The sequence below is a fragment of the Zingiber officinale genome, chromosome 5A (assembly GCF_018446385.1).
Source record: "Zingiber officinale cultivar Zhangliang chromosome 5A, Zo_v1.1, whole genome shotgun sequence".
NCBI lineage: Eukaryota > Viridiplantae > Streptophyta > Magnoliopsida > Zingiberales > Zingiberaceae > Zingiber > Zingiber officinale.
Window position 1 is genome coordinate 72,509,065 of NC_055994.1, and position 144,179 is coordinate 72,653,243.

The following is a 144,179-nucleotide window of genomic DNA, read 5'->3' on the forward strand; positions in this document are numbered from 1 at the left end:
TAAAAATTCAAAAACAACCCTCCTTGTTTGAATATTGTGGTCGGCCCCTTCATGCTTGGTCACCAAGCAAAGGGTCGGCCCCTATAGAAGAGGATGTGGCCGGCCCTTGCTTGGTCACCAAGCATTGGACCGGCCAACTTCTTGGACACCAAGAAGAGCCTTACATTTGGATGGACTTAAGGCTATAATGAGGCTATGACAGGGACCTAGAGGAGAAATTGGTTTTGGCCTTCCGATGAGCTTGAGTATCCCGAGCTCGCCCCGAACACACAACTCAAGTTCATCGATAATAACTCATTCCACTAGAGAGTTATTACCGCACTACCGCACCAATCCCAAATTACATTATGGGCTCCTTCTTATCATGAGTGTGTTAATCTCCCTGTGTTTAAGATTACGAATGTCCACTAATTAAGTAAGTTACTGACAACTCACTTAATTAATATCTAGCTCCAAGAGTAGTACCACTCAACTTTATTGTCATGTCGGACTAGGTCCACCTGCAGGGTTTAACATGGCAATCCTTATGAGCTCCTCTTGGGAACATTCTCAACCTAGATAACTAGGACACAGATTCCATCTTTAATCAATAACACACACTATAAGTAATATCATTTCCCAACTTATCGGGCATATTGATTTATCGAGCTAAATCTCACCCTTTGATAAGTTAAAGAAATAAATATTAAATATATGTGCTTGTTATTATATTAGGATTAAGAGCACACACTTCCATAATAACTAAGGTTTAGTTCATTTACTAAGTCAGTACAAAAGAACATACCTAAATGGTCCTACTCAATACACTTAAAGTGTATCAGTGTAATTTATTAGTCAAGATAAAATAATACTTAATTACACTACGACTATTCTGATAGTTTGTTCCGTTTTATCTTAGTCGCGAGCAACTGTTTATAATTTATAGAGAACTGACAACATGATCTTCTGAGTGTGACACCACACTCCATGTTATCTACTATATAAATTAATTGAACAAGTACATTTAACAAATAAATGCAGATATTGACCAATGTGATTCTTTTATTTTAACAAATAAATGTTTACAAAAGCTAGGCTTTTAGTATACACTCTAACAATACCAGCCATGGATAATAGTAGACGAATGCAGGTCTGGAAACAGACCTGGCGTACAAGTCAGGACGTACCAGCCATGGATAACAGTGGACGAATGCAGGTCTGAAAATAGACCTAGCGTACAGGTCGGGACATACATTCCATGGATAACAGCGATCAGGTGCAGGTCGGGCAACAGACCTGGCGTACAGGTCGGGACGTACATTCCATGGATAACAGAGGACAGGTGAAGGTCGGGCAACAGACCGGTCATACAGGTCGGGACGTACATTCCATGGATAACAGCGGACAGGTGCAGGTCGGGCAACAGACCTGGCGTACAGGTCGGGACGTACATTCCATGGACAACAGCGAACAGGTGCAGGTCGGTCAACAGACCTGGCGTACAGGTCGGGACGTACATTCCATGGATAACGGCGGACAGGTGAAGGTCAGGCAACAGACCGGTCGTGCAGGTCGGAACGTACAGGCCTTGGATAACAGCGGACATAAGCAGGTCGAGATACGAACCGGTCGTGCAGGTCGAAATGCACAAGCCATGGATAATAGCGGACAGGTGTAGGTCGGGTAATAGACCTGGCATTTAGGTCGGGACGTACATTCCATGGATAACAGCGGACAAATGCAGGTCGGGAAATAGACCGGTCGTGCAGGTCGGAACGTACAGGCCTTGGATAACAGCGAACATAAGCAGATCGAGATACGAACCGGTCGTGCAGGTCGGAACGCACAGACCATGGATAACAACGGACAGGTACAGGTTGGGCAACAGACCGGTCGTGCAGGTCGGAACGTAAATGCCTTGGATAACAGCAGACATAAGCAAGTAGAGATACGAACCGGTCGTGCAGGTCGGAACGCACAGGCCATGGATAATAGCGGATAGAAGCAGGTCAGGATACAGACTGGTCGTGCAGGTCAGAATGTACAAGCCATGGATAGCAGTGGATCGAAGCAGGTCAGGATGCAGACCTGGAGTCCAGACACTACAGGACAAACAAGTCAGAGAATCGTAACTGCTCATCAGAGAATGACAGAGAATAATCAGTGGTCAGGGAATATGCTAATAGTCAGGGCTCATTCCCCCTTTGGTTCTGTCGCCAGCCTATCAAGAGAAGCCATGTGTCATTCACCGCTAGACAAAGCCTGACAGCCAACATTCCCTGACACTCGCCAGGTCCCAGAAACATCCATTGCAATATAAAATTGGATGCTTTGTCCCTTATGCAAGTACGCTCACTCGTCATTTCTCACTAGTCTTTACTTTTCGTCCTTTCTCTGTGTTTTCTAGGGAAAAAGTACCTGACTTGAGCGTCGAAGGGCCTGATCCGGGGACTTTTTCCCTGGTTTCTGGTCTCTAACGACTCGGGTGCTCGTTTGAATGTGCGCAGAGCCGTATTGTCATCACCCTGGTCGTCTCCCTACGTCAGCCACCCGTGCGGGCCTTTCCAGAGGGTGCCAGGTAGATCCGATGTCTCGGCGACTTTTCGTCAGCTTCCAGTACATCGATGTTCGCCTTCATCCGACTCAGCTTCCGGATGGAATCAGTTCATTAGTTGTAAATAGAGTTTATTTGTTTATTTGTATTGGGATAAATTTTATTTGAACATGAGGTATGTTTCTTCTTTTGTGATTGTAATTCTTATATAACTAACATTTTGAATGATATTGATGTGGGGAATATTCTTTTTTTATTATGATTCTTTATTATATATTTAAATTGAAATCTGATATATTGGTATTAAAAGATAATAATTTAAAAGACCACAGTTTAAAACCGTTATTATTGTCTATCACCCTTAAAGACAACGGTTAAAAATAATTGTCGTAACCCCTAAAATGATTGTAACTGGCAGTGTTACGTTATTAAAAATGTTCTAAATAACAACGATTTTAAACAGTTGTCTTTTCATTTAAAGACAACGGTTTAAAACCGTTGCAAAACTGTTGTCTTTTCACTCAAAGACAATGGTTTAAAATCGTTTTCGTAGCCCCTCCCCCCCACTTTTAACAACACTGTCAATTACAACGGTTTTAAAGGGCCTAAGATAACAGTTTTTAACCGTTGTCTTTTAATGTTTTTGTTGTAGTGATATGAGATTGAATCTAGTTTCAATAATTAATCATGGCGCAACAACATAAAGAATAACCAAAGACAAAGAAATCTGATTGAAGAGACATTCTTGTGTTTTGCGTCGTCTAGAAATAAACCTTGAGGGAAGAAGAAGAAGCAGAGCGGAAGCAAAAGGAATGTTTTCCAAAGAGTTTAGGGTTGACAACATCAAAAAACTATCTAATGGGAATCATAAGTTGTGGCAAAATGATGCTCTAAATCCTTGGAACCAACCCTATATATAGTGGACATCTATTATCAGTCCATATATACTACTAGATGCGGAATTATAGGTTCTATACATACAAAATCTACATCCAACAATTCCAACATTGAAACCTAAAAAACCTAAGTTAAATCACATTAATGAATTCGGTTTGTACTTATATATGCACAACTTATAATTAAATCTAAACTAATTAAAGATAATAATCAACACTGAATAGCTACGGCTTTGCATGGGTTTCGAAATATGCCTTCTCTGCACTTGCCATTCGATCTTGGAACATTCTCCATTCCTCTCTGCACCGATCTTCCACCTATTCAACAATGCCAAAAAAAACATATCATCTCATCTGAAATTCACAAGATTCATAAGGAAGAGAACACGCTCTAATCGCACCGCTTTCCGTGGCGATTTTCCATTCTGTGCCAAGCCCTTGCACACATTAAGAGAGAATTTGTTTCACCATTGAGCAGAAGGCGTAGCGATGCACGTAAACCCAAAGAAAAACTACCTGATTTCCAAGTGTAGGAACACCTTGATGAACAATCCATTGTGCATCAACTATGCCGATACGTTCATGAGCAAACTAGATACAAGATCAATGAGACGGTCAGCTAGCTAAAGCAACAAAAAGCAGTACAAGTGTCGATCGGAAGATGTACTACCTCCACGCATCTTCGAAGTGCAAAATCAAGACCCCATCCATGAACCAGATCATTCTGCAGATGCATAAGGTTAGTGTAATTAAGGCATGCACAAGGATTGTGGCTGGAGCATTAAGAGAAGGCAGGGCAGCTGGGCAGGGAGGTACCTGAATCATGTGCCATGCGCAACGCCAGGCCTCTCGGGAAAAAACAGGCGCCATTATCTCAATAAACCTGTGCACGGGACATCAAGTAATATAATTAAGCAATACGTGGCATGCATGAAAATGAGTGTTGAAGACCATTAAAAGGGCAGGGTCCATACGCAGCACATGGAGGAAGATGAGGGTCAGGACACCATCCACTTTTCTCCTCACTTTCCCTGACAGATGAGAATCGATCGATGGCCAACAAATTAATCAGTATGTTACAAAAGTTTGAGAATTTGTTGGTGTGAAGCTCACTTGTGGACTTCTTTGTTCCTTCTCCTCTGTGTCATTTTCCATGTTAAATGTTCGTTTGCCTCCAAGCCAGGCTGTGAAATTTCTAGGCCGTGTTTCTTTACCAACTTAATGTATCTGAAATAGTTACCAAATTCATTTGGTGGGGTGTGTTGAAATTAGCATGGGTACTTTAAGCAAAGCCAACTACTTACTCTTCGGCATTAAAATGCTCGACTCCAAGATCTTCGTCCCAAATGAATATGTAGTCATATGGGGCCACGATATCAGGGTGTAGAAAGCGCTTCGCAAACCACCTTGAATGAATCAAGAGAATAAGAAGCGCGCAAGAAGTTTGTTACCAACCATGATTTGAACTCTTGATGAGTTTGGATGTGTAACTTGCCATTTAGTTTGTTTTCTTCCACTGACATGAATTGCCTTCTTTGACCACTCAAATTCATCCCACTCGCTTGTCCGACCGTCATAATGGAACAACATGATTGTAAAATTCTCGGAGAACTGCAACATCATGATTCTCGGAATCAAATACAAAGTATGTAGATACGCATCAGTTGCATACTCACATATGTTTTATAAAACAAAAAATGCAAACCTGTTGTAAATAGGACGGGAACAAGTTTGGTGTTCGGCTTAGTAAAAGTTTGCTTATGTGTTGGTTCAATACATACAAGATCAATTAAATGAACAAGTTTGAACAAATCGTTATACTAAACGAATAAGCTTAGTATTCGGCTTATTAATGTTTGTGAATAAAGTTTGTAAATAATATTCGTAAATAAAATTTATCAATAAAACTCTTATCAACATGCTAAATAAATAAAGAAAATTTTAAAATAAACAAACAAGTTTGTATTATCAAACACAAAAACCAACCAAACAAGTTTAAATATAAAAGTTTCAAACAATTAAACAAGCTTGAATTGAAAGTTTAATAACATCTAAACGAATCAACCTCAAGCTCATTAAAAAAAAACCAAGCAAAGCATTAATAATCATTTCAACGGCTTCGTTCATTTTAGGCTGAGTTTAGCTCGATTACCTTATCAAACAAGTTTGAACATTATAAAATTTTACTCGGCTTAACTTGGCTGCCCTAGCCATAAAGCTTCTTATTTCAAATCAAGTTGCTCCTAGAAATACCTCAAAATAATCACAAGCAATAGTTCATCTGAATAACCCAAGGAGAACTCTTTTCTTTTGGTACCAGGTATACCTCTAATGTCAAACATTATCATGGTATTCTGAAATCAAGGATCATATGAAACCAATAGTTTCCAAGTCTATTTTGGCCAACCATTTTCCACCTTCACTGAATATTTTCAGTATCTTAAGAACCAAGAAATCAAATGTCAAATTAACTTAAAACAATGGATATTTGGGAAAGGAATATGGATCGAACAACATAAGTGCAGCAATGTTCATCAATGTTTTGAGCAATTACAGACAATCACAACAAGGAAAACTATAATGAAAAGCCATCATTCTACTCTAGGTTTGTTAATTGTGAGCTGTTTCTGTCTACCCCAGAATAATATATATAACCTAAATAAAGCGACAATTAGAAACTAACCAATTGTCAGCTTTGTTGCTTCACTTACCTTTTTAATAGCCGCATCAATATTTTTTTTTTGGTCATATCCAACTGTGAAAGTCACAAGGAACTTCTGTTGGATCTGCAAATCCTGAATTTCAACCAGTGTTAAGAAACTGAGAAAAAAAGTACTGGTTTTTTTCAAGAAATATTTAAAGATGACTATTTATCAAAATTCAGATAGGCAGCTCTACATTTAATATAAGCCAAGTTGAAGTAGAACAATACCCTCTCTTGGTTGATTGTTTTCCAAACTTCTTTCAAGAAAACTTCCAAAAAATGTGAATTTTTAATTAATGGTGACAAAGATAGAAAACTTTTGTTTATCAATTGGTGAGCTCCTTCATCAGTGCTTTACATAATGTACTCATTCTATTATAAATTTTCGGTGTATGCTTGTATCACAAAAATGATATTAAGTAACATAAAAACATTCAAGTGAAAAAAAAAAAAGCAAATTGCTTATACCTCACTTGGATTGCCCCATAACCTTCGTGGATAGAGATCTGACTTGGATACTATTATGTCTGGTGGAAGTCTTTCTGCACCACGATGATTTGTAGGAATGTAGATCTAGGCCATTATATATTTTCAAAAGTTAGGGTAGTGTAGTGCATGGAAAATGAAGAGTTTTCTTAAACTATGTATGCAGTAAAAAGGATTGTTTATATGTTGTGTTGTGCAACACAGTGGCATGCAATTTAGCTTAGGCTGAATCATTGATGAATTTTGACACTTTAGCTGCAATATATACATTCTATTTGAAAGATATTGATACCAAGTTAAAACAACACAGTTTTAAGTTGCCAAACTTGATTGGATCATCAATTATCGTAGTAGCTTAAGATATTAGATAAGTGTTATGTGCTTCTCCATTATCACATCAACAATTAATTGAGGCTCCACGTCAATAGAAAATAATTGGTCTTTTATAATAATTGTAATTATTTTTAATATGAAGTGGTTCACCATGGACCAAGGTATTAGAAGTGACTTACCCCATAAGGGTTGTTTTTTTTATTAGATTGGTTCAAGGAGGTCTCATAGACCAAGTATTCATGAGTGAGTGATCAAGCTAATAGGGTTGATTCTATGCATAATGTTTACATCAATATTTATCAAACAAATTTTATCACAAATAATTTTCTCTTTTTTAACATTCTACTGCAAAGATCATTAATGTTCTCTATTTCTGAGCTAGATTGGTCACCCAGGACTAATCAATTAGCTAGGCTAATTGGATTTATCATTAATGTTCTCTATTTCTCTCAAAGAACATTAGTTATCCTAGCTTATGCTAACCAATTCCTATTGTGTCCTGCCTGATCAAGTTAATATTGCAACATATCAATACCAAGTCAAAACAACTCAGTTAAGTTTAAAGTTGTTAAACTTGATTAGATGACCACTTACCTCAATAACTTATGATAATTTATTAAGCTACTACTAATCCAAGATCTCTTCTTTTTGGCTATTAGATCATCAGTGGATGCTACGCAAAGGATGGCGGGTCGATTTCAGTAGGATGGTGGAGTGGCCAAAGCCTATGACTTCTTCAAACAAGCTGGTCCTAAGAAACCTCGATGCTGATAGTATAAAAGTCATACATTCAACCTACTCAAGCAGTCACACTTTGGATGCTAGCACCAAGGCATCTTCCAACTAGAGACAAGCAAGATTATCTGGAAGATCGACGGTGCACTTTTTGTAAATAAGTATTGGAGACACGGGAGCATATATTCTTTAGATGTCCACCTATCGCAGATTCGTAGAAGAGGATCAGAGATTGACTACACTCATCCTTCCGATTGTTAGGTCGTCGTTGGATGCTATGTAGAGGATGGTGAGTTGATTTGAGAAGGATGGTGAAGTGACCAAGGCCTATGACTTTTTTAGATAGGCTAGTCCTAAGAAACCCTGGGCGCAAACGATGTGGATGCTGGCACAGAGGTCTTCCATATAGAGACAAGAAAGTCTATCTGTTGGGAGTTTCGGGGCACAAAACATATGTTTTCAATAAAACACACAGTCGAAGCAAATAATTTTTTTTCAAAAAATTTCGTACATCCCATAAAACAAGATCATACATGTGCAAGACATAAACATAGATAAAAAATGTTGTTTAAAATTTACACCTTTCTGATGAAGTTTAGATGAAAAGGAAATCACCCAACAAGCCTGATAAGACTTGCTTATATTAGTATCCATGCGGAGATATCTTCAAGACGACTTCGCAAGCCATGAGTTGCGGCTCCGCTTGGCACTAGCCAAGTAGAAGAGACAACACAATTAGAGAGAGAGAGAGAGAGAGAGAGAGAGAGAGAGTCGGTAGCACAAAGGTTAAATTGGTGGCATACAAGAGAAGCCAATAGTGGCACAAGAAGAGGCAACTGCTCTTGGAGGTGGTGGCACAAAACCAAGAGGAAAAAAATAATAAAACCCTTAACACCTTTGTTCCATGGTGAGGTCTTTATATACCTCTTCATTAAGGCTTGAGGAACAAGTTCAAGCCCATATCATAAATGTAGGTTCGACTCGCCCACAAGAGGTGTGAACAAAAAACTCAAATCCATGTAGCATGAGTAGGCCCAACATGCTTGCATGAGGTGTGGCCCATAAGTGCTTCCAACACCGTAAATACTTTTCATATTTGTCCTTTGCTTAGTTCAATCAAACTTAATCTTATTCTCTTACTTATTTTTATGTCTTTAAAATATACTCATAGTGCGTATGACCCAATAGATTCATGGTTGTGTTAGTCATTCATAATTAACCATTAATTATAAATAAATTATGAGTGACATATAGTAGTATATCATGATCTCCAATTGATCAAAAAATTACAGATGATTTTAGAACATATTCTAATTCTTTCAGTAGCTACAATTATCAGTATTTCTATTTCTTTCACTCATCTCATACACAATTGATTCATGATATGATTTATGTGTAAGCTGATGAGTGTAGATTATATATGTTTTTAAGCATCATTTATTATATATCTTGTTGTATTTCATGAGCATAATTCGCATTCACACACTCTATTCCTTTGGATTTTGTTACTTTTACTCTTTTAGTATAGAGAACTACTCTTTGCTTGTTTTCATTGACAGAACTTGAATTTGGAGCTAAAATGGAGCATTGAACATCAAGCCACATTATCAAGCCAAACACATAAAGTGCCCACAAAGAAAAAGGATTCAAAAGAAAATCAAAATGAAATTTAATCGAGGAATACGTTTCGGCAATGCCCCATGACACAAACAGGTTCATATAAAAGAAATTGGATGAAAAAAAAAATCCCAAAATACCTCCCAACAGAGCTCGCCACAAGCACCCATGTTGCTGGGTATGGCCCATGCCCAAATTGGGTGTTTTCCCGAGTTGAACATGGGTGCTCGTGTCGGGCACCATGAGTCATGTTCAGTTTGGCATACACTGCAGACCAAAAGTAAAATGGTCATAAATTTTAGCTCGGTTGGAGTTACTGGTCAAACCACCTATGAAAATATAAATAATTTCAAGATCCACAACATTGATTCAGGGTCCAACCCGAGAAAATTGGGTCTAAGAGTCAAAAAAAAATCTATTTTGTAGAGCCATGTAAACCTACATATCTGGACTACTTGGGGGGAGGTATAAAAGGATCAAGCAAATCCTTATTTGAGAAGGCTTGGACCAAAGAACTTCACCCTTCTTCTTGGGAGAGGCTTTCTCCCTCTAGGGGAAATTCTAGAGCCATTACTTTCATCCACTCCAAAGATTCATCCAACTCCGATGCAAGGAACCACTCCTAATACACCGAGAATCTTCTCTCTAAGCATTTCTTACCTCTATTCTCTGTTTTAAGTTGTATGAATGCTTTTTTTAGTGTCTTTGATTTGTAATTTCCTTGCAATAGAGAATTTCTCTTGATTCTAGGATGTAGGGAGTAGCCCTTTTGATATGTGAACATCTTTTCATTTAATCTACTAAGTTTGCATATTTTTTTATTTGATGAAATGTGTATTTATGGTCTGGATCTATAGTATTAACACAACCTTGATGCCAAAATCATGAGATTCGTATCCAATGAGAGTTTCTGGATGAACCAAAAGGAGAGCCCAACCCTCTGGCCCATACAAAACTGAGACACAAAGTGTCGAATATAAAAGTGCAACCCCGTATATCACGAGGAACCCTAGGTCATCATAGAGCTTAATGGATTGAACCTAATTTGTTGTCATGTAGTAGGAAATATAGTTAGTTAGAAGTTGAGGGATCTAGTGATAGAGTCCCCCTAGGTTTCAATCACTAGTTACAATCCTTCGAAAAGTAGGCAATGATTAGAGTTGGTACACCATTTTAGTACCAAAGGTTCACATCATATATCATAGGATGGTCTACCTACATAAGTACCCATTGAAGATAGGAAATCAAATATAGATTAGGTGTTTGTGATCATTTGAGTGAAACAAAAGTCCTAGAATCACTTCCCGTTTCATTCACTTCTCTAACTAGGCGCTCTTCTCTGCCTCTCCCTCAATTTTCTCATGCTCAGTTCTCTCTCTCTCTCTCTCTCTCTCTCTCTTTCTCTCTTGTTCTTGTGACCACACACCACCCTTGATTCACTAGATAACCTATTTTGCCATTTGACTAGTACTTGATTCATAGTCCTTGTGGATTCAATCTTTTATTACTTGATGACACTTCCATGCACTTGTGAAACTATCACATTATCAGTCCCCACTAAGTTGACTATGTCACAACTAGCTCAAGTAGTAATTCCTTGTCTTATGAATTCAAATTTCTCAAAACTATATGTCCAAGAAGACCATCCTCTTGACTTGTTTGTTTTGGTCAAAGACTTATGAGTAATAATCCCGACAAGATGTCATAGGGTATATGCCTCATAAAAATAGTGATGAATCCTTCGTAGGATATTCAAACACCTTCAGACATATTGACTTATACCCAATCACCCCAAACCTATACCTATTAGGAGATGTTTGCTAAGATGTAAAAGTATAAATCTTCATGACTAATGATGTGGTGCATTGTGAGTGGCCCCAAAGGTAATGTGGGATCGACATTTAAGATGATATGGTGGTCAAAGTCAAGATGAGATAGTGATCTCATGGGTAAGGCTTCTAGCATAAACCCAGGGGACTTAGAGTTGGTCAGACATACAAGACTCAGCTCCCCACTACTCCTGGGTAAGCCTCCCAGCATATATCCGCCCTGCCCTAGAGCCGGTCGGACCTCCAGGTTCAGTTCCCCACTACTCCTAGGCAAGGTTCCTAGCATATATCCGCCTAGTCCTAGAGTTGATTGGACATTTGGACTCAGTTTCTCACTTCTCCTGTGTGCAACCCCCAGAACACATCCGCTCGGTCTGAGAGCCGATCGGACCTCAACCGATCGGACCTCTAAATTCAGTTCCTCACTTCTCCTAAGTGTGACTCCTAGCATACATCTGCCCGATCCCAGAGTCGGTCGGATCTCCAAACTCAATTCCCCACTACTCCTAGGCAAGGCTCCCAGCAAATGTTTGCTTGGCCCCAGAGTCAGTCGAACCTCTAGAGTCAGTTTCTTACTTCTCTTGTGCGTGACTCCCAACATACATTCGCCCGATCCCAAAACTGGTCTGACCTCCAAACTCAGTTCCTCACTTCTCTTGGGCACGACTCCTAGCATACATCCGCTCAGTCCTAGAGCCAGTCGGACCTCCAGGCTTAGTTCCCTACAACTCCTAGGAAAGGCTCCCAACATATATTCGCCTGGCTACATAACCAGTTGAACCTCCATATTTAGTTCCTCACTTCTCCTAAGCATGACTCCCAGCATACATCTGCTCGGTCCTAGAGTCAGTTGGACCTCTAGACTCAGTTCCTTACTTCTCCTATGCACGACTGTTAGCATACATCCTCCTGGTTCTAGAGCCAGTCGGACCTCCAAGATCAGTTCCCCATTACTCCTGGGTAAGGCTCCCAGCATATATCCACTTGGCTTTAGAGCCAATCGGATCTCTAAACTCAGTTCCTCACTTCTCCTGAGCGTGTCTTCCAACATACATCCACCCAGTCCCAAAGTCGGTTGAACCTCCAGGCTCAGTTCCTCACTACTCTTGGGTGAGGCTCTCAACATATATTCGTCTGACCCCAGAACTAGTCAGATCTCCATACTCAATTCCTCATTTCTCCCGGGCAAGGCTCCCAGTATATATCCGCCCAATCCTAGAGCAGGCTGGATCTCCTCTAGGAGACAACCTTCAGAGAATCACAACAATTTGTCATAGATAGCAACTACTCATCAGAAAATATTCTCTTATTCTGGCATATGCATGTAATGGAACCTTCCTCTGCCTAAGGAGGGTTTCTGTACATGTAAGTACCCTAGGTTAGTTTTAATATGTCAACTAAGTCAAGTTATGTCCTATTGTATTTGATGCCTTGTGTCTAAATGTACAGGACCTAGGAACATAGGAAGTCGAGCGGAAGACGCGGCTAGTGAGAATGATGGAATGGGAAGAGAGTCGACGGGCTCGATGCATCCGAGGGATGAGGTGCTGCGGAAGAGTACACTAGTGGATGATGTTGGGATCTTAGATGGCTAGAGGGGGGTGAATAGCCTCTTAAAAACAAAAACAAAATTTCTACACAGAGATAAGTTAGCACAGCGGAAATAATCAAAACTAATACTTATGCAAAGAAGAAAACACACCACCACTAACACAATGATGTACGAGGTTCGGGGATAACTTGCCCCTACTCCTCGGCGTATCCGTAAGGTGGACGATCCTTGATCTTTCGGTAGATCAACCCCCGGACAGATTCCGGCTAAGTATTTCTCCTTCTCGGTGGAGAAACCTCCCACAAAGTCTCAAGACAGATTTAGAATGAAGCACAAGACTTAGACTTACAGAATTTTGTGGCTACAATGAATGCACAATCAACTTACAGCCACAATGAATGCAGAGAGTGAAGACGAAGTAGATTCATAGCCAAGAGCTTCACAGAACACCCTTGCTTGAACGTCAACAGAGAGTTTGCTCCCAAAAGAAAGAATTCTTGCTAAACCTCTCTTCTACCTCCTTCTTATTTCTCTGCTCTCTTGCTGTCTTCAGCCAGAGCCAAACCACTGCATCGAATCATGTCAACCAGTAGTGTATCACTGTCGCCGAACCAGGCGTCGCCAATCACGCTTCTTCCTCATCTGATTATCTGAGCTCACACCAATACCATCCTTGGTCTTCACTGGTGTCTCTGAGCTCGAACCAATAAGGAAGAGTCAAGCTGATTGCAGCCAGTGAGCCAACTGAACAAGCCAGTGAACGTTGACGCTTCTTTTGCACAATTTGCAGCGATAACCAGTGGAAAAACCATTTTGTTTTATTCCTTTGATAGTCGTTGATTTGAATTCAAGCATCACCATGGTACCGCAACTGTTACTCAAAAGCTCACAAGCGGATGTTAGATCGACGCATCGAAACGAATCGTAAATCGGCGGCGACAGCAGTGCGGATATGGTGGATCGGCCACGGACCGATCCACACCTTGATTATGTCGATCGGCCGTGAGGACCGATCAGTATGGCCGATCGGTCCGCGGACCGATCGAGCTTAATGGGTGCGGTTCCCGCACTCGAGATCGTCACCGATCGGTCTCAAGACCGATCAGATATACCTGATCGGTCCTATAGACCGATCAGGGTTTATATGGATCGGTCCACCGGACCGATCCACTTCCCCGCGACATCATCTCACGATCGGTCTACGACCGATCAGATTACTCGCAGCACTCGGGGTTTCGATCGGTCCACGCATCGATTAGATTACACTCGATGTGCCGAGTGTTTCGATCGGTCACCGCACCGATATAGTTTCACCAGATCGGTGCACCGATCGTGCAATCAAATCCCATGGATCGGTGCACCGATCCATATGTGATATTAGGATTGGTCTTGAGAACGAGCTACCGAGCCCTCTCTGACCTAGTCCGGAGAACGAGCTACCGAGCCCTCTCCGACTTCGTCCGGTCCAGAGAACGAGCTACCGAGCCCTCTCTGACCACTCCGTGCCAAGTCTCCATACTTGGACTTTTCCCATGCCAAGCTCCCTGCTTGGACTTTTCACCAGATGTCTGGTCAACCTTGACCCATCTGGATTTCCCTTGCCTGGCCTCACTCACCAGGACTTTCCCACCAACGGATCAACCTCGATCAGTAGTCAGTCTGAGTTTGATTAATATCTGATACAAACTTAAATCAGTGTCAACATCAAAACAACAGCCAGGTCAGACTGTATCAACAGATGAGAATGACATACATGACATTCAAGGGATGAGAAACCGGGGAGAAAGCTTGCTTGAAGAAGGTCGGAATTAAGTTCAGGTGAGCTCAATTCCGGACGACTGAAATATCAACCAAGCAAGTGGGATCAAAGAAGATCAACTCAGAGGTTGATCTTGAAGACCCGAGATGCCTCCATTATGAGTGAAGGTGGCTCGGGTGCTGCTATTGAAGATGCCTAGAAAAGACACGAAGGCGCCACCATGGTGTTTGAGGCACATTGGATGAAAATGTGTGAAGCCACATCAAGCGAGATTAAAGGTGCCTCAAGCGAGATTGAAGGTGCCTCAAGCAGAGGCGCCTCTATTCCTGCAGAGCCATTGATTAGCCGTTGGCTGACCATTGAAGTGAGGATAATATTTTATCCACTTGGAGGCACCCTGGACCTCTTTCGAGTAGAGGTGCCTCCAAGTGATGAATATCAATGACTACTTCATCCCAGGAGTCGATAAAATGCCCCCTGGTGCTAGGAATAAATTAACAATCATAGTATTCAATTACCTAGCTATTCCTGTGCTTTTAAAGTGTATAAAAGGCTTTTCCTCCTTCAAAGAAGGAGATCTTTAGTGAACTTTCAACTATCTTAGATTAGCAACCTCCTCAGTTGTAAATCAAGTATAATTTTTGAACCTCTTTATTTTATGTTGATTAGTTTAATTATTTAATTAATTTGATTATCCTTGTTAAATAAAAGTAAGAGATCTGGCTAACTTATTTTTCAGGGCTATTCACCTCCTCTAGCCAGCCAAACTCAGGCCTACAATTGGTATCAAAGTACAACCACTTCAAAAGGACTAATCGATTGCTAAATTAAGGAGACAATGGTCAGACTAAGTATTTACCCGTCAAAGTTCAAGAGGGAGTTCACACTTTAGAAATGATGGATAGAGATATTTTTAAAAACTAATTTTAAAATTCATTTAATAATTAAATATAATTTTATAGTTCCCAGAGACCAATATGGAGAAGGAAAGGAAGAGCACTTATGGAACAAGAAGGAGCAGAATAATTTTGTGGTAAATGGGAAAGCTAAATACCACTTGGTAAAAGTTCTTCTACACTAGGAAGTCAATCAGAGTGAGATCTACGACTCGACAAAAGAACTCTTAGAGAAATTCCTAGAGTTTCATGAAGGTACCTCCGAAGCCAAGCTCGTAAAACGAGGCCTGCTCCGGAATGAACTGACGAACCTCCAACTAAAAGGAGAGACAGTCGCTCAACTACCCGCCAAATTGAAGGAGATGATCACCAGACTCACAAATGTCGAAAAATGATAACAAATAGAGACTCCCTAAGGTATGCTCTTAATGTTTTCCCAAGGACTCCGGATTGAATGTCAATAATCGATTCCTACTACATCTCGAAGGATCTAGAGGTAAGTACATTAGAAAGTTTATTTTCTACATTAGACTTCACAAATGTAGATGCGTAGGACTAAGAAAGGAGCCTAGTCAGAATATCACCCTAAAAGCAAAAAAGGGAAGAACCAGACTCTGAAGCTTCTCTCAATGAAGATAAAGAAGCTTTTCTGGTAAGAAAGTTTTCAAAATTTTTAAGAACTAACAATTTTGACAAGAGAAGACAACAAAATCCCTTCAGAGTAAGAGCAAAGTTCAGTGTTATAATTTCCAAGAAGAAGGACATGTCAAAGATAATTGTCCGAAGTTGAAAAACAAAGGAAAGGATAAAGGGCCAAGTAAATCCAAGCATAAGAACCTGAAAGCAACGTGGGATGAGTCCTCATCCAAATCCGAGCTAGAAGAATATATTGGGTTAGAACTGATGGCAAATTACCATGAAAACATCAAAAACTCATCTGAAATGAGCATCGATAAAGGGGGAGATGCGTTAGAAGAAAATAGTAATGAAGAGGAAGCAACAGACTATGAGAACAACATGATAAGTACGCTCCTTACCTCCTGAAAAGTTGTACGACTTTATAAAAATACTATTACCAAAAGGTGTGAAATCCATTGGTTGTAAGTGGATTTTTAAAACCAAACAAGATTCAAACGGTAATGTGGAAAGGTATAAAGCATGTCTTGTAGCTAAAGACTATACTAAAAAATATGGGATTGATTTTAAGGGGATATTTTCTCTAGTTTCAATGAATAACTCTTTTATAATGATCATGGCACTTGTGACACACTTCGATATAAAACTCCATCAGATGGATGTTAAGATAGCTTTTTTTCAATGGATACATTGACAAATCAATCTATATGGTGCAATCATAATACTTTGTATCAGGAGGTTCAAAGAGTTTAGTGATAACCATGATTTTTCTATATTATTTTGAATCATAATGCATGTTTTTATTGGTCTATTCATAGCTTTAACTCATATTTGCATTACATTTCATAATTGCATTTGATTTTGGACCTAATGGCAATTAGCATATTTTCATGGTATTTGATGCTAATATTTGTTTATTATTTTGTAGGCATCAAAAGGGTCATGGACCCGATCAAATCAGACCGTATTTGGGCTCAAATCAAGGGCTTAATGAGGTGATCAAACCTTGGAGCATTATGAACCGTCCATTGAAGATTGGAGATATCTGAGCCATCCGTCAAGCATCTGGTCCATCCGTCCTAATGAGGAGCAGATCTCATCCATTGATGAATGTCCAAAAGTTTTGATCCAGATCTGACCTCATCCAGCCGTTGATCAAGCCCCGGATTGTTCTGGACCATCCGATCAGATGAGGAGGGGTTTAAATCCCGCGAGAAGCTATAGTGAGAGCTGGGCTCGAGTTGCGATTTTTGCTACAATACTATCTTCTTCTCCGCCGCGACGCCGAGCTTCCCATTCCTCAATTCCAGATCCAGATGTTAGCATACTTCACCGGCGGCGATTCCTGAGCTCCGGCGATCATCGTCCGAGGGCACAAAAGCGGCAGGGGCGTTCTCCAGTCCGCGCAGTTGAGCTCTGTCCATTCCACAATCTGGATGCAGGGGCATTCTCCGATCCACGATTTCCATCATCGTCGGAGTTGTATGGACGATTTCTGAGGCTCCGACGGCATTCCCGTTTCCTCATTCCATCAGCGACTCCGGGATCGATCCGATCAATAGATTGGTGTCCGCAAATTCCAGAAATCGGCGCTGTTTCATTGTGCTATGTGAATTCCATTCGGGTGTGAGCTGTATGGCCGTTCTCTGAGGCTGTGATCATCCGGTGGATTAGTTGGAAGCTCAAGATTCAAAGCTGATCACCAGAAGGGCGTTCTCTGCGGTGGTTCTGTAGTGACAGCAGGGTGAAGAAGCTACCGCAAGGATTTGGGTTTGTGGAATGATTAGGGTTTAGATTTCTTTGTTTTGTTTTTGAATTGCTATTGAACTTGCTCAAATCCTCAGATCTGATTCATTTTTCTTGCTATTTCATTTTGTTGAATTTCTTTCTCAAATCCAATTCTGAATTCCGTTTACAGCTTTATTATTGTTGAGTCTGCAATCTAAAATCTGTTTCAATTATTTGTAGTTTAGTTAATTGCTAACCTTTTTCTTTCAGTTTTGTTTAGTTAATTGTTTGTAGTTTTGTTCCATTTACAAATTCTAGCTCAATACAATTGATCTTATGACTATGATCTAGCATGAATGTTTGATGTTAAACTTGAGCCCTAGAATGTAATTTCTGTTCAATATTGATGTGTTGAGCTTGTGAGATTACCTGTTGTTGTGATGAAGATGAATTCGTGAATGCTTAACTGGAGAATTTTGTGTGTGTTCCTTTGTTGGAGGTTGCTGTGATTAAGCATTTGAGTTTAGTTTTTGAATTTGATTATAGATGTGAATGGAATGCTAATTTGGATTCTATGAGTTTGATTGTTGATTATATTTGTGTTTCTGAATTGTGGATGAATAAGAATCCAAATTTAATTGACACGAAGTTGTTGAGATGAGTGTATCATGTGAAGATGAGAATGAACCTTGTTTGATTTAATTCTTGATTATAGAAGAATTTAGTTTGAGTTGTGAATCGAATGGAAGTGCTAGCTTGACCTTGTGGATGTGATAACTCAATTCGAATCAATTTTAGAATTTTCACACACTCACTAGTTATCCTTGGAAAAAAAATACGACTTGGGACTCCTTACTACACGTGATTACTTTAATTACAATGAGTTCTAATCTTTATTAATTTGGAGTACCTCGTGACATGCAAAAAGGGCGACACCAAATTTTGGCGTTGTTGTCGGGGAAAAACTAGTAGTGTGTGTTAATTTTAGATTGATCATTGAGTGATTTAATTTTTAGCATTTTTCTTGATTTGATTGCCTATTCTTTTTGTATTTTCATGTTGGTTTATTCTTGAATTTTTAAGTGCTTTTACTGTTCATGTTTTCATGTGATTGAAACTTTATGCTCTTAAATCTTCTAACATTGATTGCTAGTGTTGTAGTGAAGAACAGGAGATTTCTTTAGCATGGATCCATATTTTCAGAATTTTGGATGTGGAAAGGAAAGTTATCAGTGTTTTCAACCTAAGTGTCAGTTTTACCCATACATGGATCAATAAAATAGGTATGAGTCATTTCCTAATGGTTTTAATGCTAATTGGGTGGATAATTCATGTTTCAGGTATGAAAGTGCACAAGAACCATTTATTGAGTCATATCCAACCTACCAGAGTTCATATGGGTTCTAAGAAGTTTCAACAAATTTTATGTCACAATCTTTTCAACAAAATGACCCTCAGATGGATGAGTCAACATGGAAACTCAAGGAGATCATGCAACAAATGAGTGAGCATCAAGAACAGCAATTCTCAAGGATACAGAACTTACAGTTACAGTTAGATCAGATTGCATCATCTATTAATCAGCTGCAAGCACACAACTCCAACGGAGAGATGGAAAGTAGTGATTCTGTCAGGCCTAACCCTACTCCCATTACTTCACATGATTTTTCTAGTATTTTTTGTGATGATTATGTAATTATGCAAATTTATGATCCTACTGATTTTGTTGTTGAAGATGTTATGAGTAATTCAGGTTCTGAACATTTCTTTAAAGATGATTTAAGTGTAGGGGAATGCTTATTGGAAGCAATACTTCAAGAATCACCAAGAAGTGAAGATGTAAGTGTAGGGACTTATGCTATGGAGCCAAGCACCCAAGAATCACTACATGAGGATGAACATGCACTAGAACCAGAGCTTGAGCATTTATATGATGAAGAGGAGGTAACAATCACCACTCCAGGTACCTATGAACATGACAAGGTTAGTGATTTTTGTGATTTTTCAGAAAATTCAATAGAGGTACCATTTATTGATTTCATCAGTTGTGATTCATTTCCTGATATATCTTCAACCCACACTAATATTCTCCTATTTTCTTTTCATCTCACATGTGTATGGGAGGGTTTTTCTTTTGTTGATGTTGCAGGAGAATACAAGATCCCGGAGTGGATGCTTGAACTGAACCGCCTAAGACCTCCAGAAAGAATTTGCAATGGAAAAATGGTCAATAAAAAGAAATTGATTGCAACCAAAAGTACTCCATCCCCAGTGTGGATTTTGTTGCTAAATCTTCTTCGACCGCCGAAATTAAAGGGGAGTTGGTTCTAATTTTGCTTTATCTTGTATTTTAATTCATGCTTTGTTAATAAATTCTTTTTGATGAGACTTTCTTTAGTTTCATACTTACATTTGCACATTTGCTTCCATACTTTGCATTTAGTTGGTATACATAGCATTTTATTTGAATAAAAGTCTCCATGAATTTTTCTAGTGATACTTTTAAGATGATAAAAGTCTCTTAAATTTGATCATCAATTTTAGGTCATTTGACTTGATTGAATACTCTACTTACATGACTTTGGTTAAAATGGTAGTGAATTCCAATTTGATCAATTGAGCTTGATTGCATATAAAATTACCTAGGACTACTTCAAGCCTACACTTTATTTTCTTATAGTGTGGCATGCACTTTCAACAATTGAAACTCTAGAACTTGCTTTGCTTCTTTTTAAAACCACAATAGCATATGTATGCATGAAAAGGAAGGATGTTTGTCATTTTTGTTTCATCATAAATTCTAATTTCTTTCTCCACAATTTTCTCAAAACATTTTCATCTAGCATTTTAACCTTTGAACATCTTTGCTTGTCATGTTTCTATTGAGAGTGTTGGTTGAATTCTTGATGAGTTAGATTATGCAAGATGACAAAGTTTTAAGTGTGGGGGAGGATTGGTATACATTTGAAGATGTTGAAGGTTTTGGATGGCTTCCTGGATTGAATGCTAAATCTAATTGTTCTTTTAGTCTATTCTTGGGAAGAGCAAGCTTCAATAGTTTGGAATTTTGGAAGTTGATAATATGGTGATACACTCAACATCTTAGGAAGTTTTTGAATGCTGAAATCTTATTTTCAGTGCTAAATGCAGGAATTGAAGCAAGTAAACTGTTACTGAATCTACGAACAACAGATTTTTATTGAGGTTGGAAAGAGTTACTATGAATACTAATGAGGAGCTGATGTCTTTGAATCTGAACTTCTGAAGTTAATTTTCTCATATCTTGATCCATGCATATTTCAGAGAGGAATGGAGAGATTGGAGCAATTACAAGAAGCAGAAATTGACAAGAATTCAGAAGCAGAAAAGAAAACTAACTTAGCTAGTGTGGAAGCAATAATGTATCAAGAATGTAAGAGCAGTATCAAGAAAAGAAGAAGATATGGTAAAGATTTCAAGAGTGAAAGAACAAGTGGAATTCTTGGTGTACTTTTATTTCTCTATTTGGAGGAAGGATTTAGTTCACTCAAAACAGTGAAGAAGTTTTGGAATCAAAATACTTGCTATGTGCCAATATTTAAAAGTTGATGAGGATCAGTGATACATTATGGAACAAGAGCAGCAGGAGAGAATTCAGTTTAGATTGCTATAAAATATGTGTTTCGAAATGCTATAAGTATCTTACAAAACAGTGAGGAGGTTAAAATTCAAGTAGAGTTTTTTGTGCCATTGACAGTAAATGAAGGCTGAAGTGAGCTGTAGAGGCAGAAATGAAGGAAGATAGTGATGTTTTTGATTGGCAATTCCTTAAATCGATGCTACTAATAGTTTAATGTTATTTGTTATGTTTACTTCATAGAAGCTAGCATGTTTTGGACGATGGAATCAGGGTATTCTGGAGTTGGAAATGTAGAGGAAATAAATTCTGAATCTGCAAAATCAGCTATACTTCAGAGCTGTACATAATTTAATCCTTGAGTTTGGTCCTGTGTTGTTGCTGTGATAGAATTGAAATCTATTGATGCTGAAATTTCAGAAGTGGTTTCTGAAGTTCTGTTCAATGTAAAAGTGGAAACACCTTTAAAGAAGTTGAGGGAACAAGTGCTAGTTCAAGAGCAGACTTGGAACTGAATTTCAAAGAATCTATGGATGTTTCAACTTTATGAACTCTTGCTGAGTCTGAATTATGAACCTGAGTTAGCTGTGATGCAAGATTAAGGAGCATGTTTTTCAAATTGAGGTTGTAAGGGCAGATCAGAAGTTGGACAAAATAAGGGATTTGATCTCTTGATTTCATAAGTGGTTCCTGAAATTCAGTCTAAGAAATTGAAATTTGTTGTTCCTGGAAATAATTTTCTAAAGTTCAAGCTATTTAGAAGGAGAAATTCAAGAGAAAGAGTTGCTAAATAGTCCAGCTGTTGATAGGACAGATTTATAAAAATTTGTTGGTGGGAGTAGGAAGCTGATTTCAAGTATCTGTTGCTGGAATTTTGGAGCAAGAGCAACAAAATAGAAGCTGCAACTCTCTAATTTATGTGTGCCAGTAGAGCTTGAACCCATTCTGAAACAGGAAGGCAGTGGTAACAATTCAGGACAGCAAGCAAGATCTCAACATGCTGCAAAGGGGACCAGAAAATCCAATTCTTGAGCTGGCCAATTCCAAAAATCAGCAAATGTTTGCATTTTGCAGTTCCAGCAAGCTCAAGAATTGTGCCAAAGACTGATACATTTGATGTGAGAGTAGAAAAGCTGTGAATGTATGGATGGTTTTTAAGATGGAAGAACTTAATGGAGAGCAAGTTCAAATAACTTGGAATTCTGGAAATTGATACTATGGAGAATCTTTTTATAGAGCTATAGAAATCTGGTTGTGGAAGTGTGTAGGTGATACTAAGTTGAAGAAGGATATGGAATGCTAATGCATGCAAATGATTTCAGAACCCTGCACAATCTGACATTAATTCATAGAAGCATCTCAGATTTGAAATCTGTCATTAAGGAATTATGGAATGCTAAAGAGGTTACTAGAATTTGCAAGGGAAACAATTAACAAAGTGGAGTACAATAATAGGACAACTGCAGGATATGAGAAATGCTGAACTTTGTATCAAAAGTGTATCAAAATATTAGAAGCAACATCTTAACAAGGAAGAAACTCGAGTTAAGTCCTATATGATTTAGAACAAATGGTATTCCAGCCTTTTATGTCCTTTACAAATTCAAGAATTTGAATCTGAAATTTAGTAACTCAATTGACAGAATCCTGAGACAATCTGCTGCAAGAAACTGTGAGATGGCTCAATACAATTCAAGTTATCAGTATGCAGTATGAAGGAAGTGGCAGAGTTATTTAAATTTCAAACTCTGAAAATTGCATAGCTTCACTTCACTGCTGGGAAGTAGAGGTTGCTGTAATGCAGAGTTTAAAGCAGCTGTTAAACTTTAGAATTTTGCATTTGACAGCAAGGATACAATCTACAAGCTATTAGCAGAATTTCAAAAGAATTTAACCAGATTAATGAAGGATGCATTCAAGATTACCAGAATTCAAATTGATGAAATAGAAACATAATTAATCTGAGATGTTAAGAGGAATTGCAAGGGAATGATCAAGATGTTCATCAGAGAAGAAGAGCTCAAGAGAGGTCGAGGAATGGAAAGCTAATGAAGATTATCAAATTTGGAAACACCAAATTTCATCAAGGAAGTTTAGGTATGACACTTGAGTTCTTGGTGTCATTTGGTGTTCACTTCTTTTCAAGATTGTTATAATTCAATGCATGAAATTTTAGTGACTGTGTTTCTTGAAACTACACAACTGGATTAGCACAGAATTATCAAAGTTCCATTTTCATATCAATCCGGTTGTGAACCATTTGAGATACAAATCAAAATTCAAGAAGATTTTTAAGGGTAGGTGTCAGCTATGATTGTTGTTGGCTTTATGATTGTTGCTACTGATGAGTAAATAATTTTTGTTTGGATCGTAGCTGAATGAAGTAACTGTTGGGATCTTAGATGGCTAGAGGGGGGGTGAATAGCCTCTTAAAAACTTAAACACAAATTTCTACAAAGAAACTTGTTAGCACAGCGGAATTAGGAAACTAAAACAAAGAGGAAACAAGCACACTAAGACACAGATTTACGAGGTTCGGGGATAACTTGCCCCTACTCCTCGGCGTGTCCGTAAGGTGGACGACCCCTTGATCTTCGGTAGATCGCACCCCGGATAAATTCCGGCTAAAGATCCTCCTTCTCGGTGGAGTAACCTCTCCACAAAGTCTCAAGAAATATATATGTTAAAGCACAAGACTTACAGAGCTCGGTGGCAAAGAAGAATGAACTAACGCTTACAACCACGTGAGGATCAGTGGAAACAGAGAACTCACAGATAGCAGTTTCTCACCTGAGAGCTCAAGAACTTAGCACACCTCAACGATCAACAGAACGTTTTGTTTTCTTTTTTTCACTTTCTTACTTTCTTGTTGTTCTTTCCTCTCGCTTTTTACTGCTTCTTAAGCCCCTGTTCTCTGCTGTCACGGATCGTGGTCAAACTGCACAGAATCATCGCTGCAGCCAATCCCTCTTCCTCCTTACTTGGTTCTCTGAACTCACACCAATGAAATCACAGTCTTCACTGGTGTCTTCTGAGCTCGAACCAATCACCAGGAGTCAAGCGGATCGCAGCCAGATCACACCAGTAGCCGTTGATGCTTCAAATGCACCATGCGCCGCGAATCACAGCAGAAAGGCCATTTGTCGTATTCCTCTTATGGACTTAATTTGAAATTAGGCTTGGAATGATACCTGTGATCCTGCAAACTCAAAAGCTAACAGCACAGAGGGTTATATCACATGAATCGAGCAGATCAAATGCAGTGGAGGAATCGCAGAACAATGAACAAATCTGATTGTGTGTGGATCGGTCACAGATCGATCCATGGACCGATGAGGACATATCACGATCGGTCGCATTATCTGATCGGTCTTGGAGCCGATCGGGCGCATGGATCGGTCTCCATGGCCGATCCGCCTTCTTCTCTTCGCAATACCATCTCGATCGGTCTCAGACCGATCAGTTATCTCGATGTGCTCGGTGTTTCTGATCGGTCTACCGATCAGATACTCGATGTGCACTTGAGTGTTTCTGATCGGTCACCGCACGATCCATGGAAACTTTCAGTTTCCGATCGGTCTGCCGGCCACCGATCCATCTTATGTCATCTGGATCGGTGCGCCGACCGATCCAATGTACCATGGAATGTCCACTTAGGTCCCTCTCGACCTAATCCGGAGAACAAACTACCGAGCCTCTCCGACTTCGTCCGGTCCGGAGAACGAGCTACCGAGCCCTCTCCGAGTCCGGAGAACGAGCGAGCCCTCTCCGACTTTGTCGGGTCCAGAACGAGCTCACCGAGCCTCTCGACCTAGTCCGGAGAACAAGCTACCGAGCCCTCTCCGACTTCGTCCGGTCCGGAGAACTAGCTACCGAGCCCTCTCGGCCTAGGCCGGTCGGACCCGGCCCTCTCCGACCGTCCGGTCAGGAACGAGCTACCGAGGCCCTCTCGGACCTAGTCCGGAGAAGAGCTACCGAGCCTCTCCGGCTTGGTCCGGTCTGGGCCCTCTCGACCTAGTGGGAGAACGAGCTACCGAGCCCTCTCTGACTTCGCGTGCCAAGTTTCCAACGTGGACTTTTCCCTTCCACTTGATCAACATTGATCATTAATCAAACCGAGTTTAATTAACATCTGATACAAACTTAAATCCGTGTCAACATCAAAACAACAGCCAGGTCAGACTGTATCAACAATCTCCCCCTTTTTGTTGTTTGACAACACGATTTAAGTTTAGATCAGAAATGTTCTTATTTTCATAATTTTAGGGGAATCAAGATCCTCCCCCTAAGATGAATACACCACGATGTAAGGAAGTCAATAACGGGAATCAAGATCCTTCCCGTTATCTTCTCCCCTAAAATCAAGCCTTCATACATCTCTAAACTTAGGTATCCTCTCCCCCTTTGTCAAACACCGAAAAGGTGCAAATGAGGTGACAAAACTTAAAAGGCTCCCCCTTAACCCATACTGTCTTTTTCTTAATGCACCTAGAGTTCCCTCTAAGTGTATTATATGACAGTAAGAAAGAGATAAGATACAATCAAGTCATGGCATAGGAACAGCATATTAATATGAACTGAAGCATAAGAAAAAGCAAGAAATAGACAAATGAATAGCAAAAATATATGAGTAGCATAAGTATCCAGGTCAGACAAAGATATCCAACAAATAGCATCCAAAACACAGACAGGCAAAGTGACACACAGAATGTATCAATCAATATCCTCAACAGGGGGAACCTCATCATCATCTGCGGGAGGCACGTAACCCTGAGGCGGCATGCTGGAGCTCGAAGGTGGATGACCCGAGAAATGCTGCGGAGGTGGGTAGTTGGCCATCCAGCCCAGAAGCAGCTGCTGTGTCACCAACTGCTGACTGCGTAAGTCATCGTAGCGCTGGTCGATCCAAACACGCAGTCTATGGAGCTCAGCAGACAGCAGCTCATCGTGCTGATCGAAGCGGCTCTCTAGCTCAGCGATCTGCCAGCGCAGATCAGGATCGGCCTCATCAGCAGCAGGAGGAGGAGCAGCAACCTGTCGAGGAAGTGCCCGTGGTAACTCTCCCAGACCTCTCCCATCCTTCCACCGAACAGCCCCATTCTGTCCCAAGATACCGGACTTGGAAAATGCCCGTTTCCCAAGTCTGCAATCCTGTCTGACCATCTTCACTATCCTACCCTTAGACACATCTATCAGAAGGGTCTCGAGTCAATCTGTAATTATATGCCCATAAGGCATATAAATAGTGGAGCTGCTAGGCTGAGTATATGAGATGATCGAAGAATAGATGCTGAACATAATGTCAAAGTCGAGACACCGACGCAACCCATAAAGCATCAAACAATGATAGGGTCGGATCTCTGCTAGAGGTTTGGATGTGATTAGAAGAAGACAGTTTGTGACTATCTTAAAAAGAATATAGTCAGGGGCAGATAGTCGTAGAGCGGCAAAGGTGGGAAAATCAACATCCAACTCATCCAGTCCACCTGGTCTAGGATGACCGAAGAAGTACTCATAGATGGAATCAGGTGAGACATCAAATGGAGGAGGTAAAGGATCGGGTAAATCAGGATAAATGGGAAAAGGATCTCCTGAACACATTCGGCAACCTAGATACCCAAAGAATTCTACGACGGAGAAATCGATAGTTCTCTTAGCGACTCTGGATCTATAAGCACCATCACTGGCCTGATGAAGATTGTTGTAGAATTCAGATACTAGGTCATAGTTGATGTCCCTTTCTAGGTAGACTAACGAGTCAAGTTTATAATAAGCCAGGGTTTCGGATACAGAGGGACAAAACTCATCCATGTACTTTCGATCCACAGATCGACATGGGAGTAGCTTGAATGTCCTCTGTTGAAACACTTGTTCAAACTGTCGGTTCGGGAATCTCGAAGAAGAGGAAGGTTGAGGTCGGGAGGGTGCCTGGGACTTGGATTTCTCAGCAGATGAATTAGACGTACCCTCACCGGCTGATTTCTTCCTAAATAGGTCAAAAATGGGACATGGTCGGGGCAAAAGGGAGTCCACAGGAGCCACAGAGTCGAGAACCGAGACAACACACAGAGATACACTGTGAAAAGAAACTAAAATGCCAAAAATGAACAGATTTCAGGGAGAAAGGAAGTTACCTGGGCGCCATTTGAGGCGATCAGAGGTCGATCAGTGATAGGTGGAACTCTCCTGATCGGTCGTAGAGACCGATCAGATATCATCCTGATCGGTCCCTGGACCGATCAGTGTCTGATAATCAGTGATTTCAGTCTCTGAAATTCGTATTGAAGGCTCTGAAACTTGGTTCAACAACTTCCAAGTTCAGAACCTAGGATCTGAAGAGCCCACAGATTATATTCAGTGATACCAATGAATATTTCCTAATGATGAGCACTAATGATTTGGAATTATTTAGGGCTCGAAAGTTTCAGACACTTCATAACAAATGTGTTGAATCTCAAAGTTTCAAAACCAGAGAAGTTTGTTTTGTTTGTTTGCTGAAACTATGATCTATAGTGAACCAAGGTAATAAATCTAACTCAGGCTATCGGTTCAAAATATATCCTTGCTATGAGTAGTTACAAGTTTGTCAAAATATGTCAAAATTTCTTCACCAACTTGTCCTATTTTCAATCAAAATCAGGAAGGTATCAATCAAGGGTATCAATCAACACATCAACAAGGTTAGATGATTTCTAGACACAGGTCCAACCAAGATTCCTTGGTTGGAATATATGAGTAAGATCTAGGAGCCAAATACACATGAATTATGTAATGGCCTTCCCCATACTCAATTTATGTTTCTTCAACTTAATTATTCAAGGGATGCATGATACATTTTGAATAATTTGGTTGATCCTAGCATCTCACCCCATATTTAGCAAACAAAAATAATTTGTTAAACCTTATAGTTTGTGTGAGATGTCCCCAAGTTGCCCAAATTAATTTTCCAATTTCTCTTGTAGTTTTAGTTGTCCTTATTGATCATGATGAAATCCTAATGGCCTATTAAGCCAAACACATCCCCAATTCTCTCCTTAAATGACTAAATTCATTTTCCGGAAGGGGTTTGGTGAAAATGTCGGCTAAGTTTGACTTTGACTCAACATATGTGAGTGCAATGTCTCCCCTAGCTACGTGATCTCTAATGAAGTGATGACGCACTTCAATGTGTTTGGTCCTTGAATGATGGACTGGATTTTTCGTTAGGTTTATTGTGCTAATGTTGTCACACAACACTTGCACTCCTTTATATGAAAGTCCATAATCTTCTAGAGTGTGAATCATCCACAACAATTGTGATACACTCTCTCCCATTGCAATGTATTCAGCCTCGGTCGTGGAGAGAGCAACACAATGTTGCTTCCGACTTGACCAACTAATCAACGATGAACCTAAAAATTGGCAACCCCCACTAGTGCTTTTCCGATCCAATTTGCATCCAGCATAATCGGAATCGGTATAGCCTATCAAATCAAAAGACTCCGTACGAGGGTACCACAGTCCTACTCTAATTGTGCCCTTGAGATATCTTAGAATTCTCTTAACTGCAGTTAAATGAGATTCCTTGGCACAAATTTGATATCTAGCGCACATGCCCACAGCAAAAAGTATGTCCGGTCGACTAGCTGTGAGATATAGAAGACTACCGATCATGCTTCTATATTGCGTTAGATCCACTGGTTTCCCACTCTCATCATTGCCAAGACGAGTGTTTGTCGCCATTGGAGTGGATACTTCCTTAGAGTCACTCATTTTGAATTTTTTGAGCATCTCTTAAGTGTATTTCGTCTGATGGACATAAATTCCATCTCGAGTTTGTTTGATTTCAAGTCCAAGGAAGAATGTCAATTCTCCTACTAGACTCATCTCAAACTCACTTTCCATGTGAGAAATAAAGTCATTCAAATAGCCCTTGTTATTTGAGCCACAAATTATGTCATCGACATACACTTGGGCTACAAAAATATTTTCACCATCTCTACGCAGAAATAGTGTTGGGTCTATTTGGCCTCTTACAAAATCCTTTTCTAGTAAATATGTTGACAACCTTTCGTACCAAGCTCGTGGTGCTTGTTTAAGCCCATAAAGTGCTTTCTTGAGCTTGTACACGTGGTTTGGAGGTTCGGTATTCACAAACCCCGGTGGTTGTTCAATATAGACTTCTTCTTTAATAAAACCATTTAAGAAGGCAGATTTAACATCCATTTGATAGAGCTTGAAACCTCTATGTGCAGCAAAAACGAATGGACTCTAATCAGGCCACGGGAGCATAAGTCTCATCATAATCGAGACCTTCGACTTGACTATAGCCCTTGGCTACAAGTCTTGCCTTGTTTCTTACAACTTCTCCCTTTTGATTTAACTTATTTTTGAAGACCCATTTAGTTCCAATAATGGTGGTCTTCTTAGGTCTAGGAACTAAGTCCCACACTTGGCTCCTTTCAAATTGACCTAACTCATCTTGCATAGCTATGATCCAATCAGGATCGCGCAATGCCTCATCAACTAATTTTGGTTCAATCTCTGAAATCAATGCGACTTCATTAGACTCATTTCTAAAGAATGACCTAGTCCTAACCCCTTGTTGGATGTCTCCCACAATTTGGTCTTGGGGATGACTAGTGGCTATCCTAGATTGTCTTGGTGTTGGTGGTGCCTCATGAATGGTCTCACTAGGCACAGGCAAGGACTCAATATCAGGCAAAGGATCAGATTGAGTTCTTTGTTGCCTTTGCTCATTATCATCAGAGTCAACTTCGACTCTTTCTATGTTTCGATCATTCAAACTTAGCCTTCTAAGTTCAAATTGAATTTCTCCTACATCCCTTGATTGATCATTTAAGTTAGGGATTTCTTCAAAAGCTACATCAGAGGACTTTTCAATCAATTTAGTCCTATTGTTGTAGACTCGATAGGCTTTGCTGGTGAGCGAGTACCCGACCAGTATCCCTTCATCAGCCTTGGCCGAAAATTTTCCAAGATGGTCCTTGGTGTTCAAAATAAACACCTTACAATCAAACACCCTAAGATGTTTAATTGTAGGGGGTTTTCCAAACCAAAGTTCATAGGGAGTCTTTCCTAAAAACCTATGTATCAGGATTCGATTTTGCACATAGCAAGCTGTATTTACAGCTTCAGCCCATAAGTAACTCGGTAGTGAGTACTCATTGAGCATACTTCGTGCAGCCTCTTGTAAGACTCGGTTCTTTCTCTCCACAACCCCATTTTGCTGTGGGGTCCTTGGAGTAGAGAACTCATGCCTATATCCCTTTTCTTGACAGAATTCTAAAAACCTATGATTTTGAAATTCCCCACCATGATCACTTCTAATGGTTTTAATTGTTGTTGATTTTTCATTTTCAGTTCTTCTACAAAAGGAAATAAAAATATCTATGGTTTGATCCTTAGTTTTCAAAAAGAAGGTCCATGTATACCTAGTAAAGTCATCAATAATCACTAAACAGTATCTACTTCCATTTAATGAAATAACACTACTGCAATCAAACAAATCCATATGTAATAAGTCTAAGGCAGTAGTTGTACTTACAACGCTTTTACCTTTATGAGGCGCTTTAGTTTGCTTACCCTTCTGACATGCATCACACAATTTGGTCTTTTGGTACTTGATGCTTGGTAAGCCTCGCACTAACCCTTTGTTGACCAGCTTCCGGATATTCTTCATGTTCACATGAGCCAACCTCCTATGCCAAAGCCACGATTCTTCTTCTTTTGACATGAAACACTTAGCAAGAGCATTAGTAGCACTTTTAAAAGAAACTTGATAAATGTTATCTACCCTTGTGCCTACTAGTACCGTGTCAAGTGTGTCAATGTTTTTGACTAGACATTGACTCGAATGAAACTCAATTGTGTAACCCGTATCACACAATTGACTGACACTTAGGAGATTAAAAGTCATCCCCTTGACTAGAAGGACATTCTTGATTTAGAGATATTTGGATATATGAATGTCTCCAACCCCTATAACCTTAAGGCTACCATTATTACCAAAGGACACATTACCTCTATTTTTGTTTTGAATGGTAGAAAATAGTGACTTGTCCCCGGCCACTATCAACAAACCAAGTTGATAGACGCTCCCCCTTTACCAATGCCTACAAGACACGAAAGATAGATGTTTTAGGTACCCAAATCTTGGGACCTAATGCATCTACAATGAAAGACTTAGGCACCCATGCCTTTGTTACCTTCTTCCTAGTCTCATGAACCCTAGGAACATGCGATCTATGAAATTGGGTTCTTGACACTAAAGAAATAAAGCTAGACTCCTTAGGTTGGTATCCTAATCCAGCCTTGTTGTAGACCGCCCTTTGGGCATTTAGAATCATGTCTAGGGTCTTAGAGCTAGTTGAGAATTTTTCAAGCATTTTCTTGAGTTTCTCAACCTCACCCTTCAAGGCCTTGTTCTCATCCTCAAGGACCTCTAGATGTAGGTCATCAACCCATCTTCCCTAAGGGCCCTCAAGTTTTCTACTTCTTCTTTTAATGATTTATTTTCTGTTTTTGATTTTTTATGCAAGGTAGACAAATGTGTAATAGTCTTATAGCATTTTTCTAAGTGAGAAGAGGTTACCTCTTCATCATCCGAAGATGATGAAGCCGCGGCTGAAGTGCTTGAGTCATCACTCTCGGACTCGGACTCCTCCCTTGCCATGAGTGTCAATTGCCGAGTACTCTTCTCCTTCTTCTCTTCCTCCTCCGATGAGCTTGAGGAAGATTCATCCCAAGTGGCCTTGAGAGCTTTCTTCTTCTTGGCTCTTTCCTCCTTCTTTTTGGCCCGTTCCTCCTTCTTGAGTTTTGGACACTCACTCCGGTAGTGGCCTTTCTTGCTACACTCATAACATGTAACATTAGTCTTATCGATATTTTGATCATTAGGTTTACCTTTTCCTTTGTATCTTCGGCTTCTTCTCATGATCCTCCTCACAAAATTTGCCATCTCGCTTGATGATGATCCACCTTCATCATCGGACTCGGAGGAGGATGTAGATGAAGAAATCTCTTTCTCCTTCTTCTTTTCCCTCTTTCTTCTTCCATCCTTGTTCTTTGGTCCTGCAACTAAGGCAATACCTTTCTCTCTTTGACCTTTGTTAGCAAGTTCATGAAGTTCCATTTCACAAAAGAATTCGTCTAATTTAATAATGGAAAGATCCTTGGAAACCTTGTAGGCATCTACCATAGATGACCACAAGGCATTCCTTGGAAAGGCTTTAAGAGCGTACCTTACTAGATCGCGATTTTCCACGCGTTCATCTATGGAATGTAGACCATTGATGATTTCCTTGAACCTCCCATGTAGTTCACTTACCGTTTCATTTTCCTTCATGGTGAGATTTTGTAGTTGATTCAAGAATAGGTCCCTCTTGGCTATCCGAGAATCTCGAGTTCCTTCTTGGAGCTCGATAAGCTTGTTCCATAAATCGTTTACACTCGAGAATGGACCTACCTTGACGAGTTGGTCCTTGGCAATCCCACATTGTAAGGTGACTACCGCCTTGCCATCGGCTTGCCCTTTATGAGTTTGTTCGGTAGACCACCTTGATGAATCGAGTTCCTTACCTTCTTCGTCCTTCGGTGGTGTGAATCCTTCCTTGACCGAGAACCACATGGAGATATCAGTCTTGAGGTAATACTCCATGCGGCTCTTCCAATATTGGAAATCTGCTCCATCGAACAAGGGTGGTCTGTTGGTGCTGAATCCTTCCTTCATGGCCATCTTCTTGCTCCTTAGGATGTTAGTCCAGATGAAGAGCACCAGGCTCTGATACCACTTGTTGGGATCTTAGATGGCTAGAGGGGGGGTGAATAGCCTCTTAAAAACTTAAACACAAATTTCTACAAAGAAACTTGTTAGCACAGCGGAATTAGGAAACTAAAACAAAGAGGAAACAAGCACACTAACAAACGGATTTATGAGGTTCAGGGATAACTTGCCCCTACTCCTCGGCGTGTCCGTAAGGTGGACGACCCCTTGATCTTCGGTAGATCGCACCCCGGATAAATTCCGGCTAAAGATCCTCCTTCTCGGTGGAGTAACCTCTCCACAAAGTCTCAAGAAATATATATGTTAAAGCACAAGACTTACAGAGCTCGGTGGCAAAGAAGAATGAACTAACGCTTACAACCACGCGAGGATCAGTGGAAACAGAGAACTCACAGATAGCAGTTTCTCACCCGAGAGCTCAAGAACTTAGCACACCTCAACGATCAACAGAACGTTTTGTTTTCTTTTTTCACTTTCTTGCTTTCTTGTTGTTCTTTCCTCTCACTTTTTACTGCTTCTTAAGCCCCTGTTCTCTGCTGTCACGGATCGTGGTCAAACTGCACAGAATCATCGCTACAGCCAATCCCTCTTCCTCCTTACCTGGTTCTCTGAACTCACATCAATGAAATCACAGTCTTCACTGGTGTCTTCTGAGCTCGAACCAATTACCAGGAGTCAAGCGGATCGCAGCCAGATCACACCTTCAAATGCACCATGCACCGTGAATCACAGTAGAAAGGCCATTTGTCGTATTCCTCTTATGGACTTAATTTGAAATTAGGCTTGGAATGATACCTGTGATCCTGCAAACTCAAAAGCTAACAGCACAGAGGGTTACATCACATGAATCAGGCAGATCAAATACAGTGGAGGAATCGCAGAAACAGCGAACAAATCTGATTGTGTGTGGATCGGTCACCAGACCGATCCATGGACCGATCAGGACATATCCTGATCGGTCCGCAGCTTGTCTGATCGGTCATGGAGACCGATCGGCTGCAGTGGATCGGTCTCCAAGCGATCCCCGCCTTCTTCTCTTCGCAATACCATCTCCCGATCGGTCTCAAGACCGATCAGTTACCTCGATGTGCTCTTGGTGTTTCTGATCGGTCTATAGACCGTCAGATTACTCGATGTGCTCTTGGTGTTTCTGATCGGTCACCGGCCGATCCATGGAAACTTAGTTTCCTTTGGATCGATGCGCGATCAACATCTTATGTATCCGGATCGGTGCCGACCGATCCAATGTACCATGGAATGTCCACTTAGGTTCCCTCTCGACCTAATCCGGAGAACAAACTACCGAGCCTCTCCGACTTCGTCGGTCCGGAGAGCGAGCTCAGCCCTCTCGGCCTGGTCCGGAGGCGAGCTACCGAGCCCTCTCCGACTTTGTCGTCCAAGAGCCGTACAGGACCCTCTCCTCATGAGCAAGCTCCGAGCCCTCTCCGACTTCGTCCGGTCCAGAGAACGAGCTACCGAGCCCTCTCTGACCTAGTCCGGAGAACGAGCTACCGAGCCCTCTCCGACTTCGTCCGGTCCAGAGAACGAGCTACCGAGCCCTCTCTGACCTAGTACGGAGAACGAGCTACCGAGCCCTCTCTGACTTCGCGTGCCAAGTTTCCAACTTGGACTTTTCCCTTCCACTTGATCAACCTTGATCATTAATCAAACCGAGTTTAATTAACATCTGATACAAACTTAAATCCATGTCAACATCAAAACAACAGCCAGGTCAGACTGTATCAACAGTAACTTGAAGTATTGAATTGCTGAATGTTGTTAAAGGTGTCTGAATGTTGGAGGATACTGAATTCTTCTTGTTATTGATTAACTTCTCATAACCATTCTTAAGCAAAAATAGCTGCAATTCATACAAAAAATCAGACTTGCTTTGAGAGCTGTTGTTGGTGTCCAGAAAATCTGTGCTAAGCTGGAATTTGTTGGCAGAACTTTGCAGAGTGTGCAGAGACACTGGAATTCAGCTGATAGTAGATGTAGCTGATGATGAGGAAGTTCTTAGTGTTTCATACCTGAAAAGAGACACTAGAATTTAATTGCTGAAACTAAGGAGCTGGAACTTTGCAGAATTAGTACCCAGATGCAGGAATTTCTGAAACCTTATCATTATTATTGGAGATTTTCTGTGAGATGATTCATTGTTGTTTCAAGCTGAAGTTAGCTTGAAATATGATTCTGAAATTGAATTCTGGCAATCTGAAATTCAAAAATTAGCTTATCTTATAGAGTTCTTTGATATCAATTCTGAATTTGATTGTTGAACTCATTAATTGTAATGTGCAGAAAGGAAATCAGTGGCTTCAAGAGTGTTAATAAATTGGATACATATGGTGTTTCATTGTTCGAGATGACCAATGTTTCAAGTGTGGGGGAGCGAATTATTCTTCATGATTTGAGATTGTTTTTAACTTCAAAATTCTAGAATTGAAGTGTGAAAAAAACAGTGAAAAAAATGGCAAGACAAATAGTATCAAGGTGTGAAGAAAGAGTATCAAGATTCTATGTTAGTCATCAAATTGAAGGGGAGGTTAGCTTGGTCTTTTGAATTGATAAAAACAATTGGTATTCATCTCTTTTCACATCAAAATGGTCAACTCATCAAGTATATTCCTCCAATACTCTCATCTTCTCATTTTCTTCATTAATGTCTTTTCTGTTGCTACTACATTCATTTCAATTGCTCTTCTTGCTTCCATTTCAATTCTTGTTGATAAATCCTTTTGATTCATGTATGCTATGTTTATAGTGGTGGAGAATTAGAAAATAAACAAGCTTATGGTAGTGAAATGTTATGAGTGACATTGAGTGAGCTCCACATATATGTAATTTTGAGTGTGAGGGCTAGAATAGGTGAATACCTTGTGAGATTGCAACTTGTTTAATTTTTCAATTGGATTGAAACTACCATACTTACTAATTATTGTTTGAATTGTATTCATGATTGTTTGTAATCTTTAAAATGATCTTAGTTAAATTCTTTTTACTATCTTCTAGGTATTGCTAGGGAAATTATGTGGAGATGATTTTTAGGTTTTCTTGACTTGAACGGGACGTCCAAAACTATGTGTGTGGGATTTGATAACCATGATTTTGCTATATTATTTTGAATCATAATGCATGTTTTTATTGGTCTATTCATAGCTTTAACTCATATTTGCATTACATTTCATAATTGCATTTGATTTTGGACCTAATGGCAAATTAGCATATTTTCATGGTATTTGATGCTAATATTTGTTTATTATTTTGTAGGCATCAAAAGGGTCATAAACCCGATTAAATCAAACCGCATTTGGGCTCAAATCAAGGGCTTAATGAGGCGATCAAACCTTGGAGCATTATGAACCGTCCATTGAAGATTGGAGAGATCTGAGCCATCCGTCAAGTATCTGGTCCATCCGACCTAATGAGGATCAGATCTCGTCCATTGATGAATGTCCAAAAGTTTTGATCCAGATCTGACCTCATCCAGCCATTGATCAAGCCCCGGATTGTTCTGGATCGTCCGATCAGATTAGGAGGGGTTTAAATCCCGCGAGAAGCTATAGTGAGAGCTGGGCTCGGGTCGCAAATTTTGCTACAGTACTGTCTTCTTCTCCGCCGCGACGCCGAGCTTCCCATTCCTCAATTCCAGATCCAGATGTTAGCATACTTCACCGGCGGCGATTCCTGAGCTCCGGCGATCATCGTCCGAGGGCACAGAAGCGGCAGGGGCGTTCTCCAGTCCGCGCAGTTGAGCTCTGTCCATTCCACAATCCGGATGCAGGGGCGTTCTCCGATTCGAGATTTCCATCATCGTCGGAGCTGTATGGGCGATTTCTGAGGCTCCGACGGCACTCCCATTTCCTCATTCCATCAACGACTCCAGGATCGATCTGATCAATCGATTGGTGTCCGCAAATTCCAGAAATCGGCGCTGTTTCATTGTGCGATGTGAATTCCATTCGGGTGTGAGCTGTATGGCCGTTCTCTGAGGCTGTGATCATCCGGTGGATTAGTTGGAAGCTCAAGATTCAAAGCTGATCACCAGAAGGGCGTTCTCTGCGGTGGTTCTGTAGTGACAGCAGGGTGAAGAAGCTGCCGCAAGGATTTGGGTTTGTGGAATGATTAGGGTTTAGATTTCTTTGTTTTGTTTTTGAATTACTATTGAACTTGCTCAGATCCTCAGATCTGATTCATTTTTCTTGCAATTTCATTTTGTTGAATTTATTTCTCAAATCCAATTCTTAATTCCGTTTACAGCTTTGTTATTGTTGAGTCTGCAATCTAAAATCTGTTTCAATTGTTTGTAGTTTAGTTAATTGCTAGCCTTTTTCTTTCAGTTTTGTTTAGTTAATTGTTTGTAGTTTTGTTCCGTTTACAAATTCTAGCTCAATACAATTGATCTTATGACTATGATCTATCATGAATGTTTGATGTTAAACTTGAGCCCTAGAATGTAATTTTTGTTCAATATTGATGTGTTGAGCTTGTGTGTGTTCCTTTGTTGGAGGTTGCTGTGATTAAGCATTTGAGTTTAGTTTTTGAATTTGATTATAGATGTGAATGGAATGCTAATTTGGATTCTATGAGTTTGATTGTTGATTATATTTGTGTTTCTAAATTGTTGATTAATAAGAATCCAAATTTAATTGACACAAAGTTGTTGAGATGAGTGTATCATGTGAAGATGAGAATGAACCTTGTTTGATTTAATTCTTGATTATAGAAGAATTTAGTTTGAGTTGTGAATCGAATGGAAGTGCTAGCTTGACCTTGTGGATGTGATAACTCAAATCGAATCAATTTTAGAATTTTTACACACTCACTAGTTATCCTTGGAAAAAAATACGACTTGGGACTCCTTACTACACGTGATTACTTTAATTACAATGAGTTTTAATCTTTATTAATTTGGAGCGCCTCGTGACATGCAAAAAGGCCGACACCATTTAGTTTACAAACTTAAGGACTTTAAGGAGACCTTTTCTCTAGTTTCAACGAAGGAATCTGTAATGATGATCATGACACTTGTCGCATATTTCGATATGGAACTCTATCAGATGGACATCAAGATAGCTTTTTCTCAATGGATACATTTAGGAATCAATCTATATGGTGCAACCAAGATACTTTGTATTGGGAGGTTCAAAGAGCATAGTTTGCAAATTTAAGAAGTCCATCTATGAGTTAAAGCAAGCTTCTCATCAATGGTACCACAAATTTCATCAAATAATCATCTCATTTGGTTTTGAAGTGAATGTGGTAGATGATTGTGTGTATCATAAGTTCAGTGGAAGTAAGAATATCTTCCTAGTTCTATATGTTGGCAATAATTTACTTGGCACAACTGATATAGGTATGTTAAACGATGCCAAGAAATTTCTATCTAGATATTTTGAATAAAAGATCTTGGTAACGCGTCTTTTGTACTAGGAATCCAAATACACCAAGATCATTCTCGAGGTATTTTTGGATTATTGCAAAGGAGCTATATCAATAAGGTGCTTAAAAGATCTGGTATACAAGATTACAAACCAAGTAACACCCCGGTTGCTAAAGGAGACAAGTTTAGTCTTAAATAGTGTCCTAAAGGAAGCCTCGAGACTCAAGAAATGCAAAAGATTCTCTATGCTTGGCCGTAGAAAGTCATATGTATGCTCAAGTTTGTATACTTTTAGATATTACATACATTGTTAGAGTATTGGGCAGATATTTGAGCAGCCCAAGAATAGATCATTGTAAAGCAGAAAAGAGGGTAATGTGATATTTAAGAGAACTAGTGATTACATGCTCACATATAAGAGGTCAGATACTCTTGAGATCATGGGATATTCTGACTCTACTTTCATGAGATGCCAATATAGCATGAAATCCACTTCAAGCTATGTTTTTCTATTGGCTAGTGGAGCTATCTCTTGGAGAAGTGCCAAATAGGCACTGACATCTTCTTCCGCCATGACAGCAGAGTTTATAGTAGTTATGAGGTTCTAATCATGGAATATGGCTAAAAAATTTTATGTTTGTATAAGAATTATTTTTGGATTTTAATAAATCAGTTGTATTACATAATAATAATAATAATAATAATAATAATAATAATAATAATAATAATAATAATAATAATAATAGGAGCTCGATAAAATTAAAGCACATCGATATCAAGTTCCTTGTTGTGAAAGAAAGAGTACAAAGTGGATAGATTTTGATAGAATACATAGGCACAAATTCCATGATAGCAGATCCTTTTATGAAGGATTTACCACCCAATATCTTCTATGAGAAAACCACTCTTATGGGTGTTATTCAATTTGGTTAAGTCTAGATCTAGTTGGATTTTGAACTATATATGTTTTCTATATATATTTGGTTATATTGTGGAAACTTATGTATTTAGATATTTTCTGATCAGATATAAAGTCCAATGTTTACTTCATTATACTTTACATAAGTTAAAGTATTGATCTCACTTTGGTTAAGGAGGATCAGTTGAAAATTAACATAAATTGATCACCTTACATGTAATTTTCATGCCACATATTCAGGATTAATCTATTTTATTTGATTTTATTGATGTGCGTAGCCATTGATAGTTTAGTTGTGATAGAACTTTTTGATTAGATATAAAGTTCAATGTTTACTTCATTATACTTTACATAACTTAAGTTAAAGTATTGATCTCACTTTGGTTAAGGAGGATCAGTTGAAAATTAACATAAATTGATCACCTTGCATGTAATTTTCACGCCACATATTCAGGATTAATCTATTTTATTTGATTGTATTGATGTACATAGCCATTGATAGTTCAGTTGTGATAGATACAACAAAGACTATATTAATCCTGTTAGTACCCCAAGGTAGTTTTGATGTGATCAACTAAATCAGGTTAGGTCCTGTTATGGTTTAACGCTTGTGTCTAAGTGTGCAGGAACTTAGGAGTATAGGAAGTCGAGTGAAAGATGCAGCTAGTGAGAAGGACAACATAAGAGAGAACCAAGGGGCTTGGTGCATCCGAGGGACGAAGTGCTGTGGAAGAGTACGCAATCGAACGAGAAGGAAGTGCGCGGCATTTTCGAGGGACGAAAAGCCAGAGCGGAAGGTTGCTCGAGAAGGCTGGAAAATGGATTCAGGTGAGCCCTATTCCATATGGCTGAAATCACCCAAGCGAGTGAAACTAGAGCAGAAGACCTAGACAAATACGAGCGGAACCGGAGTAAAAAATCGGGACCAAAAAGTCAACAAAATGTTGACTTTTTGGTCCAGGCACCCGGACCCCCAGGATAGCCCGGGGGCACCTTATTTTAGCATCGTTGCTGATATGGGTTTAGCACGGTCCAGGCGCCCAAAACTGGTCCAAGCGCTCGGACCAGAAAAACTATCTAAACGCGATGTGCCACATCCCGTTGCGACAGGATTAAAATTTTATCCCCCTCCAGGAGCCTAGAACCCTTCCAGGCATCTCGACTAGGGTTATAAATACAATCCTGGTCTCAGAATGTCAGGACAATACTTGTAGTTAATTCTTCTTTAGTTTTGTTTTGTAATTAAGTGTTTCAACTATTGTAAGAGACTTCTCCGCCTGAAGGAGATTATTTAGTGAGCTTCAACTTTCTTAGTTTAGCAATCCCTTGATTATAAATCAAGTAACCCTTTTGTGCCTCTTCTTTTTCAGTATCTTTTTTTTTTGTATGTAAGTGTTAGACTAATAAAGTTATAAAGTTCAAGAAGAGATTTTGTTTGTTTTTATTGTGCAAGTTATTCACCCCCTCTAGTTGGTCGTCAAAGGACCAACAAGTGGTATCAGAGCCCAATAGCTTCAGGAGGCTTAATCTCCGAATGAGGCATAAGTGATGACGAAACCAAGCATCAAGGCACTAAAGTTCGAGGGGGAATTCGCAATCTGGAAGAAAGAGATGGAGGTATCCTTTAAGATAGATTTTGATTTACTTTTAATAATGAAATTTGATTTTGTAGTACCTGAGGGTAAAGAAGAACACCAATGGATGACGAAGGAGCAACCTGACTTCGTGGAAAAAGACAAAGTAAAGTTCCATCTGCTGAGCATCTTACTGTCATAAGAAGTCAACCGGATTAGAGCTTATGAGTCTGCCAAGGAGCTCTGGGAGAAATTCCTGGAACTACATGAAGAAACCTCTGAGGCAAAACTCGCGAGACAGGATCTGCTCAGGAACCAGATTGGCAACATCAAATTAGAAGGAGAAACCGTTGCACACCTTCATTCAAGAATAAAGGAACTCATCGCCAGACTCAAGAATCTCGAAGAAAAGATAAGCAACCGAAATTCGCTAAGGTACGCGCTTAACGCACTTCCTAGGACTACTGAATGAGCATCATTAGTAGATGCTTATTTTATATCTAAGGATCTAGAATTAAGTACTTTATAAGAATTATTTTCAATATTTGAAGTTTATGAAACAAGATGTGTAGATCTGAAGAAAGAACCAAAGCACAACATTATCTTAAAGGCAAAAATGGACGAACGAGATTCTAAATCTTCTCTCGATGACTACGAAACGACACTCATGGTAAGAAAATTTAAAATTTTATTTAAAACTAAAAAATTTAATTAAGTGTAGGGTACAAGAAGAAAAAGAAAAGTAAGATGTTACCACTGTAATGAAGAAGAGCAAGTGAAATATAACTGCCCAAAATTGAAGAGCAAAGACAAGGATAAGGAAGAAAACACGAAGCCAGCTCAAACTGATAAGTATAGAAATCTAAAGGCAACGTGAGATGAAACGTCGTCCGAATCGGAGATAGAAGCCCTCACCGGACTTGCACTAGTGGCAAGTTACCAAGAAGACAAAGACGAAACAAACTCATCTGAAATGAGCATCGAGAGGATTGATAAAGGGGGAGTGACATCAGAAGAAAGCAGCACTTTAGGGGGAGCTTTAGATTACGGGATCGACAAGGTAAGTCAAGTACAGTCTCTTCTTCCTAATAAGTTATTTCAGTTCGTAAAAATATTATCAAAAAGTTACTGTAAGTTAGGAAAAGAAAAAAAGAGTTAAAATCAACCTTAGCTATATCTTATCGATTAGAAGATCTTGACAAAATAAAAATAGAAAAACAATTAAAAATAGAAATGGAATATTAATATTTGAAAGATCATGCATGCTCACATATTCAAAATGTTAGAAGATATAATGGTTTAAATTGGTATTTGAAATACCATAAGGGCCAAATTAGGAAAATATCACAGAAATATATTCCTAATAAATTTTTGATTAATCTGGTAGGAAGGAATCTATTTTGGACTCCAAAATCATATTTAGATTAATTATTTTTTGGGCATTCAGAAAAAAAAATATTTACTTTCATTAAAAGGATTTGTTTAGAAGTAGTTGTTGTTCCAATAACCAAGAAAGCATAGTGTCTCGCCACAGCCTGGAAGTCAATTACTGAAATAAATGTTTAATTACTAACTGTGAAGCATTTAATTGTTAACTAATGCTTTCAATTGTCTGTCAAAATATCTGTTAGAAATTAATTTTTTCGAGAAAGATAACTTTATCACTTATTTGTAGAAAAAATTTTAAATTTTTTTGAATGTTAAATTTTTTTATTCAGTAAAATTTATTTTTTCTCTGAAAGTATATCATATTAAAGGAAATTTTACAAAAAAATTTAACGCATTATTACTCTATAATTTTTTTCCATACTTTTGAATTTAAAAATTATCTCGAGAACCATTTCTCTGTATCCAATTTTTTTAAGCAAATTTGTTTTCAAAGTTTTTTCATAGATCTAGTTTTTTTGGAGTGTTCCATTAGACTTTTCAGTTTAGACTTTCCAAGTAGCATTTTAAAGTACCACATTTTTAATGTAATCAAATGGGGAGTAGTGAAGATTAAGTCTAGGAGGAGGGTAGTACAATTTTTTTTGTAATTTTTGTACATGTAAATATTTATAACTGCTATTTATTTGTAATTTACCCTAACTTGGGGTTGTTAACATCAAAAAAAAGGAAGATTGTTAGTACTCTAAGATAATTTTGATGCGATCAACCAAATTAAGTTAAGTCCTATTTTGCTATAACCTTTGTGTCTAAGTGTGCAGGAACTTAGGAGCACAGGAAGTCGAGCAAAAGATGCAGCTAGCGAGAGGGACGACACAAGAGAGAGCCGACGGGCTCGGTGCATCTACCGAGCGTCTAAGGGACGAGATGCTGCGGAAGAGTACACGGGCAGACGAGAAAGAGGCACACGACATTTTCGAGTGACGAGAAGCCAGAGCAGAAGGTTGCTCGAGAAGGCCGGAAAATGAGTTCTAGTGAGCCCTATTCCAGATGCTGAAATCACCCAAGCAAGTGGAACCGAAGCGGAAGGTTACTCGAGAAGGCTGAAAATTGAGTTCGGATGAGCCCTATTCCGGATGGCTGAAATCACCCAAGCGAGTGGAATCGAAGCGAAAGACCTGGACAAATGTGAGCGGAACCAGAGCGGGAGATCGGGACTAAAAAGTCAACAAAATGTTGACTTTTTATCAGGGTGCCAAGACCTAGTCTAGGTGCCCGGACACCTGGGATAGCCTAGGGGCGCCTTGTTTCGGCATCATCGCTGATACGGGTTCAGCACGGTCCAGGCACCCGGAACTGGTCTAGGCGCCCGGACCAGAAAAACTATCCAAACGTGACGTGGTGCATCCCGTTAAGATGGGGATAAAAGTTTATCCCCCTTCAGGCGCCTGGAAACTTTCCAGGCACCTGGAACCTTTCCAGGCGCCTGAAACCCTTCCAAGCATCCCGACCAGGGCTATAAATATAACCCTAGTCCCAGAAGGTCATTAGAACACTTATAATTAATTGCTCTTTAGTTTTATTCTATAATTGAGTGCTTCAACTACTGTAAGAGGATTCTCCACCTGAAGGAGATTATTTAGTGAGCTTCAACTTCATTGGATTAGCAATCCCCTGATTGCAAACCAAGTAACCCTTTTGTGTCTCTTCTTTTTCAGTCTCTTATTTTTTGTATGCAAATGTTAGACTAATAAAGCTATAAAATTTGAGAAGGGATTTTGTTTGTTTTTACTGTGTAGGCTATTGCCCCCCCCCCCCCCCCCCCCCCTCCTCCCTCCTCTAGTCGTCGCCATGGGGCCAACAAATCTTATATCTATATAATTAATGGATGAGATATTTTGAGAGTCGCTTCTTCCCACGAGCTTAGCAGATGGCTCGCCGGCAGGATTTCTTGAGTCTGCGACAGAACAATCGGTCGGTGACAGAGTATAATGCAGAGTTTGACAGATTGGCCAGATTTTTCCAGAGCTAGTTGCTGAGGACAGTTCACGTATGCAGCAGTTCATTCAGGGGCTGGATGGACATTTGCAAGTAAGGCTTGCCGGTTTTGGGAACGCATCTTACCTGGAGACTTTGGACAGAGCCCTCATAATTGAGTCAGCTCAGTAGAGAGCATTTTCGGATAGAAAAAGGAAATAGCCAGGTCAGACATCTTGACAGATCTAGTAGCCACAGGCTACACAGCAGCAGAGCGGGCGTAGTCAGCCAGATCAGGATACTTCTGGGGTATTTCGTAGGCCTCAGAAGTCAGGGTAGTCTTCCTTAGGACGTTTCCGGTCTCCACAACAGAACCGGAAACAAACCGCCAGCGACATTCGCTGTTTCAGATGTGAGTCCAGAGATCACATCATCCCAGCCTGCTCTCTGGGACAGTCAGTTTGCTTTTATTACAAATTGCCTGGGCACTAAAGTTGAGATTGCCCGCAGAAGGCTCAGCATACTACTCCCGGAGTTACTGCTCAGGGAGGACAGCACAGTCAGTCAGGGGCTCGACGAGGAGGGTGGAGATTTCCACTCTCACACCACCTGCAGGGAACAGCTTCCCCTTCAGCAGCTGCATTTGTCATGCTCGGATAGGAGTACCCCAGTACTCCCATAGTACCCCAGTACTCCCATAGTACCCCATAGCTCCATTCTGGGACCTTATTATCTGACCCAAGGGCAGTATCAGACGTAGTCCCAGCCATCGGTACAGTATCAGTCGCCGCCCTCTCAGACTTCTCTGGCGCAGTATCCAGCACCACCTCAGTGGCAGGCTCCTGCCTAGACGCAGCAGTCGCAGGTAGCGTTACCACCTCTTCCTCCGCCAGAGACTGGGCGTATTCATACGGTCACCAGAGAGGATGCGCAGCAAGCCGACGGATCATTTTCCGCGGTACGATTCCTATTTATGCATTATCTGCTGATATGCTGATAGATACGGGTAGCTCGCATTCATTTATATCCTGTACCTTTATGCGGGAGATTGGTATATTACTCGCTATTAGACTGCAACGACTGACCGTCTCTCTACCGTCCGGTGATACATTGAATGTCACCCAGGAGGTCAGAGGTTGCCTGTTAGATTTTGGCAACATGATACTTACGGTAGATCTTTTAGTATTGGAAATGGTCAACTTTGATATTATTCTTGGCATGGACTGTTTGTCAGCATATCATGCCACTGTTGATTGCTAGACGAGGGTAGTCACATTCTGGCCTCCGAACCAACCCTCGTGGGATTTCACTGGCATCAGAGACGATGGCATATCGATCATTTCAGTGATTCAGGCTCAGAAGCTGCTATCGCATGATTGTTAGGGTTTTCTGCTATCTTTGATTAGTACTGACGACAGCAGTAGTTCGCAACTCTCCGATGTGCCAGTAGTTTGAGAGTACCCAGATATATTTCCAGAGGAGCTACCAGGTTTGCCTCCTAGAAGGCAAGTGGAGTTTGCTATTGAGTTGATTCCAGGGACCGCACCGGCATCGAAAGCTCCTTATCGTATGGCACCAAAAGAGTTGAACGAGCTGAAGGTTCAACTCCAGGAGCTTTTGGACAGGGGATTTATTCACCCAAGTGTTTCTCCATGGGGTTCTTCGATGTTATTTGTCAAGAAGAAGGATGGTACACTGAGATTATGCATTGACTACAGACAGCTGAATGCAGTGACCGTTAGAAATAAGTACCCCTTACCATGGATCGAGGATTTGTTTGATCAGCTCAAAGGTACATCAGTGTATTCTAAGATTGATCTGCGATCCGGGTATCATCAGCTGAGAGTCAGAGAATCTGATATTCAGAAGACAGCTTTCCGTAGCAGGTACGGTCATTATGAGTTTTTGGTAATGCCATTTGGGCTTACCAATGCTCCAGCGGTATTTATGGATCTGATGAACAACGTCTTTCTGGAGTATCTTGATCAGTTTGTTATCATTTTCATCGATGACATATTAGTTTACTCACGTTCCGAAGAGGAACATGCACAGCATCTTCGCACAATTTTGGAGACTCTTCGACGACATCAGCTGTACGCTAAGTTCAGCAAGTGTGCATTCTGGTTATCCTCAGTCGGTTTTCTGGGACATGTGGTCTCGAGCAGAGGTATTTCAGTAGATCCTCAGAAGATCGAGGCTGTCACCAGTTGGGAGCAGCCGAAATCAGTTCAGGAGATCCGCAGTTTTCTGGGATTAGCAGGATATTACAGACGGTTCGTCGAGGGTTTCTCCCGGATTTCTATGCCACTGACACGCCTTACCAGGAAAGGCGTGAAGTTCACGTGGTCCGATGATTGCGAGAACAGTTTCCAGGAGCTGAAGCGGAGATTAGTGTCGACTCCAGTTTTGGTTTTACCTTCTAGAGAGGACGGATTCGTGCTCTATACCAACGCGTCTCTTCAGGGTTTGGGCGCTGTTCTGATGCAGCACGGCAAGGTAGTCTCCTATGCTTCTCGACAGTTGAAGGAGCATGAGAAGAACTACCCAGTTCATGATCTGGAGTTAGCTGTCATCATCTTTGTTTTGAAGATTTTGCGACATCATTTATACGGCATTACATTTGAGATTCTCACTGATCATAAGAGTCTCAAATATACTTTCACCCAGAAGGAACTTAATCTCCGACAGAGGAGATGGATAGAGTTCCTGAAGGATTATGATTGTACCATTAGCTATCACCTGGGGAAAGCTAATGTGGTTGCCGATGCACTCAGCAGGAAGTCCAGAGGGATTTTGGCTTGCCACCGAGTTTCAGTCACAGACTTGGTTCAGGATTTCTCCGAGTTAGGCCTTCAGGAGCAGGGACAGACAGAGCAGGGTATTCTTGTTACCATGGTTGCTAAGTCATCGATCAGGACGAGGATCCGAGAGGCTCAGGCTGGTGATCAACATTTGTAATTTATAGGCAGCCAGATAGCTTCCGGGCAGCAGACCGAGTTCACACGAGACGAGGAGGGTGTTATATACTTCCGAGGCAGATTATGCATACCTCAATCTCATCCGGTCTTACAGGAGCTACTTCAAGAGGCTCATCGCTCTCGATTTATGATCCATCCAAGCGGGACCCGCATGTATTGAGATTTGAGGCGTTCTTACTGGTGGAATGGTATGAAGAAAGACATCGTGGAATTTGTAGTGAGATGTCTGATCTGTCAGCAGGTGAAGGCTGAGCATTAGAGACCTACCGGTTTACTTCAGCGGATTCCTATTCCTGAGTGGAAATGGGAACACATTACTATGAACTTTGTGGTGGGTTTGCCAAGGACACGACGAGGCCATAACGCGATTTGGGTAATCGTTGATCGATTAACCAAATCCACGCACTTCTTAGCGATTCGGAGGACTGATCCCCTAGATTGATTGACAGATCTGTATTGTCGGGATATCATCAGATTACATGGTGTCCCTTTGACTATTATTTCGGATAGAGACCCCTGGTTCACGTCTCATTTCTGGCAGAATCTGCAGCAGGCCTTAGGCACTCAGCTCCGTTTCAGTACAGCTTTCCATCCGCAGACAGATGGACAGCCAGAGCGGACTATTCAGACTCTAGAGGACTTGCTGAGATCTTGTGTACTAGATTTTGGAGGCAATTGGGAGGAGCATTTGCCATTGGTAGAGTTCGCCTACAACAACAGCTTTCATTCGGCTATCTAGATGGCACCGTTTGAAGCGTTGTATGGTAGGCCTTGTCGGACACCCAACCTCTGGGATGAGGTTGGGGAGGCCCAGCTATTGGGACCTCATAGAGCTCAGCATGAGACAGAGTTGATCCGTACTATCAGACGGAGGATGTTAGAGGCACAGGACCGCCAGAAGAGTTATGCAGATTGGAGACGCAGATCCCTGGAGTTCTCTACCGGCGACCATGTATTTCTGCAATTTTCACCCACGAAAGGGGTGAAGAAATTTGGCCTCAGAGGTAAGCTAGCTCCGCGATACAGTGGCCCTTTCCAGATCCTAGAGAGGATTGGAGCAGTAGCTTACCGGCTGGCACTACCACCGTCCCTGGCAGGCGTTCACGACGTATTCCACGTATCTATGTTGAGGAGATACGTACCCGACCCGACACATGTGCTGACAGATATATCAGTTCTCGTTCAGCCTGACGTCACTTATGAGGAGATTCCGGTACGGATTCTAGATCGGAAAGAGCGTCAGTTGCGGAAAAAGACTATCTGACTGGTTAAAGTCGGATGGCAGCATCATTCGGATGAAGAGACTACCTGAGAGCTCGAGGATACTATCTGAGCTCGATACCCCCATCTTTTCACTTGAGGTATTTGATTCAGTTTACTGTTCAGCATTTATACTTTTTGTCTATTGTTAGTACTTGCTGATGGTAAATAATGAAATTTGGGGATCAAATTTTTATTAGTAGGGAGAATGTAAAATATCAAAAAATGGTGAATAATGATAAGGGAATTTTTCAAAATTTTTAGAAATTTTTCGGAGTTCATATTGGCAAGGTTACGGGGATAAATATGGGTCCCGGAAAAGTCTGTTTAGCCTACCCATTTAAGCAAGGAAAAGTTTTATTTCCTTTTTCTTTTATTTTTTCTTTTCCCTCGTTTTCCCCCGCGTGCCTTTCCTTTTCTCCCCCGCCGAACCCACGCGCTTGCGTGCCTTTCCTCCCGAGCCCCCCCCCCCCCGCGACACCGATCTTAGCCCTAACCGGTGCCGCACGCAACGGTTACTCCCCTTCCTCGCGATTTAAGCTCTTGGTTAGGGGAAGCCTAGCCTCCGCCCGACTCTTCTCCTCCTTATCTTTTTCATCGCACCACCGTCGCTACAGTCGTCCTCCTACCTCTCATCATTGCCTGACAACGCCACCGGCGCCCGTCACCCCTCGCCGTGGAGGTCCCAATGGCACCGCCGACCTCCCCTGTGTCCTAGCGCTACTGTTTCCCTCTACCCTAGCGACGACAGCCGGCCGCCGGCGCCCCTTTCTGTCTCCTCCTTTCTTCCGAGCAGTGCAGATTTGACCTAGGGCTCAAGTTCACCTGCACATCTCTCCCCTTTGCCCGATTCAGTCACGTAAGTTCTCTATGATAGTGCTGATTTAGGGTTTCCAGTGGCCGGATTGGAGGTAGGTTTTCCTCCTGTATTTGGATTTAAGAGTAGGTGTTATTCTTACTAAATTTGACAACCAAACTGAGTTGCGCAGAGATCTCGTCACTTCCGGCCAGATCCGAGGAAAACTGTAGCTTCTTGCTAGAACTAGCACTGTCCCACCGTTGGAGTTCTATTTCGGCAGTGAGGGAAAACTTTCGGAGCTGCCAAATCTGAGTGGTATCACAGCGTGTACCTCTAACAACGACCAACGGAGAAAGCACTATATCTGGGTGAGTTTTGGATTGAGGTAAATACATTGTTGTTAGTATAAATATGGATTATAGGGTTAGTAGGATTATGTAGATTAGATTAGCTTTAGATTTTTTATCTAATGTTATAATTAGGGTTAAAGGCAATTAACCCTAGTTAATCGTTGGATTTAATTTAGGAAGGTTGAGGTTTATGGTTTAGGGGTTTTCCCTAAATTATTTTTAAGGATTTTTATTTAGCTATTCGTTTAATTTGTAGCTAAATAAAAAATGTATGTTTGATATCACAGGACCTTGACACGAGACGAGTATCTCGACATCGTATTTGGATCAGTTTGGACTTTTCGATTGGAGGTGGGTACTTTGACTTTATGTCATTTGATATGCATAGTAATGTTTTTAACAAATAGCAATGATTGTGTTTCTTATTTACTTCGGTTGATCACTACCCGATCTGTTACATGCTTGTTTGTTTATTTGTTATGCACATCATGTTAGTACTTATCTGATTATACATACTTATAGGGGTAGTGACACAACCATGTTATTTATTATGTTTAGGACCTAGGGTTTTTGATACCTTATCTGATTCTGTGTACCTTTGATTTGGTTCATTGTCCTATGGTACACATTTTATATATATATGGATATTGCTATGCTGTTCAGGATTTTTTCCATGCTTAGTGTCATGCACCATTCGTATGATTGCATGCTGCGCGATAGTCTGCTCCATTATTGTTAAGCATATCGCCAGTTTCATCTCTGTCGGTGCTCCGTTGGTCCGCTCATGGGTAGCGTGACGCAGCGTGGTAGCACGTCAGTTTTGCTATGTCGGTGCTCCGTTGGTCAGCTCATGGGTAGTGTGATGCAGCGTGGTAGCACGTCAAGGATCCCTCCCCGTCATTGTGCACCGGGAGATGAGAGCATTGCGCTCCCCCATTTATGATTTGGGGTAGGAGGATAGGTGTACTCTGACAGCATTCCGTCCACTCGGTCACTCATCAGGAGCAGTGGCGGTAAAGTACACGGTTGTCACAGCCCTACCCACTCGGTCTTACCATTGTGTGTGAGATGGCTGACTGGCGTCAGGGGTGACCATGTCATTGACATCATATGCATTTATGCATTCACTGATTGTGTTTATTACATTTATATGCTGCATTTGGATGGATGCATATGTTTGACATGCATACAGGATTTATGATACTCTCGGTCTGACGACCTGATTATTCTGATAGGAGGCCCTGGTGAGTACAGTTCTCTTCAGCCTTTTCTATTGTGCATCTTCTAGCTTTTGTCCAGGAGACTGTACTCCATAGTTATTACCATTTGTTATAGTTTACTATACATGTCAACTAGGTATCTGCTGAGTTGTTGAACTCACCCCCCGTGGACACTATCTTTTTCAGGTACCAGGTTATTTATGGAGTCGCTTGGAGTATCCTGTCTGTCGGTCCCCACGTCACATTAGAAGACTAGTCTCCGTATTTTTGTTTATTTTTATCTTGGTATATGATATGTGTGTATTTGGCTTTGTGTTCCGGTTTTGTTTCCGGATTGTTGTGTTGTTGTGTGGTGTAAGTCTAGCCGGCTAGCAGTCTTCGTTTATAGTTGTATGTGTTGTCTATTAGATTTTCGCTGTGATTGGTTTTGGTACAGTCGAGTGGGCTGTTAGATTTATATATAACTGCATGGTTGTATTTTTGTGATATCAGCCGAGTAGACTGCATATATAACTGCGTGGTTATGATATATTCCAGCCGCCTGTGGCTGATGTATATTATGCCTGTAGAAATGTTTCAGATTGTCACCCGTACAGGGGAGGTGCTGCCGAAATTTCTTCGGACAGGGACTTCCCCGGGGCGTGACAGGAAGCCCTATAACTATGATGATAAAAGTTTTGAGCTCATTAAAGTTAACACATTTATAAGTTTACACATATTACCTAGTGGGAGATTATTAGAATTTTAGGATCATAATTGTAATTGTAAATGTCTAGTGTCATCAATTAAATAAGTCATAAATTAATGTGGTCTAATTTAGAATTAAAGGATTGACTTAAGGGCTTAATTATCATGAAATATAATAGTATGTATACCGCATATGTAATTTTTTATTTATTGAGAGGTCAAATTAGAAATAAATAAACTTAGGTAATTATAAATATAGGTTATGGTTCTAATTTGCATAGATAGTTTTAATGTTTTGTACTCTATCAACAAAACTCTTTGGATGTTAAGGAAATCTACAAATTGAAACTCATGGTCCAAAATTGGCTACAAATTATATATTTTGATATGCTTCTGCAATTATGATTATTATGATTGTGATTTTTTAAGAATTGAACAGAGTTTAAACTTATGTGTTGAGATTTTCCAACCTTTAATTTTAACATAATTATCCTTGCTTATGGTAATTGGTCCTTGAGGGTTGCTAGCTAGCTTAGTTGCTAATGACCTTATATAAGTTGTTGTCTATGTTCGTGTGGGGCCACATAGTCATCTTTAATGTAATAATGTACGTGACCATTGATAGTTGTGATAGATATAACAAACACTATATTGATCCTATATCTATATAATTAATGAATGAGATTGTTAAGGAAACCCTATGACTATAATGAAAAAAGTTTGAGCCCATTAAAGTTAACACATTTATAAGTTTACACATATTACATAGTGGAAGATCATTAAAATTTTAGGATTATAATTATAATTATAAATATCTAGTGACATCAATTAAATAAGTAATAAATTAATGTGGTCTAATTTAGAATTAAAGAATTGACTTGAAGGGCTTAATTGTCATAAAATATAATAGTGTGGATAAGACATATGTAATTTTTGATTTGGTGAGGGATCAAATTAGAAATAAATAAACTTAGGTAATTATAAATATAGGTTATGGTTCTAATTTGCAGAGACAGTTTTAATGTTTTGTACCCTATCAACAAAATTCTTTGGATGTTAAGGAAATCTGTAAATTGAAAATTATGATCCAAAATTGACAACAAATTATAGATTTTGATACGCTTATGCAATTATGATTATTATGATTGTGATTTCTAATAGAGTTTAAACTTATGTGCTGAGATTCCCCAACCTTAAAATTTTAACATAATTGTGTTGTGATTTCCCAACCTTTAATTTTAACATAATTATCCTTGCTTATGGTAATTGATCCTTGAGAGTTGCTAACTAGCTTAGTTGCTGAGGACCTTATATAAGTTGTTGTCTATGTTCGTGTGGGGCCACGTAGTCATCTTTAAAATAAAAAACTACTAATTGATCCTTGTAGTTTCTAGAAGAATTTTATGTTATAGAGCCAATTGGGAGACTATGCCAAGACCGTAAGGTAACTAAATGTACATATAAGAAGATAACTAAATGTCACAAATACCTTTTGAGAATCGTCATAAGGTGGTAATGAATCGTTCCTGTTGTGACTATGTGCTGAAGCAGAAGTATGGCTCAACAATGCTTGAGTTTCAAGGCCTGACTTCCGGTCCTCCATATATGGCGTGATGCTACTATTCAAGCGGAGCTGCCATATGAAGCAGCTGATGTGTTTATGCAAACTACTGTATTACAACATTGCAAATGTGGAAATGTACCTTTGCTACATTCGATGATGGGAATGAAATTCCACCAAAGAAACCTAAAACAATTCCAAATATGATGGCTATGGCTACCGTAAGCCTCATATTCTCTTTTGGATTTTTAAGAAAACTGCTGCAATCAATTGCAGAGTGGAGAAACAATGTCAGCCTACACTTGGAAGATTAGCCAGAAAAATTGAATGTTCTATACTGCCAATAAACTCAAACCAAAGAATCAATAGACCTGCGTGCCACGTTTCGAGATTTTGCCATGTCTTTTAAGATCAAAAAGGCAAAAGGAATCTTGCAAATGAGAGATTTTCCACATTATTCAAATTGTTCATGTTTATTGTTAGTTCAACAAGACAAGTGGGTCTTCATAGAAACCTACACTCATAGAATACAGTCAACTTGAAGATTAAATTACTCACCACTCGACACTTACTATTTGTGTGCGAGTTCATGTAAGCTGGATGATCAAAAAAAATTCCAAAGTATAATCTGGTATGTCCCAATTGATGATATACATGGAAGTCCCTCCCTCTTTCGGACATAATCTTGGGGATCAAACTCATAAAAGGCAGCCATTTGGACAAAATTTTGTGCTTTTTATTGATGCTTTGCCCCATATTCTAGAATGTGAACAAGCCAACCCATTGGGTTTTCAGATTGCAGGTTATTCACCATTTCGAGATTCAGAAATCGATATGTACCACGGTTCAAAATCGACGGCTCAGAAAATCTCAATCCTTAACTTAACCTTCAAAGGTAGTTATCATTCATAGTTCAGAACTACTGATTAAGGCTCGGTTCATAGTTTAGATTATTAATTATATTATATTTTTTAAAAAATATATTTAAAAATTTATAAATGTCAAAAAATTAAAAATTAAAAAAAAAGTGAACTTATGTAAATTGTCTATCTATCCACTTAGGTATAAAGGAAATTAAAATCATGTAGTTTGTTAGTTACTTCGATATTTAAATATTCTACTTCGTCTTTTAGAAGTTACATTCTTTTTGTAACTTTCTCCCAATCTGATTGTTTGAACTTCTAAAAAGTCTGAAAGCCAAAGTACAATAATAACCAAGCCTTTTTCTCATTAGGCAGGGTTGACTATATGGATCTTTCTAAGTTATTGAGTTATATCCCCTACTATATCATTATTTATATTTAAATAAATTTTATCTTATTTTATTGTTGTTAACCAAGTGTTTGGTCTTCCTCTTCCTCATTTGATATGCACATTTATCATAATTCCATATCGCCTAACTGGAGCATATATTGGTGGTCTACATACATCTCTGTATTATTTTAAACATGTCTCCCAATATTTTTCCTTAATAGATGCAACTCTGACTTTCTCTCTAAGATTTTCATTTATTATCTTATCCATACTTGTATATTGCACATCCATCTTAGCATCCTCATTTCTTCTACTCATGTGCTCAAATCATATCCCAACATTGAACTCCATATAATATAGCAGGTATAATTATCATTTTGTAAAATTTCCCTTTTAGTCTTAGAAGTACTTTACTATCACGAAAAACACCTGATGCTCTTTTTCATTTCAATCATTCTGTTTATATTTTATACATGTAAGACATCTCTCTTAATCCCTTCATCCTTTTACAAAAATGATCTTAAATACTTAAAATTCTCAGTTATAGATAATTCATCATCTCTTATCTTAACAATTATCTCATTACGTCTAATATTACTAAATTTAAATTTCATATATTTTGTCTTAACTCTACTAAGCTTAAACCTTTTACTTCTAGCATTTCTCATCATGATTCGAGTTTAGCATTTACTCCTTCACGTGCCTCATAGAATCATTTAGCATTTACTCCTTCACGTGCCTCATCTACCAAATTAATATCATCCACAAACAACAAGTATGACAGTACCATATTTTGGATATGTCCAGTGAGTTCGTCTATAATTAGTGTAAAAAGATAGAGACTTAGAGTTGATCTTTGATGTAACCTTATTTTTATGGAAAATGCTTCCACCTGAAGTCTTCACCCTTGTCATTAGATCCTTATACATATCCTTAATTAATTCAATATATGATATACTAATGTCTCTCTTTTCTAGAATTCTTCATATAATTTCCCTTGGGACTCTATCATATGCGTTTTCTAGGTCAATGAATATAATGTGTAAGTCTTACTTCTGTTTTCGATACTTTTCAATTAATTGCTTGAGAAGATGTATAACTTCTATTATCGTCCTTACAAGTATAAATCTAAATTGATTTTAGTCATCGTAGTCACATTTCTTATTCTTTTTTCTATTACTCTTTCTCAAAGTTTCATGGTATAAATCATTAGTTTAATATCCTAGAGTTTGCACAATTTTATACGTCTCCTTTGTTCTTATATAAGGGAACTAGAGTACTTATCTTCCACTCACTAGGTTTTTTTATTTTTAATATCAAGTTGAATAATTTTATAAGTCATTCAACACTTTGTTTCCTAAGCACATCCATACCTCTAACAGGATATCATCAGCTCCATCTAATTTTCCATTTTACATTCTAATTAAAATTTATTCTACTTCTGAAGTTTAAATTCCATAATAAAAACTTAAATTTCTATATTCATTTAACCTATTTAAATTAATTAAGTTAAGTTGTTCACTTAAACCTTCATTAAAAAGTTGATGAAAATACCTCTTCTATCGCCCTTTTATTTCCTCGTCATCCAGGAGTACCCTATTGCATTCATCTTTAATACATCTTATTTAGAAAAAAATCTTGTCTTCCCCTCTCTCTTTTTAGCTATTTAGTAAATATCTTTTTTTTTCTTTTGTATCTAATTTTTGATATAAATGTTCATAAGATTCATTTTTTGCTTCTTCTTGGCCACTTTTTTTAGATATTGTATACTTTTAAAAAAAATCCCATTCTTACAAGTGTAAATAATACCTTACAAGTAGATCAAGAGAAATATTATATTAAACCCTAAACTGATGATGCAAGAGGATTTGTTGGATCTTTTTCATTATTTTTAGAAATTTATTCATTTTTATAATTTTTGGTTTTTTTATATTTTTGGTAATTTCCCTCTTTTACATTTTAGGATTTGTAGTCTATTTAAAATTTGAATTTGTATAGGATTTTTTTTTCTTTTCTATTAGGATTTTTCTTTTCTATCAAGATTTTTCTTTTCTTGCACATCTTAGAGTTTTTGGTCTATATGAGGGGTTGTTTAGTTAATGTTTAGGAGAAGATTTTTGATTAAATAATATTTTTGGTAGTGCTATTATTTTTCTATTTTCTGATATTCCTCTAAGAATCAATAGGTTTTAGAAGATTATTTGATATTCATGCTTGAATTAATAAATTCAATAGCCCAGATAATCCCTATCTCGCCTGATATCATGAACCATCTTTATTTATTTTTTGTACTAATATTTATTTATTTAATATTAATATTATTAAATTTTGGTGGGATATATATATATATATATAATTTATTTGTTAATTATATCCCTTATAAATTTATTATTGGATATATCATATAAGTCAAATTGTCTCTATAAAGATGGCATAAGACCACTGAGTACTTTATTAAGAGTTAAATAAGATTAATGAGTTAAAGTTAGAATAGCACACTTTAGATAATTCAAAGTAAATAAATTGAAAAATTAGCTTTATTAGAAAAGCAAAATAGCCTCACATTAAAAATTTAAAGTAAATGGGTTAATTTATATTGAACCACGCGGTTAATATCAATAAAATATATAAATATTATTAAATGAGAGAGATTATGATTGAAAACTCTCAAATTAAATTATTATTATTTTAAGTAAATATGAATAAATTATAATAAATATACAAATCAAATGAGAAAGAGGAAGATAAAAAAGAGACATGGTGAAATGGAAACGATAGAGCAAAGTTTTGAATGTCATAACTTATAATTCAGATATCAAAATGAGACATTCTTATTTTGAATTGAAGCTCTTTCAGAGATATAAATTTGTTACAAGGTGGAATCCATAATCGACCAACTTTTGGATCTAAAAACATCATTTAGGGTCTTTTCAGAAACTCTGGACATCATTTTTATTATTTTTTATTATTTTTTAATTTCATGTATCTAAGGGTATTTTTGTCTTTTTCAAGTTAGGGTCTTGGTTTTATTTAAACATATGTTTAGTTGTTTTGAGACCGTTATAATTAATATTATTTCTAGGCACCGTCTCCTTCTTGGGAACATTGATTTTTCTATTTCCTGGTATTCCTCTTCAAATCAATAGGTTGTCAAAGATTGGTTTCTAGCCTTCATGCATGAATCAACAAATTCAATAGCTTGTGCTGTGTTAGTTGGTATCAAAGTTGAACTGATCTTGCGTAATGATGCCGCTGAGAAGACAATGCATTAACAACTTCAACAATGTGAATGAATGTGATATGAAGCAGTAGGTTTGATAGATAATTGATGAGCAGGTGGAACGGATAGAAGGGGTTGTGGGACAACTTACTGAAAGGATAGAGGCGATGTTTAAAAATCAAAATAGAAAAAACCCGGTCCAAGGCCATCATTGGAAAAACTCGGACGTGGAAATGGGTGACAGAGAGGAGGGGGATGCTTATGAGAAGGAGGTTCCCAGCAGGCAATATAGAGTAATAATAGAGTAGGATCATAGACGTAGAATTAAAATCCCTAAGTTTCTTAGCAGCCTACAACCTGATTAACTGGATTGATTGGCTGACCTTTGTAGAGAAAATCTTAGATTTAAAGAGATGCCTAAAGACAAGCATGTGCCCTTGGTTGCAACCAGATTGCACAGGAGAGCAACTGCATGGTGGCTACAAGTAAATTAACTCGAAACAAATTGGGTAAGGGAAAAATTACCAACTAGGAGAAGATGAAGAAGCTCATGCTAGAACTTTTTTACAATACAATTAGTATATTTGAGAGGTGGCATAAGGCAATCGCCTTAGATATTGTATTATTTATTAGATAAATAAAATTCCTTATTTGAATGTGCATACTATATGTATATAATATTGATCTTAAACTCAATTAATGAAATCTACAATACAATGCATAACATAAGAAAAAACTTATGATTAGATCACAATTAGTGGTTATCTCTCCATGTGTAATTATGTATATATTGAAATATTTCCTAGTTGATGAATTGATGAGATTGGACATCATCAATTCTATAAGACTTGCCTTGGTTTAACCATGCCCTTATTAGCTAAAAATATTAGAATGTTGAGAGTTAACATGTGTATGCTAATTACATATAACTAGTTCATCAAATGTGACATGTTATCTCATTACAACTCAAGTATAAGTTTTTTTAGACTTGAGGTATTCAAATAATCTTGATTATGGAGACATAATTTAACATTTTAGCAAGCATCTCCTAGGAGGTGTAAGTCTGGGATGATTGAGTATAAGTCAATATGCACAAAGGTGTTTGAATATCTCACAGATGATTCATCACTCCTTTTATAAGGAGATGTATACCCAATAATCTCTTGTCAGGATTATTACTTTTAAGTGTTTGGCCAAAGCATTACACATCAAGATTAGGTCTTCTTGGATACATGTTTGAGTAATTTGAATCTGCAGGATAAAGGAACTACTACTTGGACTAGGTGTAACTTAGTCAGTCTAGTAGGAATTGACACATAGAGCATGTCTTGAACCAAGTAGGTATAAAATGAGTGAAATGAACAAACACACTAATAACTGTAGTTGCTGAATGATTCAAAATTATTCAAGAATCAACTATTATTTTTCAATTAATTGGGGGACATGATGTACTACTTGGTGCCACTCATGATCAATCTATAATTAATAGTTAATTATGGATGACCAACATAAATAGGATACTTATTGGGGTGCATGCATTATGAGTATGTCCAAAACACTTAAAATAAGTTTCAGAATTGGATTCTCAAATTGAGAAAGACTAAGTCTGGTAAGACCAAACGAGATGCAAATATAGAAGATATTTATTAGAACATGATAGTGGGGCATACCTCTTGTAGGCAAGGTTGAATCCCTTTTGATTTAGTTATGAATCAAAAATTGATTTGGTTTAATAATGAACCAAGAGTGGTTTAGTTTTGAACCAATCTTAATGATAGTGGATCAAGTTGCTATTGAGTTTTGGGTTTGGAAGATGACTTACTCCCCAAATTATTGTGAAGAGGTATATATATATATATATATATATATATATATATATATATATATATATATATATATACCCCTCTATGAGTAGAAGAGATTAATTAATTATTCATTGGAGAAAAACCTAATATTGATTAGATTTCCTCTCCCTCTCTTTGCCGCCGCCAACAAGCACAAGGAAGAAACTCCTCCTTGCACCGCCGAACAGCCTAACTTTTGGTTGTGCTATTGTTGTCGGCCACTTTCTAGCATCCAAGACCCTCTGCTATCGGCAATAGCCACCGACAACATCCTTCAATAGCATCAGACAGCTGTTGTGCTGCCCCCTTGGTTGTCGTCAGCTCCCGCCCAACTGGCATCATCTGCTCCAATCGGAGACCAACCACCTACTATCAGCCTCCCTCCCGGCAACCTACCCCCTACTGTCAACAATCCAGCAGCCAGTAGCAACTTTAAGGGTCATCGGGCAACATGCCAATTGTAAAATACCGGAAAAATAGGGAATATTAATAAGGGATTTTTCCGGAATTTTTGGAAATTTTTCGGGTATTTTTCGGAGCTCGTACGGACGAGTTAACGGGGACAAAAACGGGGCCCGGAAAAGCCTGTTTAGGTTACCCCGTTTAAGCGAGGAAATGTTTATATTTACATTTCCTTTTCTTTATTTTCTTTTATTTTCTTTTTCTTCCCTCAACGCCGAACTCGTGCCATTTCCCTTTCCTCTTCCGCGCGTGCCGAAGCCGACGCCGAGCCCTAACCGCTCTCCAGAGCCGAACTCCTCTTCCCACTGCTGCCAGCGACGGCAAACTCTATTGTACAACGCTGCCGACGCCCTTCTCTCGATCTCTGCCGCCGGTGACGAGAGCCACCGCCGACCCCCTGTCGCCCTAGCTGTGGAGATACCGAGCACTAGCCGATCGCCTCCCTCGTCTGCACGCCCTACTCCCTCTGCCGTCGGCATCCGAGCCCTAGCGCCGATTTTTCTTCTCCTCTTCCGAGTTTAGGCTGCCTCCAAGCTGTGCTGTTCGGGGGATTTAGGAATTAGGGCTTGCTGTTGGTTGTTCTTGGGTTCGGCAGCCATTTTCCAGCGGCTACCTTTCTCTGGTAGCAACATCCCTGCTGTGGGTGAGGTAAGATCAGTGAATTATTTTCTTGAGTTAGGTTGTTGTTGGAATACTATGTTTGAACCCTAAATCTGATCCGTGGTCTCCACTCTTGCCATTACCTTTGATCCGGACAGTGTAGGGGAATCTTGAAGAGAAGTGTTTACTGTAAGTTTTCTTGGATTTGGCAGCTACTTCCATCCAGCAGCAAGGAACCGCTGTGGAGGTTAAGGTGAGGCATAGGAATTTAATATATGCTGTTGATCATGTATGAGTTGATTTAGGTAGGAATTGGTACATATATAATTTCTTATGCATTTGAATTAGGTGATTGATTATGTAGAGGTGTAATCATGTGAAAATGGATTAGGTGTGGAATTGGTCTGATGGTATGATTAGGGTTAAGGTAAATTAACCCTAGTTAATTGTTGGATTTATGTTAGCTTCTCGTGGATTTGATTTAGCTATTTTATCTATATGAAATTAGCTAAACCTGGAAACTATAAATATTACAGGACCTTGACGCGAGACGAGTATCTCGATGTCGGATTTGGACATTTCTATTGGAGGCGGGTACTTTTGACTTTTTGTCTTTGATATGCTTAGTAATGAAATTAACATATTGCATTAATTATGTCCTTTATTTGTTTCGGTTAGTCACTACCCAATTTCTAATACATGATTGATTGATTGCTTGATTTGCATCCCATGTATATTTTATTTGTTTATACATGCTTATAGGGGGTAGTGATATACCATGCTTCACCATGTTCAGGACCTAGGTTTTTATACCTTCTGTGTACCTTTGATTCGATATGATTCGTTGACCTAGGGTGCACTTTTCTATATATATGGATTAGGTCAGGATGTTTATATGATTATTGCCATGCATCATTTGCATGATTGCATGCTGTGCGATAGTCCGCTCCATTATTGTTAAGCACATCGCCAGTTACATGGATCTGCACACACCACCACTCATGGGTTAGTGGTCGATTCTGTGTGCAGCAGGGACTCTGTTAGGCACCGCTGGTCCGCTCATGGGGAGTGTGACACAACGTGTTATCCGGCAGGATTCCTCCCCGTCATCGTGAGATGAGAGCATTGCGCGCCCCCATTTATGATTTGGGGTAGGAGGATAGGTGTACTCGACAGCATCCCGCCCACTCGGTCACTCATGAGTAGTGATGACAGAGTGCACGGTTGTCACAACCCTCCCACTCGGCCTCACTATTGTGTGTGAGATGATCGATGGCGTCGGGTGACCGCGTCATTGGCATCATATGCATGATGCATTTATTGCTTGTGTTTGTGGTTGCTGCATATTGCATATTGTTTGATACCTATGTTTGACATGCAGGTGATTCCTATACCACCTTGACCGCTTGACCTTATACTCGGACTGGTTAGTACATTCTCTGCTTACTTCAGATGCATTTTATCTTTCTTATCGTGAGATACGCATGATTAGTGCTAGGTGTTGTTTCTTTACTTGTACCTGCTGAGTGTTGGACTCACCCGCCTCCATTGTTGATATTTTCAGGTTGATGCTGTCAGGTCCCTGCAGACCTCGAGGATGTGATTGGGTTTTCATTTGGTTTTCTGTTCTAGACTGTTTGCACTTGTTATGTTCTGGATTTATTTACTTATGGACATGGTATAGATTTTATTATATCGATGGATTTGGATTTGGTTTTATTCTACTACATGCCTGCCAAGAGGTGAGTTCGTCGGTTTTGAGCTTTACGAGTGTAGTTGAGTAGGGTGGATTTTGAGTCGAGTACTATTGTTGTTTACTATTATATACTGTCCAGAGGCTGAATATATATATAAACTACGTGGTGATTGTTTTATTTCTTGTTATTATTCCAACCGCCTGTGGTATATGAGATGTAGAAAGTTTCGATTGTCCACCGTACAGGGGAGATTATTTTCTGGACAGGGTCTCCTCCGGGGCGTGACAATTTAGTGGTATCGGAGCATGGATTTTTTGTATTTTGGATTTTCGGATTTATCGATACCAATTTATTCGTATCGAGCGGTTAATACCGCTTTGGTGTTCGGAGATTTATCTGACACCGTTGTTGGTATTCGGATATTTGGGTTAGCGTGTTTCTTAGTCAAACCGTATTATCGATTTTCGATATGGTTATGTTTTGGATTTCCGTTTTGGATTTATATGGCGTTCGAATTTCGAGGTCAAATTGGGGACTACGGTAAATAGGTATGTTGTTATTTTATGTTGTTATATTGGTATTGATATCGTAATTTAATTTAACGGATGAGACGATCTACCAGACGCGAGGTGCCGACGACCACGCGCGAGGACCACGGATCTCCGAAGATGCCCATCGTTAGTGAGCCCGCCGTGATGACTCAGACGGGAGCATCTCAAACCCGATAGCTCCTATAGAGATACCTACTTTGGCCACACCGACCAGATCCACGCCTGCTTACAAGACCATCGGGGTACCATGTGTGATCTCAGACGTATCCTACCACCCCTGGATCTGTATCCTATACCGGCAGTGCCTCTTGGCATATCGTACCATTACCTGCACTCCGTTGTTCATCACCGACGCTTATGCTATATACTGGGGAGTTCCTCCGCTTATTCCGGCCACAGTAGTATCGACTGTCGCAATATCATATGCACGAGCTAGGATTCCAGACCGGCCGAGTCGATGAAGACTCGCTTCACTCTTTTCCGCGGAGATCTCGATCCAGTATGGCTATGGATAGAGACTATGGAGCGACTTTCTTCTATACGGCTTGTTCGGTGGGAGAAAGCGCTACCATTTACGGATGAAGCTAATGCCGGTGGGTTACTCGGTATTATTGCGCGTCATGGACCAGTTCGAGAGGCTTTTGAGCCGTTTCTTCCCTATCGATGTCTCGCCAGATTTTATGAGTCGAAGGCGGACCGAGTATATCAATTCCTCCGCTCCGGCTTTTGTCGAGTTAGTCATGAGATGTAACTCACGATGCGCTTTATGATTGGATGGTTATCTCGTACGGATTAGGGATTTCATCTTACTCGATGCATTGAATCGAGCTTTGATGATAGAGTTAGCTCGGCATATCCTGACAGAAAAGAAAGCATACCGTCGACATCGTGACAGTCCAGCGGACGGCGTGTGACATCCTCGAGTAGTCACGGGGTGTCGAGTACTTAGGGCGCCTCGTAGCCTCGTAAATCGTGGCGTCTTCAAGACGCTCCGGCTTTCTCGAGCCGGCAACCACCTTCGTGATACTCATTGTTTCGGATGGGTCCAGATCACCTCACTCGCCTTGCTCTTGCTGGGGCGCTTTTATTGCAAGGCACCAAGCCGAGATTGTGTCGGCAAGGCTCAAAGACACGGCCTTGGAGGACGGTCAGGCATCGAGGGAGAAGGAGCGGATTAGCATAAGGTCACGGCGAGAGAGCAATGACATTTGGCAGCTCCCTGCAGTCAAGAAGCAGATTTGGCATGCTACAGATCGGAAGTCGGGCAAAGCGTAGTTCTGCAAACATTGTGCAAGTAGTAGTGATCGGCCTGACAATGATAGTATCATCCTCGGTTATATCATACAGTCCACAGTCAGCTTCGTGTCACCAACACGCCGTGACCGACATCAGCATTGGCAGCACCTCCTCCGCGTAGAGAGGTCGTGTTCATGCTATTACCAGAGAGGATGCTCGCCTCGGATCCGCTTTTCCGACGTATCCGTCCATTTCCGCTATTTCCGACGTCATTTCTGATTACATATGACACGTGATCGCGCACTCTCTGGTATGATGCGCGATGAGTGCGTTGTTCCCTCTCCGGCTCTGCGATACTTTACGCCACCCAGAGATCTGAGGGGCGTTACGCTAGAGATGTCGGCACTTACACTGTTATCTCAACATGATACTACAGATGTTCGCATGTGGTTTGATTCATTCGTCGCGTATCGATCATTACGCTGCTACCGCCGAGGGTGGTCACCTGCCCGAACCAACCTCGTGGTTTCCAGCGGACACAGGCAGATTAGTGCCGGCCACGGTACTCGTATCATATGGTCGTTTCATGATCTGATCGAGCGTTAGTTCATGCCTCCGACGCTGTTGTCCGGAATACCCAAATGTATCTGGAGGCCTTGCCTCCCGTGGAGTTATGAGGTGATTCGGAACTGGACATCGAAGTCCGTGTATGGCGATGGACAAAGAGTTGAGCAGTAAGGTTCAACTCGTGAGCTTTTGACAGGGATTTATTCGCCTAGTGTTTCACCATGGGGTTCTCCAGTCAAGAAAAAGGATGGTACCATGAGGTTATGTATTGACTACATCGTCAGAAATAAATATCCATTACCACGGATTGAGGATTTATTTGATCAGCTCGGAGGTACATCAGTGTATTCTAAGATTGATCCGCGATCCGGATATCATCACTGAGAGTCAGAGACCGTACCCGATACGGTCATTATGAGTTTTGGTAATGCCATTTGGGCTTACCAATGCTCCAATGTTTATGGACTTGATGAATCGCATTTTTCGGAGTAATGGATCAGTTTGTTATCGTTTTCATTGATGACATATTGGTCTACTCTCCGAGGAGGAGCATGCATCTTCGCACATCTTTGATTCTTGACGACATCACCGCGAAGTTCGTAAGTGTGCATTCGCCTATCCTCGTTGGTTTTCCGGGACACGTGGTTTCTAGCAGGTATTTCGGTTGATCCTCGGAAGATCGAGGTCATCACCGATTGGGAGCGGTAGTCGATTGAGATCCGCAGTCGATTGGCGGATATTACCGACGCTTTGTCGAGGATTCTCGCGTATTGCTATGCCGCTGACACGTCTTACCGGAAAGGCGTGAAGTTTACATGGTCCGAGGATTGCGAGACAAGCTTTGGTGAGCGAGAGATTAGTGTCGGCTCAGCTTTGGTTTTACCTTGAGAGGATGGTTGTACTTTACACCGACGCATCTCTTTGGGGTTTGGCACTGCAGAGTAGTCTCTTATGCTTCTCGTTGAAGGAGCATGAGAAGAACTACCAGTTCATGACTTGGAGTTAGTGCCATCATCTTTGCTCGAAGCTTTATCATCATTTATACGGTATCACATTTGAGATTCTCACCGATCATAAGAGTCTCAAATACATTTTCACTCGAAGGAGCTTAATCTCCGACAGAGGAGATGGATGGAGTTCCTGAAGGACTACGATTGTACCACCCGGAAAAGCTAATGTGGTTGCCGATCGCTTAGCAGAAGTCCAGAGGGACTTTAGCTTGCCACCAGTTCTGGTTCTGATTTGATTCAGGATTTTTCTGAGTTAGACTGGAGGAGCAGGGACCGACAGAGCAGGGTATTCTTCGTCGTCGATCAGGACGAGGATCCGAGAGGCCCAGGCTGGTGATCAGCATTTGCAGTTCATTAGCAGTCAGATAGCTTCCGGGCAGCAGACTGAGTTTACACGAGACGAGGAGGGTATCATATACTTCCGAGGCAGATTATGCGTACCTCAGTCTCATCCGGTCTTACAGGAGCTATTACAGGAGGCACACCGTTCTCGATTTGCGATCCATCCAGGCGGGACCCGTATGTATCGAGACTTGAGGCGTTCCTATTGGTGGAACGGCATGAAGAAAGACATCGCGGATTTCGTAGCTAGATGTCTTGTCTGTCAGCAGGTGAAGGCTGAACACCAGAGACCTGCAGGATTACTTCAGCGGATTCCTATTCCTGAGTGGAAGTGGGATCACATTACCATGGACTTTGTGGTAGGGTTGCCGAGGACACGACGAGGCCATGACGCGATTTGGGTAATCGTTAATCGATTAACCAAATCAGGGCACTTCTTAGCGATCCGGAGGATTGATTCCCTGGATCGATTGCCAGATCTATATTGCCGGGAGATCATCAGACTACATGGTGTTCCGTTGAGTATCATTTCGGATAGAGATCCACGGTTTACGTCTCGTAGTCTGCAGCGAGCCTTGGGTACACATCTCCGCTTGATGCGACTTTCCATCCACGCGGATGGCGGACCATTCGGCGTTAGAGGACCCGCTGAGATCATGTGTTATGGATTTCGGAGGACCTTAGCTGAGTTGCCTACAACAATAGCTTTCATTCGGCTATCCGGATGGCACCGTTTGAGGCGTTGTATGGTAGACCTTGTCGGACACCCGTCCTCTGGGATGAGGTTGGAGAGGCCCTTGGGACCTCATAGAGTTCAGCAGGATGCAGAGTTGGTACTATCAGACGGAGGATGTCGAGGCGCAGGATCGCCGTAAGAGTTATCTTGATCGGAGACGGACCACTAGAGTTCTCTGTTAGCGACCATGTATTTCTACGAGTTTCACCCACGAAAGGGGTGAAGAGATTTAGCCTCAGGGGTAAGCTCAGGTACATTGGTCCTTTCGAGATCTTGGAGAGGATCGGAGCGAGAGCTTACCGACTAGCACCGTCCCTGTCAGGCGTTCACGATGTATTTCACGTATCGATGTTGAGGAGATACGTCTTGGCAGATATTCGATTCGATTCAGCTGACATTACATATGAGGAGGTTGATGCAGGATTCTCCCACAAGAGCGTCGGTTAAACAAGACTATCCGGCTGGTTAAAGTCGGATGGCAGCATCATTCGGACGAGGAGGCTACTTGGGAGCTTGAGGATACGATCCGAGCTCGATATCCCCATCTTTTCACGTGAGGTATGTGATTTATTTACCGTTCAGCATTAAAACTCTATATCTGTTGTTAGTATGTGCTGATGGTAGATAACGAAATTTGGGGACCAAATTTTTATTAGTGGGGAGAATGTAAAATACCGGAAAAAGGGAATATTAATAAGGGATTTTTTAGGAATTTTTGGGTATTTTTCGGAGACCGTATGGACGAGTTAACGGGGACAAAAAGGGGCCCGGAAAAGTTTGTTTAGGTTACCCTTAAGCGAGGAAATGTTATATTTACTTTTCTTTTTCTATTTTCTTTTTTCTTTTTCTTCCCTTCTCCTCTCACGCCCGACACCTTCCTCCTCCCTTGCCCTAATCGCCGGCCCGGCGGTTTCTTCCTCGACGCCACCACAGCGACGCCGTCTGTGCCTAAATCCCCTCTGCCGCCGGCGACGAGAGCCACCGCCGACCCCTTGTCGCCCTAGCTGTGGAGATACCGAGCACTAACCGATCGCCTCCCTCGTCTACACGCCCTACTCCCTCTGCCGTCGGCATCCGAGCCCTAGCGCCGATTTTTCTTCTCCTCTTCTGAGTTTAGGTTGCCTCCAAGTTGTGCTGTTCGGGGGATTTAGGAATTAGGGTTTGTTGTTGGTTGTTCTTGGGTTCGGCAGCCATTTTCCAGCGGCTACCTTTCTCTGGTAGCAACATCCCTGCTGTGGGTGAGGTAAGATCAGTGAATTATTTTCTTGAGTTAGGTTGTTGTTGGAATACTATGTTTGAACCCTAAATCTGATCCGTGGTCTCCACTCTTGCCATTACCTTTGATCCGGACAGTGTAGGGGAATCTTGAAGAGAAGTGTTTACTGTAAGTTTTCTTGGATTTGGCAGCTACTTCCATCCAGCAGCAAGGAACCGTTGTGGAGGTTAAGGTGAGGCATAGGAATTTAATATATGCTGTTGATCATGTATGAGTTGATTTAGGTAGGAATTGGTACATATATAATTTCTTATGCATTTGAATTAGGTGATTGATTATGTAGAGGTGTAATCATGTGAAAATGGATTAGGTGTGGAATTGGTCTGATGGTATGATTAGGGTTAAGGTAAATTAACCCTAGTTAATTGTTGGATTTATGTTAGCTTCTCGTGGATTTGATTTAGCTATTTTATCTATATGAAATTAGCTAAACCTGGAAACTATAAATATTACAGGACCTTGACGCGAGACGAGTATCTCGATGTCGGATTTGGACATTTCTATTGGAGGCGGGTACTTTTGACTTTTTGTCTTTGATATGCTTAGTAATGAAATTAACATATTGCATTAATTATGTCCTTTATTTGTTTCGGTTAGTCACTACCCAATATCTGATACATGATTGATTGATTGCTTGATTTGCATCCCATGTATACTTTATTTGTTTATACATGCTTATAGGGGGTAGTGATACACCATGCTTCACCATGTTCAGGACCTAGGTTTTTATACCTTCTGTGTACCTTTGATTCGATATGATTCGTTGACCTAGGGTGCACTTTTCTATATATATGGATTAGGTCAGGATGTTTATATGGTTATTGTCATGCATGATTTGCATGATTGCATGCTGTGCGATAGTCCGCTCCATTATTGTTGAGCACATCGCCAGTTACATGGATCTGCACACACCACCACTCATGGGTTAGTGGTCGATTCAGGCAGAGTGTGTTGCAGCAGGGACTCTGTTAGGCGCCGTTGGTCCGCTAATGGGTAGTGTGACACAACGTGTTATCTGGCAGGGATTCCTCCCCGTCTTTGAGTACCGGGAGATGAGAGCATTGCGCTCCCCCATTTATAATTTGGGGTAGGAGGATAGGTGTACTCCGACAGCATCCCGTCCACTCGGTCACTCATCAGGAGTAGTGACGACAGAGTGCACGGTTGTCACAGCCCTACCCACTCGGCCTCACTATTGTGTGTGAGATGATCGACTGGCGTCAGGGGTGACCAGGACGCATCATTGGCATCATATGCATGATGCATTTATTGCTTGTGTTTGTGGTTGCTGCATTTATATGCTGCATATTATTTGGATACCTATGTTTGACATGCATACAGGATTCCTATACCACTCGGACTGTTTGACCTTATACTCGGGACTCGTTAGTACAGATTCTCTGCTTACAGATGCATTTTATCTTTCTTATCAGACGCATGATTAGTGCTAGGTGTTGTTTCTTTACTTTGCATATCAATTGTACTGCCGAGTGTTGGACTCACCCGCCTCCATTGTTGATATTTTCAGTTGATCTGTCAGGAGAGATTCGCTGGTCCCTGCAGACCTCGAGGATGTGATTGAGTTTTCATTTGGTTTCCTTTTCTGTTCTAGACTGTTTGCACTTGTTATGTTCTGGATTTATTTACTTATGGACATGGTATAGATTTTATTATATCGATGGATTTGGATTTGGTTTTTATTCTACTACATGCCTGCCTGGACGGCATAAGAGGTGAGTTCGTCGGTTTTGAGCTTTACGAGTGTAGTTGAGTAGGGTGGATTTCGAGTCAGAGTACTATCGTTGTTTACTATTATATACTGCGTGGTTGTGACAGCCAGAGGCTGAATATATATATATAAACTGCGTGGTGATTGTTTTTATTTCTTGTTATTATTCCAGCCGCCTGTGGTTGAGGTATATGAGATGTAGAAAAGTTTCAGATTGTCCACCGTACAGGGGAGATGCTGCCAAAATTTTCTCGGACAGGGTCTCCTCTGGGGGCGTGACACCAATAGGCTACTGTCCCCTTACTTTATGTCGTCGGGTTACCCTCACTGTCGGGCACAAAGTCGAGGTGGGATTCTCTCTTGGATTCATCGCCTTCTCCATTTGTTTAGTACCAAATCAGAGATGAAAACCTATGGCTTAGTGAAGTCATCTCAAAGATATCTCGGCATGGATATCAATAGAGGCAAACTTGGTTAAGTTTGTAATTTGATGTTGTTTCCTCTACACATTATCCAATAGGTATAATTTCTTAATGAAACTTAGTTCTACGGCTATGTCTGTGCATGTGTGTATCATGTATGTGTGATGTATGTATTATAATAATTTAAGAAATTATTATGCTTTCACGGCTTGTTTTATAAAAACAAATTTAAAGTGCGCATAGAAACACCCAACAATAATTTTCAATGATTGATGTATCAAAGGTTGCAAATTCTAAAGCAAGGCATCCGGTTAGTGGAAGAATATACCTCTAATTTTTTTAGCTCATTGCTAGGAACAAAATACATGAGACTGAAGATCAGTTAGTGGTCTGGTAATCGAGGGTTTGAATTACCAGATCCAAGATATTTTGAATATGTTTAGCCCTATTTTTGTATCTACTACACACCAGAGGGCATTGGCTTTTAAAAAAACATGCATGTTGAAATAGTGGATTTTTCTTGACAAATGTTGTGAGCGAGGGCCTGAGCATAGTGGTTGTTGGTAGTAATGGCAGTGTGGGAGGAAATAAAGGTATCAAGTAATTTAACATAGGAAGTGGCAGAAGTGGCGGCCTAATGTATTTTAATTATGGAGACATCAGACACAGGTTGTCGGAGTGTAAAAAGGTTATAGGAAAGAAAACACTATTTGTTGACAATGAAGATTGTGAAGAGAAAGAAGCAGAGATCATGAGAGACCCAGTGAATGACGAGGATGCCATCAACGAAGTACTGTTGGAAGGAGATGTTGGGACAACACTGGTAGTTTGACGCTCTTGTTTGACGCTGAAGTTAGTAGTGGACAATGACTGATTGTAGAGTAACATTTTTCAGTCACCTTGTACTATCTTTGGCAAGGTTTGTCGCTTTATGATCAATGCATGCAGTTGTAAAAATATTGTCTGTTGAAGCTGTGTAGAGACTGAATATCCTAATAGAGAATCATCCTAAAGCCTATGAATTAGCATGGATTACGAAAGGTGATTAAATATTAGTATTTAAGAGGGCTCTTGTTCCATTTTTTATTAGTCTAAATTATAAGGATGTTGTTAGGTGTAATGTAGTAGTGATGAATGATTGTCACTTATTGTTAAGTCGACCGTGGCACTATGATAAAGGTGTACATAGGGGCATAGTCAGGATTTTCAACCTAGAGGGGTGATTTTCAAAAAAAAAAATCAAACACTAATCAGCCTAGAGGGGTGATTTTCAAAAAATTCAAACACTAATCAACCTAGAGGGGAGATTTTCAAAAAATTTAAACATTAGTGTTAATCAATTTTCACAATCCAAAAGCCTATATTTCAAATTTAAGGAGCTGAAAACAAACATAAATTTAAAATTTTGACCTTAACCCTTAGTTCTAGTTGAAACAATGATTTGTTGATCCCTAGAGGTTATCTATGACTCAAAGTCAAATAATCATTTGTGATCTTGCTTCCTCATAATATTTAACATTCCTACATATGAGACCCCCATTCCAATATAAATAATCATCCTAACTAAAAACCTAATAAAATAAAGTTTATAATTTACAACTCTCCTTGAATTAATGAAATATGAAAGAAAAAAGGAACAACTTACTCTGTTTGTTGTTGTTGTGGTTGGACAAAGGAAAAAAAGAGTCGGTTATAAAGGGTTGCTTGCTAAAAAATAATAAATTGAAAACCATTGCTTTTGAGAACAAATAGAGAAGAGAAGATAAGGAGAAAGAAGCAAAAGAGGAGAGTTTTACCTTCTTCATTATCAACCTTGACTAGTTTCGATGAGCTTGACAATGACACAAAGAGAGAAAGATAAGACAAAACAAGGATATTCTTGCAGTTCCAACAAAATCATAAAAAACACAAGAAGAGGAAGAAGTGAGAGCTGAGGGCTACTCTTGTTGCTAGAAGAGGGCAACAGTTGATATTGTGTTTCTTACTTGCTGGAGAAGAGAAAGGAGAAGAAAAGAAAGCTCTTGTACTTGAAAAGAGGAGAGGAAAAAAACATGCAAATTTATTGTTGTCAGACAAGAGAAGGAGAAGAAGGAAATGAGAAAGAAGATGAAGGGAAAAATAAAATAGAGGAATGGATAAACGCATAGCGGTAGCATACAACATGGCAGGGGTTGCAACATGCATAGGGAGAAAAGGAAGAAAAAAAAGGTTTCCCCAAAAATATCCTAATTTATTTTAAACTGATTGATCTCATTTAAACCTTAAATTTGATTCTACCATAACTTGACCAAATTAATTCAAAATCAATCATGATTTAAAACCAACGTAATCTTTATCTCTGTGTCTATCCAATGGATTTTATTCAAACACAATCCAATTTTAATTTAGCGCTCTCATTTTATATTCTACGATTTAGTTCATTTGTTTATTATTAAATATTTTATTTTAAAAATTCAATACTTAACCTTCCAAGTCACGATATTTCCTCATAAAAATGATACCAATGGATAGCTTTGATCGAGGGATTTCTAAATATGTGATCAATTTCAATTTTCTAGTATAATAATTGTGAATTGACCGGTCAAAGTGGATTGAGGGCTTTCCAAATATATAGCATTATTTTTTTTTAAAAAAAAAAAAAAAATGCATCACGATGGACAAGCCAATACTTATAGTTTTGTGTTCAAGGGAATTAAAATTGTACTCCTACCTTGTAGATAGTCAGTGGAACACCCCAAACCTAAGGTGAAGTTGCGGTTTTATTGTCTCGAGCTCGATTGACAAGGAGCTACTAGAAGTAGAAAAGGGATATATGTTGATGGGAAAAGAAATGACTAAATACAATAAATTTCAGAATTTGTGGCTCCACTTATTGTCGAATTTAGTGAGCTTTTTCCTCTGCCAAGTGAATGGCCTCCTTTGCATGATATTCAACATCATATCATTTTGAAGTCGGGAACAACACTACCAAATAGAGCACAATACAAGATGAGCTTGTGTTAGCATGAGGAGCTGAGATGACAGGTTGAAAATTTATTAGTTAAGAGCCATATTAGGGTGATCATGAGTTCTTGTGATGTACCTGCCCTTTTAATACCAAATATGGATGACACTTGACGTATGTGTGTGGACAGTAGGACCATCAATAAAATCACTATTAGCTACCATTTTCCCATTCCTTGTTTAAATGATTTGCTTGACTAGATTAGTGAATCTATCATGTTTATTGAATTGATTTTGAAGAGTAGGTACTATCATATTCACATTAGACATGGGGATGAATGAAAGACAATTTTTAAGACTAGGGAAGGACTGTATGAATGACTAGTGATATATTTTGGGTTGTCTAATGCTCCTAGTATTTTCATGCAGGTGATGAGTCAATTATTATGGTCGTTTATCGGTAAATTTGTTGTAGTGCACTTTGATGATATTCTAATATATAGTGTAACCCCTGAAAACATCTTCAACATATGAGGGAGGTTTTTAGTGTGTTGCTCTAAGAGAAATTTTATATTGCAATGAAGAAGTGTGTGTCCATGGCCCCCATGGTGTTGTTTTTGGGTTATGTGATTTCAAGAGCGGGTTTGAAAGTTGATGAATCTAAAGCACAAGCAGTGAAAGAATGGTTTACATTGCTGACCTTAACAAAAGCAAGGAGTTTTCATGGTTTGGCTTCATTTTATAGACATTTCATTGCTTCTTTCAGCACTATCATGACTCCTATAACAAATTGTATGAAGCATGGTCGGTTTGAGTTGACTAAGGAGGCAAATTCAACTTTTCGATTGATTAAAGAATGATTCACAATGATGCCAATCTTAGTACTTCTAGATTTTTCTCAACCTTTCAAGTTACACAAAGATGCCTCTAAAGTCAGTATTGGCATTGTACTCAATCATAACAATTGGCCTGTAGCATTTTTTTTAAGAAAATCTATCGGGCGCTAAACTTAACTACAGTCTTATGACGTGGAGTTTATGTTGTCATGTAAGCAATGAGACATTGGCGTCACTATTTATTTCACAGGGCACAAATCATGATTCAGTAAGACACCTTTAGCAACAAAACAAAGTGTCACCTCGGCATGTAAGGTGGGCTGCTTATTTAGAGTAGTTCACCTATATGGTTAGGTATAAAGCAGGGTTTGCTAATTGGGTAGCATATGCTTTGAGTTGCAAAAACAACTTATTGGTTATTATGCAAGTTGATGTGCTAGGTTTTGACTATTTTCGTGGCTTGCTTGCTAATGATCCTTACTATTTTGTGATACTACAAGGTGTACAAGCTGGGAAGAAAATAGAATTTTTCTTGTATGATGGATTTTTGTTTAAAGGTAATCAATTATGTATTTAAGAGAGTCTACATTACAAATAATCAAGGAGTTGCATGGTGAGGGGTATGTTGGTAGACACCAAATATTACAGTTGGTTCATACTTCCTACTTTTGGCCTACACTATGGTGAGAAGTCGAGAAGTATGCGTAATGATGCAAAATTTGTCAAGGCCAAGGGGATGGCCACGAATGCAAGATTGTACATGCCTTTGCCAGTCCCTTCTCAACCTTGGATTGATATCAGCCTGGATTTTATGTTGGGTTTTCCATGTACCTAGCAAGGAAGTGATTCTATCTTTGTTGTCATTGATATATTTTCTAAAATGATTCACTTTATTCCTTGCAAGAAGACTACCGATGTTAGGATGTATACTAAAAGCCTAGCTTTTGGTATAAATATTTAATTAGAAATAAGAATCACATTGGTCAAATGTCTACAATTATGATAAATGTAGTTGCTCAATTAATTTATATTGTAGATAACATGGTGTGTGGTGTCACACACAGAAAATCATGTTATCGGTTCCTTATAAATTATAAACAGTAGCTCACGATCAAAATGGAAAGGAACAAACCATTGGAAGGTCGTAGTGTAATTAGGAATTAGTTTATCTTAACTATATAATTACACTAGTACACTTAGAGTGTATTGAGTAGGACCATTTGAGGTCGTTTCTTTTATACTGACTTTATAAAGGAGGTATGTGTGCTCTTAATCCTAATATAATAACAAGCACATATATTTGATATTTATTTCTTTAATTTATCAATGGGTGAGATTTAGTTCGATAAATCAATAAGCCCAATAAGTTGGGAAATGATATCACTTATAGTGTGTGTTGTTGATTATAGAAGGAAATTGTGTTCTAGTAATCTAGGTTGAGAATGTCCTCAAGAGGAGCTCATAAGGATTGTCATGTTAAACCCTGCAGGTGGACTTAGTCCGACATGACGATAAGGTTGAGTGATACTACTCTTGGACTAAGATATTAATTAAATGAGTTATCAGTAACTCACTTAATTAGTGGACATTCGACATCTTAAATACGGGGAGACTAACACACTCATAATAAGAAGGAGCCCAAAAATGTAATTTGGGATTGGTGCGGTAGTTCAATAATAGTTCTCTAGTGGAATGAATTATTATTGATAAAATTAAGTTTTGTGTTCGGGGCGAACACGGGATGCTTAATTTTATCGGGAGACCAAAACCAATTCTCCTCTCGGTCCCTATCGTAGCCTCTTATTTATAGAGTACTATACCCACCTATACCCACCTTCTATACCCACCTAAAGGGGGTCGACCAAGCTAGCTTTGGAATCAAGCTAGGGTCGGCCTAAGCTTGGTTTATGGGTGGCCAACCTTAGCTTGAACCCAAGCTAGAGGGGGCCGGCCATAATGAAATTAAAAAGAATTTTAATTTTTATTTTTATTATGTGGAAGATATAATTTATTAAAGAGAATTAAAATTAAAATATCTCTCTTAAAAGGGTCTACAAAAGATTAAAGAAAGAGATTAGATCTCTTTCCTTATTTGTAGATTGGAAAGATATTTTATTTTCTCTTTGAAAATTATTCACATGTTAAAAAATTAAAATTATAGAAATTTCTTTTTATCAACCATGAAGGGATTTTTGAAGAGAAATTTTATTTTTAAAATTTCCGGAAACAAATTAGGAAGTTTTAATTTGTTGATTGAAACTCACCTAATTTGCCCCTTTTGATGTGGTCGGCCAAGACATGGAGTTTTAAGAAATTTTGTTTAATTTTTCTTAATTAATTCATGTCAAGGAAAATTAAGGAAATTTTATTGTAATTAAATTTTCTAATTTACCAAGGCTAAGGAATATAAAAGAAGGGGTTGGGGTACCTTCCCTTGGTGAACCTGTATTATTTTTCTCCCTCTCTTATTCCTTGGTGTCGCCGGCCATCCTCTCTTCCCCTCTTCCTCTTTATGGTGGCCGAAACTCTCCTTGGCTTGAAACTCTTGTGGTGGCCGGATTCTACTTGGAGAAGAAGAAGAAGGAGGAGAGAAAGCTTGCATCCCTTGGAGCTTGGTTGGTGGTTTTTTCTTCATCCTTGGTGAAGCTCTTTTGTTTTGGCCGAACCTAGCAAGGAGGAGAAGAAGATGCATTGGTTGTTTCTCATCTCGGAAGATCGTTGCCCACACAACGTCCGAGGTTAGAAGAGGAATATGGTAGAAGATCAAGAGGTCTTTCTAGAAGGTATAACTAGTAATTTTTTCCTTCCGCATCATACTAGTTATTTTTGGAAATAATACCAAATACAAGAGGCTTACGATTCTAGTATTTCGAATTTATTTTCGATGTAGTGTTCTTATGTTTATTTCTTTTCCTTGTGATTTGATTGTCCTTTCGGTTAACCTAAAGTTATTTTAGGAAATTAAATATTAGCTTTCCATAAAAGGTTTTGTCTAGTCGGTGGTGGTTGCTCCCATATTCAAAAAGGTCATGTGCCTCGCCACGTCAGTACTGGGAACCAATTATGGAAATTAATATTTAATAGAATTAATAACTTAAGGTGATTTGGGTTGAACGTGTTAAGTTCCGCAGGAGATCCAAGTCAAAACCAAAAGGAACAAATAAATTAAACTATGGATCAAACGTGTTAAGTTCCGCAGGCGATCCAGGTTTAATTTAAAAGAACACATGGTAGCTAGGAAAAAGTTCAGACCTTTGTACAAAATTTTTGTACAATGGAACCATTAGGTTTTCCGAGTAGCAACCAACAATTGGTATCAGAGCTAGGGTTTTGCCTCTGTGTATTTGGTATTAGTTTAATTATGCACATGTCATACATAATTTAGGCAGGTTAATAGTAGGATGTGCTAACTTTGTGGATGTAGGATCCAAATATTATGGCTTATAGTTATTATGTGTGTGATTGGACCCTTGGACATGTCAAGGGCACTTTATTGTGTGTGCATGATTATATTATAAAATACAGCAAGAGCTGTATTTAGTTTTATTAGGATTTTATTTTTTAAGCTAGTTACATGTACATTCCTTTTATGGCATATAGGATCGATGGATGTAAATTTTTATTTTATGTTCAATCTAGTTTACATGTACATTCCTTCGAGGAATATAGGATCGAAAAATGTAAAATTCTATTTATGTCGCGGATCGAATCTTGCAAGGCGTGGAACCTTTTGAGGATCAGAGGCGCAGCGGAACAAGGAGCAAGATGGATGCGACAACTAGACCCGGTGGCGGTGGCCAAAAATGGCAGCAGCTAGGGTTGGCGACGCACGGAGGATAGCAATAGATAAAAGTCATAATAGTTGAAAATTAGTTTTTCTATTTATTGCTTTTTATGTTGTGTTATGTGTGCTTGTTAGTATGCATGCTAAGTAGACTAGCATAGTCAAGATTCCTCACTTTAAATAACTAAGTGGGAGAGGGATTTATTTTTAAATAAATTCCACGGTCTCCATTACTGGTTTATAAGTGATGCAACAAGCTTGCGCGTTGGCTCTGAGTGCCTTCCTCAATATCGGATGAGCTTGTTTGCCGATCACTAGCTTAAACTTCCATTTTGGATGACTATAGGAAGTTAATTAAGAGCGTGTGATCTTCCCCATCGGAAGGGACGCAATCTTATTAACCGATTTAGTGTCAAGTAATGGTATACACTTAGGCACGTCTAATAGTATCCTCCCCATCGGAGTCACTGCTATTATTTGTGTGACCGAAGAAAACCAACTATTGATTTGTCAAATAAATAAGTTGACAAGATAATAAAATTAAAAATCCCTCTTACAAATGTTTGATTTTGTATACGTCCACACTATCGTGGCATACAAAATTCACGGTGTTTGAGGTAATTTTATTTGTCATAAAGATTTATTGACAGGATAATTAATGGGTAAACCCCTCCTCTTACAAATGTTTAATTTTGTATACGTCCACACTATCGTGACATGCAAAATTCACGGTGTTTGAGGTGTTGGTGAATTTAAATAATATTGTTTGAGGAATCAATGTTATTTTAAATTCAAAAGTTTTGACCAAATATTTGATCAAAGAAAGATCAACTATTAATTTTATTCATTATAAAGTAAAGTTGACGAGATAATAAAATTAATGGATAAAATCTTTTTTTTTTTGATTTTGTATACGTCCACACTATCGTGGCATATAAAATTCATGGGGATTTTAAGGAATTGATCTTGACCAAATATTTTTGTGATTCTTAGGATTTAAAATGTTTGTCAATTCCCTAGTTGTTATACTATAGAAAAGACTTAGTAGTCCCGATTGTAATGATTGGAAATAGGACTTGGACATTAAGGTAGTCTGTCTTTTTAACTAAAGAACAATATAGGTGTATTTAATTCATTAGTTGAAACATGTTTAGTGGTGTTATTTACCAGAACCTGGAGTGTAGATACAGATGCCATTAATCATGTCCGCAATTCATTGCAAGGGTTCCAGGAAACTCGAAAACTATATGAAAGGTAAATCACCGTCTACATGGGCACTACTGCAAAAAGTGGTAGCTATTGCAGTGGGAGATTCTTATCCTCTGATAGGAATAGAATAGGGATTATTAGAAATTGTCTTTACGTACTAAGTTTAGAAAGAACCTGATTTCAGTTTCTAAACTATTATAGAATAGATATTGTGTCTATTTTGATAACAAAGCTGTTATCAAGAAAAATAGAGAAGTTATCTATTCTGGTATGTTGGTTGACAATTTATAATCCAATAACTCCCACGATGCAATAAATGGAAATTAGTAACACATCTTCTAACTTTAAGAGAAAGCAACCTTCGGAAATGAACCAATTATATCTTTGACATCTAAAGCTAGGTTATATTAACTTAAGTAGGATTCATTGGTAGCTGATGAACTTTTGGGTTCATTAGTAGTGGAAATCTTTCCAACCTGTGAGTCTTACTTGGAAGGAAAATAACCAAGAAGCTTTTAAGTCTAAGGGGTATGGAGCCAAAGATATATAGGAATTGGTTCATTCTGATTTGTGTGATCCTATGACTATCCAGACAAGAGGTATTTTCAAATATTTCATCTATTTTATAGACAACTATTTGAGATACGGATACATTTACTTGATGTACCGCAAGTCTAAGTGCTTTGATTAGTTCAAAGAGTACAAGGCTGATGCGGAGAAACGTCAAAGTAAAAGTATCAAGATACTACAGTGAGATCGTAGTGGCAAGTACCTCTTGGGAGAATTTAGGAGTCACTTATCAGAAGTAGGGATTCAATCCCAACTAACTGCACCTGGTACACCCCAACAAAATGGTGTAGAAAAAGGAAGGTATATAACTCTTATAGAAATAAGTAGATTGATAATGAGTTATTACCAAATTCATTTTAAGGATATACTCTGGAAACGTAAGTGAATATAGTACCTTCCAAAGTCAGAACTCTCTACTCATATAGAATTGCTGAATAAGCGTAAGCCTATTTTGAAGCATATTCGGATTCGGGTAGTCCAGCACATATGCTGAAGAGAGACAATGATAAGTTGGACAGGAATTCACTTGTTTGTGGGTTATCCTAGAGAAATGAAAGTAGGTTTATAGTCTTAAAAATCAGAAGGTCATCGTTAGCATCAATGACCGATTTTTAGAAAAGGACTATGTAATAAACCACGTGCCCATAAATAAATTTGTTCTTAAGGAAATAATAAAGGACATGTCTAATCTAGTACCAACTGTACAAGATAAAATATCACAAGGAAACTGCAACACGTATCACAAATGATACACAATTGCAGAAAGTGCCTCGTCGTAGTGGGAGGGTTGTTAGGCAACCAAAAGAATTCATGTTTTGGGAGAGTTTTTGGACTTGATCCCAAATGAACATGAGTCTGATCCCGGAAATATGACGAAGCACTTCAAGATAAAGATGCAGCATCTTGGCAAAGAGTAATGAATAATAGAATTAGAATATATGTATTCTAATAAAATCTGGAAGCTTGTAGAACCACCAAATGGTGTAAAAGCCTTTGGGTGTAAAAAGGTCTATAATAGGAAAAGAGGGATAGACAGGAAGGTAGAAACTTTCAAAGCAAGGCTTGATGAAAAAGGAAATTTTTTCACTGGTAGTCATGCTTAAGTCTATCCGGATTCTTTTATCTATTTGGCAAGTGGATGTCAAGACAGCATTTCTTAATGGAAGTCTTGAAGAAAGCATCCATATAAAATCAACCAGAAGGGTTCATTGCAAAGGACTAAGAGCATCTTGTGTGCAAGCTCAATCAGTCTATGGACTGAGGCAAAGCTTCAAGGTCTTGGAACATCCGGTTTATCAAAGTAATCCAGATGGATTTATTTAGTAACCAGATAAGTCTTGTGTATACAAAAGGTGTGATGGAAACGTGGTGGTATTTCTTGTACTATACGTAGATAACATTTTTGATAGTTGGAAACAATATCAAAATGTTGTCAGAAGTAAGGGTATATTTGTCCAAACAATTCGATATAAAGGACTTGGGAGAATGTATATATTCTTGAGATCAAAGTAATAAGGGATCACAAGAAAAGAATATTTTACTTATTCCAAGCTTCATATATCGAAAAAAATAAAATCCTTGCTCGTTTTAAGCATGCAGAACTCTAAGAAAGGGTTCTTATCTTTTAGGCATGGAGTAGCTTTATCTAAAGAGATGACTCCGAAGACATTAAAGGAGATAAAGGACATGAAGGCAGTTCCTTATGCTTCGGCTCTGGGAAGCCTAATGTATGCAATGCTGTGTACGAGACAGGATATCTGTTTTGCCGTGGGCATGGTTAGCAGATATCAAAGTAACCCTAGACAAGGACATTAGTCTACAGTAAAGCATATATTGAAGTACCTTAGAGGCACTAGAGATTATATGCTAGCTTACAAGGCAGCTATTTTGGTCCCTGTGGGTTGCATGGATTTTGACTTCCAATCGGATAAGGACAATAATAAGTCAACCTCGGGGTTTTGTGTTTACTTTAAGAGGTAAAGTCATAACTATGGAAGAGTGATAAGCATAGGTGTTTTTCTGGACTCCACCATAGAAGCTTAGTATATGGCAAGCCTCTGAGGTAGCCATAAAAGCTGAATGACTCAATAACCTCAAGATAGACTTAGATATGATTTCTAGTTTGTCCAAAGATTATTACAATTTATTGTAATAATATTGGTGCAGTAGCAAACTCGAAGAAACTATAAGTCTATAAGGCAAGTAAACACAATAGAGCGCAAGTACCACCCAATATGAGAAATCGTATAAACGAGGAGAAGTTGTTGCTGCCTAGATTGCATCAGATGATGACCTATAGATCTTTTCACTAAGGTCCTTAAGGCGAGTGCTTTTGATGGGTATGTTGAAGGGTTGGGAATCAGATGTATGTTAGCAGATATGGCGGCTTAGTCTTTTAGTATAAGTGGGAGATTGTTAGGATGTATACTAAAAGCCTAGCATTTGGTATAAATATTTATCTAGAAATAAGAATCACATTGGTCAAATGTCTACATTTATGATAAATGTAGTTGCTCAATTAATTTATATTGTAGATAACATGGTGTGTGGTGTCACACACAGAAGATCATGTTATCGGTTCCTTATAAATTATAAACAGTAGCTCACGACCAAAATGGAAAGGAACAAACCATTGGAAGGTCGTAGTGTAATTAGGTATTAGTTTATCTTGACTATATAATTACACTAGTACACTTAGAGTGTATTGAGTAGGACCATTTGAGGTCGTTTCTTTTATACTGACTTTATAAAAGAACAAAGACCTCAGTTATTATGGAAGTGTGTGCTCTTAATCCTAATATAATAACAAGCACATATATTTGATATTTATTTCTTTAATTTATCAATGGATGAGATTTAGTTCGATAAATCAATAAGCCCGATAAGTTGGGAAATGATATCACTTATAGTGTGTGTTGTTGATTATAGCTGGAAATTATGTCCTAGTAATCTAGGTTGAGAATGTCCTCAAGAGGAGCTCATAAGGATTGTCATGTTAAACCATGCAGGTGGACTTAGTCCGACATGACGATAAGGTTGAGTGGTACTACTCTTGGACTAAGATATTAATTAAATGAGTTGTCAGTAACTCACTTAATTAGTGGGCATTCGACATCTTAAACACGGGGAGACTAACACACTCATAATAAGAAGGAGCCCAAAAATATAATTTGGGATTGGTGCGGTAGTTCAATAATAGTTCTCTAGTGGAATGAATTATTATTGATAAAATTAAGTTGTGTGTTCGGGGCGAACACGGGATGCTTAATTTTATCGGGAGACCAAAACCAATTCCTCCTCTCGGTCTCTATCGTAGCCTCTTATTTATAGAGTACTATACTCATCTATACCCACCTTCTATACCCACCTAAAGGGGGCCGGCCAAGCTAGCTTTGGAATCAAGCTAGGGCCGGCCTAAGCTTGGTTTATGGGTGGCCGGCCCTAGCTTGAACCCAAGCTAGAGGGGGCCGACCATAATGAAATTAAAAAGAATTTTAATTTTAATTTTTATTATGTGGAAGATATAATTTATTAAAGAGAATTAAAATTAAAATATCTCTCTTAAAAGGGTCTACAAAAGATTAAAGAAAGAGATTAGATCTCTTTCCTTATTTGTAGATTGGAAAGATATTTTATTTTCTCTTTGAAAATTATTCACATGTTAAAAAATTAAAATTTTAGAAATTTCTTTTTATCAACCATGAAGGGATTTTTGAAGATAAATTTTATTTTTAAAATTTCCGGAAACAAATTAGGAAGTTTTAATTTGTTGATTGAAACTCACCTAATTTGCCCCTTTTGATGTGGCCGGCCAAGACATGGAGTTTTAAGAAATTTTGTTTAACTTTTCTTAATTAATTCATGTCAAGGAAAATTAAGGAAATTTTATTGTAATTAAATTTCCTAATTTACCAAGGCTAAGGAATATAAAAGAGGGGGTTGGGGTGGCTTCCCTTGGTGAACCTGTATTATTTTTCTCCCTCTCTTATTCCTTGGTGTGGCCGGCCATCCTCTCTTCCCCTCTTCCTCTTTGTGGTGGCCGAAACTCTCCTTGGCTTGGAGCTCTTGTGGTGGCCGGATACTACTTGGAGAAGAAGAAGAAGGAGGAGAGAAAGCTTGCATCCCTTGGAGCTTGGTTGGTGGTTTTTTCTTCATCCTTGGTGAAGCTCTTTTGTTTTGGCCGAACCTAGCTAGGAGGAGAAGAAGGTGCATTGGTGGTTTCTCATCTCGGAAGATCGTTGCCCACACAACGTCCGAGGTTAGAAGAGGAATACAGTAGAAGATCAAGAGGTCTTTCTAGAAGGTATAACTAGTAATTTTTTCCTTCCGCATCATACTAGTTATTTTTGGAAATAATACCAAATACAAGAGGCTTACGATTCTAGTATTTCGAATTTATTTTCGATGTAGTGTTCTTATGTTTATTTCTTTTCCTTGTGATTTGATTGTTCCTTTCGGTTAACCTAAAGTTATTTTAGGAAATTAAATATTAGCTTTCCATAAAAGGTTTTGTCTAGTCAGTGGTGGTTGCTCCCATATTCAAGAAGGTCATGTGCCTCGCCACGTCAGTACTGGGAACCAAATATGGAAATTAATATTTAATGGAATTAATAACTTAAGGTGATTTGGGTCGAACGTGTTAAGTTCCGCAGGAGATCCAAGTCAAAACCAAAAGGAACAAATAAATTAAACTATGGATCAAACGTGTTAAGTTCCGCAGGCGATCCAGGTTTAATTTAAAAGAACACATGGTAGCTAGGAAAAGGTTCAGACCTTTGTACAAAATTTTTGTACAGTGGAACCATTAGGTTTTCCGAGTAGCAACCAACAATTAATGTGGCATAAATTAAAGTTCTTTCGAGATGTCTACCATATTCATGGTCTTCTAGCGTCCATTGTTTCAAATTAGGATACTCATTTTCTTTGTCATTTTTGGCGCAGGTTGTGGAGAATGGTTAATACATAGTTAAATTTTAGTAGTGTTTACTATTCTCAAATAGATGATTAGACGGCAATTGTGAATTGGTCGGATGGTACTTTATTGCACTGCTTAGTGGGAGACCATGTGAAGAATTAGGATCAGAAGCTGTGTTAGGTAGAATTTGCTCACAACTATGTAGTGAATCGCAGTACTAGTTTTAGCCCATTCTAGGTAGTTTACTCGGTTCAACCTTGAGGTCCATTGGATTTGATATCATTGCCAAACGAGGTGATAGTCTACAGTAAAGCTACGAACTTTGTGAATAGGTTGCAGGGAGTCCATAAAGTCATTCATCAATAGCTATCGATCTTTAATTTCAAGTACAAATACACTGCAAACCAAAAGTGTCAGCACTTAGAATTTGATGTTGGGGATTTTGTATGGGTAGTTCTAACTAAGGATCATTTTGCCACTAGGGATTACAACAAATTATCAACCAATAATATTAATTGGTTCAGTCGAGATTATTGAGAAGATAAACCCCAATACGTATTGTTTGAAGTTGTCTAGTTATATTCACACTATCAATGTTTTTAATGTGAAGCATTTGATTCCTTTTCATGATGATTCTGCTGATGATGATGTGGTCAGCAATTCTAGGGCAAATTTTCTCCACCCTAGGAGAATGATACGGGAATAACATAGCAAACTTTTGAAGATTATAAGTTATGAGGTGCTCTTTTTTATTTTAATCGAAACTCTTTTAGATATTTAGATTTGTTGTTGGGTGGAAACCATAATCGGCCAACTTTCGGATCCAAAAAATATAATTTAGGGCCTTTTCAAAGGCTCCAAACATCCTTTTACTATTTTTAGTTTTTTTTTATTTTTAGGTATTTAAGGGCATTTTCATCTTTTGCAAGTTAAGTCTTGGGCTTATTTGAACTCGTGTTTAGTTATTTTAAGATAATTTGGATTAATATTATTTCAAGTCATCAGTCTCTTCTTGGGAACATTGAGTTTTCCTATTTGCTAGTATGTCTCTTCAAATCGATAAACAAGGATGATCCAATAGAATAAAATAACAAAGAAAATATGGCTAGCTAGGCACGGCAATGAAACCCACACCGCTCTCTTCCAAAATCCAAACCCACAAGAAAAAACGTCAAAATTAAGAACCGACTTTTGAACGAAGCGAGGAACCTCTAACGACGAAATCAACTTGAGTAAATATCTTCTAAACAAATATATATAGAAGCAAATGAAACAAGAGCAAACAAATTAATCTCGCACCTGATCGAACACCTGAAGAAACTCCCTCCTATTGAGCGTTTCAAAGCAACTCTTCTGCCAATCTTATGTTACCAAGGAAGAAAATTCAAAGACTCATCTTAATTTTAAAGCTTCGCTTCTTCTTCATTGTTGCCCACAATTGAAGAACACCATTTAACGAATCGCATTTAAGACTCCTATTGCAATCATTTTCTTTTTCATAAATGCAGAGATTTAGAAGACACTTGTGAAGTCAATATTTCAAGTCTCTATCAGGGGAGACGCATGTAATTTTTATCTGAAAATAATAATTGCATGGGGATGAATATTCTTAGAGATAGCTCAAGAATTATGACCAGTGCCTCAGGATGTAATTTAACTTGAGTCAAGCCGAATAATGAAAGACTCGTGCTTGGATTTGGTTCATTATCCTTAAGCTCGAGTTCGGTTCGAGTTCGATTCGAACTTTAGTTCTTAAGTTCGAACTCGACTTGTAATAAAATTAAATAGCTCTAATTCGGCTCGAGCTTAGTTCGAAAAAAGTTCGTTTAAAAATTAAATGAATGTTGTTCAACTTCGTTTAAAAATTAAACGAACTTAGTTGGAGCTTATCTAAGATAATTAACTATAATAATTAATAATATATTATTATATCTATTTATGTTATATTTATATATATATATATATATATATATATATATATATATATATATATATATAAGATAAACGAACGCGTTCGCGAATCTTTTAACGAACACATTTATGAGCCTCTAAATAAATATGTTCGTGAGTTTACGAACCAAAAACTGTTAAGTTCGAACTCATTTCAATAATAATTTTGAGCTCGAAATTAGGCTCGAGCTCGACTCATTGGCTTAATCAAATTAACTCGAACGAATTTTTTTCGAATCGAGATCCAAATAGTTCGCGGACGGTTTACCTTATTCATACTTTTGAAGACAAAAATGAACGACCTTTCACCTAAGTTGGTGAAGATGTGTTATGGGAAAACGTTAGGCTGTCATACATTAATCTAAGGTGTGAGACACAAGGTGGAGTCATGTATTAGCTGTTAGAAACTAAACAATCTGTTGCCGAAGATTTTACGAGGTATTAGCTGAATTTAAATTGTACTGAATTAAATTCAACTTACAGTAGAGATGACCTGAGCAGATAATCTCAGGCTGCCAGTAGGGGCTGGTTTCCGTAACGTAGCAGAGCTGAGAAACAGGGGCGACAGGGCAGGTTTGCAGAGCGGCAGACCAGAGCGACAGGTCAAGTCTACAAAGCAGAAGAGCAGGGTAGGGCAGGTCTGCAGAGCGGAAGACCAGAGTGGCAGAACAGATCTGCAGAGTGGCAGACCAGAGCAGCAGGTCTGCAGAGCAGAGTAACCAGGTCTGCAGTGGGACAGACTAGACAGTAAGGTCGGGCGAAAATTCCAACCGGGCAAGCTGACCGAGGCCTGCGAGTAGCAGTTTCCTTGAAACAGATTCACCCACCTCCGGCTGTGCTTCGAGGTTTACTCGGGTCGTCTGTTTCCCAGGATACAATGATCGACCGTGAACTCCACCAAGCACTGGTGGTCACGGCGAATTGAGTGACACCCGAATGCTACCACGGGCACTCTATTGAGTAAGAGTTGCACGATAGAGGAGGGGAATGTGGTGGAGAGCTTCTGCCTTCTTCGCTGTGTTATCTACGTAACCTTTTGCCTGTGGTCGCAGTCTCCTTATATAGGAGCTCAAGACTAAAGGACAGCGCTTGGGCAAATTTTGCCTCGATCGGTCCAGCATTCGTGTGCGCAGTACGCGCTCGCGCATGAGTCAACTTGGTTCAGTACAATCCGGGCCTTGGATTTGCACCCCCCCCCTGTGCACCCACGCGTGAGAGAGAGCCTCTCCCCATGTATTTGTTCACATCCTCGATGTATGTGAATCAATATAAACCAACAAAGATGCCAAGAAACTCCCAATGTGGGACTAAAGTCTCATGTACAATAGAGCTTCTTCTTTTCCTCCTCTTCTCCATTCACATTTATTCAACATTAGCTTACCAGGGCTTTAGCCCAAGAGCCCTACGAGTTGAGAAAGAGGAGAAAGAAAGAAGGTAAGAGGAGGAAGATAAAAATTTAATTATCAGTCCAGGGCTTTTATAGAGTTTGGTAAAAAGTGGATATTAAATCAGAGTCATTGATAAAAAAATTAAACCAGTGGTTCCAAAGAAACCATTGATTTCCAACATTCAAATAAAATAAAATAATAATAAAAAATTAAATGTTTCCGATCTGTTTAACCGAGTGAACAGATAACTAGCCCGTTGAACTGATTATAGATCTGGCCCGGGTCCGGTTCGAACATGGCCCACTGGTTCAAAAAGAAAGGAAGAAAGCTGGAGAAAGGGTTCGAAAAGCAGAAGAAGGTGCACCAAACTTACTATGTGGCTGGATATAGAGAATAAGATGAAGACAAAGGATGCAGAAGACAAAAGGAAGTGAATGAATGTGATACTTCTTTTGATTGACCTAATAAATCTTGGCTGCGACACAGTAGGGTTGCAACATAGACTCCTCGAGCCATTAGATGGCAAGATTTTTTTTTCCTCAACATTGGATTATTCGATTGAATGGTCATGATCTCAACTCAATCTTCGCCATTAAAGTGCAGATGTGATAAGTTATGAAGCGCCGCATCAATCCTAAGGCGGTTTAAATATAGTTGTCGAATGCAAAGGACAAATAGGCACCAATGCGCTCCCTAAGTTGGATGCAAGATGGCGTCAGCAACAAAACTATAGTATGCCCTCACAATTAATACAGTAAGGTATTCACACGGTCCGAAGTGGACACTGCATGCAACCCCATTAATGAAACGGTATAATGAACCAATCATCAACATGATACATGACCACGTGTATCATATCTCACAAATAAAAAAGTTTTCTCTCCCCAGCAACTAACCTTCTGATAGCTGCCCTAATAAAACATAAACACATCAGACTAACATTCAGAAAAGATAAAAGGGGTAGGTAATGGATAGTTTAGCACAATCTAGTCAGTCAGACTATGCTTCTTTCGACTAAACTTGAAGGGGAGGCTTGTAATACGTAGGTTTCTTTCTGTCGCTACATGTCTCATAGGTCAAAAGTTGTGTTGATTTATCGATCAAAGTCAAAATGGGGCAAACCTGACCCAAGGTAAAGTTAACTTTGCTTGGATGGAACTCAGATCTAATTGAATGGGCTAAATACACTCATCCTTGTGATTAAAAAACAAGCCATTGATCATGTCTCAGTCTCAACTCCTAACCCAGACCCTACCTTAGTCTTGATGACAGACTCTATCTTAGTCACAGACTCTATCTCAGTCTTAGCAACATACTCTCTCCCAGTCTCGGCGAGAGACTCTCTCCCAGTCTCGACGAGAGACTCACTCTTAGTCTCAACAACAAAATCTCTCCTAGTCTCAGCAAGAGACTCTCTCTAAGTCTCAATGCAAACTCTATTTCAATCTCGGCAACAAACCCTCTCCCAGTCTCAACGACATACTCTATCTCATTCTAGGCAACAGACTCTTTCCTAATCTTGGCAAGAGCCTCCCTCTCAGTCTCGGTGAGAGCCTCTCTCCTAATCTCAATGAGAGGCCCTCTCCTAATCTCAGCAAGAGACCCTCTCTCAGTCTTGACGACAGACTCTACCTGAGTCTGAGTGAGAGACACTCTCCCAGTTTTAGTGAGCGACCCTCTCTCAATCTTGGCAGAAGACTCTCTCTTAGTCTTGGCAAGATACCCTGGCTTAGTCTCGACTACAGACTCTCTTCCAATCTTAGAGAGAGGCTCCCTCCCAATCTCAGCGACAGACCCTATCTTAGTCTCAGCAACAAACTCCCTTTCGATCCTTGCCACAATCATCAACATCATCTCAATATCTGTCCCAATCGCCAACGCTCTCCCTCAAAGGCGGATCTCGACATCATCTCAGTCTCTGTTTTCAATCTTGACCTTGAATATTCCCAAGGTCACTCCACATCGATGTTACTTTTTTCATCCTTAAGATAGGTATACACCCTACATGGGCTCGCCAATAGTGATTGTGAATATTCTAAGATGTGTGACATCCTGAGAACAAAGGAGGGGTTACAAGGTTGTCAAATTTGGTATCCTAGATACGGCCCCTATTGACACATGGCACTGGATGAAAGCAGAAACACCCAATGACTATCGGATCTAGTCTCATCGGCTCCCGCAATGATGATATTATGATTGACTAGAGATACTCTCCAGACAACTATCTAGACGCTCACGAAGGTAATGACAAAAAGTTCCAAATTCTCTTCAACTCTGCCGGTTCTACTCTTTCTCTCCTTTTCCATTCTACAGATCACCTCAAGTAAACCATAACTTGAATGTCGGAGTGGCCACGGGATCCATCCCTGGTTAGTCTAATCCTCTCTTTGAGTGCATCTCAAGTCCTTTTACCCCTTTCATCGACAATCTTTGGAGCTTGCGTACGTCAGCAAGTTTGTTCACTAGTGGATGTCCATGATATTTAGCCAACACAACTAACTTTATTAGATTTGGTGAATCAAAATTGACCATAATTTGTTTGCCAAATGAAAGAAAAAAAGAGGAAAATTAAAGTGTTTTCAATAAGCATACGGGATCAGCAAGTAGAATGCAAACGTTAACTGATTCAGCAAAGAAAGTTGCTAGACTATAGATATTTATTTGTTTATAGTTTTAGGGTAATTTGGTCATTTTTCCATTTATATTTAGGGTTTAGGGTTTCTTAACTTAACTATATAAGGATTTATATTCTATATTTTTTACTATGAATTTTGAATTCAATAATATGACTATATTTTTCATTTTCTTAATTTCTACATGGTATTAAAGCGATTCTCCTTCTCTAACCTAATTTTTTCTGTTGCCTCCTGTTATTGCTTCCTATTGCTGTTGGAGTCTCCTACTGTTGTTGTCGATTTTGGTACCTACATCCTTTTCTACTAATTTCAGGCCGACGCCTTATGCTACCGATTTTGGCACGGACATTTTTTTTCTACTGATTTTGGTGTCAACGCCCTGTGCTGCCGATTTCAGTATCGACGCTTTTTTCTGTCGATTTTAGTGTCAATGCCCTATGCTGCCAATTTTGGCGCCGATATTATTTTCTACTGATTTTGGTACTAACGGCCTACGTTGCTAATTTCTACGTCGACATCCTTTTTTGCCTTGGATTCTTCGTGTGACTACAGGTCATCCTGACACCAGTTTTTACGGACCATAAAAATATGTGTCCTTACAATTTAGTTATTCTGAGCATTATTTGTTCTGTCATTGTGTCTAGTCGTACAGATGCTTTATGAAAATCTGATCCATATATATTAGAGCAGTTTCAATAGTTCTTTGCTTCACAACCCTCTGCCTTGTCAACTTCCTCTCATATAGGTTTGTCATCGTCTGGTATTTTAGGTATATCTTCATCCTTATGAATTTTGGACTCTAGTGCCTCCCATCATATGTCATCTAATTCATTTTTTGTTTCTTTTTCTCCTAGTTCATCTATTATATTGTGACTGCTGATGGTATACCTATGTCATTAGTTGATGTTGGTTCAATTGTTACATCTTATTTATCTCTTACTAATATTTATTATAATCTGAGTCTTACTTTAAATCTTGTTTCTATTAGTCAATTATGTGAGTCTAGATACTTAGTCTCTTTTTCTTCATCCAAATGTTATATTCAGAACCTGTAATCTTAGAGGTTGATTGAGACAAGTCATAGGTAAGGAGGACTCTATATTTTAGGTCAACTCAAAGTACTAGAAGTTGTAGCTTCAAGTGTGAATTTATCATCTTTTCATCTAAATAGTTCATCTTCTTATTTTTATTCATGACACTCTTATTTAGGTCATGTTTCAGTATCTCGTTTATAGTTTTTAGCTTCTATAGAAGTATTAGGACATTTAAAAAGTTCTGATATTTCTGATTGTAGTAGTTAAACTCGCCAAATTTTTTACCTTACCATTTTCTAAAAGTCTTTCTTTTTCTTCTATTATATTTAATCTTATCCATTCTGATGTGTGATGACCCTCTCCTATTCCTACAAAAGGGGGGGTTAAAGTATTATGTTTCATTTATTGATGATTACACTCGTTACTTTTAGGTCTATCTTATGAAACACAGATTTGATTATCTTATAATTTTTAACAACTTTAGAGCTCTTGTGAAAACTCAATATTCTAGTGTCATAAAGTATTTTCGTTGTGATTTGGGCGGTGAATACACTTCAAATTAATTTTCACATTTATTTACTTCTGATAGTATTATTCATCAAATCTCGTGTACAGATACTCCTAAATAGAATGGTATGACTGAATGGAAATATAGGCATCTTGTTGAAACAACCCGTTTATTTTTATTGTCTGCCAGTGTTCCTAGTGCCTTTTGGGGGGAAGCAATCTTTATTGCTACTCACGTTATTAATAGAATTTCAACCTCACACAATTTAGGCTTTTCACCTTTTGAAAAATTGTATGAGCATGCTCCTATTTATTCCTCTTTGCGTGTTTTTAGTTGTACTTACTTCGTCCTTCGTCCACATATAGAGCGTAATAAGTTAGTCTTTTGTTCTGCTCTTTGTGTCTTTTTGGGTTATGATATTAGTTAAAAAGGATATCATTGTTTTGATCTCGTTAGTCAAAAATTGTATGTCTCTCGTCATGTTGTATTTCTTGAGCATATTCCATTCTTTTCTATTCCTGTTAGTTCGCATAATATGACAAAGTCAAATTCGCTTTGCATTGATCCTTTCAATACTGAGACTGAGGAAGATTCACCCACAGCTCCTACTAGTAGCTTAACTGAATCTGGTATTTTGGTTCCCGAGATATCTGTTCCACATGCTCCTCCTTCTACCACTACCCAATCATCTCCTAAGGTTTCGAATGATCCTTCTCTCCACTGTCATCAATCCACTCGTGTTCGTAAGTCTACTAAATTACCATATTTTACTTACTCTTGTTATTCTCATTCTTTTGCTTCATTTGTTTCATCTATTCATTATCTTTTTGAGCATGTGTCCTATAGAGAAGATGTTTGTAACTCACTTTGGTAGAGTGTTATGACTGAGGAACCGATTGCTTTGCATTAGACTCATACATGGAATTTGATACCGTTGCCACCAGGAAAACACACTATTGGCTTTTGTTGGGTATATAAGATCAAAACTAAATCTAATGGATCTATCGAACGATACAAAGCTCGTCTTGTTACTAAAAATTATTCTCAGGAGTATGACATATATTATGAGGAAACATTTGCTCTCGTTATAAAAATAATGACTGCTCATACTCTGATTTTTGTTGCTTTTGTTTGTCGATGGAGAATATTTCAGATGGATGTCAAGAATGCATTTTTAAATGGTGATCTTCATGAAGAAGTTTATATGACACCTCCTCCTAGTATTTCACACCAACCTGATAAAATTTACAGGCTTCATAAAGCATTTTATGGTCTCAAACAAGCACCTCGTGCTTGGTTTGAGAAGTTTTCTACGGTGATCACTTCGCTTGGTTTTCATCCTAGTAATCATGATTCAACATTATTAGTCAGATGTATGAGTGCAGGTTGTATTCTTTTATCATTATATGTTGATAACATGATTATTACTGGTGTTGATTCTAATGAAATTGCTTCCTTGAAGTCTGAGTTGGCTCGTTGTTTTGCTATGAAAGATTTGAATTTACTATGCTACTTTCTAAGCATTGCGGTTGCTTATTCCCCAAAAAGTTATCTTTTATCCCAGTCAAAGCATATATTTGATCTGTTTGAGCATGCTCGTCTTACTGATAATAGAGTCGTTGGTACTCCTATTGAGACTAATGCTCGATATTCTCCATATGATGACTCACCTTTGGCAGATCCTAGTTTGTACAGAACTATTGTTGGAAGCTTGGTTTATCTTACCATGATTCATCCAGATATTATGTATACTGTTCACGTGGTTAGTCAATTTGTCGCTACACCAACTATAATTCATTGGGCTGAAGTATCTTCAGAGTACTCAATTTCAAAGTCTTTTATTTTTTCTACTTTATCTTTGGAGATGCATACATACTTTGATGTTGATTGGGGTGGCGATCCTACGGATCGTAAATCTACCACTGACAGATTACTTATTTATTTAAGCAGGATGTTATATTATATATACTTATTTGTTTATAATTTTTAGGATAATTTGGTCATTTTTCTTTTTCTATTTAGGATTTCTGGCTATAAATTTTAAATTTAATAATATGATTATCTTTTTTCTTTTTCTAATTTCTACTCAAATCATAACTTGAAAAAATACGAAAGGCAGGAATTTCTAAGCTGATAAACCTCAGGAAATCGATAAATAGGGATGATCCAATGGAATAAAATAACAAAGACAATATGGCTAGCTAGGCACGGCAATGAAACGTTTCCCTCGTAAAAATCCCTCCTCCGGTGATATTTGTGCCTATCGAAGCAATCCAATCCTCCAATGTGCTAACAGCTTAATTCAGAACACCGCTCTCTTCCAAAATCCAAACCCACAAGAAAAAACGTCAAAATTAATTAAGAACCGACTTTTGAACGAAGCGAGGAACCTTTGACCATGGAATCAACTTACTTGAGTAAATATCTAAACAAATATATATAGAGGCAAATGAAACTCGAGCAAACAAATTAATCTCGCACCTGATCAAGAAACTCCCTCCTATCGAGCGTTTCAAAGCAACTCTTCTGCCACTGCTGCCTCTTGGACTCCTTTCCGGCTTTCCGCCGGTCTCGCGACGAGCATGGAGTTACTGCGAACCAGGACCTTAATTTTTGTACGCTCGCGAGCGAGCAGGATGGAGAACGATAACTAACGTCGACCACTCACTGTCGATCGATATATTGGCCGGAGATAATTGTAACATTTTAAATAGCAGTCGGACGAGGCAGCTGTCAGTCTGCTACTTCCTCGGCTGCATTGAATGGCCGCTTGGTTCGGGCCCCTTGACCCGTACGTGAAAGAGAACGACATGTTTAGGATAACCGAAATTTTGAACCTACGAACCATAATTTAAAATTATGGGGTATACTATAATATCACTATCACATAAAAATAAAAAATACATAACTTTTATAAATTTTTCCTAATCGTCATAAACCTAAAAGTAACTTTATATTAATATAAAGTGTCACTAATTTAGACGTCGTTATCTACCTTTTTTATTTATTATATTTATTTATAATATTTATTTATATACTATCATAAATATATACTTATAATATACATATTAATTAATTAATTTTTAATAAAAATAATCATTTTTAGCTGTTTCACAGATTTAAAAATTATTTTTTTAAAAAATATTTAGCCCATTTAATTTTGATATTTAAAAAAAAAATAATGTGAGGCTCATCACTAAAAAGTTTTTTTTTTAAAACAAATTATGTTTAATCCAGCATCCAAATTTGGATGTTGGATTTTTGAATTTAAAAAATTCACTAATCTTACAATGCTATTGGGTTCACAAAACCCAGCATCTTAGATTTTGTTTGCATTGCAGTTACCATTATAATTCCATATAAAGTAACTTTCTTGTTTTTTCATGACACTAGGTATTCAATTTACCGATTAAGCTGGATATAAATTTTTCATCAATCATTTTGGTAAATTAAAAATAAGGAAAAAAAAATAATTAATGAGGCTGAATAATATCAAGTCTGAGGTGACTAATCTGATTTTACAGAAATTTCTCATAACTATTGGGATAAATCGGAAAATACTAATAACGAATGGTCCAGAAATCTAATATCCTTTAATTACAAGTCTCATTCGGAGGAAGAGCACTGATGCAATGGTAAAGACGCTCAGTTATCTCTCATCCGTGGTTAATACTTCCAAATTTATTCTGATGATGAATGAAAAATTTTTATAAAATAAGATTGAGACTAGATCGATCATCCTAAATTCGACATTACCTGCTTAATTAATTATTTTGATAAATTAAACACAATTGAATAGTCAGTAAATAGGTTAGCAAGAAAGAGTGGTGGAATGCAGTTGGAGGAGAGCGTGGAACAAGGCGAGAGAGCGAACGTCTAATTTTCCCCGTGAACATGGCGGAATCCTTCTACTCCTCCTGTTCATTTAAAGCTCCAACGAAAGTTTCAAACTTTTACAAGGTGAAGTTTCGTCATCAAGAGTCAATAAAAATAAAAATCAATGTCGAGACAAAAAAAATAATCCAAACTTTTTCCTAATTTCCAAAAAGAACGATAAACTCTGTTTTCAGAAAAGAAAAAAAAAAGACTTACTAAACTCCAAAACTCTCAAACTCGTCGTTCATAGTCCACAATGTGAGATGGGAGAAGAATCATAAATAACTGTATCTGATCCCGTCTGAGATAGAGATGAAATACTGAATACGTGCCTCTAATGTTGATAACATTAAATAAAGACTCATTATTATTCAAAGATAGCTTCAAAGCATTCGTGCGTATCAAGAGAAGCGTTAGTGACCAAACTAGGAAATAGATCTTTGATATAGATCTTTCGATGTTTAAATCAGTGATTTGTAGAAGGTGATAAACAGTAGTATGAGCAGTAGAAATTGCACAGTCTCACGTAATGTGAGCGTACCTGCATCTGTAGATATAGACCCTGTTTTATAGTATTACTGTTTTCTGTATATGAATCTCAAAGCATTTCCCGAAAAAGAAAAACCATAAAGATGCTCTGACATATTTCTCAAAATGGACCCGCAATCTCTGTATTTGGTAAAGAAGAAGCTTCTAATATATAACTTGCATATAGAATATTTGATGTCCTTCGTGGCACAAAATGCTAAAAAGGAATATGAAATAGTTAGACTAGGGGACCCACAACCTACTTATCTGACAAACCGACAAAGCTTTTCCCATGATTCGGTCAGTAGTCGCTTGGCCTATCGGTGATATAGAATGTCGTCAGGGACTCGTCCTTGACTTGTCTTATCGATTTTAACCAAAGAGTTCAATCGGACCGACCATTTATTCTGACTGATTGGATCATAGTTCCGATCGGTTGAGCTGCTCGACCAAGCTACTCAGTTGTGTTATCTTAAAGAAATCTTGACCTTGGAGAGCGCTGACTACTCTTCTTGAGCTATTCATCCATATTTAGAGGCTTGGCATTCGACCGACCCACTAGTCCGATCGGATAACTTCTTGGTCGCGAAGATTGACTGCACTGATTCAAAGGTTGACTCTTCCTTGACTTTGGCCGCCATGTTAACTGGCCTCCTGGACTTTGACCCGACTCAGGGGGGCCCACCTCAATCATCATATTACAAGTCTCCCCTTGAAGTCTAGTCGAATGAGGCTATAAGTCCGACTGATTGGATGCTTGTGCTGTTATGCTCTTGGTCCTTCAATCGGACGTTCATTCTCCTTTACTGTCACTCGGTTCAAACCAATGTTATACTTAGCTGCTAGCGTTTCTAGGATATCTTGTTTCCTGATTGGATACTTCTTCATTATATTGTTGTTCAGCTTGCGCTGACATCACTCTGATACCTTGAAAACAGGGAATGTCACTTATCATTAATGTTGAACATGATAAGCACATCGTTTCATCATAAACCTGTTTATTACCTCCCATCCCTCATAAATGATACATATAGTTTGCTGCCACGTGTCGAACGTAGGTGAAAAGAATATCTAATGGGCAAGCGTCTGTTGAGATTTGATGTGATTGCTGCCCGTTCGAATTCGACGATCCGGATTAAATCTTATGCCTTTGATCGAAAGACTCTTAGAAATCATCATTAGGTTTTTTAAGGTTTGTGATTCAACAACACTTTATCATTTTCGCATCTTCTTTTCATTTTCTTCGTCTTTTCTGCTCTCTTCTTGCCATCACGGGTGATCGTTCAAACTCCTTGCTCGCTTAGTAATTCCACTTCTCTGCCAATTTTGATCTCCTTTGTTGCATTTTCATGGCTTCTACTCCACCCATTGCCATCTATGGGCTCTAGTACACCTCCACCGCTTCTGATTTCAATGACGAGGAGGTGAACGAGATGCGCCTCAATTACCATATTCCTCCCAACCACAGCATAATCATCCCTTCCGAATACGACCGCCCTCATCTTCCTCTGACCGATTTTATTACTTTCTTTAAGGACCAGTTTATAGCCGGCTTCGCTTTCCCTTGCATCCTTTTCTTTCTGAAGTATGTTCTTATTTTTACATCCCACTACAGCAATTAGCACCTAATTCCATTAGGTTGTTGTGCGGAGTTATAGTGTTATTCCGCATGTATCATGCCCCTTTGCCCCACTGAGTTTTCTATTACTTTTATTATCCAAAGAAATATGAACCGAATGTTTTCATTTTCCAAGCCCGAGTGGGTGCAGTATTTTTTGATAAAATGTCTTCCTCCAATAAAGATTGGAAATCCCACTTCTTCTTTCTTTGACTAGCTCGGCCCGTAGCTTTCCTGACCAACTGCCAAATAAAGTCCTCCCGAGTTGAGCAAGTACAAATGGGAGTCGGTCTACCTTGAGGCCTCCGCTCAGCTAGCCGGTTTGAAATACCATATCCACAAGTTGTTGACTGAGGGAGTGTTGTATATGTTCAGCTTGACTCTCATACAAACCCGACTACCTGACAACTTAGTGTTAGTACCCCAAGGTAGTTTTAATGTGATCAACAAAGTCAGATTAGGTCCTGTTAGTTTTTAACCATGTGTCTAAGTGTGCAGGAACTTAGGAGCACAGGAAGTCGAGCGAAAGACGCAATTAGCAAGAATGACTGCACGGAAGAGAGCCGATGGGCTCGGTGCGTTTGAGGGACGAGGTGCTGCGGAAGAGTACACGGGCAGACGAGAAGGAGGCACGCAGCATTTCTGAGGGATGGGAAGCCAGAATGGAAGATTGCTAGAAGGCCGGAAGTTGGGTTCGGGTGAGCCCTATTCCGGATGGTCGAGATCACCCAAGCGAGCGGAGCCGGAGCGGAAGACTCGGACCAAGGCGAGTGGAACTAGAGTGGAAGATTAGGACTGAAAGTCAACACGATGTTGGCTTTTTTGGTCCGAGCGCCCAGACACAGTCCGGGTGCTTGGACTCGCCTGACTCCGGGTACTCGGACTAGGAAGTTTATTCGGATCATGATAATCACGATCCATTATGATGGGGATAAAATTTTATCCGCCTAAAGACGCCTAAAACCCTTCCAGATGCTTCGACCAGGGCTATAAATACAGCCCTAGTCCAAATGGTTAGATAGAACACTTTAGAACACTTGTAATTGATTCTACTTGATTCCGACCTTGCTATTGTGAGCCATTAATGTTGTAAGGGGCTTCTCCGCCTGAAGGAGAATTTGTTTAGTGCGCTTTCAACTTCCTTGGATTAACAACCACCCCGATTGTAACCAAGTAATTTCTTTGTACCTCGTCTTTTTAGTTTCTTAATTATTTTTATGTAAGTGTTAATTCTTATTAAGCCCTAAAAGTTCGAGGAAGATTTGCTTTATTTTATAGGGATATTCACCTCCCTCTAGCAGGTCGCCAAGGGTCCTACAATTGGTATCAGAGTCAGAACACCTCAGAAGGACAAACCACCGACTGAAGCAACGAGATGATGACCGGTGTAAGCATTCATCCACCAAAATTCGAGGGAGACTTCACGCAATGGAAACACCAGATGGAAGTATTTTTTAAAATGGATTTTGAGATTCTGTTAATAAAAAAATATGATTTTGTAGCCCCTAAGGACCAACATGAAGCTGGAAAGGAATAGTGTTTATGAACGAAGAAAGAACAAGCCAATTTCATGGTGAATGATAAAGCAGAGTTCCATCTGCTAAGCGTCCTTCCGCCCAGGAGGTCAATCGAATCGGCAGCTACAACTCCGCCAAAGAGCTCTGGAAGAAGTTCGTAGAACTCCACGAAAGCACTTCAGAAGCAAAGTTAGTAAGGCGAGACATCCTCTGAACCCGGCTAACTAACCTGCGGATGAACAATGGAGAAAAGGTATTGCAACTCCAAGAACGAATCAAAGAACTCATCACTCAGCTTAACAATCTCATAGAATCAATAACAAATCGAGATTCAATCCGGTATGCGCTCAACGTTCTCCCGAGAACTCTAGAATTGTCATCCTTAGTAGATGCATATTACGTCCCTAAGGACTTCGAGGTAAGTACACTAGAGAATTTATTTTCTACTTTTGAATTTCACGAAACTTGATGTGAAAATTCTAAAGATATTGAAAAGTCGAACAACAATCTTGCCTTGAAAGTCAAGAAGGAAGATTCTGACTCCGAAGCATCGATCGACTAAGATGAATCGACGTTATTAGTAAGAAAATTTAATAAATTTATTAAAACTAATAAATTTAAATTACAGTCGAGAAAGAATTATTGAAACAAAAGGAAGGTTTGATACTGCAACTGTAGTGAAGAAGGGCACATCAAGGATAATTGTCCAAAATTGAAAAATAAGGACAAGGAAAAGAACAAGAAGCTAGCTCGGCCTAAGCATAATCTAAAAGCCACATAGGATGAATCGTCATCCTCCGAATCCGAAATCGAAGTCTATATCGGACTAGACCTAATGGCAAACCATCAAAAGGAAGACGAAACCAACTCAGAGATGAGCATCGACGAAGGGGGAGGATCATTAGAGGAAAGCTATGATGAAGAGGGAGCATCAGAATACGAGGTAAGTTAGGTACGGGCATTATCTCCTGAAAAATTGTTTAAATTTATTAAGATTCTTTCCAAGTATTTAATAAAATTAGAAAAAAAAAATATAGACTTGATAAGACAATTAACTAATGCATGCCCCTTAGATTTGTTTGATAATCTAAAATCAGAAAATGATAAATTAATAGTACAAATTAAAAGTTTAAAAAATGAACATGCATGTTTGAAAATGAATAACTTTCAAAAACTAAAATTTAGAAAGTATGAAAGGCTAAACTGATACATTAGAAAACATCAGGGATAAATTAGAAAAGTCCCCAGAAGTTATGTACCTCCTAAATTTTTAATGAATCCAGTAGATAGAAACCTATACTGGGTTCCAAAATCATATTTATGTTTACTATTTTTCTAGACTTAGGATTTTTCAGAAAGAAGATTAAATATTTAAATTCTTTAAAAGGATTTGTCTAGAAGTGATTGATGACCCAATGACCATGAAGCCTAGTGCCTTGCCACAACTTGAAAGTCAATTATTGAATTGAATGTTTAATTGTCTTACTGTGAAGCATTCAACTAATGCTTCAAATTTTTATAATAAAAATTTATTTAAAAAGGGTATAATCATTAAAATTTATTTAAGTTTTTTTAACAATCTTTTGAAATTTTTATGAACTAGTAATCAAAATGCAATTTTTTTAAAAAATTTTGCCAAATTTTTTTTGTTTTTTTCCCTAAGACTTTTTTTTATACCTTCCAAGTTATATGTTTAACATACCCCACTTTTAATGTGATCAAAAAGGAGAGTAGTAAAGATTAAGTCTAGGAGGAGGGTAATACAATTTTAATTTTTAAATTTTGTACTTAATTTTTGTAGTTGCAATTTTTTTGCAAAAATTATAACTGCTATTTGTTTATTGTTGGTGCAACCTAAGGTCAAGGTTGACCTGGGTGACCCGACTCGAGTTGACCTGACTCGAGGTATATTTTGATGTTTGACAAGAATAGAGAAGTTGTATTTTGATGTTTGATAAGAATAGGAACTTGGGGGATTGTGGGTGCAACCTTTGGTCAAAGTTGACCTGGTTGACCCGACTTGAGTTGACCTGAATCGGGAAAAGTCCAAGTATGGAGACTTGGCACGGAAAAGTCCAAGCAGGGAGCTTGGCACGGGAAAAGTCCAAGCAGGGAGCTGGGCACAGGGAAAAGTCCAAGTATGGAAGCTTGGCATGGGAGGTCGGAGAGGGCTCGGTAGCTCGTTCTCTGGACTGGATGGAGTCGGAGAGGGCTCGGTAGCTCGTTCTCCGGACTAGGTCAGAGAGGGCTCGGTAGCTCATTCTCTGGACCGGACGAAGTTGGAGAGGGCTCGGTAGCTCGTTCTCTGGACTAGGTCAGAGAGGGCTCGGTAGCTCGTTCTCTGGACTGGACGTGGAAGTCGGAGAGGGCTCAGTAGCTCGTTCTCCGGACTAGGTCAGAGAGGGCTCGGTAGCTCGTTCTCTGGACCGGACGAAGTTGGAGAGGGCTCGGTAGCTCGTTCTCTGGACTAGGTCAGAGAGGGCTCGGTAGCTCGTTCTCTGGACCGGACGTGGAAGTCGGAGAGGGCTCGGTAGCTCGTTCTCCGGACTAGGTCAGAGAGGGCTCGGTAGCTCGTTCTCTAGATCAGGAAGGCTTTAGGGTTTAAGGCTGGTTATCTGGATCGGTCTGCTGACCGATCCAGTGATACACACTGGGTCATCTGATCGATCTGGTGACCGATCAGTAACAAACAGATTGGGAGAAGGAATGGCCTGATCGGTCCATAGACCGATCAGGGCTCGCAACCAACTCTCTGTGAGAGTTGGGATCAGTCTGGGGACCGATCAGCCTAGGGCCTGATCGGTCCACAAACCGATCAGGGCCCTAAACCAACTCTCTGTGAGAGTTGGGATCGGTCTGGGGACCGATCAGCCTAGGGCCTGATCGGTCCCCTGACCGATCAGATCAGCCCTGGACCGATCAGGGTGGAGCCTGATCGGTCCAGGTCTAGCCGTTGAGTCACAAAGGCTAGATTTCTGTCTTCTTCTTCGCAGGCTCATATAAAACAAGATGTGGAGGGCCTCTACAGGAACCGTTCTTCTTCTTGCTCCTTCTTGTTCCTTGCGATCAGAGCTTTGCTGAGCTCTCCATTACTGAAGCTTCGTGTGAGCTTCCCTCGGCTGGGTCTCCAACTGATAGTTGCTGCTGTGGTTGGCCTCCGTGAAGTTGCTACTTCATCAACAGTCGACAAGAAGGCAAGCAAACTAGTGTTTTTACATTCATATTGTTCTTGGCTTCTTACTTTATCTTTGTACTCCGATCTTGCTATTGCAAGAGAGATTGTGGCGAGGTTTCTCCACCCAGAAGGAGTTTTTATTAGTCGGTTTTCCGGGGTCTCATCCACCAACGGATTGATAGGATTCGTCCACCTTACGGACACGCCGAGGAGTAGGAGTATCATCTCCGAACCTCATTATATCGTCGCGTTTGAGGTTTGATCTTCTCCACTTTCGTTTCTATCTTTTATTTCCGCTGCGCTAACTAAAATTGTAGGAAGAAACATGAATTTGGGGTCGGCTATTCACACCCCCCCTCTCTAGCCGCGTCCGAAGGTCCTAACAAGTGGTATCAGAGCGAGGTCGCTCTTCGTCGGATTAACACCCGGGGGAGCACGAGCTAGAGAATGGATCAACTTGGAGAAGACGTCACGATTCCACCCTTCTACAATCGCGACGACTTCGCGTATTGGAAGGTAAGAATGAAGTATTTTCTTATGACTAACCTAGTAAATTGGAATTGTGTACAAGTAGGTTTTATTCCTCCGGTGGATAAAGAAGGAGAATCTCTCGAGAAGAAGAAGTGGACGAAGGAACAAATCCACCAATCCATAATCAACGACGAGTTAACGAAAATCTTTGAATTTTCATTACCTAATGATATCTTGTGTAAGATAGGTGGATACTGTTGGTTGCTACTCGAAAAACCTAATGGTTCCACTGTACAAAAATTTTGTACAAAGGTCTGAACCTTTTCCTAGCTACCATGTGTTCTTTTAAATTAAACTTGGATCGCATGCGGAACTTAACACGTTTGATCCAAAGTTTAATCTATTTGTTCTTTTAGGTTTAGACTCGGATCTCCTGCGGAACTTAACACGTTCGATCCAAATCACCTAGGTTATTAATTTCATTAAATATTAATTTCCAAAATTGGCTTCCAGTACTGACGTGGCGAGGCACATGGCCTTCTTGGATATGGGAACAACCACCACCGACTAGACAAAGCCTTTTAAGGAAAGTTAATATTTAATTTCCTTAAATAACTTTAGGTCAACCGAAAAGAACAATCAAATCACAAGGAAAAGAACAAAAAACAAAAGAACACAACCTCGAAAACAAATTCGAAATACTAGATCGCATGCCTCTTGTATTTGGTATTATTTCCAAAAATAACTAGTATGATGCGGAAAGGAAAAATACTAGTTATACCTTTTAGAAATACCTCTTGATCTTCTACCGTATTCCTCTTCTAACCTCGGACTTTGTGTGGGCAATGATCTTCCGAGATGAGAACCACCAAGCACCTTCTTCTTCCTTACAAGTTTCGGCCATCAAAACTTCTCCTAGGATGAAGAGGTTCGGCCACCACCACCATGCTCCAAGGGATGCTAGAAACAAAACTTTCTTTCTCTCCTTCTTCTTCTTCTTCTCTAAACTTGATCCGGCCACCATATGAATCTCCACAAGAAGGATGAGGTTCGGCCATCAAAGAGAAGAGAGGAGGAGAGGATGGCCAACCACACCAAGGAAGAAAAGAGGGAGAAAATAGAATAGAGTTATTCACAATGAAGCCTTCTCTACCCCCTCTTTTATAATCCTTGGTCTTGGCAAATAAGGAAAATTTAATAAAAACTTCCTTAATTCTTTTGTCATTGAAAAGGAAAATTTATTTAATTAAAAAACTATTTTTCTTTTCAATTTACAATGGCTGGCCACACCATAAAATTTCCAAGCAAATAAAATTTTAAACATAAATTAAAACTTCCTTATTTGCTTCCGGAAATTTATAAAAAATTTCTCCAATAATTTTTCCCTTCATGATTGGTTAATAAAAAAGAAATTTTATAAATTAAAATCTTTCTTTTAACATGTGGATAAAAAGAAAGTTATCTCTAAAAATTAAAATCTCTTTTAATTTACAAATAAGGAAAGATTTTTCTTAATCTTTTGTAGAAACTAATAAGAGAGAATTTTTAATTTTTAAACTTTCTTTTAAATAATAAACATGATTAATAGGAAAGTTTTTACCAAAATTAAAATCAACCTTTTAATCTACAAATAAGGAAAGAGATTTAGCTCTTCTCTTAATCTTTTGTAGAATCTTATAAAAGGAAAGATTTAAATTTTTAAACTCTCTTTTAAATCATGTTATCCACATAAGAAATTTTTTTAAAATTAAAATTCCTTTTTATTTTAATAGGGTCGGCCACCTAAGCTTGAGTTCAAGCTAGGGTCGGCCACATGAATTCACCCATGAACCAAACCATGGTCGGCCCCTATAGGATGGGTAAGAAGGTGGGTATGTGGTGGGTATAAATCTCTATATACAAGAGGCTACGATAGGGACCGAGAGGAGGAATTGGTTTTGGTCTCCCGATGAAATTAAGCATCCCGTGTTCGCCCCGAACACACAACCTAACTTCATCAATAATAATTCATTCCACTAAAGAATTATTATTGAACTACCGCACCGATCCCAAATTATATTTTTGGGCTCCTTCTTATTATGAGTGTGTTAGTCTCCCTGTGTTTAAGATGTCGAATGTCCACTAATTAAGTGAGTTATTGACAACTCATTTAATTAATATCTTAGTCCAAGAGTAGTACCACTCAACCTCATCGTCATGTCGGACTAAGTCCACCTGCAGGGTTTAACATGACAATCCTTATGAGCTCCTCTTGGGGACATTCTCAACCTAGATTACTAGGACACAGTTTCCTTCTATAATCAACAACACACACTATAAGTGATATCATTTCCCAACTTATCGGGCTTATTGATTTATCGAACTAAATCTCACCCATTGATAAATTAAAGAAATAAATATCAAATATATGTGCTTGTTATTATATTAGGATTAAGAGCACACACTCCCATAATAACTGAGGTCTTTATTCCTTCATAAAGTCAGTATAAAAGGAACGACCTTAAATGGTCCTACTCAATACACTCTAAGTGTACTAGTGTAATTATATAGTTAAGATAAACTAATAACTAATTACACTACGACCTTCCAATGGTTTGTTCATTTTCATCTTGGTCGTGAGCTACTGTTTATAATTTATAAGGAACCTATAACATGATCTTTTGTGTGTGACACCACACACCATGTTATCTACAATATAAATTAATTGAGCAACTACATTTATCGTAAATGTAGACATTTGACCAATGTGATTCTTATTTCTAGATAAATGTTTATACCAAAAGCTAGGCTTTTAGTATACATCCTAACAATCTCCCACTTATACTAAAAGACTAAGCTGCCATATCTGCTACCATACATCTGATTCCCAACCCTTCAACATGCCCATCAAAAACTCTTGCCTTAAGGACCTTAGTGAAAGGATCTATAGGTCATCACCTGATGCAATCTAGACGGCAACAACTTCTCCTCGTTTATACGATTTCTCGTATTGGGTGGTACTTGCGCTCTATTGTGTTTACTTGCCTTATAGACTTATGGTTTCTTCGAGTTTACTACTGCACCAATATCATTACAATAAATTGTAATAATCTTTGGACAAACTAGAAATCATATCTAAGTCTATCCATTAAGGAATGCTTGTCTTGACATCCACTTGCTAAATAGATAAAAGAATCCGGATAGACTTAAGCATGACTACCAGTGAAAAAGTTTCCTTTTTCATCAAGCATTGCTTTGAAAGTTTCCACCTTCCTGTTTATCCATCTTTTCCTATTGTAGACATATTTTCACCCAATGGATTTTACACTATCTGGTGGTTCTACAAGCTTCCAGATTTGTTAGAATACATATATTCTAATTCTGTATTCATTTCTCTTTGCCAAGATACTGCATCTTTATTTTGGAGTGTTTCATCATATTTCCGGGATCAGACTCATGTTCATTTGGGATCAAGTCCAAAAACTCTCCCAAAACATGAATCCTTTTGGTTGTCTACGATGATGTACTGTCTATAATTGTGTATCAATTGTGATACGTGTTGCAATTTCTTGTGATATTTCATCTTGTACAGTTGGTACTAGATTAGACATGTCCTTTATAATTTCTTTAAGAACAAATTTACTTATGGGTTTGTGATTCATTAAATAGTTCTCTTCTAAAAATCAGTCATTGATGCTAACAATGATCTTCTGATTTTTAAGACTATAAACCTACTTTCGTTTCTCTAGGATAACCCACAAACAAGTGAATTCCTATCCAACTTATCATTGTCTCTCTTCAGCATATGTGCTGGACTACCCGAATTCGAATATGCTTCAAAATAGGCTTACGCCTATTCAGCAATTCTATATGAGTAGAGAGTTATGACTTTGGAAGGTACTATGCTCACTTTCTTTTTCAAAGTATATCCTTAAAATGAACTTGGTAATTGTCTGAATAACTCATCATCAATCTAATTATTTCCATAAGAGTCATATACCTTCTTTCTACTACACCATTCTGTTGGGGTGTACCAGGTGCAGTTAGTTGGGAGTGAATCCCTACTTTTGATAAGTAACTCCTAAATTGTCCCAAGAGGTACTTGCCACTATGATCTTACCATAGTGACTTGATACTTTTACTTTAACGTTTCTCCGCATCAGCCTTGTACTCTTTGAACTAATCAAAGCACTTAGTCTTGCGGCACATTAAGTAAATGTATTTGTATCTTGAATAGTTGTCTATAAAATAGATGAAATATTCGATACTACCTCTTGTCTGGATAGTCATAAGATCACACAAATCAGAATGAACCAATTCCAACATATCTTTGGCTCCATACCCCTTAGACTTAAAAGCTTCTTGGTTATTTTTTCTTCCAAGTAAGATTCGCAGGTTGGAAAGATTTCCACTACTAATGAACCCAAAGTTCATTAGCTACCAATGAATCCTACTACAAGTTAAGATAACCTAGCCTTAAATGCCAAAGATATAATTGGTTCATTTCCAAAGGTTGCTTTCTCTTAAAGTTAGAAGATGTGTTACTAATTTCCATTTGTTGCATCGTGGGAGTTATTGGATTATAAATTGTCAACCAACATACCAGAATAGATAACTTCCCTATTTTTCTTGATAACAACTTTGTTATCAAAATAGACACAATATCTATTCTATAATAGTTTAGAAACTGAAATCATGTTCTTTCTAAACTTAGTATGTAAAAACAATTTCTAATAATCCATATTTTATTCCTATTATAGAATAAACCTCTCCCGCTGCAACAGCTGCTACTTTTGCAGTAGTGCCCATGTGGACGGTGTTTTTATTTTAGTCGTCGGGTTTCCTGGAACCCTGCAATGAATTGCAGACATGATTAATGACATCTGTATCTACACTCCAGGTTCTGGTAGATAACACCACTAAACATGTTTCAACTAATGAATTAAATACACCTATATTGTTCTTTAGTTCTAAAAAGACAAACTACCTTAATGTCCAAGTCCTATTTCTAATTTTTTTTTACAATCGAGATTACTAAGTCTTTTCTATAGTATAACAACTAGGGAATTGACGAACATTTTAAATCCTAAGAATCACAAAAATATTTGGTCAAGATCAATTCCTTAAAATCCCCATGAATTTTGTATGCCATGATAGTGTGGACGTATACAAAATCAAAGAAGAGATTTTATCCATTAATTTTATTATTTCGTCATCTTTACTTTATGACGAATAAAATTAATAGTTGATCTTTCTTTGATCAAATATTTGGTCAAAACTTTTGAATTTTAAAATAACATTGATTCCTCAAACAATATTATTTAAATTCACCAACACCTCAAACACCGTGAATTTTGCATGCCACGATAGTGTGGACGTATACAAAATTAAATATTTGTAAGAGGAGGGGTTTACCCATTAATTATCTTGTCAATAAATCTTTATGACAAATAAAATTACCTCAAACACCGTGAATTTTGTATGCCACGATAGTGTGGATGTATACAAAATCAAACATTTGTAAGAGGGGTTTTTAATTTTATTATCTTGTCAACTTATTTATTTGACAAATCAATAGTTGATTTTCTTCGGTCACACAAATAATAGCAGTGACTCCGATGGGGAGGATACTATTACACGTGTCTAAGTGTATACCATTACTTGACACTAAGTCCATTAATAAGATTGTGTCCCTTCCGATGGGGAAGATCACACGCTCTTAATTAATTTCCTATAGTCATCCAAAATGGAAGTTTAAGCTAGTGATCCGCAAACAAGCTCATCCGATATGGAGGAAGGCACTCAGAGCCAACGCGCAAGCTTGTTGCATCACTTATAAACCAGTAATGGAGACCGTGGAATTTATTTAAAAATAAATCCCTCTCCCACTTAGTTATTTAAAGTGAGGAATTTTGACTATGCTAGCCTACTTAGCATGCATACTAACAAACACACATAACACAACATAAAAAGCAATAAATAGAAAAACTAATTTTCAACTATTATGGCTTTTATCTATTGCTGTCCTCCGTGTGTTGCCAACCCTAGCTGCTGCCATCATTGGCCACCACCACCGGGTTTAGTTGCCGCATCCATCTTGCTCCTTGTTCTGCTGCGCCTCTGATCCTCAAAAGGTTCCACGCCTTGTAAGATTCGATCCGCGACATAAATAGAATTTTACATTTTTCGATCCTATATTCCTCGAAGGAATGTACATGTAAACTAGATCGAACATAAAATCCTAATAAAAATAAATACAGCTCCTGCTGTATTTTATAATACAATCATGCACACACAATAAAATGCCCTTGACATGTCCAAGGGTCCAATCACACACATAATAACTATAAGCCATAATAGTTGGATCCTGCATCCACAAAGTTAGCACATCCTACTATTAACCTGCCTAAATTATGTATGACATGTGCATAATTAAACTAATACCAAATACACAGAGGCAAAACCCTAGCTCTAATACCAATTGTTGGTTGCTACTCGAAAAACCTAATGGTTCCACTGTACAAAAATTTTGTACAAAGGTATGAACCTTTTCCTAGCTACCATGTGTTCTTTTAAATTAAACTTGGATCGCCTGCGGAACTTAACACGTTTGATCCAAAGTTTAATCTATTTGTTCTTTTAGGTTTAGACTCGGATCTCCTGCGGAACTTAACACGTTCGATCCAAATCACCTAGGTTATTAATTTCATTAAATATTAATTTCCAAAATTGGCTTCCAGTACTGACGTGGCGAGGCACATGGCCTTCTTGGATATGAGAACAACCACCACCGACTAGACAAAGCCTTTTAAGGAAAGTTAATATTTAATTTCCTTAAATAACTTTAGGTCAACCGAAAAGAACAATCAAATCACAAGGAAAAGAACAAAAAACAAAAGAACACAACCTCGAAAACAAATTCGAAATACTAGAATCGCATGCCTCTTGTATTTGGTATTATTTCCAAAAATAACTAGTATGATGCTGAAAGGAAAAATACTAGTTATACCTTTTAGAAAGACCTCTTGATCTTCTACCGTATTCCTCTTCTAACCTCGGACGTTGTGTGGGCAACGATCTTCCGAGATGAGAACCACCAAGCACCTTCTTCTTCCTTACAAGTTTCGGCCATCAAAACTTCTCCTAGGATGAAGAGGTTCGGCCACCACCACCATGCTCCAAGGGATGCTAGAAACAAAACTTTCTTTCTCTCCTTCTTCTTCTTCTTCTCTAAACTTGATCCGGCCACCATATGAATCTCCACAAGAAGGATGAGGTTTGGCCATCAAAGAGAAGAGAGGAGGAGAGGATGGCCAACCACACCAAGGAAGAAAAGAGGGAGAAAATAGAATAGAGTTATTCACAATGAAGCCTTCTCTACCCCCTCTTTTATAATCCTTGGTCTTGGCAAATAAGGAAAATTTAATAAAAACTTCCTTAATTCTTTTGCCATTGAAAAGGAAAATTTATTTAATTAAAAAACTATTTTTCTTTTCAATTTACAATGGCTGGCCACACCATAAAATTTCCAAGCAAATAAAATTTTAAACATAAATTAAAACTTCCTTATTTGCTTCCGGAAATTTATAAAAAATTTCTCCAATAATTTTTCCCTTCATGATTGGTTAATAAAAAGGAAATTTTATAAATTAAAATCTTTCTTTTAACATGTGGATAAAAAGAAAGTTATCTCTAAAAATTAAAATCTCTTTTAATCTACAAATAAGGAAAGATTTTTCTTAATCTTTTGTAGAAACTAATAAAAGAGAATTTTTAATTTTTAAACTTTCTTTTAAATAATAAACATGATTAATAGGAAAGTTTTTACCAAAATTAAAATCAACCTTTTAATCTACAAATAAGGAAAGAGATTTAGCTCTTCTCTTAATCTTTTGTAGAATCTTATAAAAGGAAAGATTTAAATTTTTAAACTCTCTTTTAAATCATGTTATCCACATAAGAAAAAAAATTAAAATTAAAATTCCTTTTTATTTTAATAGGGTCGGTCACCTAAGCTTGAGTTCAAGTTAGGGTCGGCCACATGAATTCACCCATGAACCAAACCATGGCGGCCCCTATAGGATGGGTAAGAAGGTGGGTATGTGGTGGGTATAAATCTCTATATACAAGAGGCTACGATAGGGACCGAGAGGAGGAATTGGTTTTGGTCTCCCGATGAAATTAAGCATCCCGTGTTCGCCCCGAACACACAACCTAACTTCATCAATAATAATTCATTCCACTAAAGAATTATTATTGAACTACCGCACCAATCCCAAATTACATTTTTGGGCTCCTTCTTATTATGAGTGTGTTAGTCTCCCTGTGTTTAAGATGTCGAATGCCCACTAATTAAGTGAGTTACTGACAACTCATTTAATTAATATCTTAGTCCAAGAGTAGTACCACTCAACCTCATCGTCATGTCGGACTAAGTCCACCTACAGGGTTTAACATGACAATCCTTATGAGCTCCTCTTGGGGGCATTCTCAACCTAGATTACTAGGACACAGTTTCCTTCTATAATCAATAACACATACTATAAGTGATATCATTTCCCAACTTATCGGGCTTATTGATTTATCGAACTAAATCTCACTCATTGATAAATTAAAGAAATAAATATCAAATATATGTGCTTGTTATTATATTAGGATTAAGAGCACACACTCCCATAATAACTGAGGTCTTTATTCCTTCATAAAGTCAGTATAAAAGGAACGACCTCAAATGGTCCTACTCAATACACTCTAAGTGTACTAGTGTAATTATATAGTTAAGATAAACTAATACCTAATTACACTACGACCTTCCAATGGTTTGTTCCTTTTCATCTTGGTCGTGAGCTACTGTTTATAATTTATAAGGAACCTATAACATGATCTTTTGTGTGTGACACCACACACCATGTTATCTACAATATAAATTAATTGAGCAACTACATTTATCGTAAATGTAGACATTTGACCAATGTGATTCTTATTTCTAGATCAATGTTTATACCAAAAGCTAGCCTTTTAGTATACATCCTAACAGATACAACAATGCCAAGGAGTTGTGGAACAACTTGGCTAAGTTCCATGAGGAGAGCTCCAATTCAAGTCATGAAGAGGTGTCAAGTGAGCCAAGTAGCTCACATCATGGAGGTATGGAATTAGAAGTTGAGGGCTACTCAACATCTAAGGAAGAAGAGGAGGAGAGTTCTTCTTCAAGATTGGAGCAAGAAGAGGAAGCCTCTACCTCCGGAAGGGATGAAGGAGAGAGCTTATATCTATCCTCAACCCTAGGTAACTCAAGCAACTTAATTTCAAGTAAATTACATATAATGTGCTTTGAGTGTAGGGAATATGGGCATTACAAAAATAAATGTCCAAAGAGGATTAGGAAGACTCCACCGACACCAAAAGTCAAGGAAGCCGGAGTCCCGATATGCAAGGGCAAGGAGCACGTGGTGTGCTTTCAATGCAAGCAAAGGGGACATTATAGGAGTCAATGTCCAAGGGGGAGGCAACCTCACGAGGACAAGAGACCAAGCACATCTATGGGGGGAGCTAAGGCAAACCCTAAGGTATCCTTTAAGGTACATTCTTGCAATTCTAATAAGACACATGCTAGTAGTTTTATTGCAATTGTCAATAATGATAAGCATGATAACCATAGAAACCGATACATGTGCTTAGGTGCCAAACATGTTAGCCTAGATAAGGACAAAGCTAGAAATGCCAACCCTAGAGTTAACTCATCTAAGGTTAAGGATAACCTAGATAGGAATCCCAAAACAACTAGACATATGCCTAGGAATACCTCAAAGAAAAATGGAAAATTAAAGCTTGAGGTATTAAAGAAGGAAAATCAAGTCTTGAGGTCAAGACTTAACACTTTAGAAAAGGCTCTTAAGAATTTGGAGAAGTCAACTCTAGGGTCTAAGGGTCAAAAATCAAAGCCCAAGGACATGAGAGGTTTGGGTCACAAATCTAAGTCTCAAGTGGTCAAGCCCGCTTATCATAATGTTCCATTCGATTATGGAACAAGACCTAGGGCTAAGAAGACCATCACCAAGGTCACAAGGGGAGTCACTCCTAGAGTTGATCTTGATGAGTCCCAAATGACCAAGGCTTTAAAGCCTAGGAGGGTCATTAGGAGGGTTGCTAGGGAAGTCATCCCTAGTGAATATTTAGTGAACCCAATGAGCTCAAATAGGTATTGGGTTCCTAGGAGCGTGATCCCTTCACGCTAGATGGTTTAGGGTGTGCCAACCTTAATTGGATAGGTAGTTAACCTACTCATGGCAAAAGGTGGCATTTTAGGAATTTTCAAGGTGTAATCAAGCCTTGAAAATGAAATTAAAAATTATTCCTAAGGTGATTAGGATGTGCCAACCACATTTGAGGAGTTTTCTAGGGTCAATCTAATTGGCACATAGTGATCTAAAAATCTTTAGTATATGATTTTAGATCTATTACACTTAGGAATATAGAATTTATGGCAAAATGATCAAAATTATCAAAAATGACAACAAAGGCTAGAATTAGGTATTTTCTATACCTTTATATGTTATTTGTCATACATTGTTTGTCATATGCCATGTCATGACATCATATTTATTTTATTATCATTTGAAATGTCATGATAATGCTTAGGTTAGTTATATGTCATGCCTTATTTAAGTTTCATACTTTATGCCATGACATCATGACATTGGCACATATTCCCACTTATGATATTATTTTATGACATGTCATCATCTCTTGCATTCATGATCAATTAAATTGATTTAAGGATAAAAACACAATTTGATATGGAGATCAAATTGTTGTTTAGAAAATACATGAGAACTTAGCTTAAGATGACCTAAACCCATATCTCACATCAAAATTGACTTGGATGTGTTTGATACACCTTAGATGTGTGTGAGATATTAGGATTATGAGTTAGGATCAAGGTGAATAGTTCTTGTATCTAGATGAGCCTAATTCGAATTTGAGGATCATAGGGAAAACTTGTGTACAAGTCATGTACATTTAGTCCTAAGATTGTGGTCCTAAATTGAATGGTTTAAGATCATTTCAAAATTGATTTGAAAAACCTTGATGAAGCTTTTCTAGTGATAGCATTCATCATTGAGCAAGTTGATACAAAGATGGATTAAACTTGAGCTATTTCAAAGTCTTTCGAACTTTGTATCAAGATTAAAAAATGGGAGTTATTTTCATAGAAAACTATTTTTCCATGATAATATATGATATGAGGAATGTATCCTCAAAATTTTACAATTTTTGGAATTTTCTGTAATTTTTTAGGGATTTCTGAATTTCGGGAGAAAAATCAGAAATTCTGATCAGAGAGTCGTGGACCGATCAGAGGAGATCCTGATCGGTCCAGGGAAGTCTGGATCGGTCACTGGACCGATCCAGGGAAGTGTGGATCGGTCTGGTGACCGATCCAGTGGAGTCTGATCGGTCTGGTGACCGATCAGAGCGTGCCAAAATGCTGATTTTCGACTGTTGTCTGAAATTTCAGCTGTGGAAGTTGATGTTTTAGATTTCTAAAGGGTTGAAACTCTCCAAGACACTGTTGGTACAATGGTCAAGGAGGAGTTGACCTTTAGGGGGAGATTTACCTATTGGTCAAGGGGGAGTTGACTTTTAGGGAGAGTTTTTATTCGTCAAGATTTCTGAGGATGAGTGATATGGGATTATCACTAAGTTGATTGTTGACTTTAGTATCAAGGGGGAAATTAAGGGTTTCAATGAAAGGTATGGGACTTTCATTAGGAAGAAACTCTTGACCTTGATTCACTCTTTTTGATGTGTGTCAAAAAGGGGGAGAATGTCTAGAGAATGTTCAAAGAAGAACATTGGAGTTTGGGGAGAATGTTCAAGGAAGAACATTGGAGAACTATTGGAAAACCTAAGTTAGGTAATCGGGTTAACCTAACTTGATTATGGTTTTTGTCAAACATCAAAAAGGGAGAGATTGTTGGTGCAACCTTAGGTCAAGGTTGACCTGGGTGACCCGACTCGAGTTGACCTGACTCGAGGTATATTTTGATGTTTGACAAAAATAGAGAAGTTGTATTTTGATGTTTGACAAGAATAGGAACTTGGGGGATTGTGAGTGCAACCTTTGATCAAGGTTGACCTGGTTGACCCGACTTGAGTTGACCTGATTCGGGAAAAGTCCAAGTATGGAGACTTGGCACGGAAAAGTCCAAGCAGGGAGATTGGTACGGGAAAAGTCCAAGCAGGGAGCTGGGCACGGGGAAAAGTCCAAGTTTGGAAGCTTGGCTTGGGAGGTCGGAGAGGGCTCGATAGCTAGTTCTCTGGACTGGATGGAGTCGGAGAGGGCTCGGTAGCTCGTTCTCTGGACCGGACGAAGTTGGAGAGGGCTCGGTAGCTCGTTCTTTGGACTAGGTCAGAGAGGGCTCGGTAGCTCGTTCTCTAGACCGGACGTGGAAGTCGGAGAGGGCTCAGTAGCTCGTTCTCCGGACTAGGTCAGAGAGGGCTCGGTAGCTCGTTCTCTGGACCGGACGAAGTTAGAGAGGGCTCGGTAGCTCATTCTCTGGACTAGGTCAGAGAGGGCTCGGTAGCTCGTTCTCTGGACCGGACGTGGAAGTCGGAGAGGGATCGGTAGCTCGTTCTCCAGACTAGGTCAGAGAGGGCTCGGTAGCTCATTCTCTAGATCAGGAAGGCTTTAGGGTTTAAGACTGGGTATCTGGATCGGTTTGCTGACCGATCCAGTGATACACTAGGTCATCTGATCGATCTGGTGATCGATCAGTAACCAAACAGATTGGGAGAAGGAATGGCCTGATCGGTCCACAGACCGATAAGGGCTCGCAACCAACTCTCTGTGAGAGTTGGGATCGGTCTGGGGACCGATCAGCCTAGGGCCTGATCGGTCCCCTGACCGATCAGATCAGCCCTGGACCGATCAGGGTGGAGCCTGATCAGTCCAGGTCTAGCCGTTGAGTCACAACGGCTAGATTTCTGTCTTCTTCTTCGCAGGCTCATATAAAACAAGATGTGGAGGGCCTCTACAGGAACCGTTCTTCTTCTTGCTCCTTCTTGTTCCTTGCGATTAGAGCTTTGCTGAGCTCTCCATTACTGAAGCTTCGTGTGAGCTTCCCTCGGCTGGGTCTCCAACTGATAGTTGCTGCTGTGGTTGGCCTCCGTGAAGTTGCTGCTTCATCAACAGTCGACAAGAAGGCAAGCAAACTAGTGTTTTTACATCCATATTGTTCTTGGCTTCTTGCTTTATCTTTGTACTCCGATCTTGCTGTTGCAAGAGAGATTGTGGCGAGGTTTCTCCACCCAGAAGGAGTTTTTATTAGCCGATTTTCTGGGGTCTCATCCACCGACAGATTGATAGGATTCGTCCACCTTACGGACACGCCGAGGAGTAGGAGTATCATCTCTGAACCTCGTTATATCGTTGCGTTTGAGGTTTGATCTTCTCCACTTTCGTTTCTATCTTTTATTTCCGTTGCGCTAACTAAAATTGTAGGAAGAAACGTGAATTTGGGGTCAGCTATTCACACCCCCCCTATCTAGCCGCGTCCGAAGGTCCTAACATTTATGATTTACCCTAACTTAACTTGGGTTTGATCACATCAAAAAAGGAGAGATTGTTAGTACCTCAAGGTAGTTTTGATGTGATCAACTAAGTTAGGTTATGTCCTGTTGATTTTTAACCCTGTGTCTAAGTGTGCAGGAACTTAGGAGCATAGGAAGTCGAGCGAAAGATGCGGCTAGTAAGAAGGACGGCACGGAAGAGAGCCGATGGGCTCGGTGCCTCTAAGGGACAAGGTGCTGCGGAAGAGTACGCAGGCGAATGAGAAGGAGGCACGCGATGTTTCTGAGGGACAAGAAGCCGGAGCGGAAGATTGCTCGAAGGCCGGAAGTTGGGTTTGGGTGCGCCCTATTCCAGACGGTCGAGATCACTCAAGCAAGTAGAGTCAGAGCGGGAGACCCAGACCAAGGCGAGCAGAACCGAAGCGGAAGACTGAGACCAAAAGTCAACAGGATGTTGACTTTCTTAGTCTGGGCACCCAGACCTAGTCCTAGCGCCTGGACTCTCCGGACTCTGGGTGCCCGGACTAGGAAGTTTATCTGAATCATAATAATTTCAATCCGTTGTGATGGGGATAAAGTTTTATTCCCCTAGAGGTGCATGGAACCCTTCCAAGCACCCTGACCAGGGCTATAAATAGAGCCCTAGTCCAAATGATTAGATAGAACACTTGTAATTAATTCTACTTGATTCTAGCCTTGTTATTGTGAGCCATCAACATTGTAAAAGGCTTCTCCGCCTGAAGGAGAATTTGTTTGGTGTGCCTTCAACTTCCTTGGATTAACAACCTCCCTGGTTGTAACTAAGTAATTTCTTTGTGCCTCGTCTTTTTAGTTTCTTAATTATTTTTATGCAAGTGTTAATTCTTATTAAACCATAAAAGTTCGAGGAAGATTCGCTTTGTTTTATAGGGATATTCACCTCCCTTTAGTCGACCGCCAAGGGTCCTACACTTAGATGAGACATTCATCCTCTTATTTATGTTGTATCTGTAGGAACATAAAGATGCTAGGGGGGTGAATAACATTCGTCAAAAATCACGAGTTAAAATGAGTTACGAAATGAAAAAGGGAAACAAAAAAGACAACACTAACAATGCTAAGTTTTACTTGGTTCGGAGCCTATGACGACTCCTACTCCAAGGCCTGCAATCGTCAATCACTTTCGTTGGCCAATCACTATTAGTTCATAAATGGATTACAAAGATTGAGTATAAGAACTGTAAATAAAACTATTACCGACAAATAGAAAGGAAATTGAAGAAGTTTTCAATCTTTGAAATTTGGAGCAGCCTTTTAGCGTCGTCGGAGTCTTTTTGGAGCAGTACTTGAATATGAAAGTTGTAGCAAATATTGTCCTGAAGCTGCTAGTTGAAGGCCCTTATATAGGCCCATTCCGGGGGCCTAGTGTTGGTGCAACCTTAGGTCAAGGTTGACCTGGTTGACCAGACTCGAGTTGACTTGACTCGAGTTGTGTTTTGATATTTGACGAGTTATGTTTGACAATGTTTGACGTGAACAGAAAAGTTGTATCCTGATGTTTTACAAGGATACAAGTTTGGGAGATTGTGGGTGCAACCCGTGGTCAAGGTTGACCTGGTTGACCCGAGGTGAGTTGACCTGACTCGGAAAAGTCCAAGCAGGGAGCTTGGCACGGGAAAAGTCCAAGCAGGGAGCTTGGCATGGGAAAAGTCCAAGCAGGGAGTTTGGCATGGGAAAAGTCCAAGCAGGGAGTTTGGCATGGTGAAAGTCCAAGCAGGGAGTTTGGCATGGTGAAAAGTCCAAGCAGGGAGCTTGGCACGGGAAAAGTCCAAGTATGGAGACTTGGCACGGAGAAGTCCAAGTATGGAAGCTTGGCACATGGGAAGTCGGAGAGGGCTCGGTAGCTCGTTCTCCGGACTGTGGTCAGAGAGGGCCCGGGAGCTCGTTCTCTGGACCGGATGTGGAAAGTCCTGGTGAGTGAAGCCAGGAAGACGGATAAGTCCTGGTGAGTGAAGCCAGGCAGTGGGAAAGTCCTGGTGAGTGAAGCCAGGCAGTGGGAAAGTCCTGGTGAGTGAAGCCAGGCAGTTGTGAAAACCCTAGTGAGTGAAGCTAGGTGAAAGTCCTGGTGAGTGAAGCCAGGCAGTGGGAAAGTCCTGGTGAGTGAAGCCAGGCAGTGGGAAAGTCCTGGTGAGTGAAGCCAGGCAGTTGGAAAGTCCTGGTGAGTGAAGCCGGGCAGATTGGAAATCCTGGTGAGTGAAGCCAGGTGAAAATCCTAGTGAGTGAAGCTAGGTGAAAGTCCTGGTGAGTGAAGCCGGGCAAGGGAAAATCCAGATGGATCAAGGGTGATCGGACATCTGGTGTTGAGAAGGTCAAGTAGGTCAAGGGAGTGACCGGATACTTGACACGAAGAGAAAAGTCCAAGTGGGTCAAAGGGATTGACCGGACACTTGGTGGGGAGTCTTAGCAGGTCAAGGGAGTGACCGGATGCTAAGCATGATGTACCAAGAGGTCAAGGTTGACCGGATATTGGTTTGGACTTGGTTTGGGCAAAAACCAAGACCTGGATCGGTCTGGTGACCGATCCACTGATACTGTGGTTTCCTGATCGGTCTGGAGACCGATCAGAAAGCGATCAGTGTGCCTCTGTGAGCTTACTGATCGGTCTGGGGACCGATCAGCAGGAAGCCTGATCGGTCCCCAGGACCGATCAGGGTACGCACAGAGAGTTGGGCAACTCTCTGTGAAAGCATTCTGATCGGTCTGGGGACCGATCAGCATAGAGCCTGATCGGTCTCCATGACCGATCAGAAGAACCCTGGACCGATCAGGGTGGAGCATGATCGGTCCAGGACTAGCCGTTGTGACTCAACGGCTTGGTTATTTCGGGCTTCTGTGTTCTGGCCTTTTTGCTTGCAGGTTCGCAGGTTGGCTCAGGATATCAGAGGTTATAAAAGGAGATCGAGGGCGACTACTTCTTACTTCTTCTTCTCCGAAGCTTCTGCTTCTTCTTGATCTTCTTCTTGCTTCTGCAAGTTATTGCTTCTGCTGTTCTAGAGATTTGTTAAGCTCGCTTCCGAAGCTTCGCGTGAGCTTCCTCGACTTCTTCGACTGGTTTCAGCTGCTGCTGTGAAGTTGGTGCTTCATCTACAGATTTCAGTCGACGACGAAAAGGCAAGCAAGAGTTGTTACATTCATCTTTATATTTGTATCTTGTTGTGCTTCTTGTACCTGTACTCTGATCTTGCTGTTGCAAGAGTTTGTGGTGAGGTTTCTCCACCCAGAAGGAGTTCTTATTAGCCGGTTTTCCGGGGACTCATCCACCGACGGATTGATAGGCTTCGTCCACCTTACGGACACGCCGAGGAGTAGGAGTTTCATCTCCGAACCTCGTTACATCGTCGAGTTCGAGTTTGAGGTTTGATCTTTCCTTTTTGCGTTTCTATTTAGTTATTTCCGCTGCGCTAACCCTAATCGTAGGAAGAAACGCGAAGAATTTGGGGTCGGCTATTCACACCCCTCTCTCTAGCCGCGACCATCGATCTTAACAAGTGGTATCGAGCGTCGCTCTTCGTTGGATTAACACCCGGGGGAGCACAAGAGATGGATCAACTCGGAGAAGACATCACCATTCCACCTTTCTATGACCGCGACGACTTCGCGTATTGGAAGGTAAGAATGAGGTATTTTCTTATGACTAACCTTGAAAATTGGAGTTGTGTTCAATTAGGTTTCAAGCCTCCAATGGATAAGGAAGGAAAACCACTCGAGAAGAAGAAGTGGACAAGGGAACAAATCCACCATTCCACAATCAACGATGAGGTAATGAAAGTATTTGAATTCTCATTACCTAATGGCATTCTATGTAAGATAGGTGGATACAACAATGCCAAGGAATTGTGGAACAACTTGGCTAAGTTCCATGAGGGGAACTCCACTTCAAGCCATGAAGAGGAGTCAAGTGAGCCAAGGAGTTCACATCATGGAGGGATGGATTTAGAAGTTGAGGGTTACTCAACATCTAAAGAAGAAGAGGAGGAGAGTTCCTCTTCAAGTTTGGAGCAAGGAGAAGAAGCTTCTACCTCCGGAAGGGATGAAAGAGAGAGCTTACATCCCACCTCAACCCTAGGTAACGCAAGCAATTTAAGTTCTAGTAAATTGCATATATTATGATTTGAGTGTAGGGAACTTGGACATTACAAGAGTAAATGTCCAAAGAGGGTTAGGAAGACTCCACCGGCGCCAAAGATCAAGGAAGCCGGAGTCCTGATACGCAAGAGCAAGGAGCACGTGGTGTGCTTCCAATGCAAGCGAAGGGGACATTATCGGAGCTAATGTCCGAGGGGGAGGCAACCTCACAAGGACAAGAAGACGAGCACATCGATAGGGGAAGCTAAGGCAAACCCTAAGGTAATCTCTAAGGCACATTATTGCAATAATAATAAGACACATGCTAGTAGCCTTATTGCTATTGTTAATAATGGTAAGCATGATAACATTAGAAATCGATACACATGCTTAGGTGCCAAACATGTGAGCCTAGATAAGGATAACACTAGGAAAGCCAACCCTAGAATTAACTCATCTAAGGCTAAGGAAAACCTAGGTAGGAATCTCAAATCAACTAGACACATGCCTAGGAATGCCTCAAAGAAAAATGACAAATCAAGTCTTGAGGTATTAAAGAAGGAAAATCAAGTCTTGAGGTCAAGACTTGACATGTTAGAAAAGACCCTTAAAAATTTGGAAAAGTCAAATATAGGGTCTAAGGGGCAAAAACCAAAGCCCAAGGACATGAAAGGTTTGGGTCACAAACCTAAGTCCCAAGTGGTCAAGCCCACTTATCACAATGTTCCATTAGATTATGGAACAAAATCTAGGGCAAGGAAGACCATCACCAAGGTCACAAGGGGAGTCACCCCTAGAGTTGATCTTGATGAGTCCCAAATGACCAAGGTTTCAAAGCCAAGGAGGGTCATTAGAAGGGTTGCTAGGGAAGTCATCCCTAGTGAATACTTAGTGAACCCAATGAGCTCCAATAGGTATTGGGTTCCTAGGAGCGTGATTTCATCACGCTAGATTAGTTAGGGTGTGTCAACCTTACTTGAATAGGTAGTTAACCTAATCATGGCAAAAGGTAGCACTTTAGGATTTTTCAAGGTATAATCAAGCCTTGAAAATGAAATTAAGAATTATTCCTAAGGTGATTAGAATGTGTCAATCAAATTTGAGGAGTTTTCTAGAGTCAATCTAATTGGCACATAGTGATCTAAAAATCTTTGGTATAAGATGCTAGGTCTATTACACTTAGGAATATAGAACCTATGGCAAAATGATCAAAATTATCAAAAATGACAACTAAGGCTAGAATTAGGTATTTTCTATACCTTTATGTGTTATTTGCCCTATATTGTTTGTCATATGCCATGTCATGACATCATATTTATTTTATGATCATTTAAAATGTCATGATAATGCTTAGGTTAGTTAAATGTCATGCTTTATTTAAGTTTCATACTTTATGTCATGACATCATGACATTGGCACATGTTTCCATTTATGATACAATTATATGCCATGTCATCATCTTGTGCATTAATGATCAATGAAATTGATTTAAGGACTAAAACATAATTTGATATGGAGATCAAATTGTTATGCATGAGAACTTAGATTAAGCTAACATAAACCCATATCTCACATCAAAATTGACTTGGATGTGTTTGATACACCTTAGATGTGTGTGAGATATTAGGATTGTGAGTTAGGATCAAGGTGCATAGTTCTTGTACCTAGATGAGCCTAATTCTAATTGGAGATCATAGGGAAAGCTTGTGTACAAGTCATGTACATTTAGCCCTAAGATTGTGGTCCTAAATTAAAGGGTTTTAAATCATTTTAAAATTGATTTGAAAAACCTTGATGAAGCTTTTCTAGTGATAGCTCTCATCATTGAGCAAAGTGATACAAAGATGAGTTAACTTTGAGCTATTTCAAAGACTTTTGAACTTTGTATCAAGATTGAAAAATGGAAGATATTTTCATAGAAAACTATTTTTCCTTGATAGTATATGTTATGAGGAATGTATCCTCAAAGTTTTATAATTTCTGGAATTTTCTGGAATTTTGTAGGGGTTTCTGAATTTCGGAAGGAAATTCATAAACTGATATCAGAGGTTGTGGACCGATCAGAAGGGAGTCTGATCGGTCCAGGCAGTTGTGGATCGGTCACTGTGACCGATCCAGGGAAGACCTGATCGGTCTGGTGACCGATCAGGGCATGCCAGTTTCGACTATGCTGTCTGAAATTTCTGAAATTTCAGCAATGAAGTTGGTGTTTTGGATTTCTAAAGGGTTGAAACTCTCCGAGACATTGTTGGTGCAATGGTCAAGGGGGAGTTGACCTTTAGGGGGAGTTTTACCTATTAGTCAAGGGGGAGTTGACTTTTAGGGGGAGTTTTTACTCCTAAAAGACTTAAGTGATATGGGATTATCACTAAGTTAATTGTTGACTCTAGTGTCAAGGGGGAAATTAAGGGTTTCAAATGAAAGGTATGGGACTTTCATTAGGAAGAAACTCTTGACCTTGATTCACTCTTTTTGATGTGTGTCAAAAAGGGGGAGAATGTCTCATTGGAGTTTGAGGAGAAAGGAGAATGTCTAGAGAATGTTCAGGGAAGAACATTGGAAAACCTATGTTAGGTTATCGGGTTAACCTAACTTGATTATGAGTTTTGTCAAACATCAAAAAGGGGGAGATTGTTGGTGCAACCTTAGGTCAAGGTTGACCTGGTTGACCAGACTCGAGTTGTGTTTTGATGTTTGACGAGTTATGTTTGACAATGTTTGACGTGAACAGAAAAGTTGTATCTTGATGTTTTACAAGGATACAAGCTTGGGAGATTGTGGGTGCAACCCGTGGTCAAGGTTGACCTGGTTGACCCGAGGTGAGTTGACCTGACTCGGAAAAGTCCAAGCAGGGAGCTTGGCACGGGAAAAGTCCAAGCAAGGAGCTTGGCATGGGAAAAGTCCAAGCAGGGAGTTTGGCATGGGAAAAGTCCAAGCAGGGAGTTTGGCATGGTGAAAAGTCCAAGCAGGGAGTTTGGCATGGTGAAAAGTCCAAGCAGGGAGCTTGGCACGGGAAAAGTCCAAGTATGGAGACTTGGCACGGAGAAGTCCAAGTATGGAAGCTTGGCACATGGGAAGTCGGAGAGGGTTCGGTAGCTCGTTCTCGGTTGTGGTCGAGAGGTCGGGAGCTCGTTCTCTGGACGGATGTGGAAAGTCCGGTGAGTGAAGCCGAGCAGATGGAAAGCCTGGTGAGTGAAGCCAGGCGGTGGGAAAGTCCCGGTGAGTGAAGCAGGCGGTGGGAAAGTCCAGTGAGTGAAGACGGTTGTGAAAACCCTAGTGAGTGAAGCTAGGTGAAAGTCCTGGTGAGTGAAGCCAGGCAGTGGGAAAGTCCTGGTGAGTGAAGCCAGGCAGTTGGAAAGTCCTAGTGAGTGAAGCCGGGCAGATTGGAAATCCTGGTGAGTGAAGCCAGGTGAAAATCCTAGTGAGTGAAGCTAGGTGAAAGTCCTGGTGAGTGAAGCCGGGCAAGGGAAAATCCAGATGGATCAAGGGTGATCGGACATCTGGTGTTGAGAAGGTCAAGTAGGTCAAGGGAGTGACCGGATACTTGACACGAAGAGAAAAGTCCAAGTGGGTCAAAGGGATTGACCGGACACTTGGTGGGGAGTCTTAGCAGGTCAAGAGAGTGACCGGATGCTAAGCATGATGTACCAAGAGGTCAAGGTTGACCGGATATTGGTTTGGACTTGGTTTGGGCAAAAACCAAGACCTGGATCGGTCTGGTGACCGATCCACTGATACTGTGGTTTCCTGATCGGTCTGGAGACCGATCAGAAAGCGATCAGTGTGCCTCTGTGAGCTTACTGATCGGTCTGGGGACCGATCAGGGTACGCACAGAGAGTTGGGCAACTCTCTGTGAAAGCATTCTGATCGGTCTGGGGACCGATCAGCATAGAGCCTGATCGGTCTCCATGACCGATCAGAAGAACCCTGGACCGATCAGGGTGGAGCCTGATCGGTCCAGGACTAGCCGTTGTGACTCAACGGCTAGGTTATTTTGGGCTTCTGTGTTCTTGCCTTTTTGCTTGCAGGTTTGCAGGTTGGCTCAGGATATCAGAGGTTATAAAAGGAGATCGAGGGCGACTACTTCTTACTTCTTCTTCTCCGAAGCTTCTGCTTCTTCTTGATCTTCTTCTTGCTTCTGTTATTCTAGAGCTTTGTTAAGCTCGCTTCCGAAGCTTCGCGTGAGCTTCCTCGACTTCTTCGACTAGTTTCAGCTGCTGCTGTGATTCTGTGAAGTTGGTGCTTCATCTACAGATTTCAGTCGACGACGAGAAGGCAAGCAAGAGTTGTTACATTCATCATTATATTTGTATCTTGCTGTGCTTCTTGTACTTGTACTCTGATCTTGCTGTTGCAAGAGTTTGTGGTGAGGTTTCTCCACCCAGAAGGAGTTCTTATTAGCCGGTTTTCCGGGGACTCATCCACCGACGGATTGATAGGCTTCGTCCACCTTACGGACACGCCGAGGAGTAGGAGTTTCATCTCCGAACCTCGTTACATCGTCGAGTTCGAGTTTGAGGTTTGATCTTTCCTTTTTGCATTTCTATTTAGTTATTTCCGCTGCGCTAACCCTAATCGTAGGAAGAAACGAGCAATTTGGGGTCGACTATTCACACCCCCCCTCTCTAGCCGAGTACGACGATCTTAACACCTAGAACTCCTCCAAGTGCTTGGGCCATTGGCATGGGTTCAGCCAATCGTCGCGCTCTAACTCAATTGAAGGATAACTTTTCTGATCCAGGGGCCTAGTCCAGCCCCGGGTTCTCGGACTGCCTGAGTGTCTGCCAACCGCTTGGGTGAATTTGGTCTTGGTGTCCAGACCAGGTTTGGGCATCCGGAGTTTGGGCACCCAAACACCCTTTTTCAGCACTTTCTTCTCTACAAAAAGGGTTGGCTCCGACAACAAAAAAAAAGTTTATCCTACAAAATAAAATTAGCATAATACAGTAGGATAGTAGTAGTAATTAAATACTATCTCCTCAAGACCAGGATCTAGTCAAAGTATCGACTTAGGTTTCCCAAATGGACCTAAGCTGGATCGACACTTATAATCCCCTCAACCGGGAACACACCCTTATTAGATCTCTTCTCCAGTTGCTTACCACAATTTACCAATTGCAGTCGCTTGACTTGCCTTTGACCCACCAGGTCTTCCCACCAATTGTCAAGTCTTATGGATCCAACTGGACTTCGGTCGGTTGTCATGTCCCGCGGACCCAACTGGATTTCCCACCAAATATTGTGTCTCGTGGACCTATTTAGACTTTGCACCAGCTATCGAGTCCCGCAGACCTAGTTAGATTTCAGCCCAGTGTCATGTCCTTTAGACCAGTCAACTCCTGCACACTTGGTAGAAATATTTGACAAACAACACATCTAACTTTAACCTATTTGTCATACATCAAAACATGATTATCAGTGCAACCTGCACCAACGATCTCTCCCTTTTTGATGTAATGACAATCTGGGTTGAAGTTAGAAAAAATGTAATTAAGCAAACATTGAGTTAAATTGAGTAAAATAAGTTAATTTTTCTAACCTAAGCCACTATTTCCCCCCTTTGGCATACATCAAAAAAAATAATGTCATGCATCAAGTAGAAATAATAGGAATTCAATCAAGGAGTTGGTCTATTTATGAAACTAAAGCTAGTTTTTGAATAACTTAAATAAAATTTTAGCAAAACAAACTTCGAAAACTTAGTTTTTCAAGAGAGTTTTCAAATAATGATTTCAAGTATTTTCGAAAACAAGGTTTTGAAAACAATAAATTTTATAAAGATACATTATTTTCAAAAAAAAAAAAACCTTTATTGTAGAGAGGAGTAATTAAAAAAATTTAAGTAACTTTGAAAGGAGTTTTTTTTTCAAATTTTATAAAAGATTTTCAAAAATTCAAAAATTTGCAAAAATATTTTGCAAAGTATTTTCACATAATTTTCAAAAAGTATTTTTCAAAAATACTTTGTTTTTAAAATCAAGTTTGTTAAAACAATAGTTTTCAAAATAGTTTACATAAAGACGTTGCAAGACCTTTCAAAAAGATTTTCAATGCAATTTGTAAAATATTTTCATTTTATTATTCAAAACATATGTTATTTTTATCATCTACAAAGTAAGTAAGGTTTCAAAAGAATTTTTAATGAACACTTTGTAAAAAAAATTGAAATAGAACTCTTTTGAAAGGAGTTTCCAAATACCCTCCTCTTAATTTAAACACTTTCCCTTAAGTTAAAACTCTCCCTTAATTTAACACTCCCCTTAATTTAGTACTCCTACTTAATTTAGCACTCTCCCTTAATTCGTTTTAGGGTTTGGATATGTTAAATTATGCAGCACATTTTCAATGCATTAACATAGCACATTCTAATTATCCTTGTTAGCTATAAGAAGTTCTAACTAAGTGTTTAGGGAATTTAGTGTAGGTAACACTTATGTTCAGCAAATATATTATTTACATAAGTATGTTCTATATACCTATTATAATTGTTCATTTTAGTTTGATTTAAATAAAATAAGATTATTTAAATTAATCATTAATCAAAAATTAACCTTGGATATAATTAATTATGTTAAAATTAAGTTTTAAGTTAAAAGAAATGATTTGTTACTAACTCAGTAATAGTCTATTGATCAACTCTTAATTCACTTATTTGATTAATCAACTCAAATTTCTATTTAATTAAGTGAGTTAATTGATTAGTGACAGTATTAATTTTAATTTTATTTTAATTCATCTTTAAGTTTTAATTAGATTTAGCTTAAGTTAGATTATTAATTAAAGTTAATTAATTTTATATATTTAAGAAAACTTTAAGTTTAATTTTATTTAATTAATATAAGTTTATTTAGTATTTTAGATTTTCTTTTATTTTAAGTAAGATTTAATGTAGGTTTAAAGCATAAGTTTTAATTAAAATTTTTAAGTTAAGTGTTTAAATAATATTTTAAAAGAATTTTAAAATAATTTTTTACAAGATTTTAAAAAAAAATATTTAAAATATTTTTAAAAGTAATTTTAAAATAATTTTTAAAAGGCTTTATAAATAATTTTTAAAGGATTTTTAACATAATTTTTAAAGGATTTTTAAAAGAATTCTTAAAAGAATTTTTAAAATGATTTTTAAAAGGATTTTTAAAAGAATTCTAAAAGCTTTTTTAAAAGAATTTTTAAAATATTTTTTTAAATAAATTTTAAAATAATTTTTTAAAGGATGTTTTAAAAGAATTTTTTTTAAAGAATTTTTAAAAGATTTTTTGAAATATTTTAAAAGAAATTTTAAAAGAATTTTTAAAATATTTTGAAAAGAATTTTTTTAAGAATTTTTAAAAGAATTTAAGAAAAAATTAAAATGATTTTAAAAATAATTTTAAAATGATTTTTAAAATAATTTTAAAAATCCTTTTAAAAATTATTTTAGTAATTAAAATAATTTTTAAAAGAATTTTTAAAGGAATTTTTAAAATAATTTTAAATGATTTTTTAAGTAACTTAATACGTTAAATAATTTTAATTTAATTTAATTTGAAATTTAATTCTTTATTCATCTTAACCCATCTAAGTTTTCAGACAAAAGAATCTTAAATTTTGTGAGATATTTTAAGTTGAATTTTAGAGTTTGGTTTAACTTGTGTTAGATTCAAGTTTACTTTAGTTCAATAAACAGACATTTTTTAGATAAATTTCTAGACTGTGGTGAGTCACTTGGATATCATTAGAGTAACCATGTCTTCGAAGTTTTTTAAATAGTTCCGCCCACTGAACTTAGTACAAAACTTTAGTCTAACCAACTAGGATTGGTAAAGGGTAGTTTCAGTTAGTTCCACTTAGTTCCACTAAGCCAAATGTATTAGGTCGAAGTCATATCTTCCTAGACATACATAGACAGAATTTTCCTAACCTACAATCATCTAAAATTCCACCAATGTTGTTTGTCAAATTAAACTTTTGACCCTAATTAAACTAGTCCTTAATTACCCAACTAGGTAAACTATTATTTTAGAGGTGCTAATTAATTTGGTACCCCTGAATTATTGAACTTGGATTATGGTTTAATTAAGATTAATTAAGTTTTAGTCAAAGTTTAATTACTTGTAATTTACGTTCAATTTAAGTTTTTAATTTTCAACTAATTACGTTGGTTAAATTACCCTTAAGATTTAACTTTTTTTTTTAATTTATTAAATTATTTAAATTATCTTTGTTTAACCGATTATATTTAATATTTAAGTTTTTACTAATTTTTAATTTTGAATTAGTTAAATTATTCTCTTTAAATGTTTATCTTTAATTTAGTAGAAAGGTTAGACAAACAACACATTTAACTTTAACCTATTTGTCATACATCAAAAACATGATTATCAGTGCAACCTGCACCAATAGTATCTAATTGATTTTTTCTCTGTTTTGTAGCTAAAACCATGTGGAAGGTTTTGTTGGGTGATTCCACAAAGTTAGCAGATGAAGAGATGGGCGTGCGAGGGGAGGCTAAGTTGGCGAGTCATGGGCTACCGCCAATCGACCAATTTGAGGAGCCAACCAGAGAAGAGGAGGCCAGCTAAGTCGGTGGGAGTGATGCAACTGCCAATACCGAAGAAATACCACCCCTGACCTTCATTGCTTCCCATTGTTCCCTCAAAGTCACTACCTCCATCGAACTCCTAATCCACTATCGACGTCACAAAAGGTGTCGATCGGCAACCCCCCTCCGGTTAGCAACCCCAGCTCCACAAACATCCATCGTATCAACGATCGCATGACCACTATCCAACCTAGGAGAGAGCTCTACCTCTGCCACCCTTGAAGTCGTAGCTGGTCATCTTATTCCAATGTCATTTGAGTGGACGCCCTTGCTTTCTGAGTTACCGATCAAAGTTATGCCGATAGAGCTAGTTGCCTTTTTGATGTTGTCTCCGATTAAGCTGGCATGACCTCTTTCTACTATATAGTCTACTCCCCTTTCCAAATCCAAAAGCAAGTCAAAATCTAGCTCCACAAAACTAAGTGAGCAAGGTAAGAAAGGGCGGGTCAAGGCGATCCTCAGGCTGCCCACTCATGACTTCCTTTCCACACACTCGACCGAGTCCCTGGCCCCAGAACATATAATAAAGATTCAAGAACCCTTGGCTCAAACTTGGACGGATTCATGAGCCCGAGCGACCTCTAGCTCACCTGAGGAGCTAGTAGATCGCTTTCCCAAGGCATTACTGGGGTAAGCTTATTCTTCCCTCGCATATTCGTCTATCTCATGTGCTTCATTTAATCTTCTTTTTACTTTGATAGTTTTGGGTGGAGGACCTAGCTCTGTGCTAAAAATTGACCAGGTTGAGTCATAAGTAAAAAAAATACTACAAGCCTCGGTCAGGGAAGCGGGCACCTCCTAGGACTTTGTCAACAGAAGAAGTGACCCAATTGAAAAAGGAGTTAGAGAGCCAATAAGTGATAAAAAGATATAAAATCACGACCAGGCCATCCATCTTGAAAGGCTCAAGAAGCAACTCAAACTTATGATTCGCGCCTCCAGTCGGCCAACACTAGGAAGCTCAGGGTCATAGAAGACTTAGATATCAATAACAAGGAGCCCCAAGCCCTGGCCAAGAAACTGGTAGAAGCAGAGGACAACCTTCTAGCCGATTAGCTGAGCAAGTCGCTTAGGAGATCCAGCTTGAGAAGTAACAATAGGCCCTTAAGGAAAAAGAAACTGAGTTAGAGGCTCTGAAGACCGAGTTAGCTGCTTCAAAGGCTGAATTTGCCAACTACAAGTCAAGTGAGCCAGATCAACTGGAAATGTTCAGGGTGGAATATCTCCGCTCCTGGGACTTCAATCAGATTCTAGCTAATCAGACGACTAAAGCATTTAGCTACAGAGCAGAAGGGGTGATACAACAACTGCAGGAAGCTAGCCATCTGACCGTGGAACTTCTAAGAAACTTCATTCGGTGCTAGAAAATCTTTGAGAATATTCTAGCAGACGCCTTCCCATATTTTGCCTAATGCCTTTAAATACTTTTCTCTAGAAATTTCATTCTCTAAGCTTTGTGAAGCCTTTTGAAAAACTTGGGTTCCATCCATGTATATATTTTTCTAAAGTAGACGCTTTTATTCCTTAGTCATTTTTGTTCTCTCCTCATTTTACCATACCTTTTCCTTTATTTAACTTAGCATTATTTACTAAACTCGATAAGTGGCATTCGAACAACTACCCACTCAGTTGTAAATCACTTAGATTTTTTGAAAAGCTTTGAATAAATAGTTTGGCAGTTAAAGTGTCAAGGAAAAACCAACCATCACCGGACGCTATGCTCGCCCTAGACTTAGGTGTGAGAGCAAGCTCACGTGTAATACATCTGAACGGAATGAGAATCTGTATTGGGACGTGAGAGTAAACTTACTTATAACTCAACCTAATGGTGCGAGAGTCTAGGACTTAGTCTTGAGAGCAAGCTCATTTATAACTCAGTCGATCGACGTGAGAGTCTAGAACTTAGTTGTGAGAGTAAGTTCACTTATAAATCGACTGGTCGATATGAGAGTCTGGGACTTAGTCGTGAGAACAAGCTCACTTATAACTCGGTCGAATGATGCGAGAGTCTGGGACTTAGTCATGAGAGTAAGCTCACTTATAATTTGGTCAAACTGTGTGAGAGTCTAGGACTTAGTCGTGAGAGCAAGCTCATTTATAACTCGGTCGAATAGCATGAGAATCTAGGACTTAGTCATGAGAGCAAACTCATTTATAACTTGGTAGAATGACACAAGAATCTAGGACTTCGTCATGAGAGCAAGCTCACTTATAACTCTGTTGAACGGCATGAGAGTCTGGGACTTAGTCATGAAAGTAAGCTCACTTATAACTCGATCAAATAATGTGAGAGTCAGGGACTTAGTCGTGAAAGAAAACTCACTTATAACTCGGTCAAACGGTGCGAGAGTATGGGACTTAGTATTTTAACTTTAATTTGCTCGCATTTATTGAGTATGAATTTTTAGAGGCTACATCAATTCAATACAAGCGTACTCTTAGGCCCGATAAGGCTGTAAATCATTCGCACTTCATGGTCGATTCACATCCTTTCCTTCTGATCGTGTAGATAATAAGAGCCTAAGCCATTCTTTCACACCACTTTGTATGGCCCACCCCACTGTGGCTCCAATTTGCTGACCTTGCTGACCGACTTAATCTGCTTCCAAACTAAATCATCGACCTAGAAAAATCTAAGGATAACCCTTCAATTATAGTTATGTTTCATTCGATATCGATACGCCAATAGTCGAGCGGCTACTTTATCCCTTACTTCTTCTATAAGATCAAGTTCCATTAGATGTCAATCAGAATTATCTTCATCATATAATTATCTTCGGTCAGACTCTACTCCAACTTCTATAGGCACGACAACTTCTCCTCCGTACACCAAATAGAAAGGAGTTATCCTTGTGGCCTCCCGGGGTGTGGTGTGATAAGCCCACAATACACTCGATAATTTATCAACTCAACTTCCATCTATATGATCAAGTTTGATTTTGAGTCCCTGAATGATCTCCCTATTTTTGACCTCCACTTGGTCATTACTTTGAGGATAAGACACAAAGTAAAGGCTTGCAGAATATCATAACTGGAACACTATTCTTGGATCTTCCGTCCTTGGAACTATTTTCTATTATCTGATACAAGCTTATAGGGAACCCTAAACTGACACACAATATTTTGCTATAATAACTTGATGACCATTCGTTTGGTTATCTTGGCTATCGACTCAGCTTCCACCCATTTGGAGAAATAATATACAACTACGAGAAGGAATTTTCTCTGACCGGATGTCATTGGAAAGAACCCCATAATATCCATACCTCATTGGTTGAATGGGTAGAAGAAAATTGAGGTCTTAGCTTTAATAATTCCATAGGCCGGTGCGAAGATTTTGATGTTTTTTTGACAAGATAAGTAAGTTGCTATGAGCCGAGCCGAGTCCGCTTGCAAAGTGGGTCAAAAATATATGATTAGTAAAATCCTCCGAGCGAGTGATTGACTGTCCAGATGGATTTCACATAAACCTAGATGCACTTCTTGTAAAATGTATTGTGTGTCATTCGATCTTACGTACTTGAGTAGTGGCTGCGAAAAGGCTCTCTTGTATAAATGATCTCCCACCAATGTAAACCGACTAGCTCTCTTTCTTATCATGCGTGCTTGCTCCCGTTCGGTTGGCAAAATTCCTTGTTGGAGGAATGAAATCAAAGGCGTCCACCAATCACTTTGTATTTTTCTTCATCTTGTCACTCAATGTGAGCTATTAGTAATGTTTACTCGATCAGCTTGTCAAGTTTCTAGGGGCTTAGGGAACTGGCCAATTTGGCCAACTCATCTGTGTATTGATTTTCCGAGCCAGAAATTTTCTATAACACCACCTCCTGGAGTCTTGTCTTTAGTTTCTCAAACGCCTCTATATACAACTTCAACCAATCATTGTTTATTTCATAATTGTCTAATAGTTGTTGACCTGTCAGTTGGGAATCCAAGTAGATCAGGACCCGGGAGGCTCTCACATGTTTAGCCACTTTCAGACCGACTATTAATGCTTTATATTTCACTTCGTTGTTGGTAGCTTAATACTCCAACCGATCGGATAATTGCATTCTATCTTCACATGACAATATTATAAGAATCTCAACTCCATTGTCCTACCGAGTCGATGATCCGTCCACATAAATCTTCTAAGTTTCTTCTAGCTCGGGGCTTTATATCTCTGTCACAAAATCGGCTAAAACTTGAGCATTAATGGCCAATCAGGATTGATATTGTATATCACATTCACTTAATTCTGTGGTCCACTTGATCAGCCTTCTTGACACCTCCGAATTGACAAGCACTTAGCATAAGGTGTTATTAGTTAAAACAAGTATAGGGTGAGAAAGAAAGTAAGAGTGTAACCTCTGAGCAGCTAAAACCAGCCCGTACGCCAACTTCTCAAGAGCGGTGTAGTGGCATACAGCGTATTTTAATAAATGACTTTAAGAAATGCATGGGTTGTTGCCCATTGTCATCTTATTGCACCAACACCAACCCAACAGCCCTCTAAGTGGAAGATAAATATATCTACAGTGACTCACCGACAATGGACTTCACAAGCACAGGTAAAGAAGACAAATAGTTTTTAAGATCCTCCACTGCCTTGTTATACTCGGTGCCCCACTAAAATTTGGTGGATCGACGAAGTATCTTGAAGAATGGTAGACTCCGATTGAATGACCCTAAGATGAATCGGGATAAAGTCATGATTCGTCTGGTCATGCATTGTGCTTCCTTCAGATTACGTTATGGGGGAATATCTTAGAGGGTCTTCACCTTTCTCGGGTTAGCTTCAATTCCCCGCTCAGTCATGATGTAACCGAGGAGGTGTCCACTCTTAGCCCCAAATAAATATTTATTGGGGTTGAGCTTGACTTCGTACTTTCTTAGGGTCTAGCACGTCTCCTCTATATCTGCACATAAATCAGTAGCTTGGAGAAATTTGATTAGTATATCTTTTACATATATCTCTATATTTATATCGATCTACTTTTAGAACACCTTGTTCATAAGACGCTGGTATGTTTCTCTCGCATTCTTTAGTCCAAACAACGTAACATTATAACAGTATGTTCCTTCAATAGTGATAAATCTAACCTTCTTGATCCTCTCTCATCAAGGGGACTTGATGATATCCTTAATATGCATTCAGCATACATATCACCTTGCAACCAACTGTTCAGTCAAGCACCTGATCGATGTGCGACAAAGGGTAATATAGTATTTTAGGCATGCCTTGTTTAAATCTATGAAGTCCATACAGACCTGCCATTTGTTATCGGGCTTCGACACTAGCATCACATTTGCTAGCCAGATCGGGAATTGAACTTCGCGAATATGCCCCGCTTCAAGCAGGTTATCCACCTTCGCTCAAATAATTTGATTCTACTCAACTTCGTAGTCTCTTTTCCTTTACTTAACTAACCGAGTGTTTGGACAGACATGAAGAGTATACTCCATCATTGTCAGTGAGATACCAGTGAGTTCCTCGAGTGTCCAAGAGAAGACATCATTGTTGTGCGTCAAATAGGCAATCAACTCTACTTTGTTCTCGGGGCTCAAATTGACTACGATCTATGTGATGGCCTCCGGTTGGCGGGGGTGAATCTTCACTTCCTTTTTTTATTCATAAACTAGGGTCGAGGGAGCTTCTTGAATGACATTAACTTCTACCCACTGAGTTTTTCAGGAGGCACAAGTTTCGGTCTTTACCACTTCCACATAACACTTCCGTGCTACCAACTGATATCCTTTAACCTCGCCGATCGAGCCATCTACCGAGAATTTAATCTTTTGGCAGAATGTGGAAACAATGGGTCAGAACTTGTTTAGTGTCGGTCATCCCAGAATTACATTATACGCCGATAATGCATCCAACTCGATGAAGTTGAATTGCGAGTCCTCATGAGGAGCTCTTCCCCAAGAGAGATAGCTAACCGGACTTAGCCAAGGGGTATAGAGCCAAAGATGCGTTAGAACTGATTCATTCTGATTTGTGTGGTCCTATGTCTATCCAGGCAAGAGGTGGTTATGAATATTTTGTCTCTTTTATAGACGATTATTTGAGATACGAATACATTTACTTGATGCGCCGTAAGTCTGAGTGCTTTGATAAGTTCAAAGAGTACAGGGCTGATGTGGAGAAACGTCATGGTAAAAGTATCAAGACACTACGGTCTGATCGTGGTGGTGAATACCTCTTTGGAGAGTTTAGGAATTACTTATTAGATGTTGGGATTCAGTCTCAATTGTCTGCACCTGGTACACCCCAACAGAATGGTGTGGCAGAACGAAGGAATAGGACTCTTATAGAAATGGTTAGATCAATGATGAGTTATTCAGAATTACCAAATTTGTTTTGGGATATGCCCTGGAAACGGCAGCGCACATTCTGAACTTGATACCTTCTAAATCAATACCTTCTACTCCCATAGAATTGTGGAATGGGCGTAAGCCTAGTCTAAGACATATTTGGAATTGGGGTAGTACAACACATGTGTTGAAGGGAGACACTGATAAGTTAGAATCACAAACAGAAGTTTGTCTGTTTGTAGGATATCCCAAAGGAACAAAAGGTGGTTTGTTTTATAATCCTAAAAATCAGAAAATCCTTGTTAGCACCAATGCTCGATTTTTAGAGGAAGATTATATAATGGACCACAAGCCCATGAGTAAAATTATTCTAGAAGAAATAAGAGAGGGCATGCCTAACTTAGTACCAACAGTACAAGATGAAATATCACAAGAAACTGCAACACGTATCACAAATGATACACAACTACAAACAGTGCCTCGTCGTAGTGGGAGGATTGTAAGGCAACCTGAAAGATTCATGTTTTTGGGAGAGTCTTCGGACTTGATCCCTGGTGAACATGAACCTGATCCCCGGACATATGACGAAGCACTCCAAGATAAAGATGCAGTATCTTGGCAAAGAGCGATGAACTTTGAAATAGAATCTATGTATTCTAATAAGTCTAGGAGCTTATAGAACCACCTAATGGTGTAAAAGCCGTTGGATGTAAGTGGATCTACACAAGAAAAAGAGGGATAGATGGGAAGGTGGAAACCTTCAAAACAAGGCTTATTACGAAGGGGTATACTCAGAAAGAGAGAATCGATTATGAGGAAATCTTTTCGCCAGTAGCTATGCTTAAGTCTATCCGGATATTCTTATCTATTGTTGATCATATGGATTATGAGGTTTGGCAAATGGATGTCAAGACAGCTTTCCTTAACGGAAGTCTTGAAGAAAACATCCATATGAAGCAACCAGAGGGGTTCATTGAAAAATGCAAAGAGCATCTAGTATGTAAGCTAAAACGGTCTATTTATGGACTAAAGCAAGCTTCAAGGTCTTGGAATATCTGGTTTAATGAAGTAATCTAGTCATATGGATTTATTCAGTGTCCGGATGAGTCTTGTGTATACAAGAAGTGTGATGGAAATATGGTGATATTTCTTGTACTATACGTAGATGACATTTTGTTAGTTGGAAACAATATCAAAGTGTTGTCGGAAGTAAGGGTATGGTTGTCCAAGCAATTCGATATGAAAGACTTAGGAGAATGCGCACATATTCTTGGAATCAAAGTAATAAGATCGCAAGAAAAGGATGTTGTGCTTGTCCCAAGCTTCGTATATCGATACAATCCTTGCTCGTTTTAGCATGCAAGATTCCAAGAAAGGATTTCTACCTTTTAGACATGGAATAACTTTATCTAAAGAGATGTCTCCGAAGACATCAAAGGAGATAGAGGACATGAAGGCAGTTCCTTATGCTTCAGCTGTAGGAAGCCTAATGTATGCTATGTTGTGCACGAGACTGGATATCTGTTTTGCCGTAGGGATATAAATGAACCAAACGGTTCGCGAGCTATTCGGAGCTCGATTCGGTAAAAAGCTCGTTCGAGTTCATTTATCTTATCGAGCCAAGCTCGAGCTCGATTTCGAGCTCGATAGTTTTATCAAGTCGAGCTCGAGCTTAAGGATATTCAGCTCGTGAGCTCGAGAACATGTTCGTTTATAGGCTCGCAAGATAAAAAAAAATGAGCCTTAAACCAAGCCTAAAAATGAGATCTAAATGAGCCAAAAAATGAACTCTAAAAAGAGCCTTAAAATGAGCTTTAAAATGAGCCAAAAAATGAGCTCTAAAATGAGCCAAAAATAAGCTCTAAACGAGCCCAAAAACGAGTCCGAGCTCGCTTAACGAGTTAGGCTCGTTAACTTTGATAATCGAGCTAATAACGAGCCGAGCTCGAACTGTTCATAAGCTTGATAATTCTAAAATGAGCTGAGCTCGAGCCTTGTGATAAAAGCTCGAGCTCGAATATAACTTAAACAAGCCGAGCTCGAGCCTAATACTGTTCGGCTCAGTTCGGCTCGTTTACATCCCTATTTTACCGTGGGCATGATTAGCAGATATCAAAGTAACCCTGGACAAGGACATTGAACTGTTGTAAAGCATATATTAAAGTACCTATGAAGGACTAAAGATTATATATTGGTTTACCAAGCAGATGATTTGCTCCCTATGGGTTACACGGATTCTGACTTCCAATCAGATAGGGACAAATAGTAAGTCAACCTCGGGGTTTATGTTTACTTTAGGAGGTAGAGCCATAACAATGAAGGAGTGTTAAGCAGAGATGCTTTTTCGGACTCCACCATAGAAGCTAAGTATGTGGCAGCCTCTGAGGCAGTCATAAAGGTTGAATGGCTCAGAAACTTCATGATGGACTTAGATGTGATTCCTGGTTTGCCCAAAATTATTACAGTGTATTGTAATAATAAATGGTGCAGTAGCAAACTCGAAGGAACCACGAGCCCATAAAGCAAGTAAACACATAGAGCGCAAGTACCACCCAATTCGAGACATCGTAAAACGAGGAGAAGTTGTTGTTGCCTAAATTGTATCAGATGATAACCGGAAGATCCTTTCTCTAAGGCCCTTAAGGCAAGAGCTTTTAATGGGCATGACGAAGGAATGGGAATCAGATGTATGGCAGTATTTATGGCAGCATAGTCTTTTAGTATAAGTGGGAGATTATTATAGTGTATACTAAAAGCCTAGCTTTTGTATAAACATTTATTTTATAAATAAAGAATCACATTGGTCAAATGTCTACATTTGTATGCTAAGTGTAGTTGTTCAATTAATTTATATTGTAGATAACATGGTGTGTGGTGTCACACATAGAAGATCATGTTATCAATTCCTTATAAATTATAAACAGTAGCTCACGACTAAGATGGAAATGAATAAACCGTTGGAATAGTCGTAATGTAATTTGATAATAGTTTATCTTAACTATAAAATTACATTAGTGCACTCTGAGTGTATTGAGCAGAACCATTTAAGGTAAGTTCTTTTTATACTGACTGAATAAAAGAACAAGACCTTTGTTATTATGGAAGTGTGTACTCTTAATCCGGATATAATAACAAATATATATATCTAGTATTTATTTCTTTGACTTATCAATGGGTGAGATTTAGTTCAATAAATCAAGAGGGTCGATAAGTTGGAAAATGATATTATTTATAGTGTGTGTTGTTGATTATAGAAGGAACTGTGTCATAGTGATCTAGGTTGATAATGTCCCCAAGAGGAGCTCATAAGGATTGTCATGTAAACCCTGTAGGTGGACTTAGTCCGACATGACGATAAGGTTGAGTGGTACTACTCTTGGAGCTAGATATTAATTAAGTGAGTTGTCAATAACTTATTTAATTAGTGGGCATTCGATATCTTAAACACAGAGAGATTAACACACTCATGATAAGAAGGAGCCCAAAATATAATTTGGGATTGGTGCGGTAGTTCAATAATAATTCTTTAGTGGTATGAATTATTATTGATGAAATTAAGTTGGGTGTTCGTGGCGAACACAGGAAGCTTAATTTCATCAGGAGACCAAAACCAATTCCTCCTCTCGGTCCCTATCGTAGCCTCTTATTTATAAAGTATTATACACACCTATACCCACCTTCTTACCCACCTTAAGGTGGTCGGCCAAACCTAGCTTGGAACCCAAGCTAGGGCTGGCCAAACCAAGGTGAATTGGTTTGCTTAGGTGGTCGGCCCTAGCTTGAACCCAAGCTAAGGTGGTGGTCGGCCACAATAAAAAATAAAAGGATTTTATTTTTAAAATATTTTCTTATGTGGAAGCATGTTTTAAAAGAAATCTTAAAATTTAAATCTTTTCTTTTATAGTTTTATACAGAGGATTAAAAGAAAGGTTTGATATCTTTCCTTATTTGTAGTTAAAAGGAAGATTTTAATTTTTGATAAAACTTTCCTTTTTTAACCATGCTCATGATTTAAAAAAGAGTTTTAAAAAATTATAAATCTTTCCTTTTATAGCTTTCTACAAAAGATTAAGAGAAAGATTTAATATCTTTCCTTATTTGTAGATTGAAAGAAAGATTTTAATTTTGGAGAAAACTTTCCTTTTTGTAATCATCCACATGTTTTAATAGAGATATTTTAATTTATAAAAGTTTCCTTTTATAACCAACCATGAAGGAAATTTTTTAAAGAAAAATTTTATTTTTAAATTTTCCGGAAACCAATTAGGAAGTTTTAATTTTGTATTTAAAACTTTCCTTGTTTGGAGCTCAAGGTAGTGATCGGCCATTGAAATTTAAAAAGGAAATTGTTGTTTAAATTTTCCTTTTATTGGCAAGGAGAATAAGGAAGTTTTTATTAAAACTTTCCTTATATGCCAAGACCAAGGAATATAAAAGAGAGGGTAGAGGTGCCTCACCTCATAACCTAACATCTATTATTCTCTCTCTTCTCTTCCTTGGTGTAGTTGGCCCCTAATCTTCCTTTTCTCTTCTTCTTTAGTGGCCGGTGGCACCCTCTCTTGGAGTTCTTGTGGTGGCCGGATTTTACTTGGAGAAGAAAGAGATAAAGGAGGCTTTGTTCTAGCATCCCTTGGAGATTGAAGGTTGGTGGCCGAAACTTGCAAGGAGGAAGGTGGTGGTGGTTCTCATCTTGGTAGATCGTTGCCCACGCGACGTCCAAGATAGGAAGAGGAATACGATAGAAGATCAAGAGGTTGTTGCTTACAAAGAAAGGTATAACTAGTAATTCTATTGCGCATCATACTAGTTTTCTTTGTATAGATTTTGAAATACCAAACACAAGAGGCATATGATTCTATGTTTCGAATTTGTGATTCGAGTTTGTGTTTTTTTGATTTTTTGAACTTGTGATTCGATTGTTCTTTTTGGTTAAACCTAGGGTTACTATAAGGAAATTAAATATTAAATTTCGTTGAAAGGCTTTGTCTAGGAAGTGGTGGATGCTCCCATACCCAAGAAGGCCTAGTGCCTCGCCATGTTTAACCTGGAAGCCAATCTTTGAAATTAATATTTAATTAAATTTGTAACATGGGTGGATTTGGATCAATAATGTTAAGTATTGTTTGTGATCCAAGTCTAAACCTCTAAGAACAGATAAGTTAAATTTGGAATCAATAATGTTAAAGTTCCGCTTGTGATTCCTAATTTAATTTCTAAAGAACACAATAGGTTATTAGGAATGATTCAGGACTTGTACAAAAATTTTTGTAAAGGGGAACCGGTACGATATTCCGAGTATCAACCAACAGTTAACTTCTACCCACTTAGTTTTTCAAGAGGCACAAGTTTCGGTCTTTACCACTTCCACGTAACACTTCCGTGCTACCAGCTGATATCCTTTAACCTCGTCGATTGAGTCATCTACCGAGAATTTAAACTTTTGGCAGAATGTGGAAACGACGGGTTAGAACTTGTTTAGTGTCAGCCATCCCAGAATTACATTATACGCCGATAGTGCATCCACCGCGATGAAGTTGAATTGCGAGTCCTCATGAGGAGCTCTTCCCCAAGAGAGATAGCTAACCGGGCTTAGCCAATCGGTTGCACTTCATTTTCTGTGAACCCATAGAAAAGAGTTGTCATTGGCTGGAGCTCGCCCTTATCTATTTGAAGCTGCTTGAATGACTTCTTGAAAATGATGTTGACTAAGTTGTTTGTGTCAACAAAAGTATGATGAATATTATAACTGATGATCACAACTTTAATAATTAATGCATCATCATGGGGTATTTCCACGCCCTCTATGTCTTTGGGACCAAAATTAATCTCTGGTCCTTGTGCTTTCTTTTGGATACACCCAACCGCATAGATCTCCAGTCCGCGTGCGTGTGATTTTCTAGCTCGATTAGAATCACCATCGGTCAGGCCAGCCGCTATTATACTAATGTCACCCCGAGTTGTATTGCTACGATTTTCTTCCTCCCGGGTGAGTCGGCGCAGAAATTGCTCAGCAAAAGCCCGAGCCAGTGTCGATCGGCATTGCTTTTGATTAAAATGGTAGCAATCTTCTATATTATGGGTTCCCAAACGATGATAGGTGCAAAACATAAGAGCCCATTGTTGAGGCTTGGGGAAGTGTGCCACTCAGCTTCTACATATTGAACCGCCTGTAACCTTGGTTCACGGTGTTGTGGCTAGTGGTTCAGTCGAGGCTTCTTAGGTGGTAAAGTAGGGGGAGGTACTCGGCACTCAGGAGCGGTGGCGGGAGCAGAAGGAGACACTTCCTTCTTCCGAGCGGATTGCACTTCTTCAATGTTAATATATTTGGTGGCTCGTCCGAGCAGATAATCGAAGTCCCTTGGAGGTTTCTTAACTAGGGATCGGAAGAACTCGCCATCTGTGTGTTGGAATGTATACTAAAAGCCTAGCTTTTGTAAACATTTATTTTGAAATAAAGAATCACATTGGTCAAAAGCATCTACATTTATGTTAAGTGTAGTTGTTCAATTAATTTATATCGTAGATAACATGGTGTGTGGTGTCACACACAGAAGATCATGTTATCAGTTCTTTATAAATTATAAACAGTTGCTCATGACTAAGATGGAAAGGAACAAACCGTCGGTAAAGTCGTAGTGTGATTAGGGATTAGTTTATCTTGATTAATAAATTACACTAGTACACTCTAAGTGTATTGAGTAGGACCATTTTAGGTAAGTTCTTTTTATACTGACTTAATAAAAGAACTAGACCTTAGTTATTATGGAAGTGTGTGCTCTTAATCCTAATATAATAACAAACACATATATTTAGTATTTATTTCTTTTGACTTATCAATGGGTGAGATTTAGCTCGATAAATCAATAAGCCCGATAAGTTGGGAAATGCTATTACTTATAGTGTGTGTTGTTGATTATAAAAGGAAACTGTGTCCTAGTAATCTAGGTTGAGAATGTCCCCAAGAAGACCATTTTAGGTAAGTTCTTTTTATACTGACTTAATAAAAGAACTAGACCTTAGTTATTATGGAAGTGTGTGCTCTTAGTCCTAATATAATAAGGATTGTCATGTTAAACCCTGCAGGTGGACTTAGTCCGACATGACGATGAGGTTGAGTGGTACTACTCTTAGACTAAGATATTAATTAAGTAAGTTGTCAGTAACTCATTTAATTAGTGGACATTCGACATCTTAAACACAGGAAGACTAACACACTTATAATAAGAAGGAGCCCAAAATGTAATTTGGGATAGGTGAGGTAGTTCAATAATAATTCTTTAGTGGTATGAATTATTATTGATGAAATTAAGTTGTGTGTTCGGGGTGAACATGGGAAGCTTATTTTCATCGAGAGACCAAAACCAATTCCTCCTCTCGGTCTCTATCGTAGCCTCTTGTATGTAGAGAATTATACTCACCTTCTTACCCATTCTTTGGTGGCTGACCAAGCTAGCTTGGAACCCAAGCTAGGGCCGGCCAAGACCCAAGGATTGAGCCAAGATTAGTGGTCGGACTAGCTTGGAGTCCAAGCTAGGTGTGGCTGGCCACATATAATATAAAAGGGATTTTATTTAAATTTTTTTCTTAAGTGGATAACATGGTTTTAAAATAGAGTTTAAAATTTAAATCTTTCCTTTTATAATTTTCTACAAAAAATTAAGAAAAGATTTAAAATATTTCCTTATTTGTATATTGAAAGGTGGATTTTAATTTTAAGAAAACTTTCCTTTTTTGTAACCATGGTCATGATTTAAAGGAGAGTTTTAAAATTAAATATTTCCTTTTATAAGTTTCTACAAAAGATTAAGAGAAGATTTGATATCTTTCTTTATTTATAAATTGAAAGGTGGATTTTAATTTTAAGAAAACTTTCCTTTTTGTAACCATATTCATGATTTAAAAGAGAGTTTTAAAATTAAATATTTCCTTTTATAAGTTTCTACAAAGATTAAGAGAAGATTTGATATCTTTCCTTAGCTTATTTGTAGATTGAAAGGAGATTTAAATTTTTAGAGAAAATTTTCCTTTTTGGAAATCATCCACATGTTTAAAAGAAAATTTTTAATTTATAAAATTACCTTTTATAACCCACCATGAAGGGAAAAATTATTAGAGAAATTTTGATAAATTTCCAGAAACAAATTAGGAAGTTTTAATTTGAGATTGAAACTTGCCTTGTTGGAAGAGATAGGAAGATGGCCGGTCATATTGTTTAACAAAAGGAAATTGTTTTTTAAATTAATTAAATTTTCCTTTTCATGACAAAAGAATTAAGGAAGGTTTTATTTAAATTTCCTTATTTGCCAAGATCAAGGATTATAAAAGAGGGGGTAGAAGTGCCTTCATGGGTAATAACTCTATTCTTTTTCTCTCCCTCTCTTCCTTGGTGTGGTCGGCCCTTCAAGTTCTTCCCTCTCCTTTTTCTTTCTTCTCCTTGGTGGCCGAATCTCTTCTGTTGGTGCGGTTAACACTAATGGTCTAACTCAGATTTTGATGAATGACAAATCAGGTTAAGTTAGGTTTGTCGTTGTCTAACACT

The 144,179-nt window shown here is 39.0% G+C and overlaps 1 protein-coding gene and 1 long non-coding RNA gene across 7 annotated transcripts; one reads left to right on the forward strand and one right to left on the reverse strand.

Annotated features, from left to right (window-relative positions):
- Positions 1-3,332: 3,332 nt before the first annotated feature.
- Positions 3,333-94,593, reverse strand: LOC121980583. 6 transcript variants are annotated; one of them, XM_042532684.1, is made up of 14 exons: positions 94,400-94,593; positions 53,342-53,459; positions 53,128-53,271; positions 6,602-6,706; positions 6,141-6,224; positions 4,925-5,040; positions 4,734-4,835; positions 4,543-4,656; positions 4,404-4,460; positions 4,246-4,312; positions 4,100-4,153; positions 3,946-4,020; positions 3,831-3,866; positions 3,333-3,747 (listed from the first exon to the last, which is right to left on the reverse strand). In XM_042532684.1, exons 2-14 carry the CDS (start codon positions 53,429-53,431, stop codon positions 3,655-3,657), a joined length of 1,137 nt encoding a protein of 378 aa, XP_042388618.1. In that variant the 5' UTR covers positions 53,432-53,459; positions 94,400-94,593; the 3' UTR covers positions 3,333-3,654. The 6 variants fall into 6 exon arrangements, with proteins under 6 accessions (XP_042388618.1, XP_042388620.1, XP_042388619.1 ...); XM_042532686.1 differs by lacking the exon at positions 94,400-94,593 and adding an exon at positions 85,702-85,830; XM_042532685.1 differs by lacking the exon at positions 94,400-94,593 and adding an exon at positions 85,702-85,824 and having other exon boundaries at positions 53,342-53,456.
- LOC121980584 lies at positions 60,503-60,832 on the forward strand. Its single transcript, XR_006111600.1, has 2 exons — positions 60,503-60,627; positions 60,738-60,832. It is a non-coding gene; the product is annotated as an uncharacterized LOC121980584 (long non-coding RNA).
- Positions 94,594-144,179: the final 49,586 nt, after the last annotated feature.

Excerpts from the sequence above, each read along its gene's own strand:
- LOC121980583 (XM_042532684.1), bottom strand. The coding sequence starts at position 53,431 with ATGAGGCTTACGGTAGCCATAGCCATCATATTTGGAATTGTTTTAGGT. Across the intron at positions 6,225-6,601 it reads TATGGGGCAATCCAAGTGAG|GATTTGCAGATCCAACAGAA; the intron begins GTATAAGCAATT and ends GTTGAAATTCAG. Across the intron at positions 4,154-4,245 it reads GCGCATGGCACATGATTCAG|AATGATCTGGTTCATGGATG; the intron begins GTACCTCCCTGC and ends ATGCATCTGCAG.